Genomic DNA, 141,425 nt, shown 5'->3' on the forward strand with positions numbered 1-141,425 from the left:
ACTAGTTGCTCCTCTCCAAGTGGATGAGGAACCATTAACAAGCACTCTTTGGGTGCGATCTGTCAACCAGTTACAGATCCCCCTAGTAATAGAATCTAAACTACATTTTACCAACTTGTCAAAAAGAATATTATGTGTAACCTTATCAAAAGTTTTCCTTTCCTTTCCTTTTATCCCTTAGAAGCTCCTTGATCAATTGATCTTGAGCAGCATATATCTAGTGTTGGAGGGATATAAGGACTGAAACAAATCTTGCCACTGACAATGTAGCCTTGGGGTCCCTATCGCTTAGTAAAAAAGGCATTATGTCAGTCACAGAGGCATTGGATTTGTATATTAAAAGGGGGGAAATATAGTGCGATCGAAGTTCCTCGTAAAAGCGACATTCCAAAAGGGCATGGGCTAATGAGTCAATAGAGCCAGAAGAGCAAGGGCAGATCCTGTCTGAGTATGGTATATTCAGAATTCTGCCCTGCATTACCATAGAAGGGTTAGCATTCAATCTAGCCAAGCAAAAAGCTCTACAGAGACGAGGAGTTGTTAGATAATATGTATAGGCAGGCAGACCACGTGGAGGGGGTATTCCGAAGAACTGGGATGAACAGACACGACGAGCACGAAAAGTAGTGCTGTTATAATCGAGCTCTTTAATGCGCTTTTTAATTTTGGCAAAAGCTTCAGTTTTCCCAAAATCTGATAACATATCCTGCGAGAAGCCCAACAACGCCAGTTTCTCATCTAAGATTTTTTGCCATGAGGATTTAAAAGGGTCATGCTTCAGAGAAGCTAGGAACCCCTCAGTGCTAAAGCACAGTTTAAGGTGTAGTTTAAAGGCGGCCCACCACGCCCTAGCTTCAAGTGACATTTGGCCAAACTCGGAACGAAGAGTAACACCAGCAACATATCGAGGGGCATTTAGGAGTTTTCGTAAAAACTGAAGCAGTGGGCGATCTATAGATTCATTGATGACTGTAATCCAGATGGCAACACCAAAGAGGATAATTGGGGTAATTTTCAGGTTAAAAACCTGAATAGCCCCTGGAATATATTTGCCACCTTTGGTGTGAAAAAAATTGACAATAGCACCAACCCCAGGTTTAATTTTGTTGGACACTGCTTTTTGATGGGCAGATTTGGGTGCCGCCGCCCTCCCTCCACGTTGCCCGGTGCTTCGGTGGGCCAAGCCTGTATTTGAAGTAAAGAATAACATCACTGACTGGTTTTGCCTGCGCCTTCTACAAAGTTTGCATCTCCGTTCCCTGGCATTGAACTGTATGGTCCACTTGGGCTGGGACTGACCAAGGGACAGTCACGTCTTTATCTGGGCCTCACCACGAATGAGTCTGACACCCCTGCTGTGGGGTTTTCGAGGCCAGAGGACCCCCTGCTCATCCCAACAGCTCGGGTATCTGAATACCTCTTCCCTGCCTCCATCGGAGAGTTTAGGGTTTATGGCTGCCAACCTCCAGGGGCGGCCTGGAACGCCCTTGGGATTGCAGCTGAGCCACTCTCTGGACTCTCCCCACCTGGGACTCCTCCTCCATTCTCCCCCCCCCCCGGGTGCCGGTTGATGCGGGGAACTACGTTTCCCAGAAGGCCTCGCGAAGGCCCAGCGCAGTAAACCCCACGTGTTCTCGTGGGAGGGAGGACAAAGGGGTCTGGGGGCCATAAATTTAGAAAGAAAAGATCTGAGTGCTGATGATGCTTCTGTTATTGATACAAAATTGATTGTATAAAGATGTGAAAGTGTTTTTCGTAAGTATTTGGTTGTCACTGTATTGTAATAGGATCAATACTCCATGAAAAAAAGGAGGGCTTGGACCAATAAAGATACCACTCCTTTCAGATTTGACACACCAGATTGCAAAGGATTGTGGAGTTTATCGGGAAGATCAAGGCCATATGCTCTCAGGTATAACTTTAATTGTTCTGTTGCAACCTCCTGCTGTCCATATGTGAGTTAAAAGAATCAAGCTTTGTTTTTCCTCTTGCTGTATATTATTACTGAAATTCTGTTACATTCCTGATATAAATTTTCCTAATCTTGTTTGAGGGGAGGGGAAGTTGCAAAGTTAAAGTCATACATTTTACAATAGCAGTCCACTGGAGAGAGATACTAATGGACCAACATAGCTCCCTGGAAGGGTTGGAAGCAGCAAGAAAACAGACCTTGGGTTAGCAAAGCAAGCAGTTGTGTAGCAGACAGCTGCATACTGATGAGTCGTCCCAGTTGTGGAATCCTGAGTGACAGGAGGTTGGAAAAGGGGGGAAAACTGAATTCTGCAGCTGGCAGGTAGAAGCTGACAGCTGGAACGAGAGCAACACAGTTGTGTCGGATCAAGAAGGATCCTATGTGAGGAAAACCAAGGTCTTTCCTCTCTAAGAGAAATAGCTCCTCAGTGAAGGAGCTGGTCCCTAGCCAGTTTTAAAGAAGTAAACTGGGAAATTGTGCGTTTTGTTCCCGACTCCACCAATGATAACCATCTTCAAGTACTTGAAGGGCTCTCCTACAGAGGATGGTGCAGAGTCCTTTGCTGTTGCCCCGGAAGGTCGGACCAGACCCAGCGGGTTGAAATGGCAGCAAAAGGATATACAAACAATGTATGTAGAAAAAGAAATATATATTTGAAACTTGTATAAAAAGAAATAATAATTTAAAAAAAGAAATTGCAGCAAAAGGATATACAAACAATGTATGTAGAAAAAGAAATATATACTTGAAACTTGTATAAAAAGAAATAATAATTTAAAAAAAGAAATTGCAGCAAAAGGATATACAAACAATGTATGTAGAAAAAGAAATATATATTTGAAACTTTATAAAAAGAAATAATAATTTTAAAAAAGAAATTGCAGCAAAAGGATATACAAACAATGTATGTAGAAAAAGAAATATATATTTGAAACTTTATAAAAAGAAATAATAATTTTAAAATAAAGAAATTATAGCGAAAGGGTTTTCCTCTAGACATGAGGAAGAACTTCCCGGCAGAGGGGTTCCTCAGTGGACCAGGTTTCCCTGGGAGGTTGCGGGCTCTCTTTGGCAGGTTTTTAAGAAGAGGCTAGATGGCCATCTGTCAGCAATGCTCCACCCCTCAACCCTCTGCAATCTCCCCCCCCCCCCTGGGAGTGGGCGCCCCTCGGCTCCTCCATCCATCCATCCTCCTGGGTACCGGTTGTTGGCCGGGAACTACATTTCCCAGAAGGCCTCGCGAGGACAACAGCTGTAATCCCCACGTGTTCTCGGTGTGGGAGAGGGGAGGGAGGACAAAGGGGTCTGGGGGCGCCATGGGGTCCCTGCGGGGGTCTCCTCCTCCTCCTCTCCCTGCTCCTCCCCCACGGAGGGAGGGGGAACCCGGCTCTTGCACGTCTGCGGGGGAGGTGAGTGTTGGGAGGGGGGGTCCTAAAGCGGATCCTGGGGCGACACTCGGGAGGGGAGGAGGAGGAGGCATCCCTGCGATGGGGGGGATGCAAGAGGGGGGCTGGCCGGAGGGAGCGTGGGGAGAGGGGGGGCTTCCCCGGGCAAGGCGTGGGCGTGGGGTCGAGTTCCCCCCCACTCTCATGTGATCCCCAGTCCACCAGCCCTGCGTTTCCTCCTTGCTGAGCCCCCAGACCCTTTTCAGCCTGCCGACACAGTGCGGAGTGCAGACACTGCAGGGTGGGCGCAGCAGCAGCGAAACGGCTACGCCAGGAGGCGGGGGGGCCAGACCCCCAAAGGCCGCCACGGGATAACTGCAGTCCCACCGTGCAGATGTTCGTGGTGTGGAGGCAGCTGCCCCCAAAGCAACGTCTGAAGAAATCTGCCCAGCCGATCACATCGGCAAGAGTCACTCAGGAGCTCTTGCAGGGCAAAAAAACAAACCCCACACTGCCATATCCTGCCCCTGTAATGGAAGTGTGGTTTTGGTGTGTCCGGACATTTGGGTATTGTGCCAGGAAGCTGTCGCTTGCATCTAGATTGGTATAAGAATCTGTGCCCTGACTACAGCCAAAGGAGCTGTATTATTACAACACTGGAGTAAAAAATTTGCAGAGTCGAACCACAGAGCAACAGACAGGGGCAGCAAAAGGTTCCCTAGAAGACCACAGTAACTAGATCGCAAGGGCATGCGCAGATAGCTATTTTCCGAACTGAAGTCAATATATATATATGCTTTAAGTGAAGCGTTAGGAGCATCTCATTGGGGGTTCTTCGTAACCAATGCAGATGGGAGTGGGAGGATGCTAACATCTCCTTGACTGTCCCAGAGGTAATGAAAGCCTTTGGTTTAAAAGAAATGCTTGGCTTGGCCGTCCTCTGTCACTCTTCGCAGGGTCCCAACTCTCGAGTCCTCAGTGGGCCAGGACTGCTCCATGAAGGAATCAGCCATTGTCTCGGCCACGGAAGGGTGCGGCTAGCCCCACCGAGGCCACAGTCCAGACCCAGGAGCGAGACTGGAGGCCCCACACCAGAACCCAGGCACCAGGAGTCGAGGTGGAAGGCGTCGCAGGCAGAAGGACAGCCATTGAAACCCGTAAGAGGCAGGAAAGCAGAAGACTTCGGGAGGGTTTCGAGTCCCCTTGAGAACAGCAGGAAACTGACAGTGAGCAGGAAATCTGCGGTTAGCCGGCAGTTTCCGGAGTCTTTTGTGTCTGAGCAGCTGGCTTTAGCAGACGAGGGGGGGAGTGGAGACTTCTCCTTTTGCCTCGGGAGGACCGTGAAAAGCCATTCTCGGAGTAGGAAGAGGAGGGGGAGAAAGTGGTCGGGGGAGAAAGTGGTCGGGGGGGGGGCACCATGGAGTCCCTGCAGGGGTCTCCTCCTCTCCCTGCTCCTCCCCCACCCCCGCGGGAGGGGGAATCCGGGTCTGGCACGTCTGCGGGGCAGGTGAGTGTTGGGAGGGGGGTCCTAAAGCGGATCTGGGGCGAGACTCGGGAGGGGGGAGTGAAGTGCCCTGGTTGTCTTATAGAGTCCAATGAAGACAACTAGGAGGAGGTTAAAATAAGCAACAGTTCTTTATTTAGCTAAACACAGACCTGGGGGTGAAATAACCCACAAATTAGATGCGCAGTTACTCACCAGAGAAACAAAGGAAAGTCAGTATCATTTATGCATTCGCATGGGGCAGGCCCATGGCTTCTGGCAAGCAGATTGATACACAAAAGCACCAATGCACGTTCAGTGCCTACTTCACTCTAATTAGCACAGCCACAGATATTGGCCGAAGGATGTCTCTAAGTAAGTTCTAGGTCTTGTGATCTTAGTAACTAGAAACCACATACCTGAAGATGAACGTAATTCAGAGCTCTCTACTGGTGAGAGGCCGTACCAGGCACAGAGAGCATGATTTGTTGGTTCATGGCTCCCGGATGCCAACTTCCCAAAGCTGCCATGTGTGTGCTTATGAATACATAGTGTTCTAAACCAGCCCTTATATCTGGGCATTACAGGAGGAGGAGGCATCCCTGCAATAGGGGGGATGCAAGAGGGGGGGTGGCTGGAGGGAGCGTGGGGAGAGGGGGGGCTTCCCCGGGCAAGGCGTGGGCGTGGGGTCGAGTTCCCCCCACTCTCATTTGATCCCCAGTCCACCAGCCCTGCGTTTCCTCCTTGCTGAGCCCCCAGACCCTTTTCAGCCTACTGACACAGTTCGGAGTTCAGACAATGCAGGGTGGGCGCAGCAGCAGCAGCAGCGAAATAGCTGCGCCAGGAGGTGGGGGGCCAGACACCAAAAGGCCGCCACGGGATAACTGCAGTCCCACCGTGCAGATGTTTGTGGTGTGGAGGCAGTTGCCGCCAAAGCAACGTCTTAAGAAATCTGCCCAGCCGATCACATCGGCAAGAGTCACTCAGAAGCTCTCGCAGGGCAAAAAACAAACCCCACACTGCTCCGGCCACTCCCTCAAAACACTGGGTGGGTGGGCACCAGAAAAGGTGTCAGCAGGCTTCATTTTGGGGACCCCTGACCCAGGTGGACCCCTGGTCTGATCCAACAGCAGCAGCGTCCCTTGTCTCTTCTTCCTCGCCCCCCCCCCTTTAGCTGGCTGCACTCGCTGTGTTCTTTTTCCCATTTTCCACAGGCTCTAAGGGGCGTTTCCCACTTTCCACAAAGGGGCGTTTGGCCATATTCTGCCCGTCTAATGGAAGTGTGCTTTCGGCATGTCCGGACATTTCGTTTTTGTGCGAGAAAGTTTTTACTTGCATCTAGTTTTGTATAAGAATCTGTGCCCTGACTACAGCCAAAGGAGCTGTATTATTACAACACTGGAGTAAAAAATGCCCACCTCTGGTAAATCAATGGATCGAGCCCCTTAGAATTTTGTCAGTATTTGAACGCGTGGCATATTTTCCTCTTTCAGAGATCGCCAGTGTCCTTTGAGGAGGTGGCCGTGTTCTTCACGGAGGAGGAATGGGCTCTGCTGGACCCAGGGCAAAGAAAACTCTACAGGGAAGTTATGGATGAAAATTATGAGACCGTGGGCTCTGTGGGTAAGGACCATTTCCCTTCTGCCAGGAACACGGAAGAGAACAGAGGGGCTGGCATCTTCCTTTGCCCCCCTTGAATTTCAGAACATACATTTGTTTACCACAGAAGAAAAAATGGAGCTCCCATACCTGGGGATCCTACAGCATCTGAAAAAGAGAGCATAAAGTGCATAGATGCAAATGCATTCATGCTGTAAAGAGAAATGTGTCGGTGAGGAAGGCTTTTGATAGGGAGAGATGGACGCCATTCTAAATGTCTCCCAGGCCTTTTTAAGATCACCCAGCTCCGTGGTAAAACAGGGGCTTGGTATCATCCCCCACAAATGGGAGAGGTCGATGAGGGGCAACCTTGTCAATAGCTTCTAAGGAGCTCCACATTCTTCCTTTCCACTGCGGCCTCAACAGAACACATGTCTGGAATCCTAAAATCCCCCAGAGCGGTTTGGAATCGAGTAGGATTCATGTTCCTCTGTCGGCGGAGCATGTCTTTTATCAAAAATTGATACAAAATGCACAAACAGCGTGGAGCCAGGTAGCGAGCTGCACCTGGCTCGCTCTCTCCTCTCCTCAGCATGGCAGGGAGTTGCGCTGTCAGCGGAGATCCCACCTAGGAAGGGCCCCCTCATGCGAGGAAGGAGTGCCACATACCCTATCCACCACGATTCCAGGGCCATTGACGTGGGCGTCTGCATAATCCAGGCATGCTTATTCATTCTATTTGATCTTCTCTTTTCTTTCCCCCCCTCCCACGTATTCTGGTTCCTTTGTAAATCAGTGCAGACAAGAAACTTCCTCAACAATATTTGTTAATGGGGCGAAAAGAGAATGGGGGGGGGAGAGAAAACCCTGCAAATTCTTATGCTTGATCACATTGGAGGAAAGGGGGAGAGTGTTGCTGAAAACATCCACCCCCAGGAACTAGAGGGCTGCTCCATTGGCAAGTGGCAGGTGTGCAGCAAAACTTCCCAAGGATTTAAAGAAGAAAAAAGGTGTCTCATTCAAGTGATCTTGGCGGGGAGGGCTACCAGGGCCATCAGATCTGCCCTGATTCTCCCTGTAACAACTGTGATGTACTGAAACGAATGGCAGGCTAGCCCATTAGAAACAATGGGAGAGGCTGCACAGCCTATTGAAGATAATGGGAGCCTGGATTGCCCATTGACTTGCATGGACTCCAGTGAAATACATTCCAGCACAAAAAGAGTTGCAAAGAAAATGTGAAATGGATTTTCCATTAAGGTCTGTAAGCCCAGATACAGTACTCTGAGACTGGATTGACAGTCCCCAGAGTCGAATGACAGCCCCTGGGACTAGCAGAGGTGTTCTGGGACTGGAATGAAAGTGCCCAGACTGGAATGACAGACCCTGGGATTAGCAGGTGTTCTGGGGCAGGAATGACAGCCCCCAGACTGGATTGACAGCCCATGGGACTAGCTGGAGTGTTCTGGGACTGGAATGACAGCCCCCAAGGTGGAATGACAGCCCCTGGGACTAGCAGAGGTGATCTGGGACTGGAACGACAGCCCCCAAGGTGGAATGACAGCCCCTGAGACTAGCAGAAGTGTTCTGGGACTGGAGTAAGAGCCCCCCCAGAGTGGAATGACAAACCCTGGGATGAGCAGAAGTGTTCTGGGACTGGACTGACAGCCCTAGGGGTGGAATGACAGCCCCTGGGACTAACAGAAGTGTTGTGGGGGCCATTTAGAACTGCTGTTTTAAAAACTACTTAGCCTCAGACATCCTTGAATCTCAATGAAGGATTTTAAACATTATTATTTAAAGAGGAATCTGCTGTAATTTATTGCATATCAAGGTGGAACGAGGTGCGAGCCTGGCTCCTTCTGCTGTTTTTAATAGCATTTTAATTGGCATTTTATTCTCTCCTTGGTTCTGATTCCATTTCCAAAGGGCCACCCAAAAGCAGAGCCTGAGTTGGTGGCTGGCCTGATTATGCTAAGAGACAAATGAAGACATTTCCTAGCGGTAGTCTGAAGTGTGCACACTTAATAGTTTTGCAAATATTTCTCCTGAGACGACTCTGGTACTTCCTTCATATCCTGCCTTTCTCCTCAGTTTGGACCCAGAGCAGCTGACCTAGTTCTTCTCTTCTCCATGTTATCCTCACAACAACCCTGTGAGGCAGGTCAGGCAGAGAGCATGTGACTGGCTCAAGATCACCCAGTGAGTTTCCATGGCAGAGTGGAGATTCGAACCTGGGTCTTCCAGATCGTAGTCTGACACTCTTAACTACTACAGGACATTGTAATAAAGTTGAGATCCCTTGAAGGCATAATTTTGCTGGGGAGTGAGCTTTGCAGAACCTGGACAGGAGTTACTTCTCAGTGTAATTATTCACAGGTAATAGATAGGAAAGATAAGTAAAAGTGTAATTATTCTTTAACAATTCATAGAAGTCAACACAATTTATTCGATTGTTTAAGAGAGCTGTTGATTATATATGTATATATAAAGAAGAATATGTGTATAACATATGGGGCAACATTTGGTACTTTCGCCTTTTGTCCTGACCCCACCCCCCACTCTCGACCTTGGCTGATGAGGCACACAACGCATAGTTAAATTGTGGAACTCCCTGCCCCAGGATGTGGTGATGGCTGCCAGCTTGGAGGGCTTTAAGAGGGAGTGGACATATTCATGGAGGAGAGGGGTATTCAAGGCTGTTAGTTAGAATGGATACTGGTCATGCTGCATACCTATTCTCTCCAGGATCAGAGGAGCATGCCTATTATTTTGGGTGTGGTGGAACACAGGCAGGATGGTGCTGCTGCAGGTGGTCTGGTTTGTGGGCTTCCTTGAGGCACCTGGTTGGCCACTGTGTGAACAGACTGCTGGACTTGATGGGCCTTGGCCTGATCCAGCAGGGCCTTTCTTATGTTCTTATATTCTTATGAGGCATGGCCCGGCCCAACCAAATGACATTTACATCATATCTGGCCCTCGTAATAAATGTGTTTGACACCCCTGGGTTAGTGTCTGACTACGACCTCAGGGACCCAGCTTCAAATAACCAAGACTCTTCCTGGATATTTGCCGGGTGACCTTGGGCCAGGCATACCCTCGCAGCCAGAACTACCCCACAGGGAGGTGGGAGGCTCTCCTTCCCTGGAGGTTTTTAAGCAGAGGCTGGATGGCCACCTGTCAGCAATGCTGATTCTATGACCTTAGGGAGATCATGAGAGTGAGGGCAGGAAGGTTTGCATCAGTGTTTGGCTCTCGTAGCCCTTTCTTGCATGCCAAGAATAGTGCCGATCACCACTTTGCAGTCAGGGAGCAATTTTCCTCCAGGCCATGTGCCTCGCTCTTGCTAGAGACTGCTGAGAGCGCCTCTAGAGCTCTCTCTCTGTCTCTCTGGCCACACTTTGGAGGGGCTGTCGCTCATCCCTCCTCCCCGTAGCCTTCGGAGGGGCAGGAGGGGGGATCCAAGGACTTGGTTAGCAGGCCAATCCACCCCTTCCCCGCGCCACTCTCGGCACAGCCAATCGGTGGCGCTGGCTGGGCCTGGGAGCTGAACGGTGGCTGGGGCACCCCCATCTCTACGCCGACCTAGGGAGCTCGGAGGTGGAGAATTGCTCTGTAGCAAGCCTTGCTTTGGCGCTCTTCCTCTCCCCAGGCCCAGGGCAAGTGCTTCAGCCGCCCCGCCCCCATCCAGCGCCCGGCGGGGAGGGCTGCCTTCGCTAGCTCGCGGGCCGGATAACAGGTCTCAAGGGGCCGCATCTGGCCCCCGGGCCGCCAGTTGGACACCCCTGCTGTAACCACTACGCCACACTGGCTCTGTTAGCTCAGAGAAGCTCCCTTTGTTTTGTACAGGGGGGAACTTTTTCACTCTCCCAGCCTGGGCTGCTGTTTTCCTCTATGAGGACACAAAGCAGCTTATGTTGTTCTCCTCTCCTCTGTTACACCTCACAACAGTTTGAAGTAACAACGTCCAGCATGCAAAGGAACTGACAAAAAGACCCAGCAGGAAGCATGCAAGGGGTCCGCTAGGTAGGGCGGTACGGTTAGAGACCCCTCCATCCTTTTGGGTCACCTGTTGACTGTCCTCAGACTGATAATCTCAGCTCTCTTTCCTCCTCCAGCTCGAAAGTCACTTCTCTCTCCCCCTTCAGCCAGAGGCAACCTCTGTCTCTCAGCTTTCCTATCTGAAATGTAGTTCCCTAATAGACATTTAACTTTTTCTTTAATCATTGATTGTGCCCCTTCTCTGCCTACTTAGCACTCTGCCAACAACAACCCAGTGAGACAGGTCTGTCTGAGACCCAGTGGTCCAAAGTCAGGCAGCAACCCTCCGTGGCAGATTGGAGATTTGAACCCAGATCTCCATGATCCTATTCCGACATTCGAATGACTTCCATACACCAGCTCTGCAAGGTCAGGGAAGGAGTTAAACCCTGTGTGTTTTCATAGAGTGGATCTTTTCCACTCTCATGTCTCTGCTATTCGCACTTTTCTGGCTTCTCATGAGTAAACCTTTGCTTCTGTTTCCAAGACCGGAGGGATGGAGCAGAGCTAATCTGTGGCAGGGTGGTCTGATTCAGTTCTAGTTTGGCACTGCAAGTCGCATCCTCCTCCTTGAAGCAGGTGTCCAGTTTTGAGACACCCAAGTTCTGTCTTCCACCATCAGCCGTCACTTCCAAGGCAAGAAGCACTTAGTGGTGTGGGCAGGCTGGGATTATGATCCCTTCCATGTTGCGATTCCTTCCATGGTTGGCATGGCTTTTGTGGAGGGGGACGACCTCATTTTCCACTGTCCCCGGTTCCACATTATTTCCTTTTTGTTTGTGAGGTGTAAGCTTTCCCCTCAGTGACAAGATGTTCTTCAGGTAGCAAGTGGATTTGGGTGGGTTGCTTCTGTCGTATAAGTTTTGTATTGAGCCTGAAGAGGACAGAGATCACTGAACGAGGGGGTGGGGTTTCAGAAAGCAAAGATTTATTGATTGATGTACATGTGAAGCTGCCCCACACAGCAACAAACAGGCAAAGAAACCTTCTCTTCTGCATTCCCAAATACAGGGGTCTTTGTTCCTTCTGTTTCTGTCTTGCTGTTGCAGGGAACTACATTTCCCAGGAGGCCTTGCCAGCACCAGAGTGGTCAACCCTGCGTATTGGTGGTGTCCAGAGTGAGGTTTTTCCTGGAGCTGGAGAGGGAAAAATGTGGAATATGGAATTCAACAGAGCCTCTCTTCTTTCTTGTTTCCCCCAGCTGGAGGGAGAATTTGACTCTTGCACATCTGCAGGAAATGTGAGTTTACGATTCCCTCAACATCTGTTGGGCAAGAATAGAGGAGGGGGAGAAATTACCTGTGAACAGAAGTGAAAGTAGAAGAGGTGGCTGGAGGGAGGTTAGCGAGAGACGCTTCCCTACCAAGGTCTATGTACGGGTGGGGGGGGGGCGCTTGTGTCTTCACTCTTTTGAAAGTGTTCCAGGCAACCATCCTGCATTTCTGTTCTTATTAACACTCAGGGGGACCCCTGGTCTCATGCAGGGGGGCTCCCTGTCTGTCCTGACTGGGTCCCGTATCTCACAGCAGTGTTGTTTTTTGCCATCTCCACTGGCTACTCCCAAAGAGGCATTTGGCCGTATTTTTTTCTCCTATGATGGAAGAACTTTAAAAACCTTCTGTTGCTTCCTCTAGAGCAGGGGTGGGGAACGTCAGGCCCGGGGGCCATATAAGGCCCACGAAGTCATTTGGTCTGGCCCTTCATGGGTCCTGGCAGATCTCTAGCTCAGAAGGATCTGACTGGTGATCCGCCCCCTCCCGCAGACAGGAATAGCCTCTGTTCAAGGCAGATGTGAGTTTGTTTTGCCAAGAAAAGGAACCTTATTTCCCCTTTGCAGAAGAGTCGTTAGCTATGGAGCTGCTAGGACTGCCCAGAAAACTGTGTTAACCCTTTCCCACCTGGGCCGTGGAGAAACGTATTCCCTCTGTACTACAAGAGGGCTGGGGGCAGAAGTGGTGACAATGGAGGGGTTAAATGGGGCAGGGGCAGAATGCACAGGGAGGGCAATTCTTAGCCAGTGTGTCCTCATTTCGTCCCTGCAGGCGTAGGTAGCAGGAGCCGGCTGTAGAATCCGGCCCCAGCCATGCAGAGCAAGAGCAACTCTGGCGTGCGGCTGGACAGCTACACTCGGCTGGTGCAACAAACCATCCTGTGCCACCAGGTGGATGAGTGCGCCCCCGGTTGGATGCCTGCCTGCTTCCCCACGCCAGGGGGGGTCATCTGGGCAGCTGCCTTCTTGGGGCTTGATCGGTACCGCCTCTCCCTTCTCGTTCGTTCCCTTCTAAGTCCAACAAAAGATGCGAAGAGAGGGAAAGTGCCGGACTGGGGCGTTACTGGACCGGGCTCCTTCGCCTACAAGCCCCGAGCGGCTTGTCGCTCACTCCCGTCTTGTGTTTGCTGCCCTGCCTGAATCTCTTGGGCCCAGCTGGGAACAGCAGAGCTCAAAAGCAAGTCGCTCTACATGGCAGACACTCAGAGACACTCCGGTCATATCTCTTGGCTAAATGTTTGACCAAATATAGCAGGCTAATTTTTAAGTTGATAATTTTGTATGGCCCACAAATGATGCTATAAATATCCAAATGACTACTCCCAAGGAGGCATTTGGCCGTATTTTTTTCTCCTATGTTGGAAGAACTTTAAAAACCTCCTGTTGCTTCCTCTAGAGCAGGGGTGATGAACTCATTTGTTAAGCAGGCCGAATATAACATGAATGTCACTTGGTCGGGCCGACGATGTTTACCAAATACATGCATTCATACATACATACATACATACATACATACATACATACATACATACATACATACCATAAATTGTAATGCCAGGTACTGGAGACATGAACTTTATAGAAAACACAGACAAAGTCAATTAATGATATTGTTTTTTACTTAAAACATAAACAAGTTTACAACAATAATCCTTTTACAGTATTGTATTTAACAGTCTTATTGTTGTTGTTTTAAGTACGTTAAATACTTCTATAAAGTTAGTATCTCTAGTCCCTCGCATTAATTTTTTTTTTAATTTAAACTGGTGGGGGGAGGCTGCCTTGGCTGGCAAGCTTGCAGCGGGCTCACCAGCCCAGATCTGGGCGGGGTGTGTGTGTGGCTACCTTGACTGGTGAGCCTGCAGCCCTCCCCCAGTCCAGAAAAACAGGGAGAAAAAGAGAGAAGAGAGAGAGAGGGAGAGAAAGGAAAGAAGGAAAGAAAGAAACAAAGAAAAGGAGAAAAGGAGGGGAGAGAGAAATAGAGAAGAGGAAGAGAGAGAAAGAGAGGGGGACAAAGGTGAGAGAAAGAGGGAAGAGAGAGAAATAGAGAAGAGGAAGAGAGAGAAAGAGAGGGAAAGAAAGACAAAGAGGGAGGGAGGATGGTGCTGGTTGGTCTCCCGGGAAGCTCCAGCCCTGGGATGCCCAGAAAAGGTCCGAGGAAGGGGGCTGGCTGCCTCAGTATGCGGGCTGGAGAAAAGCCCTCCCTGGGCTGCATCCCGCATGTTTGACACCCCTGCTCTAGGGTGTGATTCTGACTAGCATCATCCTCAAAAAGCTCTCTGATATGGCCTCTGGTCTGAAGTCAAGTCAGTCTTTATTACGGCCCACAGGACATTCAGAAGCAGAGTGAAACACTAAAAAACAAAAGCAGAAAACTGCTAAAAACACTGACATAAAATTAACTAACTACGTAAAACCTCTCTATGCCTCATTTTTCTTAGGATACCTACAGTTAAAAGGGTAGAATCTGGATAAATTAGGCACTGGACATTATTCCAGCTGGTATTTTCATTGCAGAAGATAGAAACATGGCCACAGAAAGCATAGTTCTTTGGTCAACCCCTGCCAGTAAGAATCTTCAGCTCAGAGAACCTTTTCTTATCAGCCAACAGCAGTTTCAATAAATGAAGCATGCCTGTACATAAGAATGTAAGAAAAGCCCTGCTGGATCAGACCCAGGCCCATCAAGTCCAGCAGTCTGTTCACCCAGTGGCCAACCAGGTGCCTCTAGGAAGCCCACAAACAAGACAACTGCTGCACCATTTGTCCTGCCTGTGTTCCACAGCACCTAATATGACGGGCATGCTCCTCTGATACCAGAGAGAATAAAAGCCCCAGTGGAAAAACACTTGAACCGATGTCTCTAAAGGAACAGAGAGGAGGTCGCCAAGGATCCCGCCAGAGGGTTCTGTGCTGTTCTTTACTTACTGTGGTTGGTTCCCTTGAAAAGGGGAGGGGGCTTCAGTGACCACAGATATAGCAACACTGGGGTTAAACATTCAAGATAGGTCAGTGTTGGCTTTACAGTCAATTAGAATTGTTTTTAACTTTTAATTTGACTTGACTGAGAGAAGCCCAGTTCTTTGCAATTGTCTGTGTTTGTATTTCTTGGGGATTTCCTGTACATTATAACTGTCAGAGGCTGAAAAAGAACTAATGCAATTTTCCTTGTCCTTGGTTTGATGTATTACATTCTTTTTCATCTATTGAGGGGCCGATGGGATTCCTTCTTCTTTCTTGGATTCTCGAGGACAGGAATCGATGATGAACTGGGCCATATCTTCCTCTTTTAGAGATTGCCAGTGTCCTTTGAGGAAGTAGCCGTGTTCTTCACGGAGGGAGAATGGGCTCTGATGGATCCAGGCCAAAGAAAACTCTTCTGGGAAGTGACAGAGGAAAATTATGAGACCGTCGCCTCTCTAGGTAAGGATAGTTTCCCTTTTATTAGAAGCACGGAAGAGAAGGGTGGGGATGGCATCTTCCTTTGACAGTCTTGAATTTCAGGAGACAATTTCCCTTTGCCACAGAGGAAGGAATGGAACTCCTGCAGCTTGGGATGTTACAGTGCCAGAAAAGGATACCCAGTCTTAATCCCTCTTTTTAAAATTTCAGATTTTTCTGCAAACCTCGGTGTTTGCTTAGATTTTTGGAAATATCTGTCCATGGCTCAAGCCTCCAGTTTTATGTCCGTCCATATTTTTTCTTTTTTTTAATACAAGATTTTTTAAAAAGCATTTTTTTTCCATTCTGTCTGTGTGCTTCCTACATGAACACAAGAGAACTGTATCTGCTAACTGGTATTTTTACCTTTTCATTCTTCTTGGATTTCTGTCTCTCTTTTGCAGTTCCAGAATTGAGGGAGATGGTGAGGGAGAAGGAATCAGCAAGGTTGGTTACTGGAAAAGAGGTTTTGCAGGTGGAAGCGAAACCTAGGGATCAAGCAGTACCAAAACGAGAGTGTAGAAGGAAAAAGAAAGCCAAAGAGAAGCAGAGGAAGAAATTGGTTGGCTATCAGACCAGAAATCAACCTGAGATCTCAGCACAAGAAGAAATACGGAAGAGAAAGAAAAGGCCTAAGGGTGCCATAAAAGACATAAAGTTCAGCTGGAAAACATTTAACTGCCTGGAGTGTAAGAAAAGCTTCTATTGTAATAGCAAACTAACTCAAAATCAAAGACTTCACACAGGAGAGAAGCCTTATAAATGTCTGGAGTGTGGAAAGTGCTTCTCTCAAAATCACCAACTCACTGCACAACAAAGGGTTCACCCAGGGGAAAAGCCATATGAATGCCTGGAGTGTGGACAGTGCTTCTCTTGGAATGGTGACCTAACTAAACATAAAAGGGTTCACACAGGGGAGAAGCCATACAAATGCCTGGAGTGTGGAAAGTGCTTCTCTCGCAATTACAGCCTAACTGCACATCAAAGGGTTCACACGGGGGATAAGCCATACAAATGCCTGGAGTGTGGAAAGTGCTTCTCTCAGAATGGCCACCTAACTGCACATCAAAGGGTTCATACGGGGGAGAAGCTATACAAATGTCTGGAGTGTGGAAAGTGCTTTGCTCGGAATGACAGCCTAACTGCACATGAAAGGGTTCATACTGGGGAGAAGCCATACAAATGCCTGGAGTGTGGAAAGTGCTTCTCTCAGAATTGCCAGCTAATTGCACATGAAAGGGTTCACACGGGGGAGAAGCCTTATAAATGCCTGGAGTGTGGAAAGTGTTTTGCTCGGAGTGACAGCCTAACTGCACATCAAAGGGTTCACACGGGGGAGAAGCCTTATAAATGCCTGGAGTGTGGAAAGTGCTTCTCTCAGAATAGTGACCTAAGTGTACATCAAAGGGTTCACACAGGGGAGAAGCCATACAAATGCCTGGAGTGTGGAAAGTGCTTCTCTCTCAATAACAAGCTAACTATGCATCAAAGAGTTCACACGGGGGAGAAGCCATATAAATGTCTGGAATGTGGAAAGTGCTTCTCTCAGAATACCCACCTAACTGCACATCAAAGGGTTCATACGGGGGAGAAGTTGTACAAATGTCTGGAGTGTGGAAAGTGCTTCTCTCAGAATGGCAGCCTAACTGCACATCAAAGGGTTCACACGAATGAGAAGCTGTACAAATGTCTGGAGTGTGGAAAGTGCTTCTTTCAAAATGGCAACCTAACTACACATCAAAGGGTTCACACGGGGGAGAAGCCATATAAATGTCAGAAGTGTGGAAAGTGCTTCTCTCGGAATTACAGCCTAACTGCACATCAAATAATTCACACGGGGGAGAAGCCGTATAAATGCCTGGAATGTGGAAAGTGCTTCTCTTGGAATGGCTACCTAACTGCACATCAAAGGGTTCACACAGGAGAGAAAACTTATAAATGCCTGGAGTGTGGAAAGAGCTTCTCTTGCAATGGCCACCTAACTGCACATCGGAGGGGTCATACGGGGGAGAAGCCATATATATGCCTGGAGTGTGGAAAGTGCTTCTCTCGGAATTACAGCCTAACTGTACATCAAAGGGTTCACACGGGGGAGAAGCCTTATAAATGCCTGGAATGTGGAAAGTGCTTCTCTTGCAATGGCGACCTAACTGCACATCAAAGGGTTCACACAGGGGAGAAGCCTTATAAATGCCTGGAGTGTGGAAAGTGCTTCTCTCAGAGTACCCATCTAACTAAACATCATAGGGTTCACACAGGGGAGAAGCCATAGAAATGTCTGGAGTGTGGAAAGTGCTTCTCTGGGATTGGCGACCTAACTAAACATCAAAGGTTTCACACAGGGGAGAAGCCATATAAATGCTAAAAGTGTGGAAAATGCTTATCTCAGAATTTCATTCTAACTAAACATCAGAAGGTTCACAGCTGTGAAGCCACATAAAATGGGAGTGTGGAAAGAAGTCCATCCACAGCTGTATCCCTACCTTACACGGGAATAAGTTTAGCCAGCTTCACTCATCAAATAGTCGCGGGAAATCGTGTGTAAGAGTGTAGGTTTCACCGGAGACGACTAAAGTTAGCTGGAATGCTTCTGAAAACAAAGTGTTTTTCTGCTAATGGGTTTGTAAATAGCTTGCTCTGTGTTTTTCTGTTTGGTATTTTATAATGTAATACCTGTTCTCAAATAAGTTCTCCAGTCTTGTGTGAAGGAATTATATACTCAGGGCAAATGAACATCTTCATGCCTTCCTCATGAAGATGCTATTGTAGATTTCAATATATTGATTATAGATATTGACATATTACAGCTTTCAATTCATTGTTATTATAAAACTTTTACAGATCAACTTTCACCATATTTATTGAGAGTGATGAATAATTGTATACAGGGAGGATCCATCCCAAATACCTGGAAGAAAGCAAATATAGTTTTAATTCCTAAACCAAATTCTGATTTAATGGAAGTTAAAAACTATAGGCCAATATCATTATTAAATAATGATTATAAATTGTTTGTAATGATTTTAGCAAATAGATTGAAGAAAGTATTAAGTAATATTATACATGAAGACCAAGCAAGATTCCTTCCAGGGAGGTTGATTAGTCGAAACGTTAGAGTAGTGTTAGATCTTTTAGAATATGCAGAATTTGATACTACACCTTTTGCAATGATATTTTTAGATGCTGAAAAAGCGTTTGATAATGTAAATTGGAAATTTATGAGGAAAGTCTTAGAATGTATGGGTTTTGGTGAAAAATTTCAAAGGGTTATTGGAAATATCTATACCTGCCAAAACTGCTAGGTTATTGATTAATGGGGAACTATCTTCACAATTTGAAATACAAAAGGGCACCAGGCAAGGTTGCCCTCTTTCACCTTTGTTGTTTATTATTATATTGGAAGTTTTGATGAGAAAAATTAGAAATAATGTAGAGATTATATGTTATAAAATAGGGAGAAATCATTATAAGGTAAATGCATATGCGGATGATCTAGTCTGTTTTTTAACTGACCCTATTACTCAGATTGTTGAATGGAGTAAGATGATTGAGCTTTATGGAAAGCTAGCAGGTTTTAAAATAAATAAAAATAAAACCAAAATATTGGTTAAAAATATCACACCCTTGCAGCAGCAAGAATTAGCGGGAATCACAGGTTTTGCTATAGAGCATAAAGTAAAATATCTGGGAATATGGTTAACTTCTAATAATTTTAATTTATTTAAAAATAATTATGATAAAATATGGCAGCAAATAAACATTGATTTGAAAAACTGGGAAAAAATACCTCTATCGCTGTGGGGCAGAATATCGGTAATCAAAATGATGGTATTACCTAAGATGCTTTTTTTATTTCAAAACTTACCGATCATTAAAGGATTTAAATTTTTTAAAATTTGGAAAAAGGATATTTTAAAATTTTTATGGGGAAGAGGAAAACATAGCGTATAATAATCTGATTCAATTAAGAGAAACAGGAGGATTAGGATTATCAGATTTGCAACAATATTTTGAGGCTTCCTGTTTTCTCTGGTTAAAAACTTGGATTAAGTTAGAAAACATTCGATTATTAGAGTTAGAAGGTTATAACCTTCGTTTTGGTTGGCATGCATATCTATGGTATGAAAAGGAAAAGATAAATAGGGACTTTAAAATTCACATTGTCAGGGCTGGGTTATTCCAAATTTGGACAAAATATAAGAAGATTTTAGAAAATAGGACTCCGGGATGGATTAACCCAACAGAAGCTTACATGAAGAGGGGAATACAGTTAAATTTAGATATAGAGATGTATAGGAATATTATTGACTGGAAAGGGAGTAAATGGGTTCTAAAAAGTAGGGAAGACCTAAATATAAAAGACTGGTTTGTATACTATAAGTTACAAGATATTTTTAATAAAGATAATCATCTTGGATTTAATAAAAATAAATCCTAATTAGAAAAAAATATTAGATAAAGGAAATAAGGGTATGATAGGTAGGATGTACAAACTGTTGATTACAATTAATTTAGAAAGAATTAAACCAGTCATGATTAAATGGATGCAGGATTTAGGATTTAATATAGAATTGGATAAATGGGAAAATTTATGGAAGAGGGAATTTAAATTTACAATAACTAATGAAATTAGAGAAAATTTGTATAAAATGTTTTATAGATGGCCTATAACCCCAATTATGGTATCTAAGATGAATAGTCAGGACAAAGGCATATGTTGGAAATGTGGGAAAGAACGAGGAACCTATATGCATGTCTGGTGGACGTGTAAAAAAATTAAAAGTTTTTGGAAAAGAATACTGAAAGAAACAAATAATTTGATCAATGGTAAAGTGAAAAGGAAACCATCATTTTGTTTGCTGGGAATTCCACCAAACAATATTTATGACCGGGATAGAATTATTTGCCAATACAGTTTTGCTGCTGCAAGAATTGTGATAGCTAAAGTTTGGAAACAAACAAATAAACCCTCAATTATAGACTGGAGAGAGAAACTATGGTTATATATGAGGATGGCCAGATTAACGGAATTTTTGCATGGAAATGATATGGAAGAATTTAAACAAACATGGTCTAAGGCCACCTCATATTGGGATAAGATGGCAAAAATGGACTTTATGAAGTTATTTAGTGAGATATAGAAAATAATTTTTTTAAAAACTAACTTTTACACAACTGTTAAAAAAAAAACTGCCTGACATTTCTTCGGAAGTCCGGTGATGGGTCACTTGTTTTTATTTTTTATTTTATTTTTTTTCTCTTTGGGTGGGGGAGAAAGGGTATTTTTGAATTATTAGATTGATGATTATAACGAATATTGAAAATTGATGTTGTATAAATACCCTTTTACACTTTTTCTTTATTTTATTAATTTTATTTTATCAATATTGTATATTTCTTTTCTTTTTTTTCTTTTTCACTGTATGGTTTGTTAAAAATTCAATAAAAATTATATTAAAAAATTCATTGTTCTCAGTTCTCAAATATGTTTAGGCTATGTAACTATGTAAGTGAAACCACAGAGAAGCTAGCTCAGTGAACAGCTGATAGTCTAGGCTGCGAGCCAACCTAGATAACAGCAGAACACAGTAAAAAAAAACATTACAAAATACCTTTGGCATTTCGGCTTTTCTGCCTTTTCATCTGTTCAGACGAATTTTTTAGATATTCCTCGCTTTTAAGTATAGCTGATCTATATTTTTTATTATATTATATTGTGCATATATCTTTTCATTTTACTAATTTCTGAAGCCGAGAGTGGGGAGCTGGCTGTGCTGGGGGAGGGAGGGACCTTCCCAAGCTGCAGCATGTGCCAGCGGGGCTGAATAGAGCATGCGGCCCGCCAGCACAACGAGGTTGCACGTGGTGCCGCACTTCGCAGTTGCTCAGTCGCAGGGTGGCCGGACCACCTGGGTGCAGTGTAGTAGAGCCAGTGCTGGACCCAGCTCCCTGCGCAAGCCCCCAAGGCAAGGAGCTGTCATCCAGCTGCGTGGCGTGGCTGTCTTTGAGTTGCTGCTTATCGCCAGCCCTGCCGCCTCCTTGCTCTTAGGGACAGCTGCAAAATGTGGTCCCTCCTGGCCTCCTCCCCACTGGCGGTGAGTAGGGGGTGGAGGGCAGGCATGCTTTGGCATCCCTGCATCTGGTGCTGGACCTGGAATCCGATTATTGGGGTGGGGGATTCAAGGGTTTTTAGCCAAGGGATATTTCTCTCTCACACTCCTCATCTCTATTTTTCTCTCCCTTCTTCCTTTCTTTTCTCCTCCTCTCTCTGTTCTCTCTTTCTCCCTGGTTCTCTTTCTTTCTCCCCCCTCCCCACTCTCGGTGCTTGCTTGCTTTCTCTGCCCCCCTCTAGTTCATTCGTTCGTTTTCTCTCTCTTCTCTCTCTCTCTTCCCCCCTTTCTCTCTTTCTTTCTCTTTCTCACAATCTTTCTCTCCCTTTCTTTTTTCTTTCTCTCTTTGTCCCCCTTTCTCTCTCCCCCTCTTTCTTCCCCCTTCTCTCTCTGTGTTTCTCTCTCCCTCTCTTTCTCTCTCTCAGTATCTATCTGTCTATCTATCTATTTCTCTCTCTGGTTCTCCCTTTCTTGGGATGTACTGAAACAAATGACAGGATTGTCCATTAGAAGCAATGGGAGAGGCTGCACAGCCCAATGAAAATAATGAGAATCTGGATTGCCAATTGACTTGCATGGGCTCCATTGAAATACATTATAGCACAAAAAGAGTTGCAAAGAAATAGAGGAACTGAATTTCCAGTAAGGTCTCTAAGCCCAGAAACAAGTGCTTACATTAAGGCAGGAACCAGGGGGGGTGGGGTTGCACTTGGTTATATGGAGTATTCAGACATAGGATTACAGTCCCATCATGATTACAGAAGCGGTCTGAGAACATCACGCTCCCACGGACCTCAGACCCTGGGAAACGAAGCAGAGCAGGGCAGCTGGCAGCTGCATTAGAAAACAACCTTGAAACCAAGGCAAAATGGAGTGTCTACAGACAGCCTGACAGGAATAAGACCCTGTGTCCTCTTTGTGTCAGTCCATGTTCAGCCATTGCTGATTTCTCAGGTTGGCCAAGACTGCAGTATCTTTCATGTTCTTTTATCCTTGTTTGTATGCTGCGTATTGTGGTCCCGATGTAAACTTGTCCAGGGAGACCGGGCTCTTCCCCCCAGATTCAGCCCTTCCCCCCGCCTGCCAGCTCACAGGAGGGGGGAAGAGGTGGGGTGGCCGGCCTCTGCTCTTTCCCAACGGGAGAAAGAGCGGAGGCCGGCCAGGGTGAGGGGAAGAGGGGGGAAAGAGCCCAGTCATACTGGCCGGTGTCCTCTCTTTCTCCCGACTGTCAGCTGACAGTCGGGAGAAAGAAGGGAGATGGTCCAGGGCAACCTCCCCCCTGCATTCCATGTATAAGACGACCCTATTTTTCTACCTATTTTTTTAAAAAGGGTCATCTTATACACGGAAAAATATGGTATATTTTAAAATACAAGTTTTTTTTAAAAAAGCATTTATTTTGTCCATACTGTCTCTGTGTGCTTCCTGCATGAACACAAGAGAACTGTATCTGCTAACTGGTATTTCTAGCTTTTCATTCTTCTTGGATTTCTGTCTCTCTTTTGCAGTTCCAGAATTGAGGGAGATGGTGAGGGAGAAGGAATCGGTAAGCGTGGTTGTTGAGAAAGTTAAAGTTCTGCAGATAGAAGTGAAATCTAGGTATAAAGCAGTACCAAAGCGAGAGTGCAGAAGGAAAAGGAAAGCCAAAAAGCAGAGAAAGAAATGGCTTGGCTATCAGACTAAAAATCAACCTGAAATCTCAGGCCAAGAAGAAATACGGAAGAAAAAGAGAAGGCCTAAGGGTGCCATAAAAGATACAAGGTTCAGCTGGAAAACATATAACTGCGTAGAGTGTGGGAAAAGCTTCTATTGTAATAGCAAACTAACTGCACATCAAAGGGTTCACACAGGGGAGAAGCCATATAAATGCCTGGAGTGTGGAAAGTGCTTCTCTTGTAATAGCGCCCTAACTAAACATCAAAGGGTTCACACGGGGGAGAAGCCATACAAATGCCTGGAGTGTGGAAAGTGCTTCTCTTGTAATAGCGCCCTAACTAAACATCAAAGGGTTCACACAGGGGAGAAGCCATATAAATGCCTGGAGTGTGGAAAGTGCTTCTCTCGGAATTCCCACCTAACTTCACATCAAAGGGTTCACACAGGGGAGAAGGCATATAAATGCCTGGAGAGTGGAAGGTGCTGCTCTCAGAATGGCGACCTAACTCAACATCAAAGGGTTCACACAGCAGAGAAGCCATACAAATGCCTGGAGTGTGGAAAGTGCTTCTCTTGTAATAGCGCTCTAACTGCACATCAAAGGGTTCATACAGGGGAGAAGCCATACAAATGCCTAGAGTGTGGAAAGTGCTTCTCTTGCAATGGCAACCTAACATCACATCAAAGGGTTCACACGGGGGAGAAGCCATACAAATGCCTGGAGTGTGGAAAACGCTTCTCTCACAATGGCAGCCTAACTGCACATCAAAGGGTTCACACGGGGGAAAAGCCATACAAATGCCTGGAGTGTGGAAAACGCTTCTCTTGGAATTGCCAACTAACTGCACATCAAAGGGTTCATACGGGGGAGAAGCCATTCAAATGCCTTGAGTGTAGAAAACGCTTCTCTTGGAATTGCCAACTAACTGCACATAAAAGGGTTCACATGGGGGAGAAGCCATACAAATGCATGGAGTGTGGAAAGTGCTTCGCTTGGAGTGCCAACCTAACTACTCATCAAAAAGTCCACACAGGGGAGAAGCCATACATATGCCTGGAGTGTGGAAAGTGCTTCTCATGGAATTGTCAACTAACTTGACATCAAAGGGTTCACACGGGGGAGAAGCCATACAAATGCCTGGAGTGTGGAAAGTGCTTCTCTCGGAATGACAAACTAACTAAACATCAGAAGGTTCACAGCGGCGAAGCCACTTAAAATGGGAGTGTGGAAAGAAGTTCATCCACAGCTGTATCCTAACATTACAATGGAACAAGTTTAGCCAGCTTTACTCATCAAATAGCCACAAGAAATGGTGTGTGAGAGTGTAGCTTTCACTCATCAGATCTCAGAAGCTTATCAGAGTCAATACTTGGGGGACCACCAAGGAAGATGCTGCAGAGGAAGGCCCTGGCAAACCACCTCTTCTGTTCACTTGCCTTGGAAGGCCTTTGCTGGGTCACCCTTAGTCACTTGTGATTTGACAACACTTTACATACACACACAATACAGAACAACACAGTCACCCACCTGGAACTAGGTTCTTGTAGGTTATCCGGGCTGTGTGACCGTGGTCTTGGTATTTTCTTTCCTGACGTTTTGCCAGCAGTTGTGGTCGGCATCTTCAGAGATGAAAACCTGGAACTGTTTTCATAACCCAAGTACATTCAATTGCTATGGAAGAGAATAACTAGAAGTCAATATGAACATCTTCATGCCTTCCTCATGAAGATGCTGTTTTAGGTTTCAATATATTGATTATAGATATTGACATATTACGGCTTTTAACTCATTGTTCTCAATTCTCAAATATGTTTAGGCTATGGAACTATGTATGTGAAACCACAGAGACGCTAGCTCAGTGAACAACTGATAATCTAGGCTTTGAGCCAACTTAGATAACAGCAGAACACAGTAAAAACAATGACAAAACACCTTTTGCATTCGGCTTTTCTGCCTTTCAATCTGCCTAGACAAATTTTTTAGATATTCCTTGCTTTTAAGTATAATCAAGATGCCATTATATATAACTTTAAGGTTAGAGGATATTTTGACTTAGTAGCTAGACAATGAGCAGACGTATATGTGAAACTTATAAATGTTATGAGAAAAGTGTAGTTTATATGACATTTCCTGATGCCGTCCATCAATTTATGACACCAAAGTTAAAGAATATGCTTGAGAGCAGACATTTAATCTGATTCCGTGAATCACAAGTCCCTTTGAAGGGACTTTCTGGGGAAATGACTATATTCCCATAACGATATCTCATTGGTTCTCGGAACACCAGTGTCAGATAGGCTCTCTGCCGGCCCCGGATAAGAAACAAGATGTTTCCCACCACGGACAAAATGGAGTTTTTGTGCACTCCATTCCCCCCTGTTTTGCACCCGGTCTCCTGACCAAGATCTGCACCTCAATGGAGACCCGCCCAAGTAATCGCTGATCTGATACAGGGTCCCGCAAGACAATGCTGGTAGCCCGGGAAGATCAGCCAGTTAACGCATGCGTTTATCTACTGTATGCGTTGCCCTAAGTCGTTACCGGTAGTTCGCTTCTGTATTGTTTCTTTGTTTCTAGTAACCTAATCAACCCCATTGTATTTACCCTATATATGTACCGATATTTCCCCATGTCTGTATTCGAGCCTTAAGTTTTTATAACCCGCTGAACTCGCTGTCTTTCTAAATAAAACTTTTTACTCGCTGCAACGTCTGGAGGAAAGTTTTCTTTTGCAAGAAATGCAACGTGTTGCTGAGGCCTGACAGTAGGCTGGAATCTCCTTTTTTATTTTTCATAATAATTAGGATTTGGAGACGATGTCCTCTCGATCCTACAACCCGTTCCGAGCGGAGGAGGAACCCTGAAGAACGGGCAGAGAGCGACCTCTCTCGATGGGAGGAACCGGGAGAAGCAACCCCGGGATGGCGCCCGTCTGAGTTCGCTGGGGAGCTGACATGGGCCTCTCTATCAATGCACACCAAGCTGTGGGGTATGGCAGGGGCTGACAGCACCTTCAGGAGTGCTGTCCGATGGCCAGCGACGGACCCTGACCTCGACCGCTTATTTCGAGGACCATTGACCTATTTGTACGGGGAAGGAAGAGAACGGAGCCGAGACTGGATGATGATCGACCGGTGGGACGACCCCTCACCCCCTCCGCGCTCCAGTCACCACAGCCCTCAATCCCCGAGGAGAGGAAGCCCTGCTGCGGGAGCAGAACCACGCGCTGCCTGCGCTGCGGACAAGTGGGACACTTCGCGTCGAAATGTCCCAACGGATCTACAGAGCCAGCTGCTGGCAGAGCAATCCGGATCCCGGACCAGAGGAAAGCGGAGGGGCCAACCATTCAGCGCGGGATGACTGCTCTGCGAGCCGACCTGGCACCTGCTCCTTGCAACCATCGCTGCTGCTCCGAGGACTCATCGCCAAAAAACGAAGAGGGCTTTCTGTGAACGAACCAGCACAGAAGGCTACCTTAAAGGAAAACAATCCGGTTCTTACCTGGGTGAGTGACCAGGGAAATACTCTCCTAGTACCCGTTGTATTACGGAATCCCCGGGGAGGGGATCCCGTTGCTGTGGTAGCAATACTGGACTCTGGATGCTCCCGGACTCTGATAGACCAAGAGGTGTTTAACCACTTGCAGGTGGGGGCTCTAGAGTTAGACCACCCCCTGCATTTCAGACAGATGGATGGGAGTGTTGGAACTTAAGACAGAACATATCAAGCAGATAGATTGCTGCAATTTAAGTGACAGCCAGGTGACAGCTGGGGTCACATGACTGCTTATGACTTGGCAGAAAAGCTGGACTGAACTGGTTCTAGCAGGATGATATCTGACCACTGGGTGGCTAACTGTTGATTGGCTGCTGGACAGGGCCAGAAGTGTATATATATTGTACAGTACTTGTATAGATGTGGGTTGTGGAGAATTGGTGACCAAGCGGAGCATTTTGACACTGTGAATAAAAGAGCACTTATTTATATGTGCTGAGTCTTCTGTGCTTACTCGTCTGTTGAGCTGCAACGCTTCCTAACATACGCCAACAGGGAGTGATCTGCAAGGGGGTCCCGTCCATTTGCGTTCCTGCCCGGTGTTGTTGAGGGTGGGAGATCACTGGGAGCAGATCAGCCTTACGATAGCCCCTAGGAAAGCTTACCCGGTGGTTCTTGGGAGTAACTGGCTGGCAGGACATAATCTGAGCATCAACTGGATGCAGCGCCAGGTGGTGTTTGATTCTCCCCAATGCGAGCGACATTGCAGGGAAGACATGCCCGAGGGAGGGGGGAGAATGCCACAGCGGCGGAACCCACAACGCTGCCCCCGGAGTATAGCGATTTCGCTGACATTTTTGAGGGGAAGGACTGTAATTTACTACCCCCCCCACCGCACTATGGACTGTTCCATCGAGTTGACCAAGGACATTAAACCCTCCAAAGCCCGGGTGTACCCCATGAGCCCCAAAGAAAAGACTGTATTGCGGGAGTTCCTTGATAAGAACTTGGCCCAGGGGTTCATACGATCTTCCAAGACTGCATTTTCGTCACCCTGCTTCTTCGTGAAGAAGGGAACTTCGGACCTCAGGTTGTGTGTAGACTATAGAGGGCTTAATGCTCTCACTGAGACAAATGCTTACCCCATTCCCCTCATCCCTGACCTTATCAGTCAACTCCAAGAAGGCAGGATGTTCTCGAAACTAGACCTGGCCGAAGCCTATTACCGGGTCCGGATAAAGGAGGGGGATGAGGCGAAGACATCCTTCTCCTGTTGTTATGGACTCTTTGAATTTATGGTAATGCAGTTCGGGTTCTCTGAAGCTCCGTCGTGCTTCATGCAACTGATCAACAAAATATTGCATGATTTATTGTTTAAGAGGGTTATCGTTTATCTTGATGATATCCTAATTTATTCCAGGGACCCGGAAGAACACCGGGAGTTGGTAAGGGAGGTTCTGCGCCAATTGCAAGAACACCACTTGTATGCAAAGTTGTCCAAGTGTGCATTCAATCAGGACCAACTATCCTTCCTCGGGTATGTCGTGTCCCCCATCGGGTTGACCATGGACCCCGAGAAGGTTCAGGCGGTCCGGGATCTCTGTCCTCTTCAGGCTCAATACAAAACTTATAAGACAGAAGCGACCCACCCAAATCCACTTGCTACCTGAAGAACATCTTGTCACTGAGGGGAAAGCTTACACCTCACAAAGAAAAAGGAAATAATGTGGAACTGGGGACAGTGGAAAATGAGGTGCCCCCCACAAAAGCTATGCCAACCATGCAAGGAATCGCAACTTGGAAGAGATCATAGTCCCCACCCACCCCCATCCCCACTTAGTCCTTCTTGCCTTGGAAGGGACGACTGATGGTGAAAGACAGAACTTGGGTATCTCAAAACTGGCCACCCGCTTCAAGGAGGAGGATGCGACTTGCAGTGCCCAAAAGAAATTGAATCGGACCTTCCTGCCCCAGATTAGCTTTCCTCCATCCCTCCATTCTTGGAAACAGAAGCAATGGTTTACTCATGAGAAGCCAGGAAAGCGCGAGCAGCAGAGACATGAGAGTGGAAAAGATCCACTCTATGAAAAAACACACAGGGGGTTTAACCCCTGCCCCGACCTGGCAGAGCTTGCGCGTCTTTTAGGGAATTGCGTTTCTGATAGGAAAGCTGAGGCAGAGCTTGCCTCGAGCTGTCTAACTGGCTCAGGATGGAGAGAGAAGCAACTTCCGAGAAGGAGGAGGAAACAGACCTCAGATTAACAGTCTAAGGACAGTCAAGAGGTGACGCAAAAGGATGGAAGGGTCTCTACCCTTACAGCCCTATCTACCAGACCCCTTGCCCGCACCCGGCTGGGTCTTCTCAGTTCCTTTGCACGCTAGACATTGTTACTTGGAACAGTTGTGAGGCATAACGGAGGAGAGGAGAACAACATACGCTGCTTTGTGTCCCCATAGAGGAAAACAGTAGCACACGCTGGGAGGGTGGAAAATATTCCCCCCCCCCATACAAAACAAAGGGAGCTTCTCTGAGCTAACAGAGCCAGTGTGGCATAGTGGTTAGAGTGTCTGACTACAACCTTAGGGACCCAGGTTCAAATACCCAGGACTCTTCCTGGATACTCCCTGGGTGACCTTGGGCCAGGCATTACCCTCGCAGGCAGAACTACCCCACTGGGATGGAGTGGGCTCTCCTTCCCTGGAGGTTTTTAAGCAGAGGCTGGATGGCCACCTGCCAGAAATGCTGATTCTATGACCGTAGGCAGATCATGAGAGGGAGGGCGGGAAGGTTTGCATCAGTGTTTGGCTCTCGTGGCCCTTTCTTGCATGGCCAGGGTAGTGCCGATCACCACTTTGGAGTCAGGGAGCAATTTTCCTCTAGGCCAAGAATCCTGGAGGGTTTGGGGTTTTTTGCCATCTTCTGGGTGTGGAGACGGGGTCACGGGGAGTGTAGGGGGGAGGTCGTTGTGAATTTCCTGCATTGTGCAGGGGAGGATAAAACGGAGGACAGGAGAACAATATAAGCTGCTTTTGGTCCCCACTGGAGAAGAATATGGAGAGGACAAATGATGCAGTTGTCTACTTCTGGAGGCAAAACTGATCATAAAATAATAATGCAAAAATATTTTTGTCTTTTTTTGGTGTCCATATTGTTGTACAAAGCAGCCCTGGCTCTTGACCTAGTACATATTTCTTCTCGGAACACCAGCCTCCAAAATTGTATAAAAGGGCTTGAAAATTGAGAGAAATTGGGACATTATGCCCCAGACTTGTTGTTAACAGTCTGTATGGGAAATTCTCAACCAGGCATGCTTGTGTGCTGTCTGTCCTGAGACTTCTCCCTGGCACGATCATGGATGGGTTGGTTACTGGGTTGGTAATTCATCTGTAACTGTGTTCTATTCAGATCTATATTATTTTATTTTAACTGGTATTATACTGTGCATATATCATTTCATTTTACTAATTTCTGGACTATTTACGATAAAAAAGGAATTGTTTATCATTCAAAATACATTGTATCATCACTTGCAAGTGGCTGGTTAAATAAGGTAATGTGGTTTTTAATGAATCACAAAATCTAAAAACTTAGCCACAAAAGTACAGTGATTGACTTCTTCAAAGCCTTATACCGAATCAGACCCTTCGTCCATCAATGTCAGTATTGTCTACTCAGACCAGCAGCAGCTCTCCAGGGTCTCAGACAGAGGTCTTTCACATCACCTACTCAACTAGTCCTTTTAACGGGAGATGCCGAGGATTGAACCTGGGACTCTTTGCAAGGTCTGAGACCTTCCTCTGACCTCTGGAACGAAAGCATTTTTCTTCCATTCAGAAATTAGTTTTGGAACCCATAATCCTTCAAGGGCAACAGAAAACAACATGAAAATATGTATTTGTCACATTTCTATCCTGTCCTTCTGCTCAGTTAGGGGAACCCAATTTGGGCCCAGTATTTAGTCCTTTCAAGAGTGTTTATGTGCCCAGAATTTTTGTGAGGGCAAAATATGTCCTATATTCTATCTATGTAAAAGAGCTTTATCCCAAGATAAGGAAAGAATAAGCACCAAGTTGAAAACGAACTGTAGTCATAGGGGAAAGGAGCAATTGCAGGGTGGCACAGTAGATTTTTCACAGATTGTCAGTCACTAAAGGGAAAGCCCTGTCTTTTTTCCAGGGGCGGGAAGGTAGGAGAGCTCCAGTAGGATCCTGAGACCATTCACTAAGTACAACATGAATGGGGGATGAGTAGACATGGTGTGGTGGGGAGGTAGTTGTGAATTTTCTACATTGTACAGGAGTTGGACTAGATGACCCTGGAGGCCCCTTCCAACTCTGTGTCTCTATGATTCATCAATCCTTCGAATTCTTGTAACCAAATAAGGCCCTTTTAGCTCAGTTGAAATTCATTTTATTAGTCTTCGCCCAATTCTCCAGCCTGTATCCTGGCTCTGTCTTCTACCATATTTGCTACCCCTCCCAATTTAGCATCATCTGCAAATTTAATAAGCATCCCCCCTATTCCTTTATCCAGATCATTTATAAAGATGTTGAACAACACAGGGCCCAGGACAGATCCCTGAGGCACTCCACTAGTTGCTCCTCTCCAAGTGGTTGAGGAACCATTTGGGTGCGATTTGTCAACCAGTTACAAATCCCCCTAACAGTAATAGGATCTAAACCACATTTTACCAACTTGTAAAAAAGAATATTATGTGTAACTGAAGCGAGCCGTGCTGTTCAAGTGATTAGGCTCGTAGAATGGACCACTTCCTGAGAAGTGAGGTTATCTATTCAGCCAATCACCGAGTAAGCAGGGCTCAACTACTTTACCTACTTTCAAAAAGCAAGTCTTTTTATTGATATATTTCCAGTAAATTTATAATAATAAAGGACCATTGTTTGTATAATAAAAACATATTTATTTACATCACATAAAAATAGACTTGTATTGTGGTTACAAATCCTTCTACGATGTTTAGACATTAGTCTTAAAACATGTTTATATAGTAAGCCATCTCCATCTCTATGCCTCTTATGAAAGAGTATCTTGTTTCATAATTCATTTAGAATATACTTCAGTTACAGAATATAAGAATGTAGTTAGTACATATTTATGCACATTTATTCTATTACAGAAATCCTATCAAAAAGGTTATTTCTATGGAATAAGATTTGTTAGTTTAAGGCATCTTGACTTAAATCATTTAACACATCATAATATCACATTTCAGAGGACATGCTTTCACCTTGCCATGTCATCTGTAACTCTTCTCAATCTTATTTGTTAAACTGACAGTTCTTTGCTGGAACTGGACAATTCTCAATTCATGTTTAGGACATTTAAACCCATTTGATCTTTCATTGTAGTTTTGCCTTTACTATGTTTCTGCAAAGGATTAACAGTTCTCAAATTCCTTGAATTTCCTATGGAAGACATCATCAGTTTCCAGTCCATGTCAAGGCTAATCTATGAAATCTTATAGCCTTGTTATAGGACTTGTAACTTGGAACTACATTGACCAGAGTATCTGTGAGTATATGCATGCCATCTATTATCCCGTTTAGACAGTAATGCAACGCTTATTCATAAAGCCATTCAATACTACATGTTAGCTCTAAAGCTGTTTAGGACTTTCTGGCTATGTGTGTGAACTTATGGTTCAATATAAGATCACTGCTTTGTGCAGTCTCTTAATAACAGTTAATGGTTGTTAAGGTCTCCTTTGTTCAGGATCTTTAAGTTGTTCAGCATTCGGTGGCCAAATTAGACCATTTAGACCTGTATGAGAATCCATTAATCCCAGGTTTATTAATGTATTCTCTTTGTTCCAAATATGGAAAGGTCTGTTAGACTCCTTTTTGGAGGTCTTCAGTCTCATAAGCATAACTAAATGCTCAGAGAAATCTTCTAAGTTTAAAGCTTTCATTCACACAAGAATCATAGCTTAGTTCTGAGTCTAAGTTTTACATCTCGGGTAAGAGATGGAAAAGCTACATCAGACAGGTGTCTTTCAATAGCTCTCTAATCCTGGAGAGTCTGACTGCAGTTTATATGCTCTTAGGGTTTGTGTTGTCAGCTGTATGGAAATGTATTGCAGTGGACATGTGAGTGTGATGTTGCACTCCCAATGCACACTCACTTAGGCCTCAGCACATCAGTTTGAGACTTAATATTTGAGACCCAGTCACAGCACTGAGAATCACAGCTGTGACTGAGATGAAGTCAGCAGCTTGTCAGCATGTGGTACACCTCACTTGTCAGTGTTGAAACGCTCTCTCGGCGTTTCGATTTCTAAAATATTGTTCTGGAGCACCTGCAAGGCATGCCACTGTTTTTTGATGCGGTATTATTTGTTTCATGCCCGTTCCGGGCCATTTTTTGCCGTTCTGGAGACTTTGGGGGCTGGAAAGGGTTAATAAATGCACTCTCTGCATTTTGATTTTTTTTTTTTAATTTTATTGGTTTTTGTAATACAAATTTTCCATGTTAACAAACAACAATGAAGGTAATATGAAACTCTAAATCATAACTAGATGTGGTTATAATTTCTTATATACGTTATAAAATAACAAATAAAGGAAAATTCTTCAACTTCCCCATCACCTCCGTCCGCCTCTTAATAAAGTATTCTATCCCATCGTGATATAGTCTCTCCGCATTTTGATTTCTAAAATATTGTTCTGGAGCCCCTGCAAGGCATGCCACTGTTTTTTGATGCGGTATTATTTGTTTCATGCCCGTTCCGGCTTTCCCCCTGTCCCCAGCTGACCTCCAGACTGCAGAGCTCAGGTCCCCTTGGAGGAAGAAAAGGCTGTTTTGGAGGGTGGGGGGACGGGAATCCAGGGGCATGGCACCCCACCGCGGACCCCCACCCCTCCTGAAGCCCTGCCCCCCCCCCAAGGATCCACCCCCAACTCTCTGCAATCTCCCCACCTAGGACTGGGCGCCCCTCGGCTCCTCCTCCATCCTCCTTCCTGGTGGTTGTCCGGGGACTACATTTCCCAGAAGGCCTCGCGAGGCCCAGAGCCGTAATCCCCACGTGTTCTCGCTATAGGAGAAGGGAGGGAGGAGAAAGGGGTCTGGGGGCGCCATGGGGTCCCCCCGGGGGTCTCCTCCTCCTCCTCCTCCTCTCCCTGCTCCTCCCCCCCGGCGGGAGGAGGAACCCGGGTCTCGCAGGTCTGCGGGGGAGGTGAGTGTTGGGGGCTGGGGGGGTCCCATCAAAGGGATCTGGGGGGAGGGGGCATTTCTGCAATGGGGGGTGCAAGAGGGGGAGGGGGGGCTTCCCCGGGCTAGACCTAGGCATGGAGGGTGGTGGTCGTGCTCCCCGCCCCCACTCTCGTGTATCCCCCAGCCCCGCGTTTCTTCCCTGCTTGAGCCCCCCCGGGGGTCCCCGACCCTTTTCAGCACCGTGGGGAGTGCAGACACTGCAGGGCGGGCGCAGCAAGAGCAGCAGCAGCAGTAGGGAAATGGCTGCACAAGGAGGTGGGGGGCCAGACCCCCAGATGGGGGGCAAAAATAACTTCAGCCCCACCGGGCAGACCCTTTTGAGCCGTGGGGGCGGCTGCCGCCAAAGAAAAGAGGTTAAAAAACCTGCGCAGCCAATCAGATCTGCCAGGGTCGCTCTGGGGCCAAAACCCCCCACCTCCCTCCGCCCCTTTCCTAAAAACACTGGGAACCCCCCCCACACACACACACACCTGGCTGCCCACTCTCTAAAAACACCTGGTGGGCAGCAGAAAAGGGGCCAGCAGGCCTCACTTTGGGGGACCCCTGGGCTGACCCAGCTGGGTTTGTTGTCTCTTCTTCCTTGACCCCCCCCCCTTAAGCTGGCTGCACTCGCCCTGTTCTTCTTCCCCACCCTCCACAGGCTATAAACCAGGGGTGGGGAACCTTTTTGCTGCCAAGGGCCATTTGGATATTTACAATATCATTCGTGGGCCATACAAGATTATCAACTTAAAAATTCGCCTGCTATATTGTTGGGCGGTCCTAGCAGCTCCATAGCTAACGACTCTTCTTCAAGGGGTGGAAAAGGTTCCTTTTCTTGGCAAAACCAACTCACCTCCGTCTTGGATAGAGGCTATTCCTGTCCGCGGGAGGGGGCGGATCGCCAGTCTTAGATCCTTCTGAGCTAGAGATCTGCCAGGACCCACAAAGGGCCAGACCAAATGATTTTGCGGGCCTTATATGGCCCCGGGCCTGACGTTCCCCACCCCTGCTATAAACCCACAAAGGGGCTTTTGGCCATATTTTGCCCCTGTAATGGAAGTGAGCTTTCGGGGTGGCCAGTCAGTCATTTTGGTTTTTGTGCGAGGAAGTTGTTACTTGCATCTAGTTTTGTATTGCAACTTGTGCCCTAACTACCGCCAAAGGAGTTGTATTATTACAACACTGGAGGAATAAATGCCCACCTCTGGTAAATCAATGGATTGAGCACCTTAGAACTTTATGAGTAGTTGAAGGCATGGCTTATAGAAGACTATTGCGTGTGGACTTATCTTTTAGATATGTGAAAACATTTCATAGAGACTTAGTGGTAGATCTGCCACCCCTGTTGTTGCATGTCTCTCTGTGTATCCTTTTGTTTTTAGTTCCTGGATTTGGGGTTATTCCCCCTTCAGTAATTTTTGTTCTTCTTTTTTTGAACTATAAATAAATAAAGTATATTATACCTGTCAGAGGCTGAGCGGGGGCGGGGAGGTGGAAAGAAGGCAATTTTTCATTCCATCAGTTTGATGTTTTGCATCATTTTACTCAATTGACTGGCCAACGGGGTTCTTTTTTCTCTCTTGAGTGCTCAGACACAGGAATAGATCAACTGGGCCCTATTTTTCTCTTTCAGAGATTGCCAGTGTCCTTTGAGGAGGTAGCCGTGTTCTTCACTGTGGAGGAATGGGCTCTGCTGGACCCGGGCCAAAGAAAACTCTACTGGGAAGTTATGGATGAAAATTACAAGACCGTGGGCTCTGTGGGTAAGGATCATTTCCCTTTTACCAGGAACAAGGAAGAGAACAGAGGGGCTGGCATCTTCCTTCGGCCCTCTTGAATTTCTGTGCATGCTTTTGTTTGCCACAGAAGAAACAAAGGAGCTCCCATACCTGGGGATCGTACAGCGTCTGAAAAAGAGAGCATAAAGTACATTGGTGCAAATGCATTCATGCTGTAAAGAGAAATTTGTCAACCAGGAAGGCTTTTGATATGGAAAGATGGATTCCGTTCTAGATGTCTCCCAGCCCTTTTTAAGATCACCCAGCTCCATGGTAAACCAGGGGGCTGGGTTTCATCGCACAAGTGGGAGAGGTGGATGAGGGGCAACCTTGTCAATAGCTTCTAAGGAGCTCCACGTTCTTCCTTTCCACTGCGGCCTCAAGAGAACACATGTTTGGAATCCTAAAATCCCCCAGAGCGGTTTGGAAGAGTAGGATTCACATGCCTCTGTCAGCGGAGCATTTTAACCCGGTCTCCTCCCATGCAGGGTGTGGAGGCCACATTCACCTTGGCTTTACATAGGGAGCGATGAAGGAACAACTACAACAAAAATCAAAAACAAGGAGTAAGAAGTTGTGGAGAAACAATATGTCTAAATATATTTTATCAAAAATTGATACAAAATATTTCTGTAGAAGACAAATCAGAAATGCATGACCAGACGTGTTTCGACCAGGTCTTCTTCTGTGGTCATCAAATATCAACAATATAGCACAATAAAACATTTCTAGGATACAATAAATATGTACTAGATCTAACGCCAGGGCTGCTTTGTACAGCAGTAAAGGTAAAGGTGTCCCCTGTGCAAGCACCAGGTCATTCTTGACCCATGGGGTGACGTCACATCCCGGCATTTCCTAGGCAGACTTTTGTTTTATGGGGTGGTTTTCCAGTGCCTCCCCCAGTCATCTTTCCTTTACCCCCAGCAAGCTGGGTACTCATTTTACTGACCTCGGAAGGATGGAAGGCTGAGTCAACCTTGAGCTGGCTACCTGAAACAAATTTCCGTTGGGATCGAACTCAGGTCGTGAGCACAGCTTGGACTGCAGTACTGCAGCTTACCACTCTGCGCCACGGGGCTCCTACAGCAAAAAAAGACAATTTTTTAAGAAAAAAAATGTTTATATTATTATGTGATCATTATTATATTATTATTATATGATCAATAGAAAACTGCATCATTTGTCCTCTCCATATTCCTCTCCAGTGGGAACCAAAAGCAACTGACATTGTTCTCCTGCCATCCATTTTTTCCTCCCCTGCACAATGCAGGAAATTCACAACGACCTCCCCCCTACATCCCCAGTGACCCCGTCTCCACACCCAGAAGATGGCAGAAGAAACCAACTCTCCAGGATTCCTGGCCCATCTGGCCTGGAGGAAAATTGCTTCCTGACTCCAAAGTGGTGATCGGCACTACCCTGGGCATGCTAGAAAGGGCCACGAGAGCCAAACAGTGATGCAAACCTTCCTGCCCTCCCTCTCATGATCTGCCTATGGTCACAGAATCAGCATTTCTGACAGGTGGCCATCTGCTTAAAACCCTCCAGGGAAGGAGAGCCCACCACCTCCTTGTGGGATAGTTCTTGCTATGAGGGCATGCCTGGCCCAAGGTCACCCAGAGAGTATCCAGGAAGAATCCTGGTTATTTGAACTTGGGTCCCTGAGGTCACAGTCAGAAACTCTAACCACTACACCACTCTGGCTCTGTTAGATCAGAGAAGCTCCCTTTGTTTTGTACAGGGAGGGAATATTTTCCACCCTCCCAGCCTGTGCTGCTGTTTTCCTCTATGGGGACACAAAGCAGCTTATGTTGTTCTCCTCTGTTACGCCTCACAACTGTTCCAAGTAACAGTGTCTAGCATGCAAAGGAACAGAAAAAGACCCAGCAGGGGGCAGGCAAGGGGTCAGGTAGATAGGGCTGTAAGGGTAGAGACCCTTCCATCCTTTTGTGTCACCTCTTGGCTATCCTTAGACTGATAATGTCAGGTCTGTTTCCTCCTCCTTCTCGGAAGTCACTTCGCTCTCCCCCTTCAGCCGGTTAGACAGCTAGAGGCAACCTCTATCAGCTTTCCTATCAAAAATGTAGTTCCCTAATAGACATTTAACTTTTTGTGAAATCAGTCAATGTGCCGCTTCTCTGCATACTTAGCACTCTGCCAACAGCAACAACCCTGTGAGGCAGGTCTGTCTGAGACCCAATGGTCCAAAGTCAGGCAGAAACCCTCAGTGGCAGATTGGAGATTTGAACCCAGATCTCCCTAGTCTGACATTCGAATGACTTCCATACACAAGCTCTGCCAGGTCGGGGCAGGGGTTAAACCCCTGTGTGTTTTTTCATAGAGTGGATCTTTTCCACTCTCATGTATCTGCTATTCGCACTTTCCTGGCTTCTCACGAGTAAACCATTGCTTGTTTCCAAGAACAGAGGGATGGAGTAGAGCTAATCTGTGGCAGGATAGTCTGATTCAATTCCTTTTTGGCACTGCAAGTCGCACCATCCTCCTGAAGCAGGTGGCCACTTTTGAGACACCTGGCTGTATCTTTTGATGACTTATGTCTACCACCATCAACCGTAACTTCCAAGGCAAGAAGGACCAAGCGGGGATGGGGGTGGGTGAGGATTATGATCCCTTCTATGTTGCGATTCCTTCCGTGGTTGGCATGGCTTTCGTGGGGGGCACCTCATTTTCCACTATGTCCCCAGTTCCATAATTATTTCCTTTTTGTTTGTGAGGTGTAAGCTTTCCCCTCAGTGACAAGATGTTCTTCAAGTCGCAAGTGGATTTGGGTGGGTTGCTTATGTCTTATAAGTTTTGTATTGAGCCTGAAGAGGACAGAGATCACTGAAAGTGTGGGGGTTCAGAAAGCAAAGATTTATTGATTGATGTACATATGAAGCTGCCCCACACAGTGACAAACAAGCAACAAAACCTTCTGCATTTCCAAATACAGAGGTCTTTGTTCATTCTGTTTGTGTTGTGCCTTTGCAGGGAACTACATTTCCCAGAAGGCCTGGCCAGCACGCGAGTGGTCAACCCTGCGTATTGGTGGTGTCCAGAGGGAGGTTTTTCCTGGAGGTGGAGAAGGAAAAATCTGGAACATGGAATTCAAGAGAGCCTCTCTTGTTTCTTGTTTCCCCCGGCTGGAGGGAGAATTTGGCTCTTGCACGTCGGCAGGAAAGGTGAGTTTAGGATTTCCTCCACAGCTCTTGGGCAAGAATAGAAGAGGGAGAGAAATTACCTGTGAAGAGAAAGTAGAAGAGGCGGCTGGAGGGGGGGGGGTAAGAAAGAGACGCTTTCCTAGCAAGGTCTGTGCAGGGGTGTGTGTTTGTGGGGGGGGGGGCGCTTGTGTCTTCACTCTCTGGAATGTTTTCCAGGCAACCAGCCTGCATTTCTGTTCTTATTAAAACTCAGGGGGACCCCTGGTCTCATGCAGGGCGGGTCCTTGTCTGTCCTGACTGGCCCCCGTATCTCACAGCAGTGGTGTTTTTTGCCAGCTCCACTGGCGTTTGGCTGTATTTTTTTCTCCTATGATGGAAGAACTTTAAAAACCTTCTGTTGCTTCCACTAGAGCAGGGGTGTCGAACTGATTTCTTAGGCAGGCCGGATATAACATGAATATCATTGGTCAGGCTGACAATGTGTACCAAATACATACATACATACATACATACATACATACATACATACATACATACATACCATAAAATGTAATGCCAGGTACTGGAGGTACGAACTTTATATAAAATGCAAAGTCAATTAATGATATTGTTTTTTACTTAAAACACAAACAAGTTTACAACAATAACCCTCTTACAGGATTTTATTTAACAGTCTTATTGTTATTTTAAGTACGTTTGTATTTTAAGTAAAAACTAAAATAAAAATATCATTAATTGCATATGCCTTCTATAAAGTTAGTATCTCTAGTCCCTCACATTAATTTTTAAAAACTTTTTAAATGGGGTGGTGGTGGCTGCCTTGGCTGGCAAGCCCACAGCTGACGCGCCAGCCCATATTTGAGCTGGAGGTGGTGGGTGCCTTGGCTGGCGAGCTTGCTGTGGGCTCACCAGCCCAGATTTGGACGGGGTGTGTGTGTGGCTGCCTTGAATGGTGAGCCTGCAGCCCTCCCCCAGTCCAGAAAAACAGGGGAAAAGAGAGGGAGAATAGAAAGAGGAAGAAAGAGAGAGACAGAAAGAGTGAAACACATAGGAGAGAAAGAAAGAGAGGGATAGAGAAAGAAAAGGAGAGAGGGAGGGGAGAGGGGAAAGGAGGGTGAGAGAAAGAGAAAAAAGAGAAGAGAGAAATAGGGATAAAGAGAGAGAAAGGTATTAGGAGAGAGAAAGAGGGAGAGAGAGATAGAGAGAAAGAAAGAAAGAAAGAAAGAAAGAAAGAAAGAAAGAAAGAAAGAAAGAAAGAAAGGCGAGAGGGAAGGAAGGAGGGAGTGAGAGAGAAATAGAGATAGAGAGAAAAAGGTATAAAGAAAGGGAGGGAGGGAGAGAAAGACAAAGAGGGAAGGCGATGGTGGTGGTTGGTCTCCTGGGTTTCTCCAGCTCCGGGCAGAAGAAGAAGAAGAGTTGGTTTTTATATGCCGACTTGCTCTACCACTCAAGGCACAATCAAACCGGCTTACAATCACATTCCCTTCCCCTCCCCACAACAGACACCCTGTGAGGTAGGTGGGGCTGAGAGAGAATGACTAGCCCAAGGTCACCCAGCTGGCTTCATGGGGAGGAATGAGGAAACAAATCCAGTTCACCAGATTAGCCTCTACCGTTCATATGGAGGAGTGGGAGAATCAAACCCGGTTCTCCAGATCAGACTCCACCGCTCCAAACCACTGCTCTTAACCGCTATACGACGCCCAGAAAGGGGTGGGGAAGTGGGGCTGGCTGCCTCAGCTCCGCGTGCCAGAGAAGAGCCCTCCCTGGGCTGCATCCTGCATGTTTGACGCCCCTTCTCTAGGGTGTGATTCCGACAAGCATCATCCTCAAGAAGCTCTCTGACTTGGCAGCTGGTCTGAAGTCAAGTCAGTCTTTATTGCGGCCCACAGGCCATTCAGAAGCTGAGTAAAACTTTAACAGAAGCAGAAAACCAATTAAAACACTGAGATAAAATTAACTAACTACGTAAAACCTCTCTATGCATCACTTGTCTTAGGATACCTACAGTTAAAAGGGTAGAATCTGGATAAATTAGGCACTGGACATTATTTCAGCTGGTATTTTCATTGCAGAAGATAGAAACTTGGCCACAGGAACCATAATTCTTTGGTCAACCCCTGCCAATAAGATCTTCAGCTCAGAGAACATTTTCTCATCAGCCACAGCAGTTTCAATAAATGAAGCATGCCTGTACATAAGAACGTAAGGAAGGCCCATCAAGTCCAGCAGTCTGTTCACACATTGGCCAACCAGGTGCCTCGAGGAAGCCCACAAACAAGACCACCTGCAGCAGCACCGTCCTGCCTGTGTTCCACAGCACCTAATATGATAGGCCTGCTCCTCTGATACCAGAGAGAATAAAAGGCCCAGTGGAAAAACACATGAACCGGTGTCTCTGGAGGCAGAGAGAGGAGGTCACCAAGGATCCTGAAAAGAGGAGGGGGCTTCAGTGACCACGGAGATAGCAACTCTGGGGTTAAATGTTCAAGATGGGTCAGTGTTGGCTTTACAGTCAATTAGAATAGCTTTTAACTTTTAATTTGACTTGACCGAGAGAAGCCCGGTTCTTTGCAATTGTCTGAGTTTGTATTTCTTGGGGACTTCCAGTACATTATAAGAGTCAGAGGCTGAAAAAAATACTAATGCAATTTTTCTTTATCCTTGGTTTGATGTATTACATTCTTTTCATCTATTGAGTAGCCAGTGGGATTCCTTGTTCTTTCTTGGATGCTCGAGGACAGGAATCGATGATGAACCGGGCCATATTTTCCTCTTTCAGAGATTGCCAGTGTCCTTTGAGGAGGTAGCCGTGTTCTTCACGGATGAGGAATGGGCTTTGCTGGATCCAGGCCAAAGAAAACTCTTCTGGGAAGTTACAGAGGAAAATTATGAGACCGTCACCTCTCTAGGTAAGGATTGTTTCCCTTTTATTAGGAACACAAAAGAGAAGGGAGGGGATGGAATTTTCCTTTGACACTCTTGAATTTCAGGAGACCATTCCCTTTGTCACAGAGGAAGGAATGGAACTCCCGCCGCTGGGGATGTTACAGCGCCAGAAAAGGAAAGCTCTAAACATTTCAATACTGTTTTGTCTGTCAGGGAATATTTCTCTGGAAATCTTAGAAGAATGGGGAGGTGAACTTTGCCCTCCTTTGCCCCCTTGCCCCAGACAGGAACTCCCCCAACCTTCCTTCCCCTGGAAGTTCTTGATATTCAGTGGTTGTTCTGCTTTGGCACTTTCTGCTTTAACTTTCACCAGTAGTTGTTTCAAGTCTTTGCTGTTTTCTGGCAGTAATGTGGCATCATCAGCATACCTCAAATTGCTCATGTTCCTCCCCCCAATTTTCACTCCAACTTCTAAATCTAATCCACGGTGAGAACTGGCCATTGATTCCTACTCTCTGCTTCCTATTTTTCAGCTAGCTCTCAATCCATAAGAAGACTTTTCCTCTTATCCTATGACTTAGCAGTCTTTGGTGGGGGACTTTGTCAAAAGCCTTTTGGAAATCCAGATTTAAAACCCAGTGTCCACAGGCGCATTCCTGTCCACATGCTTATTGACACTTCCAAAAAACTCTTAACAGGTTAGTGAGACAGGACCGATCTCTGTAGAAGCCACGTTGGTTTTTCTTCAGCAGGGCTTGCCCTTCTATATGCTTGACGATTCTGTCTTTGATAATGCTGGGCCCGCCTTCTGCTGGGTGAGTCTTTCATTGAGTTAGGCTCCTCCTGGCCAGAGGCAGATCACAGTTAACTGGGCTCAGAGTAGGTGTGGGAAAGAGAGCTGCTGAACTGGGAGTCTTGAGAGGCAGCTTGTCTGGGAAATTATCAGGGAAGTACAGGAAAAAACTGAACCACTTCAGCAATGGATTGCAGTAGCATAGCTAGTGAGGGGGCTGAGGCAGTGACATGCAATGTCTGTGGCATGTTGGTATTCTTAACTGAGGGTAACAGCAGTTACATGGCTTTTCTTAAGTTCTTATGATCTAAGGGAAGAAAAGGCTTCCTGTTAATGTTCTACCGTTGCGATGTTATAATACTGATAAGCGGAATTCATCTCTCTCTTAGCTTGGATACATTCTTTATCAAATCAGGGCTTCCGTCCCATTACTACATTAACGTCTCTAACAAGGAATAGATAAGGGGTAGACAAGAAAGCAATTAAAAGCGAAAAAGCATTCCAAAGCCACTTCAAAACAAGTCCAATTATAGCTGTCTAATAGTTATAGAGTTCCGATGGAGCCTTGCAATGTTATCAGCCGGCTGATTTATGAAATAAAATCACCTCCGTCCCTTTATTTCATTCTCCATAGGTTTGGCTGATTTAAAGCCAGAAATTAATTATTGTTTAAAGTTCCAAGTACAATTATTAAACAGACACACACACAAAGACCCAAAACAGACACACCGAGCAGGCAGACCAAGACTCACTTACTGTAGCCCGTCGCTCATTCTGTCGTTTCCAACAGATCAGAGACAGAAGCTCAAGAAAATACACTTCTCCTCCTCCTGCACTTAGACAAGGATCTCCTTTAATTAGGAGACTTACAGGTCACTCAGACCCATGAAATGAAAATAGCTTAGAAAGCTTCCTTCTCAGAGAGATTCTAACTGGTCACCATGTTGCTCCACCTCCCAGGTTCCCAGTCTTAATTTAAGATTTTTCTGCAAACCTGGGTGATTTTTCTAGGTTTTAGAAAATCTATGTTTATGGCTCCCTCTTTTTTTAATATCAGACTTTTCTGCAAACCTAGGGGTTTGTTTGTTTGTTTGTTTGTTTTTTGGAAATATCTGTCCATGGCTTGAGCCTTCAGTTTTATATCTGTCCATATTTTTCCTTTAAAAATAAAACAAAAATACCGTATTATTCCATGTATAAGACGACTCCGTGTATAAGACCCCCCCTATATTTTTAAACCTAAAATTAAGAAATCAGGAGTCGCCTTATACATGGGGGCGTAGGGAAAAATATGCGGGGGGGGGGAAAGCAGGGACCCTGGGGAGGCGATTGGCCGGCCAGCCAGGGCCACCAGGCTCTTCCCTCTGCTCTTTCCCCCGACTGCCAGCTGGCAGTCGAGGGGAAAAGGGGAGGCCAGCCAGGGCGACCGGGCTCTTCCTGCCAGCTTCAGCTCTTCCCACTGCCTGCCAGCTCACAGGAGAGGGGAACAGGTGGGGTGGCCGGCCTCTGCTCTTTCTCCCAACGGGCTAAAAAGAACGGAGGCCGGCCAGGGCGAAGGGAAGAGGGGGAGAAGAGCCTGGTCACCCTGGCCGGTGTCCGCTTTTTCTCCCGACTGTCAGCTGACAGTTGGGAGAAAGAAGGGAGGCGGTCCATGGCGACCTCCCCGCTGCATTCCATGTATAAGACAACCCCTATTTTTCTACCTAATTTTTTTTAAAAAAAGGGTCGTCTTATACATGGAAAAATATGGTATATTTTAAAATACAAGTGTTTTTTTTTTAAAGCATTTCTTTTTTCCATTCTGTCTCTGTGTACTTCCTGCATGAACACAAGAGAACTGTATCTGCTAACGGGTATTTCTAGCTTTTCATTCTTCTTGGATTTCTGTATCTCTTTTGCAGTTCCAGAATTGGAGGAAATGGTGAGGGACAAGGAATCGGCAAGGGTGGTTGTTGGAAAAGTTGAAGTTCTGCAGATGGAAGCAAAATCTAGGGATCAAGCAGTACCAAAGCGAGAGTGCAGAAGTAAAAGGAAAGCCAAAGAAAAGCAGAGGAAGAAATGGCTTGGCTATCAGACCAGAAATGAACTTGAAATCTCAGCCCAAGAAGAAATACGGAAGAGAAAGAGAAGGCCTAAGGGTTCCATAAAAGACACAAGGTTTAGCTGGAAAACATATAACTGCCTGGAGTGTGGAAAGTGCTTCACTCAGAGTACTCAGCTAACTCGACATCAAAGGGTTCACACAGGGCAGAAGCCATACAAATGCCTGGAGTGTGGAAAATGCTTCTCTCAGAATGGCGACCTAACTGCACATGGAAGGGTTCACACAGGGGAGAAGCCATACAAATGCCTGGAGTGTGGAAGGTGCTTCTCTCAGAATAGCGACCTAACTTCACATGAAAGGGTTCACACAGGGGAGAAGCCATATAAATGCCTGGAATGTGGAAAGTGCTTCACCCGGAGTTCCCAGGTAACTCGACATCAAAGGGTTCACACGGGGGAGAAGCCATACAAATGCCTGGAGTGTGGAAAGTGCTTCTCTCGGAATGGCGACCTAACTGCACATGAAAGGGTTCACACAGGGGAGAAGCCATACAAATGCCTGGAGTGTGGAAAGTGCTTCTCTTGCAATGGCGTCCTAACTAAACATCAAAGGGCTCACACGGGGGAGAAGCCATACAAATGCCTGGAGTGTGGAAAGTGCTTCTCTCGGAATGACAGTCTAAATGCACATCAAAGGGTTCACACGGGGGAGAAGCCATACAAATGCCTGGAGTGTGGAAAGTGCTTCTCTCGGAAAGACAACGTAAGTGCACATCAAAGGGTTCACACAGGGGAGAAGCTATACAAATGCCTGGAGTGTGGAAAGTGCTTCTCTTGCAATGGCGTCCTAACTAAACATCAAAGGGTTCACACGGGGGAGAAGCCATATAAATGTCTGAAGTGTGGAAAGTGCTTCTCTCGGAATTGCCACCTCACCTCACATCAAAGGGTTCACACAGGGGAGAAGCCATATGAATGCCTGGAGTGTGGAAAGTGCTTCTATCAGAATCGCGAACTAACTGTACATAAACGGCTTCACACGGGGGAGAAGCCATACAAATGCCTGGAGTGTGGAAAGTGCTTCTCTCAGAAAGGCAGCCTAACTGCACATCAAAGGGCTCACACAGGGGAGAAGCCATACAAATGCCTGGAGTGTGGAAAGTGCTTCTCTTGGAATGGCGACCTAACTAAACATCAAAGGGTTCACATGGGGAGAAGCCATACAAATGCCTGGAGTGTGGAAAGTGCTTCTTTCACAGTTCCCCCCTAACTGCACATAAAAGTGTTCACACGGCGGAGAAGCCATACAAATGCCTGGAGTGTGGAAAGTGCTTCTCTTGGAATGGCAACGTAACCAAACATCAAAGGATTCACACGGCGGAGAAGCCATACAAATGCCTGGAGTGTGGAAAGTGCTTCTCTCAGAATGACAGCCTAACTAAACATCAAAGGGCTCACACAGGGGAGAAGCCATAGTGCTTGAAATGTGGAAAGTGCTTCTCTCGGAATTCCACCCTTACTAAAGAACAGGATGTTCACAGAGGCAAAGCCATGTAAAATGGGAGTGTGGAAAGAAGTTCATCCACAGCTGTATCCTTACCTTACAGTGGAACAAGTTTAGCCAGCTTCACTCATTAAATAGCCATGGGAAATGGTGTGTAAGAGTGTAGGTTTCACCGGAGATGACTAAAGTTCAATGGAATGCTTCTGAAACAAAGTGTTTTTGTGCTAATGGGTTTGTAAATAGCTTGTTTTGTGTTTTTCTGTTTTGTATTTTATAATGTAATACCTGTTCTCTAGTCAGCTCTCCAGTCTTGGGTGGGGGAATGATATACTCCAGGTACCAGTCACCTGTAGAAATGTTAATCACACAGCTAGAAGTACAAATTTTCTCCCTTTCCCAACTCTGTGTGTATTTCCCCAAATCTGATCATGCTGATCACATTTTGTATCGTACTTCTTCATACTGACTTGTATTGGCATTTCTTGGTAACATGCCTCCCACCTTCATACTTGGATAAAAGGGTTGAAGGGTCTTTAATTTCATTTGTATCTGATGAAAAATGAACATTCTACTCCGCTTCTACTCCGGAAAATTTTGTTGGTCCTTTACGTCAGGGGTGGGGAACCTTTTTCCTGCCAAGGGCCATTTGCATATTTAAAACATCATTCGGGGGCCATACCAGGCGTAGATTGCCCAGCGGGGGGGGGGTGTGGTGGAGAGGCTAGGGTTGCCAAATTCCTCTTCCCCATAAGTGAGAGGTTTTTGGGGTGGCGCCTGAGGAGGGTGGGGTTTGGTGAGGGACTTCAGTGCCATAGAGTCCAATTGCCAGCTAGTATCTGGAGACTGGCAACCCTAGTTCCTTACTGTTTTCTCTCCACTTATCAAGACAAATGGAAAGGTGTTTGGGGGATGGTGCTTGTAGGCACTTCAAAGGTGGAATAGGACCGCCCGCCCCTCCGCCCGCATAGGCCCAGAGGGTGAAGCTGGTCAGTGACTTTCGAGTGCCTATGCTCTTTGAATCGACCCCTTCCTGAGAAGAAGTATGTTATCTTATTCAGTTATACACCTAATAAGCAGGACTCTTACAAGGGTAAGCTTTTTATTGAATAATTTCAAAAATATGTATATATATGTACAACCGTAACATAATGTAGTATGTATATATGTCCGTGTTGGCGAACCTATGGCACGCATGCCGGAGTGGGCACTCGGAGCCCTCTCTGTGGGCATGCGCAGGTAACTTGAGGAGCTGTCGCGTCTGCGGTTGCGTGAGAGGGCTGGGCGCATGGCAGCAACCTCCCGAGCCTCCTGTCCTGCACTTCCGGAGCTCCAAAAGGCCTCCCCTGTTGGTATCTGGGCCCCTCCATTTAACAGCTGAGCTGCAGCTGCGGCTCAGCTGTTCGACGGCGCCCGCTAGCCTCTCCAACTCTGCCCCGCCCGTCTCTACCTCAGACGGGTGAGTGGGTCGGGAGTGGAGCGGGATGGGGCAGACGAGCTGCTGGGGCGAGCGGCAGCAGACCCAATTTCCAGCCCCTCCGCTGCCGGCCTGAGCGATGCACTTTGGGAGACGGCGTGGAGCCCTCTTTCTTCTCAGATCCCCCCCTTCCTGGACGGGTTGGCATGGGAGAGGCGCTGTTGTCTTCCTCTGGTTTCCCTCGGGGCTGGGGGAAGTGGCCAGGGGGGGCCCTTCCAGTCCAGCGCTCTCTTTGCGCGCTCTCCTCCCTCGGTGGGGAAGGGTTGTCCTTAGCTAGTTCTCCGCCGTCCACTCTTTCCCCCTAAAGTTGGGACTGATCGGTGTGAGATCCGCCTCCTAGTTCAACTTGGATCCCCGCAGCAAGATGGTACAGGGGACCCCCACACACACACACATTTTCTTGCTTCAGGCCCCTGGGATAGTAAATTCCCACTATGGCCATTTATGCGTAGGAGGTTTTGCTGCTCTCGAGATGCACATTTCCCCCATCCGAATTCTCAAAACTCTGCATGGGGCTTATGGTTGCGTTTTGAGAACCTGGGTGAGAAAAATGTACATCTAAAGAGTGGCAAATCCAAGGCAAAACCTCCCATGCATAAAAGCTTTCAAGGTATGACTGACTTAAGAAAACTTCACATTACTAGTTCAGCTAGTAACTAGTGGATGGCCTCTGTATTTCTCCTGATTAGATTTCAGCTTTGCAGAGTTGCATTTCGCTCTGTCTGCCCTGTATGCCAGGGGCCCCTCTTGGCTGAGCTAAGTGAGTACATATTTTCCCCAAACCGTATACATACAATGTAAGCAGAGTGAAGATCTATCTGCTTGGTGCATCTAAGAAGTGGAGTTTTAGCCACAGGGGTTTCTGCTGAAATAAAATTTTGCTAGCCTGCAATGTGTTGAGCAGGGACTAATGTTTGCTTTAGCTGGAATAGACGGATAGGGCGACCCTTCTTATAGTTCTTCCTTTTCCATGTTCTTTTATTTAACGGTACCCTCCAAGATGGATTTATAGTGGGGTCTTGCTCCTTGCCTTTAAAAGCCTTTTAAAAAAAGTTTTTTGCTACCAAAATTCTTCTCTTCCTCTTCCCCTAGATTCCAGGTTAAATTGTCGTGTTGGCACTTTGCGATAAATAAGTGGATTTTGGGTTGCAGTTTGGGCACTCGGTCTCTAAAAGGTTCGCCATCACTGATATATGTAGATATATGTAGATGGTTACAAAGTCTTTAAATGTTACAAAAGTTCAGACATTATGAGTCTTAAACATGTCCTTGTTGCAAGCAATCTTAAACGATCTCTATTTTACCTTACATGGGAGTTTCAAACCTTAAAACAGTAATAATACTTCATTCAGAAAATACAGCAGTTACAGAAATCTGTAAAATGGTTAGTTCAGTAAATAAGATCTGATTTAGTTAAAAGTATCTTAATTCAAAGTATCTAGAATATTATAAGAATAAGTAGGCATGCTTTACCCAATCATGTCCATCAGAACTAGAGAGATCTGAGAGTTCCCAGTCCATGTTAAGACTGGGTAGACCTCTAAGGCACTCTATTTGTTGTTGGAGTCTCTGAGAATCTCCATTATATGCAAAGACTAGAGAAATCTCTGAGTATTCTCAGTCCATGCAAGGACTTAATAGACCTTAGTGAAACCTCCTTAATCCATGCTAGGATTAAGGAGATCTCAGTGTCTCCATACAAGGGATGGAGAGATCTATAAAAAGTGAGCTAGGGAGCTCTTAGAACCTCCATGTCTTGGAAGGATCTAAGCTCCTCCAGTCCATGAGGACTGGAAAGCTCTAAGAGCTTCAATTCACGCAAGGATCAAGGTCTGAGAGCTTACATCCCATGCAAGGGATGGTGAGATCCATGAGCATCCAACCTACGCAAAGGTTGGATATCTGGAAGCTCTAACTTTAGGCTAGGAAGCTCCTTCTTTTATATCATTCCAAGATCGGATTTTTCCGACGGTATCTAATCTGATCTGAGACATGCACTCTGAGTTTGTGCACAACTACTGTATGTTTCCTGTGGCCGCAGATTTAGTGGATATTACCATGTAAGGAGTTCCTTTTCCAGTAGGTTATTCGCTGATCATGACCACATATACTAAATAGTTTATGTCTTTGTTATACATCTGTAATGGTTAATTTTACCAGTATCTTCATCTCCTAAAGAACACAGTCAAAATAAATATATTTTCAACATTCCAATATAACTCTTTCATATTTAAATCTTAAAACCCAATATAACATTATATAACACCATTAGGTAATGTTTATATGCCATTAAAGGTTTATGATGATGATGATGAGGTAATGTTTCAGACAGCTATTTCTGACTAGTCATTGTTAGATAACAGTTAGGAAAAATGTGTGTTAAGTGCTGTCAAGTCACTTCCGACTCATGGCGACCCTATGAATGAAAATCCTCCAAAATGTCCTATCTTTGACAGCCTTGCTCAGATCTTGCAAATTGAAGGCTGTGGCTTCCTTTATTGAGTCAATCCATCTCTTGTTGGGTCTTGCTCTTTTCCTGCTGCCCTCAATTTTTCCTAGCATGACTGTCTGTGACCAAAATACGATAGCCTCAGTTTAGTCATTTTAGCTTCTAGGGTCAGTTCAGGCTTGATTTGATCTATAACCCACTGATTTGTTTTTTTTGGCAGTCCACGGTATCCGTAACACTCTCCTCCAACACCACATTTCAAAAGAATCTATTTTCTTCCTATCAGCTTTCTTCATTGTCCAGCTTTCACACCCATACATAGTAATAGGGAATACGATGGCATGAATTAATCTAGTCTTGGTGGCCAGTGATACATCCTTACACTTCAAAATCTTTTCTAGCTCCTTCATGGCTGCCCTTCCCAGTCACAATCTCCTGATTTCTTGGCTGCAGTCTCTCTTTTGGTTGATGGTGGAGCCAAAGAACAAAAAGGGTCATCAGGGTCATCTAGTCCAACCTCCTGCACAATGCAGGAAATGCACAACTACCTCCCCCCATTCCCCAGTGACCTATACTTCATGCCCAGAAGATGGCCAAGATGCCTTCCCTCTCATGATCTGCCTAAGGTCATAGACAGCATTGCTGACAGATGGCCATCTAGCCTCTGCTTAAAAACCTCCAGGGAAGGAGAGCTCACCACCTCCCGAGAAAGCCTGCTCCACGGAGGAACCGCTCTAACTGTTAGAAAATTCTTCCTACTGTCTAGACGGAAACTCTTTTGATTTAATTTCAACCCATTGGTTCTGGATTTCAATCCGTTGGTTATTTATATGTTTATTTGGTTGGATACACATGGCCCGACCAAGTGACATTTATGTCAGATTTGCTTCCCCCGCCCCCCGAACAAATGAGTTCAGCACCCCTAGTTTAATCCTTCTACAGCAGGGATGGGGAACCTTTTTTCTGCCAGGGGCCATTTGGATATTTATAACATCATTCGCGGGCCATACAAAATTATCAACTTAAAAATTAGCTGACCAAGCCCCAAGCAGGCAGCTGCCCCCGATGATGCCCCCCCCCCGGCATGGGCGAGCAGGCAGGTATCCAACCAGTGGCGCACTCGCCCATGTGGTGGCACAGGATGGTCTGTTGCACCAACTGGGTATAGCCGTCCAGGTGCATGCCAGAGTTGCTCCTGCTCCATATGGTCGGGGCCAGACTCTACAGCTGGTTTCTGCTACCTCCGCCTGTAGGGATGAAATGAGGACACACTGGCTAAGAACTCGGCCCCCCCCCCACTCATTCTGGCCCTGCCTCCTTTAACCCCTCCATTGTCACCAATTCCACCCCCAGCCCTCTTGTAGTCCAGAGGGAATACGTTTCTTGGACGGTCCTAGCAGCTCCATAGCTAATGACTCTTCTGCATTGGCTAAGAAGGCCAATGCTGGCTAAGAAGGCCAATGCAATTCTGGGCTGCATCAATAGGAGTATTGTGTCTAGATCAAGGGAAGTAATGTGTGTGTGTTAAGTGCCGTCAAGTCGCTTCCGACTCTTGGTGACCCTATGAATGAAAGTCCTCCAAAATGTCCTATCTTTGACAGCCTTGCTCAGATCTTGCAAATTGCCCTTGCATGGATATTGTTTTAACACTCTGGAGTTGCTTTAATCTGGCCCTTAATCTGAGGCATCTCAGATCCATATCTATGAATCTGTATCTATGAAATTCCAGAGCTGGTAGGGAAAGGCTGTCAGATAGGGCTTCTGACAGCCCCGTCCCCAAACAAGATGGTTTCCCTGCGAACAAGATGGGGTTCTCCGTGCACTCCCCACCCCGTTTTGCACACGGGCTCTGGCCAGGGATTTACAATTGTATTGGGACCCGCCCGTGTAAATCTTCCATCTGATATCGGGTCCCACACACAAAGCCGGGAGCTCAGCCATCTCCTCCACTGATTGCTCTTAATCGTTTTTGTTTCAGTTTTACTTAAGTCATTACCGGGAGGAAGCGACTACATTGTTTCTTCCTGTAACTCAATCATGTCTTTTGTATTAGCCCTATATATGTATCCACACTTCCCCAGCCATGTATTCCAGCCTTGCTCGTCTCTTACTGAAATCACTGACTTTCTGAAATAAATCTTTGAATCGCTTCTCTGCCTGGATTGAAGGTCTATTGCCTGAAACGCTGTGTATTTGCTGAAGCCTGACAAAGGCCTGTTTCAGCAAGAAGGCGCTCCCTTGACTACGGGTTGAAGAGTCGCTACCAGGACCCCGATGGGCCTTAAAAGAGCCATGCAGAGGCTATCGCAATACTGTTCTGTTGAACAACGAGACATTAATTTCTCAAAGACAAAAGTTATGGCCTTTGGCGAGCTCCCTAAAGTACGAACCTGGAGTATTAATGGCCACAAAATAGACCAGGTACTCAAGTTTAAATACTTAGGAGTAGTCTTAAAAGCCTCTGGTTCTAGAAAAGCTCACAGCGATTACGCAGCAGAGAAAGGGCAAAAATCTGCCTTGAACATCATTAAAATTTTAAGAACTAAGGGAAGGCATTACTTTCCAGCTGCTCTTAAGCTTTACCAAGCGAAAACACTGGCACAACTGACATGGGACTTTACATGGGCCACCTTCATCTATTTTTGTCCCACTGGAGTGGGTTCAGTCTAAATTCTTGAGAGCAGCCCTCCATTTACCTTGTTGCTATCAAATGCTACTGCTAGACTGGAGGCAGGACTGGTGTGAGGGTGGAGGCAAAGGTCTGTGTTGCTTCCATTATCCCTTCGCTCAAATTAAACCTTATCCCTCAAGGACTACTACCCCTGCTTCTACAGGATAAGTTCCAGTCAACCTAGCTAAAGATGGTCCTTAATTAAATGGCCTGCCTGGGCCTTTCTCCACCTACCCTGTTAGCCATGGGCGTAGACAGAGCATCAAGTCTCTTGAAGCAAAGGGTGGAAGACATTGAACGGCAGACAGACCTTGGGAAATCGCCATTTTTCCTAGTACCTGATAAATCTAGATATTTGGCCTCACCTGTGGCTTATTTTTGTCATCTTGAGTCTATTAATTATAGGAAGGCCTTTACCCTTGCCAGATGCCAGGCCCTACCATCGGCTGTTTTAGAGAGGTTATGTCCATGAGGAACGGGACATTGAAACCATCGAACATGCACTGATATGTTGCCCATTCTGCCAACAAGTTAGATCAAAGCTTATTTCCCCCCTACTTGGTAAATTCCCTGATGAGTCGGTTGAGCTTTTTAAAACTGTTGCTTTGCCAGCAGCTGCCGCAACAGCGCAATGATCCGCACTGTGTTACTGGAGTCCTGCTGTGGCAATCGTTTCGTGGCTGGCTCCGCCCCCTGCATTTCGTGGCTTTTCCCACCACCCTGTATTAGAATTCCCAAGGGGCCAGCAGGCTCAAAAAGGTTGGGGGCTCCAGTGCTTTAGCCCTTCTCAAGGACCCTCCCACACCCGCTTGGCTGATGGAAAATGCGTCCTTTACTTTTCTAGGAATGGGGGCAGAAACTCTCCACCTTGGGGGGGGGAGGGCACAGAATCGACTCCTCCTCTTCCAAAGGATGAGAGCTGGGGTTGCCAACTTGCAGGTACTAGCTGGAGATCTCCCGCTATTACAAATGACCTCCAGCTGATCGAGATCAGTTCCCCTGGAGAAAATGGCCACTTTGGGAATTGGACTCCATGGCATTGAAGTCCCTCCCCTCCCCAAACTCCGCCCTCCTCAGCCTCCACCCCAAAAATCTCCAGGTATTTCCCAACTCAGAGCTGATAACCCTAATGAGAGATCAGAACTGCTATATTTATAGTCTGCCTTTCTCACTGAGGCAGATTACACAATGTCAATTGACATAATCAATATGCTGAGACATATTTCATTTATTCACTTCATTTACACCCTGCCTTTCTCCCCAACGGGGACCCAAGGTGGCTCACATGGTCCTCCTCTCCTCCATTTGCTCTTCTCAACCCTGTGTGGTAGGTTAGGCTGAGAGTGTGTGACTGGCCCAAGGTCACCCAGCAGGTTTCCTTGGCAGAGTGGAGATTCAAATCTACTACTACAACAGGTTAAGAGGAGACATGATAGAGGTCTCTAAAATTATGCACCGTTTGGAGAGAGTCGACAGGGAGAAGCTTTTCTCCCTCTCCCATAATACTAGGACACGAAGTCATCTGCTGAAGCTGGAGGGTGACAGATTCAAAACTGATAAAAGGAAGTATTCCTTCACACAACACATAGTTAAATTGTGGAACTCCCTGCCCCAGGATGTGGTGATGGTTGCCAACTTGGAAGGCTTTAAGAGGGGAGTGGACATGTCCATGGAAAAGAGGGATATCCACAACTACTAGTTAAAATGGATACTAGTCATGATGGATACCCATTCTCTCCAGGATCAGAGGAGCATGCCAGATATAATATTAGGAGCTGTGGAACACAGGTGCTGTTGTAGTTGTCTTGTTTGGGGGCTTCCTGGAGGCCCCTGGTTGGCCACCGTGTGAACAGACTGCTGGACTTGATGGACTTTGGTCTGATCCAGCAGGGCCTTTCTTATGTTTTTTCTTAAGGCAGGAGAATCCATGCTTATTCCAAAAGTTCAGATATCTGAATAACCCTTCCCTGCCTTATCCAAGAGTTTGTGTGTGTGTAAAGTGCCGTCAAGTCGCACCCGACTTATGGCGACCCCTTATGGGGTTTTCAAGGCAAGGGACTAACAGAGGTGGTTTGCCAGTGCCTTCCTTTGTATAGCAACCCTGGACTTCCTTGGTGGTCTCCTACACAAAGACTAACCAGGGATGACCCTGCTTAGCTTCTGAGATCTGACAAGATCAGTCTAGCCTGGCCATCCAAGAGTTTAGTCCCTCTATAATCAAACTAGTTCTATCACTACTGTACTGACCCCTGCTGGAGACCGTGGGGCACCGTGCCAGCTCTCTGGTGCACCTGCCCCCTTTGGCCAGCAGAGAGCAGCAAGGAGACATGACCCACAGAAAGAAATGCCAACTAAAAACTATGGGCAGAAATGATTCTCTAAACGCAAGTATGTTAACAGCACCCTGCGGGTCCTTGTAGTGCAGCAGCCCATCGTATAATGTGGCCAACAACCCAGTTATTGAGGGACAGGCTTTCTCCTGATGTTGCCTCCTAGCACTGACATTTGCAGGTGGACTGCCTCTAAGTATGGAGGCTCCCTTTTTTCGCCATGGCAAGCGGCCCATCGATGGTCTGGTTTTGCGTGTAGGTCGGAGCTTTGTCCTTCCAAAGTCCATACCCCAAAAATCTTCTTGATCTCTAAGGTGTTATTAGAGTTGAATTGAGCGATCCCCCTTTTAAAGAGATTCATGCCAGAAAGCCAGTGGCTATCATTGCATCCGCCCGATCCCCCACTCCCATCCCCCACTGGATTGGAGCCCTGTTTCTGGCACTTTCTCCAGGGAAGGCAACTGATGGTTCTCGCCTATGGCTGTCTCTTCCTCCCTCCTGCATTAGTCGTCCCGGGGCAGCTGCGAAGGAGGGCTGCCAAGCCCAAGTTGAGAGATTCCTAGAGATTTGGGGGGGGTGGAGCCTGGGGTGGGCAGGGTTTGGGGAAGGACCCCAGCAATGCCCTGGAGCCCACCCTGCAAAGCAGCCGTTTCCTCCAGGGGGGGGAATCTCTTGTCATCTGGAGAGCAGTTGCAATCCCGGGAGATCTCCAGGCAGGGGTTGGCAACCCCATGAGATCCGGGGAAACTTCTTCTGCAATTGAATGGGCGGGGGGGAATCTTCTGCCTCCAGGTCTAATTAGGATTCAGAAGATGTGGCTCAAAGGGACACAGGACAGTGGGGAAAACTATGAAGATGCCACCCCTATGGGTAGTGTGTGGGTCCTTTTAATCTGACCTCGGGCATTGAAGATTTGGGTGCCGCCAACCCTCCCTTCACGTCGTCCTGTGCTTGGGTGGGCCAAGCCCCTATTTTAAGTAAAAAAATGATATCATTAACTGGCTCTGCCTGCTCCTTCTGCAAAGTGTGCATCTCCGTTCCCTGGCATTGAACTGTATGGTCCACGTGGGCTGGGACTGACCAAGGGACAGTCATGTCTTCATCTGGCCCCCACCACCAATGAGCCCGACACCCCTGCTGTGGGGTTTTCCAGGCCAGAGGACCCCCTGCTCATCCCCAACAGCTCAGGTATCTGAACAGCCCCTGCCTGCCCCCCATCGGAGAGTTTAGGGTTTATGGCTGCCAACCTCCCGGGGAGGCCTGGAGCTCCCTTGGGATTGCAGCTGACCTCCAGGCTGCAGAGCTCAGGTCCCCTTGGAGGAATAAAAGGCTGCTTTGCAGGGGGGGGGATCTGGGGCATTGCACCCCACCGCGGTCCCCCCCATCCCCAAACCCGGCCCCACCCCAGGCTCCAACCCCAGATCTCTAGAATTTCCCCACCTGAGAGCCGGTTGCTGGCCGGGGACTACATTTCCCAGAAGGCCTCGCGAGGGCCAGAGCTGCAATCCCCACGTGTTCTCGGTACAGGAGAGGGGAGGGAGGACAAAGGGGTCTTGGGGCGCCATGGGGTCCCTCCGGGGGTCTCCCTCTCCTCCTCTCCCTGCTCCTCCCCCACGGAGGGAGGGGGAACCCGGGTCTCGCAGGTCTGCAGGGGAGGTGAGTGTTTGGGGCTGGGGGGGTCGTTGGGGGGGGGCTTCGTAAAGCGGATCTAGGGGGAGGGGGGGAGGCATTCCTGCAACGGGGGATGCAAGAGGGGGAGGCGGCGGGAGGGAGCTTGGGGAGAGGGGGGCTCACCCGGGCAAGACCTGGGCATGGGGTTAGTGGGGTGGGGGTCGTGCTCCCCCCCCTCTCGTGTGTCCCCCAGCCCACCAGCCCCGCGTTTCCTCCGTGCTGGGGGTCCCCCAGACCCTTTTGAGCCTGCAGGCACAGTTTTGAGGTCAGACACTGCAGGGTGGGCGCAGCAGCAGCGAAATGGCTGCGCCAGGAGGCGGGGGGGGCAGACCCCCAAAGGCTGCCACGGGATAACTGCAGCCCCACCGTGCAGATGTTTGTGCAGCGGAGGCAGCTGCCGCCAAAGCAGCGTCTTAAAAAACCTGCGCATCCAATCAGATCTGCCAGAGGCACTCAGGAGCCTCAAAGGGCAAAAAAAACCCCACCTCCCTCCGCCCACTCCCCTAAAAACACTGGGTGGGCACCAGGAAAGGTGTCAACAGGCCTCACTTTGGGGGACCCCTGCCCTAGACTGCACCCCTGGTCTGATCCGGCAGCAGCGTCCCTTGTCTCTTCTTCCGCCGCCCCCACTTCTTAGCTGGCTGCACCGGCTGTGTTCTTTTCCCCACCCTCCACAGGCTATAAACCCCCAAAGGGGCGTTTGGCCATATTCTGCCCGTCTAATGGAAGTGTGCTTTCAGCGTGTCCGGACATTTGGTTTTTGTGCGAGAAAGTTTTTACTTGCATCTAGTTTTGTATAAGAATCTGTGCCCTGACTACAGCCAAAGGAGCTGTATTATTACAACACTGGAGTAAAAAATGCCCACCTCTGGTAAATCAATGGATCGAGCACCTCAGTACTTGATCAATATTTGAACGCGTGGCATATTTTCCTCTTTCAGAGATCGCCAGTGTCCTTTGAGGAGGTAGCCGTGTTCTTCACAGAGGAGGAATGGGCTCTGCTGGACCCAGGGCAAAGAAAACTCTACAGGGAAGTTATGGATGAAAATTATGAGACCGTGGGCTCTGTGGGTAAGGACCATTTCCCTTCTGCCAGGAAGATGAAAGCGAACAGAGGAGCTGACATCTTCCTTTGGCCCTCTTGAATTTCTGAACATACTTTTGTTTCCCACAGAAAAAAGAACAGAGCTCCCATACCTGGGGATCCTACAGTGTCTGAAAAAGAGAGCATAAAGTGCATAGATGCAAATGCATTCATGCTGTAAAGAGAAATGTGTCTATGAGGAAGGCTTTTGATAGGGAGACACAGACACCGTTCTAGATGTCTCCCAGCAGTTTGTAAGATCACCCACCTCCGTGGTAAACCAAGGGGCTGGGTTTCATCCCACAAGTGGGAGAGGTCGATGAGGGGCAACCTTGTCAATAGCTTCTAAGGAGCTCCACGTTCTTCCTTTCCACGGCGGCCTCAACAGAACACATGTTTGGAATCCTAAAATCCCCCAGAGCGGTTAGGAATAGAGTACGATTCACGTGCCTCTGTCAGCAAAGCATTTTAACCCAGTCTCCTCTCATGCAGGGTGTGGAGGCCACATTCACCTTGGCTTTACACAGGCAGTGAAGGAACAACTACAACAAAAATCATATCCAGAAGTAAGAAGTTGTTGAGAAACAATATAAATGTCTTTTATCAAAAATTGATACAAAATGCACAAACAGACGCGTTTTTACCATGTCTTCTTCAGTTGTCATCAAATACAAACAGTATACTACAATAAAACATTATTGATATAGAAGAAATATGTACTAGGTCAAGAGCTAGGGCTGCTTTGTACAACAATAGGGACACACAAAAAAGACAATTAAAAATATTTTTATATTATTATTATATGATCAATTTTGCCTTCCAGAAGTAAACAACTGCATCATTTGTCCTCTCCGTATTCCTCTCCAGTGAGGACCAAAAGCAGCTGACATTATATTGTCGAAAGCTTTCACAGTCAGAGTTCATCGGTTCTTGTAGGTTATCTGGTTTGTGTGACCGTGGTCTTGGTATTTTCTTTTCTGACGTTTCGCCCACAGCTGTGGCAGGCATCTTCAGAGGAGTAACACTGAAGGACAGTGTCTCTCAGTGTCAAATGTGTAGGAAGAGCAATATATAGTCAGAAGGGGGTTGGGTTTGACCATGAAAGCCTTCGACAATATTTCTTCCTAATGTTTAGCTGAAAACCCTTGATTTAATTTCAACTCGTTGGTTCTGGTCCGATATTCCTGGGCAAAAGAAAACAATGCACCATCCTCTATATGACAGCCCTTCAAGTACTTGAAGATGGTTATCATATCACCTCCCAGTTGTCCTTCAGTGTTACTCCTCTGAAGATGCCTGCCACAGCTGTGGGCGAAACATCAGGAAAGAAAATAGCAAGACCTCGGTCACACAACCCGGATAACCTACAAGAAACGGCAGCTGACATTGTTCTCCTGCCATCCATTTTTTCCTCCCCTGCACAATGCAGGACATTCACAACGACCTCCCCTCTACAACCCCAGTGACCCCGTCTCCACACCCAGCAGACAGCAAAAAAAAAAAAAACACCCTCCAGGATTCTTGGCCTGGAGGAAAATTGCTCCCTGACTCCAAAGTGGTGATCGGCACTACCCTGGGCATGCAAGAAAGGTCCACGAGAGCCAAACACTGATGCAAACCTTCCCGCCCTCCCTCTCATGATCTGCCTAAGGTCATAGAATCAGCAGTGATGACAGGTGGCCACCCACCTCTGCTTAAAAACCTCCAGGGAAGGAGAGCCCCCCACCTCCCTGTGGGGTAGTTCTGGCTGCGAGGGTATGCCTGGCCCAAGGTCACCCGGGAAGCATCCAGGAAGAGTCCTGGGTATTTGAAGCTGGATCCCTGAGGTCGTAGTCAGACACTCTAACCACTACACCACACTGGCTCTGTTAGCTCAGAGAAGCTCCCTTTGTTTTGTACAGGGGGAAATATTTTCCACCCTCCCAGCCTGTGCTGCTGTTTTCCTCTATGGGGACACAAAGCAGCTTATGTTTTCTCCTCTCCTCCATTACGCCTCACAACTTTTCAAAGTAACAACATCTAGCATGCAAAGGAACTAAGAAGACCCAGCCGGGGGCGGGCAAGGGGTCATCTAGGTATGGCTGTAAGGGTAGAGACCCTTCCATCTTTTTCTGTCACCTCTTGACTGTCCTTAGACTGATAATGTCAGGTCTGTTTCCTCCTCCTTCTCGGAAGTCACTTCTGTCTCCCCCTTCAGCCAGTTAGACAGCTAAAGGCAACCTCTGTCTCTCAGCTTTCCTATCAGAAACATAGTTCCCTAATAGACATTTAACTTTTTCTTTAATCAATGATTGTGCTGCTTCTCTGCGTACTTAGCACTCTACCAAAAACAACCCTGTGAGGCAAGTCTGAGACCCAATGGTCCAAAGTCAGGCAGCAACTTTTAGAGGCAGATTGGAGATTTGAACCCAGATCTCCATCATCCTAGTCCGACATTCGAATGACTTCCATAAGCAAACTCTGTGTGTTTTTTCATAGAGTGGATCTTTTCCACTCTCATGTCTCTGCTACTCGCACTTTCCTGGCTTCTCATGAGTAAACCATTGCTTCTATTTTCAAGAATGGAGGGATGGAGTAGAGCTAATCTGTGGCAGGGTGGTCTGATTCATTTCCTTTTTGGCACTGCAAGTCGCACCATCCTCCTTGAAGAGGGTGGTCAGTTTTGAGACACCCGAGTTCTGTCTTCCACCATGAGTCGTCCCTTCCAAGGCAAGAAGCCCTTAGTGGTGTGGGCTGGTGGGGATTGTGATCCCTTCCAAGTTGTGATTCCTTGCATGGTTGGCATGGCTATTTTGGGGAGCATTTCATTTTCCACTATGTCCCCAGTTCCATATTATTTCCTTTTTGTTTGTGAGGTGTAAGCTTTCCCCTCAGTGACAAGATGTTCTTTAGGTAGCAAGTGGATTTGGGTGGGTCACTTCTGTCTTATAAGTTTTGTATTGAGCCTGAAGAGGACAGAGATCGCTGAAAGGGGGGGTTTCAGAAAACAAAGATGTATTGATTGATGTACATATGAAGCTGCCCCACACAGCGACAAACAAGCAACAAAACCTTCTCTTCTGCATTCCCAAATACAGAGGTCCGTTTGTGTCTTGCTGTTGCAGGGAACTACATTTCCCACAAGGCCTTGCGAGCTCCAGAGTGGTCAACCCTGCGTATTGGTTGTGTCCAGAGGGAGGTTTTTCCTGGAGCTGGAGAGGAAAAAATGTGGAATATGGAATTCAGCAGAGCCTCTCTTCTTTCTTGTTTCCCCCGGCTGGAGGGAGAATTTGGCTCTTGCACATCCGCAGGAAAGGTGAGTTTAGGAGTTCCTCAACAGCTGTTGGGCAAGAATAGAAGAGGGAGAGAAATTACCTGTGAACAGAAGAGGTACCGGAGGGAGCGTAGAGAGAGGTAGAGAGAGACTCTACCCTAGCAAGGTGTGTGCAGGGGTGTGTGTTTGTGTGTGTGTGTGGGGTTGCTTGTGTCTTCACTCTCTTGAATGTGTTCCAGGCAACCAGCCTGCATTTATGTTCTTATTAAAACTCAGGGGGGAGCCTGGTCTCATGCAGGGCGGGTCCTTGTCTGTCCTTACTGGGCCCCATATCTCACAGCAGTGTTGTTTTTTGCCGGCTCCACTGGTTACTCCCAAGGAGACATTTGGCCATATTTTTTTCTCCTATGATGGAAGAACTTTAAAAACCTTCTGGTGCTTCCTTTAGAGCAGGGGTGTCGAACTCATTTCTTAGGCGGGCCGCATATAACATGAATGTCACTTGGTCGGGCCGACGATGTGGTCCAAATACATACATACATACATACATACATACATACATACATACATACATACATACATACATACCATAAAATGTAATGCCAGGTAATGGAGATACAAACTTTATAGAAGACACAGACAAAGTCAATTATAATGATACTGTTTTTTACTTAAAATACAAACAAGTTTACAGCAATAATCCTCTTACAGTATTTTATTTAACAGTCTTATTGTTATTGTTTTAAGTACGTTTGTATTTTAAGTAAAAACTAAAATAAAAATTATATCATTAATTGTGTATATCTTCTATAAAATTAGTATCTCTAGTCCCTCATATTAATTTCTAAAAAACTTTTTAAAACGGGTGGGGGTGGGGGCTGCCTTGGCTGGCAAGCCCATAGCTGACATGCCAGCCCATATTTGAACTGGGGGGGGGTGCCTTGGCTGGCAAGCTTGCAGCGGGCTCACCAGCCCAGATCTGGACAGGGTGTGTGTGTGTGGCTGCCTTGAATTGTGAGCCTGCAGCCCTCCCCCAGTCCAGAAAAACAGGGAGAAAGAGAGAGAGAAGAGAAAGAGACAGAAAGAGTGAAATACATAGGAGAGAAAGAGAGAAAGAAAGAAAGAAAGAAAGAAAGGGAGAGAGAGAGAGAGAGAGAAAGAAAGAAAGAAAGAAAGAAAGAAAGAAAGAAAGAAAGAAAGAAAGAAAGAAAGAAAGAAAGAAAGAAAGAAAGAAAGGGAGGGAGGGAGGGAGGGAGGGGAGAGAGGGGGAAGGAAGGTGAGAGAAAAAGATAGAAAAGGAAAAGAGAAATAGGGGTAAAGTGAGAGACGGATAAGGAGAGAGAGAAAGAGGGTGAGAGAGAAAGAGGATGGAAGGTAGGTAGGAGAGGGAAGGAGGGAGAGAGAAATAGAGAGAGAGAAAGGAAGAGAGAGAAGGAGAGGGAGAGAAAGACAAAGAGGGAGGGGGGATGATGCTGGTCAAAAAGCTCTCTGACTTGGCAGCTGGTCTGAAGTCAAGTCAGTCTTTATTATGGCCCACATAGAGAAGAGAAAGAAAGAGGGAGAAAGAGAGACAGAAAGAGTGAAACAAATAGAAGAGAAAGAGGGAGAGAGAAAGAAAGAGGGAGAGAGAGAGACAGAAAGAAAGAAAAAGAAAGAGAGGGAGGGAGGGAGAAGGAAGGTGATGTTACCCGAATTGCTCCTTTATATGGGGAAATTAGCTGAGCAATCGGTAACTATGTATTTATATAGCGGGTTCGCACTCAACTCTACCAGAATCCGTTTAATGAGACCTTGAATAAAGACAGACACAAAGGATTCCAAATTAAATAGTGTTTATATATTCAAGCATTCAATTATGCATACACACATACAGAGAATCTAGGAAATAAAGAGAGGAATAAAGAGACTTTTGCCATGTGGCAGGCAGAGGAGGAAATATACTGCACCTCTCTTCAGATTAGTTGTCCGTCCTGAATTCCATGCAGTTTTGGGGGATAAAAAGGGGACGGGGGGGGGGGCTAGGTGTCCAAGCACGAACACCCCCTCTGGCAGAGTGCCAGGCAGTATGGAGGGGAAGGCCCAAGGGAGAGAGAGAGAGCGAATGGGCTGGGAGCACCCCAGTTATACTGTTTTTCTGGGGGCGGGGAGAAGGGTTTCACCCCTCCTAGGTTCCCAGGTGGCAAAAAGGTGACAACAGACTTAATCTGTGGCTTGGGGTGGAGTAGTGAGAATTTGGAAATCTATTCTAATTCCAATGGCTTTTGCAACTGGAACTTCTCTGCTGACGAGATTAGCATTCAGGAACAATGGGAGCGATCTGTGCAAACGTCCTGGGTCGCTGCGGCTGGGTTGGAGGAATGACTCATCATGATATTTGGATTGCTGCTGATGGCCCATTAAGCTGTGGATGTTGCAAGGGGGGTGGTGGCAATGACTATGTGACAGCCTGCTTCTCATGACATGGCTGAGGTCTGGTCAGTAGTTGCACAGGAACATGGAGTCTCTCTGGCTCACTGGAGATGGCCCTTGCTTCTGTTTCCTAGCTGCTGGCTGCACGGAGCTCGCAAGAGCGGCCGTGTCAGTTTCAAACGGACCGTGCAGCGACCGTCCAGTAGCATTTGGAGCGGGCGCGTGGCTGGGAAGTAGTCATGTGCCTGCATAGCAGGTTGCCAGGTCCAGTCCAGGAGTTTTAGGCAGGCCCGTATGCTAACAGCGAGAAAGAGATAGAAAGGGAAAAGAGAGATAGGGGTAAAGAGAAAGAGAGACGGATAAGGAGAGAGAGAAAGAGGGTGAGAGAAAGAGGAAGGAAGGTAGGTAGGAGAGGGAAGAGAGAGAGGGAAGGAGGGAGAGAGAAATAAAGAGAGAGAAAGAGGAAGAGAGAGAAGGAGAGGGAGAGAAAGACAAAGAGGGAGGGGGGATGGTGCTGGTTGGTCTCCGGGGCTGCTCCAGCCCCAGGATGCCCATAAAAGGGCCGGGGAAGGGGGGCTGGCTGCCCCTGCTCCACGGGCCAGAGAAAAGCCCACCATGGGCTGCATCCTGTATGTTTGACACCCCTGCTCTAGGGTGTGATTCTGAGGAGTCACGAGCGTCATCCTCAAGAAGCGCCCTGACATGGCAGCTGGTCTGAAGTCAAGTCAGTCTTTATTACGGACCACAGGGCATTCAGAAGCAGAGTAAAACACTTGAAAACAGAAGCAGAAAACTGCTAAAAATACTGATATAAAATTAACTAACTACATAAAACCTCTCTATGCATCACTTGTCTTAGGATACCTACAGTTAAAAGGGTAGAATCTGGATAAATTAGGCACTGTTATATTATTTCAGCTGGTATTTTCATTGCAGAAGATAGAGACTTGGCCAAAGAAACCTAATTCTTTGGTCAACCCCTGCCAATAAGATCTTCAGCTCAGAGAACATTGTCTCATCAGCCAACAGCAGTTTCAATAAAAGAAGCGTGCCTGTACATAAAAACGGAAGAAAAGCCCTGCTGGATCAGGCCAAGGCCCATCAAGTCCAGCAGCCTGTTAACACAGTGGACAATTAAGTGCCTCTAGGAAGCCCACAAACAAGACGACTGCAGAAGCACCGTCCTGCCTGTGTTCCACAGCACCTAATATGACAGGCATGCACCTCTGATACCAGAGAGAATAAAAGCTCCAGTGGAAAAACATGTGAACCGATGTCTCTGGAGGCAGAGAGAGGGGGTCGCCAAGGATCCCTCTGGAGGGTTCTGTGCTGTTCTTTACTGATGGTTGGTTCCCCTGAAAAGGGGAGGGGGCTTCAGTGACCACACAGATAGCAACTCTGGGGCTAAATGTTCAAGATAGGTCAGTGTCGGCTTTACAGTCAATTAGAATTGTTTTTAGCTTTTGATTTGACTTGACCGAGAGAAGCCCAGTTCTTTGCAATTGTCTGAGTTTGTATTTCTTGGGGACTTCCAGTACATTATAACTGTCAGAGGCTGAAAAAAAACTAATGCAATTTTCTTTGTCTTTGGTTTGATGTATTGCATTCTTTTCATCTATTGATTGGCCGATGGGATTCCTCGTTCTTTCTTGAATGCTCGAGGACAGGAATGGATGATGAACTGGGCCATAACTTCCTCTTTCAGGGATCGCCAGTGTCCTTTGAGGAGGTAGCCATGTTCTTCACGGAGGAAGAATGGGCTCTGCTGGATCCAGGCCAAAGACAACTCTTCTGGGAAGTGACAGAGGAAAATTATGAGACAGTCGCCTCTCTGGGTAAGGATCGTTTCCCATTTGTTAGGAACACAGAAGAGAAGGGAGGGGACGGCGTCTTCCTTTGACACTCTTGAATTTCAGGAGACCATTCCCTTTGCCACAGAGGAAGGAATGGAACTCCTTCAGCTGGGGATGTTAAAGTGCCAAAAAAGGAAAGCTCTAAGTATTTCAATACTGTTTTGTCTGTCAGGGAATATTTCTCCGGAAATCTTAGAAGAACGGGGAGGTGAACTTTGCCCTCCTTTGCCCCCTTGCCCCAGACAGAACCCCCCCCCCCAACCTTCCTTCCCCTGGAAGTTCCTGATGTTCAGCTGTTGTTCTGCTTTGGCACTTTCTGCTCTAACTTTCACCAGTTGTCGTTTCAAGTCTTTGGTATTTTCTGCCAGTAATGTGGCATCATCAGCATATCTCAAGTTGCTCATGTTCCTCCACCCAATTTTCACTCCAACTTCTTCTAAATCTAATCCACGGTAAGAACTGGCCATTGATTCCTACTTTCTGCTTCCTATTTTTTAGGCAGCTCTCAATCCATAAGAGGACTTATCCTCTTATCCCATGACTATGAAGTTTGCTTAGCAGTCTTTGGTGGGGGACTTTGTCAAAAGCCTTTTTGAAATCCAAATACACAGTGTCCACAGACTCACTCCTGTCCACATGCTTATTGACACTTCCCAAAAACTCTAACAGGTTAGTGAGACAGGACCGATCTCTGTAGAAGCCACGTTGGTTTTTCTTCAGCAGGGCTTGCCCTTCTATATGCTTGACGATTCTATCTTTGATCATGCTGGCCCCGCCTTCTGCTGGGTGAGTCTTTCATTGAGTTAGGCTCCTCCTGGCCAGAGGCAGACCACAGTTAGCTGGGCTCAGGGTAGGCGTGGGAAAGAGAGCTGCTGAACTGGGAGTCTTCAGGGGCAGCTTGTCTGGGAAATTATCAGGGAAGTACAGGAAAAAACTGAACCACTTCAGCAATGGATTGCAGCAGCATGGCTAGTGAGGGGGCTGAGGCAGTGACATGCAATGTCTGCGGCATGTTGGTATTCTTACCTGAGGGTAACAGCAGTTACATGGCTTTTCTTAAGTTCTTATGATCTAAGGGAAGAAAAGGCTTCCTGTTAATGTTCTACCGTTGCGATGTTATAATACTGATAAGCGGAATTCATCTCTCTCTTAGCTTGGATACATTCTTTATCAAATCAGGGCTTCCGTCCCATTACTACATTAACGTCTCTAACAAGGAATAGATAAGGGGTAGACAAGAAAGCAATTAAAAGCGAAAAAGCATTCCAAAGCCACTTCAAAACAAGTCCAATTATAGCTGTCTAATACTTATAGAGTTCCGATGGAGCCTTGCAATGTTATCAGCCGGCTGATTTATGAAATAAAATCACCTCCGTCCCTTTATTTCATTCTCCATAGGTTTGGCTGATTTAAAGCCAGAAATTAATTATTGTTTAAAGTTCCAAGTACAATTATTAAACAGACACACACACAAAGACCCAAAACAGACACACCGAGCAGGCAGACCAAGACTCACTTACTGTAGCCCGTCGCTCATTCTGTCGTTTCCAACAGATCAGAGACAGAAGCTCAAGAAAATACACTTCTCCTCCTCCTGCACTTAGACAAGGATCTCCTTTAATTAGGAGACTGCCAGGTCACTCAGACCCACGAAATGAGGATAGCTTAGAAAGCTCCCTTCTCAGAGAGATTCTAACTGGTCGCCATGTTGCTCCACCTCCCAGGTTCCCAGTCTTAATTTCAGATTTTTCTGCAAACCTGGGTGATTTTTCTAGGTTTTAGGAAATCTATGTTTATGGCTCCCTCTTTTTTTAATTTCAGACTTTTCTGCAAACCTGGGTGCTTTTTTTAGGTTTTTAGAAATATCTGTCCATGGCTCGAGCCTCCAGTTTTATATCTGTCCATATTTTTCCTTTTTTTAAAAACAAAATACCTTATTTTTCCATGTCTAAGATGACCCCGTGTATAAGACGCCCCTTATATTTTTAAACCTAAAATTAAGAAATCAGGGGTCGCCTTATACATGGGGACGTAGGGAAAAATCCGGGGGGGGGGGGGGGAGAGCGGGGACCCTGGGGAGGCGATTGGCCAGCCAGCCAGGGCCACCAGGCTCTTCCCTCTGCTCTTTCCCCCGACTGCCAGCTGGCAGTCAAGGGGAAAAGGGGAGGCCAGCCAGGGCGACCGGGCTCTTCCTGCCAGCTTCAGCTCTTCCCACCGCCTGCCAGCTCACAGGAGGGGGGAAGAGGTGGGGTGGCCAGCCTCTGCTCTTTCTCCCAATGGGCTAAAAAGAATGGAGGCCAGCCAGGGCGAAGAGAAGAGGGGGAGAAGAGCCCGGTCACCCTGGCCGGTGTCCGCTCTTTCTCCCAACTGTCAGCTGACAGTTGGAAGAAAGAAGGGAGGCGATCCACGGCGACCTCCCCCCTGCATTCCATGTATACGACGACCCCTATTTTTCTACCTAATTTTTTTTTAAAGGGTCGTCTTATACACGGAAAAATATGGTATATTTTAAAATACAAGTGTTTTTTTTTAAAGCATTTCTTTTTTCCATTCTGTCTCTGTGTGCTTCCTGCATGAACACAAGAGAACTGTATCTGCTAACTGGTATTTCTAGCTTTTCATTCTTCTTGGACTTCTGTATCTCTTTTCCAGTTCCAGAATTGAGGGAGATGGTGAGGGACAAGGAATCGGCAAGGGTGGTTGTTGGAAAAGTTGAAGTTCTGCAGATGGAAGCAAACTCTAGGTATAAAGCAGTACCAAAGCGAGAGTGCGGAAGGAAAAGGAAAGCCAAACAGAAGAAGAGGAAAAGATTGGTTGGCTACCAGACCAGAAATCTACCTGAAATCTCAGCCCAAGAAGAAATACAGAAGAAAAAGAGGCGGCTTAAGGGTGCCATAAAAGACACAAGGTTCAGCTGGAAAACGTATAATTGCCTGGAGTGTGGGAAAAGCTTCTATTATAATAGCATACTAACTGCACATCAAAGGGTTCACACAGGGGAGAAGCCATACAAATGCCTGGAGTGTGGAAAGTGCTTCTCTCGGAATGACAGCCTAAATGCACATCAAACGGTTCACAAGGGGGAGAAGCCATACAAATGCCTGGAGTGTGGAAAAGGCTTCTTTAGCAATGGTGCGCTAACTAAACATCAAAGGGTTCACACAGGGGAGAAGCCGTACAAATGCCTGGAGTGTGGAAAGTGCTTCTTTCGGAGTACTCAGCTAATTGCACATAAAAGTGTTCACACAGGGGAGAAGCCATACAAATGCCTTGAGTGTGGAAAGTGCTTCTCTCGGAATGACAGCCTAAATGCACATCAAAGGGTTCACACGGGGGAAAAGCCATATAAATGCTTAAAGTGTGGAAAGTGCTTCTCTCGGAATTCCATTCTAACTAAACATCAGAAGGTTCACACAGGGGAGAAGCCATACAAATGCCTGAAGTGTGGAAAGTGCTTCTCTCGGAAAGACAGCCTAACTGCACATCAAAGGGTTCACACAGGGGAGAAGCCATACAAATGCCTGGAGTGTGGAAAGTGCTTCTTTTGCAATGGCGATCTAACTAAACATCAAAGGGTTCACACAGAAGAAAAGCCATATAAATGCCTGGAGTGTGGAAAGTGCTTCTTTCAGAGTACGCAGCTAACTCAACATCAAAGTGTTCACACAGCAGAGAAGCCATACAAATGCCTGGCATGTGGAAAGTGCTTCTCTTGTAATGGTAACCTAACTGCACATAAAAGGGTTCACACAGGGGAGAAGCCATACAAATGCCTGGAGTGTGGAAAGTGCTTCTCTCAGAATTCCTCCCTAACTACACATAAAAGGGTTCACACGGGGGAGAAGCCATACAAATGCCTGGAGTGTGGAAAGTGCTTCTCTGGCCGCCTAACTGCACATAAAAGGGTTCACACAGCGGAGAAGCCATACAAATGCCTGGAGTGTGGAAAGTGCTTTCAGAATACTCAGCTAACTCAACATCAAAGGGTTCACACAGGGGAGAAGCCATACAAATGCCTGGAGTGTGGAAAGTGCTTCTCTCACAATTCCTCCCTAACTGCACATAAAAGGGTTCACACGGGGGAGAAGCCATACACATGCCTGGAGTGTGGAAAGTGCTTCTCTGGCCGCCTAACTGCACATAAAAGGATTCACACAGCAGAGAAGCCATACAAATGCCTGGAGTGTGGAAAGTGCTTCTCTCGGAAAGACAGCCTAACTGCACATCAATGGGTTCACACAGCGGAGAAGCCATACAAATGCCTAGAGTGTGGAAAGTGCTTCTCTCGGAATGGCGACCTAACTGCACATAATAGGGTTCACACGGGGGAGAAACCATACACATGCCTGGAGTGTGGAAAGTGCTTTTCCTGCAATGGCGACCTAACTAAACATCAAAGGGTTCACACAGCGGAGAAGCCATACAAATGCCTGGAGTGTGGAAAGTGCTTCTCTCACAATCCCTCCCTAACTGCACATAAAAGGGTTCACACGGGGGAGAAGCCATACACATGCCTGGAGTGTGGAAAGTGCTTCTCTCACAATTCCTCCCTCACTGCACATCAAAGGGCTCACACGGGGGAAAAGCCCTACAAATGCCTGGAATGTGGAAAGTGCTACTCTCAGAATTGTGAGCTAACTGCACACCAAAGGGTTCACACAGGGGAGAAGCCATTCAAATGCATGGAGTGTGGAAAGTGCTTCTCTTGGAGTGGCCACCTAACTAAACATCAAAGTGTTCACACAGGGGAGAAGCCATACAAATGCCGGGAGTGTGGAAAATGCTTCTCTAGGAATGACAGCCTAACTGCACATCAAAGGGTTCACACGGGGGAGAAGCCATACAAATGCCTGGAGTGTGGAAAGTGCTTCTCTCAGAATTTCATTCTAACTAAACATCAGAAGGTTCACAGCGGTGAAGCCACATAAAATGGGAGTGTGGAAAGAAGTTCATCCACAGCTGTATCCTAACCTTACAATGGAACAAGTTTAGCCAGCTTCACTCATCAAAGAGCCACAGGAAATGGTGTGTAAGAGACTAGGTTTAACTCATCAGATATCAGAAGCTAATCAGGGTCAATACTTGGGGGACCACCAAGGAAGATACTGCAGAGGAAGGCCCTGGCAAACCCCCTCTGCTGTTCACTTGCCTTGAAAGGCCTTTGATGGGTCACCCTTAGTCACCTGTGACTTGATGGCACTTGACACAAACACAACACAGTCACCCGCCGGAAACTGTTTTCATAACCCATATACATTCAGTTGCTATGGAAGAGAATAACTAGAAGTCAAGATGAACATCTTCATGCCTTCCTCATGAAGATGCTGTTGTAGGTTTCAATATATTGATTATAGATATTGACATATGACGGCTTTTAATTCATTGTTCTCAAATATGTTTAGGCTATGGAACTATGTATGTGAAACCACAGAGAGAAGCTAGCTCAGGGAACAGCTGATAGTCCAACTCTAGGCTTTGAGCCAACCTAGATAACAGCGGAACACAGTAAAAAAAATGACAAAACACCTTTTGCATTCGGCTTTTCTGCCTTTTAATCTAGACAAATTTTTTAGATATTCCTCGCTTTTAAGTATACTCAAGATGCCATTATATATAACTTTAAGGTTAGAGGTTGTTTTGACTTAGTAGTTAGACAATGAGCATATGTGTGAAACTTATGAATGTTATGAGAAAAGTGTTGTTTATATGACATTTCCTGATGCTGTCCATCAATTTATGACACCAAGGTTAAGGAATACGCTTGAGAGCAGACATTTAATTTGATTCCATGCATCACAAGTCCCTTTGAAGTCTGGGGAAATGACTATATTCCCATAGCGATATCTTATTGGTTCTCAGAACACCACCCTCCAAAATTGTATAAAAAGGGCTTGAAAATTGAGAGAAATTGGGACATCATCCCCCAGATTTGTTGTTAACAGTCTGTATGGGAAATTCTCTGCCAGGCATGTTTGCGTGCTGTCTGCCCTGCAACTTCTCCCCGGCACGATCATGGATGGGTTTGTTACCGAGTTGGTAATTTATCTGTAACTGTGTTTTATTCAGATCTATATTATTTTATTTGAACTAGTATTATATTGTGCATATATATTTTCATTTTACTAATTTCTGGACTATTTACAATAAAAAGGAATTGTTTACCATTCAAAATACGTTGTATCATCACTTGCAAGTGGCTGGTTAAATAAGGTAATGTGGTTTTTAATGAATCACAAAATCTAAAAACGTAGCCACAGAAGTACACTGATTGACTTCTTCAAAGCCTTATACTGAATCAGACCCTTCGTCCATCAATGTCAGTATTGTCTACTCAGACCAGCAGCAGCTCTCTAGGGTCTCAGGCAGAGGTCTTTCACATCATCTACTCACCTAACCCCTTTAACTAGAGATGCCGGGGATTGAACCTGGGACCTTCTGCAAGGTCTGAGACCTTCCTCTGAGCTCTGGAACGAAAGCATTTTTTCTTTTCTTCCATTCAGAAATTAGTTTTGGAACCCATACTCCTTCAAGGGCAACAGAAAACATGAAAATTTCTATTTATCACATTTCTATTCTGTCTTTCTGCTCAGTTAAGGGAACCCAATTTGGGCCCAGTATTTAGTCCTTTCAAGAGTGTTTATGTGCCCAGAATTTTTGTGAGGGCAAAATATTTCCTATATTCTATCTATGTAAAAGATCTTTATCCTAAGATAAGGAAAGAATAAGCACCAAGTTGAAAACGAACTGTAGTCATGGGGGAAAGGAGCAGTTGCAGGGTGGCACCGCAGATTTTTTACAGATTGTCAATCACTAAAGGGAAAGTCCTTTCTTTTTTCCAGGGGTGGGAAGGTAGGAGAGCTCCAGTAGGACCCTCAGACCATTCACTAAGTACAAGATGAATGGGGGATGAGTAGACCTGGTGTGGTGGGGAGGTAGTTGTGAATTTCCTACATTGTACAGGAGTTGGACTAGATGACCGCGGAGGCCCCTTCCACCTCTGTGTTTCTATGATTCACCAATCCTTCGAATTCTTGTAACCAAATAAGGCCCTTTTAGCTCAGTTGAAATTCATTTTATTAGTCTTCGCCCAATTCTCCAGCCTGTATCCTGGCTCTGTCTTCTACCGTATTTGCTACCCCTCCCAATTTAGCATCATCTGCAAATTTGCAAATCTGCAAATTTAATAAGCATCCCCTCTATTCCTTCTCCCAGATCATTTATAAAGATGTTGAACAACACAGGGCCCAGGACAGATCCCTGAGGCACTCCACTAGTTGCTCCTCTTCAAGTGGATGAGGAACCATTAACAAGCACTCTTTGGGTGCAATTTGTCAACCAGTTACAGATCCCCTTAACAGTAATAGGATCTAAACCACATTTTACCAACTCTCACCCTCCACTCTCTCCAAACCATGCATAATTTTAGAGACCTCTATCATGTCTCCCCTCAGCCGCCTTCTTTCCAGGCTAAACAGCCCTAAGGGTTTTAACCGCTCCTCATAGGGCAGTTGCTCTAGCCCCCTAATCATTTTGGTTGTTCTTTTGTGCACCTTCTCAAGCTCTGTAATATCCTTTTTTAGGTGTGGACTGTACACAGTATTCCAAGTGTGGTCTCACCATAGATTTGTACAAGGGCAGTATGATATCAGCAGTCTTATTCTCAATTCCTCGTCTAATTATGGCCGGCCAAAAGTTTTTTGGAAATCCAAATACACAATATCCACAGGCTCATTCCTGTCCACATGCTTATTGAGGCTTTCAAAAAACTCTAATAGGTTAGTGAGACAGGACCTACCCTTACAGAAGCCATGTTGGGTTTTGCCCAGCAGACCTTGCCCTTCTATATGCTTGACAATTCTATCTTTAATAATGCTTTCCACTAATTTACCCGGAACAGACGTTAAGCCAACTGGCCTGTAATTTCCTGGGTCCCCCCTGGAACCTTTTTTATAAACGGGTGTTACATTGGCCATTCTCCAGTCCTCTGGTACTCAGGCTGATCGAAGGGACACGTTACATATCTTTGTTAGAAGTTCAGCAATTTCCCATCTGAGTTCTTGAAGAACTCTAGGATGAATACCGTCTGGTCCCTGTAACTTGTTAGTTTGCAGTTTGTCTAGACATTCTAGGACTTCCTGCCTTGTTACCATCTAGCCTCTGCTAAAAACCTCCAGGGAAGGAGAGCTCACCACCTCCCGGGGAGGTCTGTTCCACTGAGGAACCGCTCTGCTAGAAAATTCTTCCTAATGTCGAGACGGAAACTCTTTTGATTTAATTTCAACACGTTGGTGATTTATACATTTATTTGTTTGGATACACATGGCCTGGCCTGACCAAGTGTCATTTATGTCAGATCTGCCCCCTCAAACAAATGAGTCCAACACCCGTTTAGTCGTTCCACAGACTAGTTCCATCTTTTCTGTACTGACCCCTGCTGGAGACCGTGGGGCACCGCGCCAGCTCTCTGTTGCACTTGCCCCCTTTGGCCAGCAGAGAGCAGCAAGGAGACATGACCCACAGAAAGAAATGCCAACTAAAAACTATAGGCAGAAATCATTCTCTAAACCAGTGGTTCTCAAAGTGGGCAGTACCACCCCCTGGGGTGGGGAGTGGGGGGGGCACTAAGAGGCAAGGGACAGCAGGGGGTGGGCTAGAGGTGGGCCCTTAAACTGTGTTGATGGATAGGGTAGGAGGCGCTGGGCAGGCTTTCTCCTGATGTTGCCTCCCAGCACTGACATTCGCAGGTGGACTTCCTCTAACTATGGAGGCTCCCTTTGGGGGCCCACCGACGGTCTGGTTTTGCAGGTATCTGATTTGCATGTATCACTGAGCTTTGTCCTCCTGAAGCCCATACCCCCCAAATCTTGATGTCCTCCAAAGCGCTATTGGACTTGAATTCAGCGATCCCCTTTTAAAGCGATCCATGCCAGAAAGCCAGTGGCTATCATTGCATCCACCCAACCCCCCCTTCCCCCACTGGATTGGAGCCCGGTTTCTGGCACTTTCTCCAGGGAAGGCAAGTGATGGCCGTCTCTTCCTCCCTCCTGCATTAGTCGTCCCGGGGCGGCTGCGAAGGAGGGCCGCCAAGTCCAAGTCGGGAGATTCCTGGAGATTTGGGGGATGGAGCCTGGGGTGGGCAGGGTTTGGGGAGGGACCCCAGCAGTGCCCTGGAGCCCACCCAATAAAGCCGCCGTTTCCTCCAGGGGAGGAAATCTCTTGTCATCCGGAGACCAGTTGCAATCCCGGGAGATCTCCAGGCAGGGGTTGGCAACCCCAAGAGATCCGGGGAAACCACTTCGGCAATTGAATGGGGGGAATCTTCTGCCTCCGGCTGTTCTTTAGGGCAGTGGTTCTCACCCTTTTTTGCTCGATTCCCCCCTATTACCATTGTTCAGAATATAATTCCCCCCCCTTCCCAAAATAGTGCATTCCCAAAAGGTGCATTCAAAATAATATGCGCTTTGCAGAACAGGGGTCCCAATTCCCCCCTCCCCCTAAAATCCCCCCTTGTCGAGAACCCCCTGCCTTATGGGCTTCTTGCAAAACTCGCCTCCGCCCCACGCGGAGTCCGGCTGGGCTCAACAAACCGGTCGGGGAGGCTGAAGAAGGGGAGGCGGGAGGCGGCCGGGAGCCGGAGCCCCTCCCCCTCCTCGCCCCCCCCACCCGCCTCTGGCCCGACTCCTGCTGGCGGCCGGCGGGACTGCGGGTGCTGCGAGCGGCAATGGCGCACTTCCGCCAGGAGGGGGCGGCCGAGAGCAGCGCTTTGCCGCTGTAGGATGGGGGGGGGGGCAGCGCTGCTTTCGTCCCCGAACGGCGCCTTCGCCATGAGACCCTCAATAAAGTCGCCCCCCCCTGCGATGGGCAGGACTTGAACCCTGCTCAGGACGGCGCTCTCAGCTGAGGGGTCCTCGGTCCCTTGTCCAGCCCTCGCTTGCTCGGAATTGCTTTCACCGCAGGGTCTCTTTTGGGATGCCTCCCCCCCCCCCGACGCCCCTGCTGCACCTGCCCCTTCCAGCCCCTTGGAGCCCTCCTCCCCCCGCCCTGGCTCGCTGGACATGTGACCCTTTCCTCGGCCACCTCTCCCTCCGTGCCCGGGAGAGCGCACAAGAGCCCTGCAGGGTTGGCCCAAGAGCCCCACCCCCAGCCACCGCGGGGGTGCAAAAGGAGAGTCCGTGTCTCGCTGTCTTGCCCAGGCTACGCTGCAGCGGCTATTCACAGGCGCGATCCCACTACTGATCGGCACGGGAGTTTTGACCTGCTCCGTCTCCGACCTGGGCCGGTTCACCCCTCCTTGGGCAACCTGGCGGGCCGCAGCTCCCCGCGGCCCGCCATATTGATGCCGGACTTAGTGCGGACACCCGATCGGCACAGCCCGCTGCAGCCCAGAACTCCTGAGCTCACGCGATCCGCCGGCCTCAGCCTCCCCGGCAGCCGGGATTACAGGCGCGCGCCACCGCGCCCGGCTGGGGCTTCGCTGGCCCAGGGACGGGCCTTATGCCGCGCCGGCGCCGACGTCACCGGGCCCGGACACGCCCCCTCGCCTCGCCACGCCTTCGCCAGCAGGGGGAGAGGCCTGACTCCGCTCCGCCCACGTCACGGGGCCCGGACACGCCCCTCCCTCGCTCGCGCGGGGCATGCCGGGAGCCGGACCGCCTAGGACGCGCCTGCGCACTCGCCGCCCTCCCTTTCCCCGCCAGCCAGCATGGGCCACCAGCAGCTCTACTGGAGCCACCCCAGGAAGTTCGGGCAGGGGTCGCGGTCCTGGTGGGTCGGGGGGACCGAGGGGAGGGGGAGGGGAGGGGAGGGGGCGGATGGGGATACACCCCCCCCATGAGGGTCCCCCCCCCGCCCCCGCCACGCGGCCTGGCTGACCGGGCCTCCGCCTCTGTGTCTCTCTCCTCCCCCCCCTCAGCCGCGTCTGCTCCAACCGCCACGGCCTCATCCGCAAGTACGGCCTCAACATGTGCCGCCAGTGCTTCCGCCAGTACGCCAAGGACATCGGCTTCGTCAAGGTGCGGGGCGGGGGGGATGGGGGGGTGTGGGGCAGGGGCGAAGGCCCGAAGGGGGTCGGTGGGCGCTCACGCTCTCCCCTCTCTCCCCCCCCCTGCAGCTCGACTGACCCACCCACGGACGCCCGGCACGGACGGGAAGCGGCCGCCGGAGACCGGCCAGCGGGGAGGTCAGGGGAGGGGGTCTGCTCGCCTGGCCTGGCCTGCCCACCCGCCCCACTGTTTTGATCATGAAATAAAGAGGCTGTGAGCAAGGCGCTGGGCGCTGCCTTCTTCTGGGCGGAGGGGGGAGGGGGTCGCTTGCCAAAGGACAGGTGCCCAGAGGACACTCCTAGGGGGCGGGGGGGGCGTTTTCTGCCATGGGGGGCACCTTCCCTTCCCCCTCAATCACTGTTACTCCTGGAAGTCCCTTAGGGGGGGTCATATACTGCAGCAAAGGTCCATTCCCAGGTAGCTCAACACAGACCAGGCTGGGGGCGTCATAGGAACAAAGGGGGTGCCTTTGCAGGTGGGAGGGGGTGGGTGGGTGCAGGGGCTGTTTTCTGTGAGCAAGGCGCTGGGCGCTGCCTTCTTCTGCGGGGAATGGGTGGGGGTCCCTTGTCAAAGGACAGGTGCCCAGAGGACATTCCTGGGGGCGGAGGGCGTTTTGGGAAGGGACAGAGGGCCCCCCCGTTGGGCAGCTTCCCCTCCCCCTCAATCACTGTTACTTTTGAAAGTCCCTTGGGAGGGATCATATACTGCAGAGCGGAGGCATTGGGTTCCACAAGACCAGGGACAGAAGGCACTGGTAGCTGTCTACTTCCTGGGGAGGGAGGCGCCTTTGCAGGCGGGAGGGGGTGGGGGTCCCTTGACAAAGGACAGGTGCCTACAAGGGAGGCAGAGACTCCTAGGGGCCTGGGTGCAGGGGCTCTTTTCTGATGGCGGGAGGGCCCATTTCACAGCTTGCCCATATCCACATCTGGGGGTCCCTTTGCAGGGGGATCATATACTCCGGGGGCTGTGGGAGGTTAGCTCCACAAGCTCAGGCACATTCCCAGGGACAGAAGGTAACACGTTGTCCCTGCACTGGAATTCTTCCTGCTTGAGTACTTGAGCACAGCCACTGCTTGCTTTTAATACCTTATTGCTTCTTTGCTGCCACTGCTGCAGTTTATGGGGTGGGGAGTGGTAAGCTGCAGTACTGCAGACCAAGTTCTGCTCATGACCTGAGTTCGATCCCAACAGAAGTTGGTTTCAGGTAGCCGACTCCAGGTTGACTCAGCCTTCCATCCTTCCGAGGTCGGTCAAATGAGTACCCAGCTTGCTGGGGGTGAAGGGAAGATGACTGGGGAAGGCACTGGCAAACCATCCCTTAAACAAAAGTCTGCCTAGGAAACGTCGGGATGTGACATCACCCCATGGGTCAGGAATGACCCGGTGCTTTCACAGGGGACCTTTACCTTATAGACGGCAGTGTGTCCCTGATTGGGACTACTGCGTTCTGAGAGCCCATTGCCAAAGTGGCAGGCCTCCAGCTCAAAGACTGGAATGAATACGGAGATGGGGGATTTGGGCCGTTCAGTTACTGAAAGAAACCAATGTAGGAATGTTTTCTGCTGGCAGAAGGGAACAAGGGCCCATTTCACAGCTTCCCCCTACCCACACCAATGCTACTCCAGCGAAGGGGGTGTTTGGCTCCACAAGCACCGGTCTGTTCCCATGGACAAAAGGGAACTCATGGCCCCCTGCGCTGGGTTTCTTCCTGCTTCAGGACTTGAGCACAGCCACTGCTTACATGGCATACCTTTTCACTCCTGCTGGGGTGGGTAGAAGGCAAATATGTCCCTGATTTGGAACTACTGTGTTCTGAGAGCTCATTGACAAAGTGACAGGCCTCCAGCGCAAGACCGGAATGAGTACCGAGAAGGCACTAGACAAGATGCACCACTTGTAAGGAGCCCACAGGTATGCTGTGCTGTTTGTGGGGTGGGGTGGGAGGTCCCACAATGGCTGGTGGCAGTGAATCAAAACCTCCATGCTCAAGAGGCAATTTCAACATACTTTAGGGCACACACCCGGTGAGCACTGGTGCCTTCATACTGCCCTAATTTGCTTGGGAAACCAAAGTCTGTTGGCGGCAGCACCATACCTGACTTTGGCTAAGGCAGAAACTGATTTGCTGAAGGGAAAGTCCCTGCATCCCAACCAGAAAGAGACTTCAGGAGGAAATCTTGTTTATTTAGATTCATACCATGCCTTTGTCCCCAATGGTGATCCAAAATGACTTACATCATTCTCCGTTTTATCCTTGCAACAGCCCTGTGAGGTAGGTCAAACAAAGTGTGTGACTGGCTCAAGGTAACACAGCAACCTCCCATGGTAGTGTCAATTCAAACCTGGCATTCCCAGCTCCTAGTCTGAAACAACTGCACCACACTGAAATTTAATATCAGTGGCTTGGCTTCCCTGTTGCATAAAGACATCCGTCCCTTTTTTGATAACAGTAACAGCTAATCTGAATAGGAGTCAAATTATTATAATCATTTGACCGAACAAGAGGTGGTTACGATAAGCAAGTGGCCCAGTTTGCATAGCTGTGCTTTCTTTTTATTCCAAGTTTTCAAAAAGTAGCTTTTATTTATTTCTCTTAATCATTTCGGTTCCACTTACTTCACCAAAGTATCAATGCAAGAATAACATAATCACAAATCAAATTGTAGCTAAATTAAAACCACTTACAGTACTACTGATAAAGTTCCTAAGAGCAAGTGATGGCTGCCAACTTGGATGGCTTTAAGAGGGTAGGGGATGTGTTCATGAAGAAGAAGGCTATCCATAGCTACTAGTCAAAATGGATACCTGTCATGATGCATACCTATTTTCTCCTGGATCAGAGGAGCACGCCTGTTATATGAGGTGCTTTGGAACACAGGCAGGATAAATGCTGCTGCTTGTGGATTTCTTAGAGCCACCTGGTTGGCCACTGTGTGAACAGATTGCTGGACTTGATGGTGTGATCCAGTATGGCTTCTGTTCTAATGAAGTTTGAAATAAAATTGTAAATGCAATGCAATTGAAAACAGATTAACTGCAAATTCTACAAGTGACAGATGGCAATATGAAAGAGGTGCTGAGTGTACAGTAACATGATGGATTAATGAAAGACATGCCTAGGGTTGTGCATATTGATAAACCTGAACCGAAAATAAATCCATATTAGTTGTTTGCAATATTTGGTTTTTGGTTTTACTGAATACAAAACATGGAAATAAAGCCGGATCAGCCGAATACTGCAGATTAGCTTTGGATTACACACATTAACAGATCACTTCAGGATACAATGGTTTCATATTAACAGACCATACCCCCATTAGCACATTATCTTGATACTTACAGGACAATGATTAGCACATTACTTTTGCAGGACAGTACTCAGCTCAAACCCAACCCCTTTCTGACTATATATTACTCTTCCTACACACTTGACACTGAGAGACACCATCCTTCAGTGTTACTCCTCTGAAGATGCCTGCCACAGTTGCTGGCGAAACGTCAGGAAAGAAAATTCCAAGACCACGGTTACACAGCCCGGATAACCTACAAGAACCAGTTTTAAAATTCTCGGGGGGGGGGCATTTTTTGAGGTAGTCAACCAAATTTGCTGCATAGCTGCAAGGGACTTTCCTTGCATGGACCCCAAAGTTTGGGACGGAGTCTGATTTTATGGGGTCCAGAAGGGAGTCACCTCACCTTCCTCCATAGAGAAGCATTATAAACTACCCTACTTTTCTATGTAGGAGGGGGGACGACTCCTTCCAGACCCCATAAAATCAGACCCTCTGACCCAATCTTCAAACTTCGGGGTTTATGCAAGGAGAGTCCCTTGAAGCTAAAATTTGGGAACTCTACTTCCAAAAATGCTCCTACAGGAGCTTCAAACAAATCCCCGTACGCTATTTCTGTAAAACCAGAAATAAAGCCAAAATACCCCTTTACCGGTATAGGTATTTGGCTTATTCCGGGTTTACCAAAAATATTGAGCCCAATAAACTGGAACCTGAAATTTACTGATTTTTTTTTTTGTTTGCACGACTTTAGGCGTGCTTGCTTACCTGAAAGAGTGATGGCAGTTTCCCATCAAACAAAAATATGACAAATTCTGATCACTTCTGAGGCCATTTTCTGCTCTTACATAAATATATATTCACATGGTCTTCAAAGCAGCAAAAATGTTTTACATTTCAGTATCACTAAAGAAACATAATAAACATTGAGCATTGCCACAGACAACGTGAAAAGTTGTAACTGCCTTTAGAAAAGTGATGAGTTTCCAGAAGGTAGTACTGAGATGCTATAGGTCAGTGATGGCGAACCTTTTAGAGACCGAGTGCCCAAACTGCAACCGAAAACCCACTTATTTATCGCCGAGTGCCAATGTGGCAATTTAACCTGAATACCACCCCCAGAGGGGGCCAAGAGGGAGAGGCTAGGGTTGCCAAGTTCCTCTTCGCCATGAGTGGGAGGTTTTTGGGGTGGCGCCTGAGGAGGGTGGGGTTTGGGGAAGGACTTCAGTGCCATAGAGTCCAATTGCCAAAGTGGCAATTTTTTCCAGGGGAACTGATCTCTATTGGTTGGAGATCACCCGGGGCGGGGCAGAGCCAGAAAGGCCAGTGGCTTGGAGGAACCGCGCGTGCCGGCAGAGAGGGCTACGCGTGCCGGAAGTGGCACGCGTGCCATAGGTTCGCCAACACGGCTATAGGTGGTCCTGTGAAGGAGGCTTTTATCTATTAAAAGACAACCTGGCCTAGGACAACAAACCCTTTTGGAACCCAGACTCCTAGCAGAGATGTTCCCTCAGATGTCCCAGGCTTGAGAATGTCTGGAGCTATAAATAGCTCAAACCTGTACAGCAGCAAGCAACTGGTGGTCCTGAACTGTCTTCAAGGGCAGCCCCATAGAGAGGCTGTTGCAAAGGTGTGGTTAATAGGCCATGCAATGGAATGGCAAGGATTGTTAGAGGGGAAATAGCTGGCATAACTCTCACAAGTGGATTAAAAGCACTCCTAGCCAGAGTTGCCGGGAATTGGGAGCAAAGACGGAGGGCAGGGGAAATCCTGACCTGAAAAATAGATGGAAGGGGGGAGTACGTTTGACCCTGCCTAGGTTGAGTAAATTCACAACTACCTGGGTGGCCAGGCTGCCTGCTTTAGATGACATTTTAGTATTTGGATCCCTTCCTCCATTTCTCCACTCTAGTTTTCCACTAACCAAGGATGTCTCTGAACATGAACAGAGGGCCTTTGGACTTTCACGGAGTAACTACAGCTGACTGGGCCCCTTTAATAAATTAAACATTTCAAGTACAGTTTTTAAAGCTGTTTTTTGTTCTTGGTCTACAAAATATGAAAGGGTTAAACTGGCAGAGTGCTGTTTGCTAGAGCGGCCAAGTACCGATGGGAGGGGGTGTGCAGAGCCGTGAATTTCTCTGCAACCGCATCAGGAGGCGAAGCATCTGGAGGGGGGGGGATGCACAGAGCGGTGAGCTGGGAATGGGGAGAGATGCATTGGGGGGGGGGCACACAGCAGAAGGGAGCCCTCCGCTTTGGGGCGAGGGTCTTTCCACTTCAGGGGAAAGGGAGCCTCTTCTCTATTCAGATGCATAATAAGGTCACCAGTAGAGCATCTTCTAAGGTACTGGGGTGGGGGGGCTTTGCAATCCAGGAGGAAGCTGTTCCCAGGGAACCCACAAAAACAGAGAGAGACAGTCTGTTTTCTTCCTGCCCTCCAGGAGGGGATTTGGTTTTAATTTTATCTGTAGCCGCAGAAAGGGAAGAGGAAGGAAGAGAACAAAGGCCCGACTGCAGAGATCCATGCAGGGGCCAGAATTGGGGGTGGGGGGTATGGGAGGCTCCTCCGGAACCCAGAGCAATCCCTGCCAACTCCAACTGGAAAGACCCCTCCGTGCCCAGCACTTGCGGTCAGGACAGGTGTTCCTAGCCTAGATGGGCCAACGGCAGCTTCATATGTCCATATGATGGACATGCATAGCTCAGTGGAAGAGCATCTGCTTTGCAGACGGGGGTTGCCACACCCAGGCCCTGGCTTTGCCACCTTATCCTTTCCTTTTATCCCTTAGAAGCTCCTTGATCAATTGATCTTGAGCAGCATATATCTAGTGTTGGAGGGATATAAGGACTGAAACAAATCTTGCCACTGACAATGTAGCCTTGGGGTCCCTGTCGCTTAGTAAAAAAGGCATTATGTCAGTCACAGAGGCATTGGATTTGTATGTTAAAAGGGGAGAAATATAGTGCGATCGAAGTTCCTCGTAAAAGTTGCCACCTTATCAGGGCTGGGAACCTAGCAAGCTTGTATGGCAGAGTGGGCATTCGAACTCGGGTCTCCCCAGATCCTGGCCCAACACTCTAACCACTATACTACACTGGTTCTCTGGGATTTAGGGGATGGTGTAGTGTGGGCCTGGCATTTATGACACCTGAATTTGCAGATGCGTTACTTGTATTTACTTCACAGCCAGTATTTTTAACATAAAATAGTGGCAGAACACCAGTGACCGACTGTTTGTGTGGATTCTCTCTCTTTCTGGTCCCCAAATCCTTTTCCAGGCAGAAACTCAGCACGGCTTTCTAGATCATTGCGGTTTCTGCTAGTGCTTTCTTTAGTGCACCGCCATCTTTGTGAAAGTGCCAAAAGATGAAAATGGAGGAGCGAGACTCTTGTGCACAAGAAGAGGGCACAGACGGGACAGGAGAAGCCCCTCAGACCCTCCAAGATGTAGCGGGAAGCAAACCCAGGGTGGCCTTGGAAGAAGACAGAAAACCCACGGAAGCGATACAGTTGGGGGGTCCCGTGGGGTCCCTCAGAAAGGTGCAGGTGAAAGAGGAACCAGAAGAAGGCACGGCCCGTCGCTGGGAAGCCCAGTGGCAGGAGTTCCTGAAGGCGGTGGAGCCCCCTCCCTCGAGGCTGGCCTTCCCTCAGGGTCCAGAGGAGCCTGCTCCGTGGGGTGATGCCAAGGCCTTCCTGGCCTCCTTTGAGCAAGTGGCCGAAGCCTGCAGGTGGCCCAGGGAGGAGTGGGCGGCTCACCTCCAGCCAGCTCTCAGCGGAGAAGCCGAGGTGGCCTTTCACAAGCTGGAGCCCAGAGACAGGGAGCATTACGGGAAGGTGAAGACAGCCATTTTGCGAGGAGACGCCATCAGCAGGGAGAGGCATCGGCAGCACTTCCGGCGTCTCTGCTATGGGGAGGCCGAGGGACCCAGAGCCCTTTACAGCCAGCTGCAGGCGCTTTGCTGTCGGTGGCTGAAAGTTGAGAGGCACACCAAGGAGCAGATCCTCGAGCTGCTGATCCTCGAGCAGTTCCTCGCTGTCCTGCCCGCGGAGATCCAGAGTTGGGTGCGGGAACGTGGTCCGGAGACGTGCTCTCAGGCTGTTGCCCTGGTGGAGGATTTCCTTCTGAGGCGGCAGGAGGCAGAAAGAGAAAAAAGCCAGGTGCGTAGGGTGGCCAATAGGGTTTCCAGGTCCCTCTTTGCCACCTGCAAGAGGTTCTTGGGGCAGAGCCTGAGGAGGGTGGGGTTTGGGGAGGGGAGGGACTACAATGCCATAGAGTCCAATTGCCAAAGTGGCCATTTTCTGCAGGTGAACTGATCTCTATTGGCTGGAGATCAGTTGTAAAAGCAGGAGAACTCCAGCTAGTACCTGGAGGTTAAAAAGGTAAATGTCCCCTGTGCAAGCACCGGGTCATTTCTGACCCATGGGGTGATGTCACATCCTGACGTTTTCTAGGCAGACTTTGTTTTGCGGGGTGGTTTGCCAGTGCCTTCCCCAGTCGTCTTCCCTTTACCCCCAGCAAGCTGGGTACTCATTTGACCGACCTCGGAAGGATGGAAGGCTGAGTCAACCTTGAGTCGGCTACCTGAAACCGACTTAATCAGGCATAATCAAAAGGAAGCCTCGAAGCCGTTGGCAGGGGTGACCGAGGTCCCTGCATAAAAGGCCTATCACAGATGGGATTTGGGAAGGGAAGGGACTACAGTAGGGTATAATGCCATAGAATCCATCTTGCAAAGCGGCCATTTTCTCCAGGTGAACTGATCTTTATCGGCTGGAGATCAGTTGTAATAGAAGGAGATCTCCAGCTAGTACCTGGAGGTTAGGAAAACAGTACAGGATGATATATATACACAAAGTGCAAATTTTATAAGCTACTGAGATGAAACAAGGACCATATACATGACACATACAAAGCACAAATATATACAATATGTACAATCTGCACAAAGCAGAAATGATTCCAAAGGTCTCAACCGAGTACCAGGTAAGTATTAGTATTGTAATATTTGTGTATAAAGTCCATATAAAGCCACAATCATCAATGGATACGGCCGTTTCAGATCTACAGCAGTGGAAATCTTTCTTCAGTCCTTCCTAAAATTAATATTATACAATCAGTATATAAATATATAAAGATTATGACTATTAAAATATAATTGGATTTGATACAATATACTCACAAAAAAGTGCTGTTATACATTTATAATTCCTTCCCATGCAGGGTAAGTACAAATTGATTCAATCAGACGTCAGCAAAGTACATCACATAGTGCAGCTAGTAAAGTCAAACACAGCCTTACTCAATTACATAGGAAAACCCAGGTGTGCACTGTTGCTGGTGATGCATACCAAAGGCAAGTTAGAAATCTTAAAGTGACAGTGTGCATTTAAACAAGCCAACTCAGACTTATAAAAACATGTCAGATCATTATCTCGATTTAACCCATTTGGAGACATCGTATTCAGGAGGTGATGTACTTTGCTGACGTCTGATTGAATCAATTTGTACTTACCCTGCATGGAAAGGTATTAGTACAGAGGTGCCTTTTTTCTCCTCAGTACCTGGAGGTTGGCAACCCTATCTTTGAGCCTCAAAGTCTGGGGTGAAGCCTTGGTTACTGACCTGGCCAGGCCTGTCCATGTGCTCGGGATTACAAGTGCTCTTCAGATGCAGGCAGGGGTATGGAACATCCCGTCCTGGGGTCAGCAGGAAGACCTGTCAGTAAAGGCCAGCATCCTGGCCAAGAGAGCAACCCCATCTTTTGGCTGCCCACCTGGCTCCAAATTCTGCAGCAGCAGCTGCTGACCTTAGGGCCCCTAACACCAAAGACCCCTCCCAGGTCTCCTTTTGGTTCTGCTTGCCTTGGCAGCGTGGCCCGCCCCAATCAGTAACCACAGGGTTGCAATTATGTAGGGAGGTCTGTTCCACAGTGAGCTTTGAATCCAGGGCTGCCTGACCAGTCAAAGAGCCCCCGGTGAGTCTGTTCCAGGAATGGCCTTTGTTTTTTGGACTCTTTTTAGCCAGTAGTGCAGAGATTTCTTTCTGGCCTACCAATTCTTCCCTCCTCTGGAGACTTCTATTTAATTAGTTATTTTATTTATTTTATTACATTTCTATCCAGCTCTCCCCAACCCGAAGGTCGAGCTCAGAGCGGCTTACATATGATAAAACAATAACCCATTTAAAAATATAATTTAAAATACAATTTAAAATAGCCCAATAATGCCCTTCAGTGGCACTAAAACTCCAAAAATAGCAATCTGCAAGTGGCAGATGAATCTAACCACCCCCTAAGGTGGTATAGAAGGGGTGGTGCTCAGCAGCGGGGAAGGGGGTGGGAGGACTAGGGAGGCCAGTAATCATAACAAGAACCGTCGCTGGCCTCAACCATAAATCCAGCGGAATAGCTCCGTCTTGCAGGCCCGGCGGAACGCCTGAAGGTCCCGCAGGGCTGTGATCTCACTAGGGAGGCTATTCCACCAGGCAGGGGCCAGGGCCGAAAAAGCCCTGGCCCTGGTTCGAGGCCAGCCGGATACTCCTTGGGCCGGGGATCACCAGCAAGTTGGTATTACGTGAACGTAAGCTTCTCTGGGGAACATACCAGGAGAGGTGGTCCCTCTATAAATTGGATGATTAATTTATTTAAAACATTTATCTCCTTATGGAGATCAAGGCGGCGTACAAGGTAGATAACATTCACAAAATAGAGTACATAAAATGCATTAAAAACACACACCCAAATTTAAAATCACAATTTAGGACTGCCAGTAAGCAATGCAATAGAATTAGGATTACAGACATTTTAAGCAAACCATCTTGTGCACGGCCCTTGTGCCCTCAAATGGTCCCTTGCTGCCCTCGTAGGTGGTGCTGGAGCAGGTGGTGGAGCAGTTCTCTGAGGCGGCGTGTCCTCCATCGCATTTTGAGCAGCGGCAGCTGTACCCAGAGACCAAGCAGGAAGGTGATGGGGAGGAGACAAGCCTGCTGGGTATGTAGGGATCCTCTCTGCTGAGTTGCAGGAAGGTACACACCCCTGAGTAGCTAGAGTGTCTTGAGAACATTCTGTGACATCACAACAGTTCAGTGTCACAAGATCACGGACTGTCCCGCCCTCGTTTCCCTTCCACACCTCTGAGATCCCTGTGGGATGCAGCCGCAGCCGGCGGTGTCCAGAAAGGACGCTCTCCGTGAGCGCTCAAAAGCCGCACATCGACAAAGACAGACTGGCATAGGCACAGAGGTGAGGAGTGGGCAGGAGGGTTGGAGCCACCGGGCAGAGGCAAGCAAAAATCTCTCTGTGGACTCCCAGAAGGAGCGGCAGACCACGGCACAGTGCAGAGGAGAGGGCCAGGCCCCGCAGCCCAGTAATCTAACTTGTGGGGCAATGGCTAACCAGCAAGCCTAGTGAGCATGGGAATATGGAGGAGCCGTCAGCTGTTGTCCGGGCAGAATACAGGGAGCTAGAGGAGGATGGAGAGAGCAGGGGAAGCAGGTAGCTGTTCCCAGCAGGTTGTCCCTGTGATGAAAGGGTTCTTCCCTGCACCCCTGACCTCGTATCCTTGAGTGTTTCTGGAGAAGGATGGACTCTCTGGGCCAACTTGGCCTCAAGGTGGGTTCTTCTCAGCCAGTTGACAGAGAACTGACCAGCACCCCTTTCCCAGGGGGTTTAGCTTTCTTATTGGTTGCTTCTACCAATGCTTCATGTTTGGGGTTGCAATTTAACATAAGCCCCCTTGAGCAAAATGAGAATGGAAAAGTGGGAGGAAACTACTTTTAATAAATAATATTTTCTATATGATGTTTTAATAAATCTTATTTTCTATATGATGAAATATGATGAAATTCTTGCATCCTCTGCTTGAACACATGAACACATGAACACATGAAGCTGCCTTATACTGAATCAGACCCTTGGTCCATCATAGTCAGTATTGTCTACTCAGACTGGCAGCCGCTCTCCAGGGTCTCAGTCAGAGGTCTTTCACATCATATACTTGCCTAGTCCCTTCAACTGGAGATGGTGGGGATTGAACCTGGGACCTTCTGCATGCCAAGCAGATGCTCTACCACTGAGCCACAGCCCCTCCCCTCCTCTGCTCTGTCTGGCTTCAACTTAGGTCCTCTAGGAAGCAGCAGGAAAAGTGGGCATCTGTCATTTTAGCAATGGAGTTCCCCCCACTGAGCAAGGTCTTGGAAGGGGAGGTGGTTGCCCTTTCCTTTGTCATTGGCTCCCCTCTGTCAAATTCCATTTCTCTCTGGTCCTGGGAATGAGTTGTTTGGGATTCTCTCATTTCTTCAACAGGCGAAGGGTGGATGACCATACCTGAGAGGGAGGATTATGCGCCAGAAGACTCTGAGCAAGTGGGGCCATGTGGGGTGTCGCTGTGGAAAGCAGAAGAAATTGTGGCCCACTGTTGTGAGCCGGAAAACCCCTCAGTGAGTCCAGAGAGACTTAAAGTTACCCAGCGAGCCCAACTGTGCCGTGAAACAGACAGATCCGATCCTTATGGGGGAGATTACAAAACGCTCATTATAACCACAGTCCATTCAGGAATTGACACTGCTGGTAAGAAACGAAAAGCCGGCAAAGCTTATGCGAAAAGTTTCAGTCAGAATTCCAGTGTCCTTAAGAGCCACCGTGCTGGAGGCAAAGCCCACAAATGTTTGGCTTGTGGGAAATGCTTTCTCTCCAGCTCAAAGCTTATAATTCACCAGAGGACTCACACTGGAGAGAAGCCATACGAATGCTCAGACTGTGGGAAAACGTTCCGCTCCAGTTCGGTGCTTTACCGTCACCAGAGAATCCACACTGGAGAGAAGCCTCACGAATGTCCGGTTTGCGGAAGGAGATTCAGCAGCAATTCCAATCTGAATCGGCATCAGAGAATCCACACAGGGGAGAAGCCGTATGAATGTTCAAACTGTGGTAAAAGCTTTATTCAGAGAGCGAACCTGAACAAACATCACAAAATCCACATCGGGGATGGGAAAAGCGGGGAAAGTTTCAGCTTGAGCTGACAACTTTCCATGTGTGACAAAATACAGATGCTGAAGAAGACGGTCTGAAGGAATGGATTGTGCAAAGACACGTTTCTAACGAAAAAGATGTACAAAGGAGTCCCAGCAGTCAGTCAGTCCATCAGTATGAACTGCTGGTGACTGTTCTGGATGCTTTGATCTATAGGATTCAGGGGGGTGGGGTAGTAAGAGTTTTTAAGAGTTATCCAGTCCCCTTTCATCACATATCAACATTAAGCGTTTAGGGGCATGGCTAGCAAGAGCCACCTTGGGTAGCAGGATTTCTCATTGCAGTCTCTCTCCTTTTTGTGCCATGAAATCTACATCTTGTTACACTGAGTCATCTGAAAGGTGAGATCTGGATTCAGGAGCCCTACCTGGGGGAATAGTTGGCAGCTGGATGGGGGTGGGTATTTTAGCAACTGCCTAGATGCTTTAGGTGTTTTGCGCTTACTATAAGCAGCTCTAAAGGGTCCATGTGGTGTATAAATGTAAATATAGTTACATATAGCATGGAAAAACATCTTCTGACAAAGGTTGCTTTGACTCTTGAAAGCTTTTACCCTAAGACTCTGGTTGGTCTCTAAGATGGTACTGGACTTCAGTCCAGTTCTTCTACTGCAAACACGTGAAGCTGCCTCATAGTGAATCAGACCTTTGGACCATCAAAGTCAGTATTGTCTACTCAGACTGGTAGCGGCTCTCCAGGGTCTCAGGCTGAGATCTTTCACATCACCTACCTGCCTAGTCCCTTTAACTGGAGATGCCGGGGATTGAACCTGGGACCTTCTGCATGCCAAGCAGATGCTCTACCACTGAGCCTCAACCCCTCCCCATGACCAACATGACTATTCTCTGAAATGATCTTTTTATACACACACACACACACACACACACACACACACCCCTATTGTAAAATCCAGTATTGGCTTGGGGAGGGGGGCAGGGAAATCGCCCATGGCAGTTCAGAATCTAAATATAATCTTCATATTTTGGCAACAGTGTCACTTTAGGGTAGTTTTTAAGCTTGTTTGATGTCCCGACTTGAACAATCCTATCAAGTGTATTCAGGATTAGCTGACAGAGAACTAATGGCAGCAGCCATGGAGTTTCACCTCCACCTGAAGCTCAAATTGATGGCACATAAAAGGGAACCGAGGGAGGCCCTCAAAGACACAGAAGAAACAGGCTTTCAAGGGATGGGAGGAGGGGGAGACAGTGAGCTTTGCCGGGTCTTTAAGTGGCCAGAACTGGAGCTGGTGATGGATAAAATGGACCTTCCGCCTGCTTCTCAAAGGCTGTTCTTCAGCTCCTCTCTGGAAGGGCATTTTTAGCACTCTGCAGAAACTATGGACAATTCCATTTCTGAAGCTATCCAGAGAAACCAAGGACCGGAATCACAGACGGTTTTCTTTTAGTAAGACTTGTTGGAAATAACCACTCTGTTTGTTTCTCCCAAAGAAAGACCTCCAGTTCCTAACATGACCATCTCTCCTGCCTGGAAAACAGGGAAGGCTCAGTTGCCAACAGCTTGGAGGAAGGAGAAAGGTTGGCAGGTGTGTACTTAGATATAGGGCACACTGTCTTTCTTACCTGAGAGCTCATGGGGCTTCCACAGGGCGAGGAGGATCCTCTGCTAGATGTGGGATAGGATGGTCCAACTGAGGTCCTCATTGCCCCGGGGGACAAGTTACAGGACCAAGAAAAGCTACTCCCAACATGTCCAAACTGAGTAAAAATGTTGGTGCAGGTTGTAGGTCTAATTAGGATTCAGAAGTTGTGGCTTAAAGGGACACAGGACAGCGGGGTAAACTATTTGAGAGCCAGCATGGTGTAGTGGTTAAGAGCAGTGATTTGGAGCAGTGGACTCTGATCTGGAGAACGGGGTTTGCTTCCCCACTCATCTACATGAGCGGTGGAGTCTAATCTGGAGAACTGGGTTCTCCCCCCATTCCTACACATGAAGCCAGCTGGGTGACCTTGGACTAGTCACACTCTCTCAGCCCCACCTCCCTCACAGGGTGTCTTTTGTGGGGAGGGGAAGGTGATTGTAAGCCGGTTTGAGTCTCCCTTAAGTGGTAGAGAAAGTTGGCATATAAAAACCAACCCTTCTTCTATTAAGATGCCACCCTTATGGGTACAGTGTGTTGATCCTTTTTATCTGACCTCTAGGGATCAGTAACGGAAGGTCTCTGAGCCAAATCTGGCCCCAAGAGGTGATGCCTGCCCCCCCTCAACATGTCAGCCAAGAGGTGAAAGCCAGTATGGTGTCATGGTTGGAGTCTTGGACTTGGGAGACATGGATTCATATCTCCATATGCCATGAAATTCATTGGGTGCCCTTGGGCCAGTTATCTGTTCTCTGCCTGACCGCACTTGCAGGGTTGTTGTGGGGGGAAAGGAGGACTTGGTGCCCTGCCCTGAGTTTCTTAGAGGAAGGGAGGGATTACCGTGCATAGGTAGTGTTGCGCCTGAGTAATCATACCTGAGTAACATTCATACATCCATGCAAGCTACACGCATCCCAGTGGCCCCCCCTTCCCTTCCCTTTAGCACCAAGCACATATGCACACACATTCCAAAGGCTGGAAACTTTCCCCTCGCATAAGGGAAGGCTTCCTCCCACATACCCCTCCCCTCCAGTAACTTACAGTAACTAACACTGAACGTTCTCAAGAAGACAGGCTCTATTCAATATTGTTGCAAAGCTTGCACACGCGCTGTAGAAACTAACGACGTTGTATTGACAAGCTAGCATCGGATGTTCAGAAATGTATCACTGTTGTACTTGGAATGTCAAACGTCTATAAATCCTCTTGCATTTGCCCCGCCCCGTGTGTGGCAGGATCACAGAGCTGTTCGTCTGTATCCTGGCTCACCCAGTTATGACTTATTGGCCAATAAAGCAAGCCATAAGCTCAACCAGCCTCCTTTACCCTCATTGCTCATATTGGACTCTATGATAATGGGGGGAGCACTTCAGTAGAGAGATCTGGAGTGGGAGGGACAACAGTGTTAGTATAATAACATTATTGTAAAATGTCCCTTTTTATTCACATTTTACTTGTACTGGAGAAGAAAAAGGCCAGACAATACCAAACTCACCTCCTAGGAGGGCCTGGAGTTCGGATCTGAGAACAAAAATACACATCAGTATGTATATAAGCCTCTGAACCCCAGTGCCAGGAGGCAACATCAGAGGAAGGCCTCGGCCTCTATGCCCTGTTGTTGGCCCTCCAGGAGAACTGGTTGGCCAGTGTGTGAGACAGGATGCTGGACTAGATTGGACCACTGGTCAGATCCAGCAGGGCTCATCCGATGTTCTCATGAAGGCCTCAGCCTCTCTGCCCTGTTGCATCTTCAGAGGAACTGGTTGGCCTCTGTGTGAGACAGGATACTGGACTAGATGGATCACTGGCCTGATCCAGAAGGGATCTTTTCCTCCTTTTATTTAAGATTATGTAATATCTCCCTAAGCTTCTTAACAGGTTTCTTTCTTCATTTCAGTAGGTGATGGATGGGAGAGTGAGAATGAGGTGAAACCATGTGGCACAACGGCTTGAAGAGCTGAAAAAGAATTTTCACAATTACAGTGGGACCACAGAGGCAAGAGGGCAACTCCATGGAGAAGAGGGATAGAGCTATACCTTCTCAGGGTGGGGATTCTCATGAAATCCCAATCCAGCAAGGAAAAGAGAAGGAACGAGTGTCTTAGAGCTCAGTGGAGAATCCACAGGGGGAAGAAACTATATAAATGCTCAGTGTGCGGAAGGAGTGTCAATAAAAGTACAAATCTAACTTCACATTAGAGTCACGGACCAGACAGCATTCATCCTAGAGTTCTTCAAGAACTCAAATGGGAAATTGCTGAACTCCTAATAAAGATATGTAACATGTCCCTCTGTACCAGAGGACTGGAGAATGGCCAATGTAACACCCATTTATAAAAAAGGTTCCAGGGGGGACCCAGGAAATTACAGGCCAGTTAGCGTAACGTCTGATTCAGGTAAACTGAGGGAAAGCATTCTTAAAGATAGAATTGTCAAGCATATAGAAGGGCAAGGCCTGCTGAGCAAGACCCAACATGGCTTCTGTAAAGGTAGGTCCTGTCTCACTAACCTATTAGTTTTTTGAAAGTGTCATTAAGCATGTGGACAGGAATGAGCCTGTGGACATTGTGTATTTGGAGTTCCAAAAGGCTTTTGACAAAGTCCCCCACCAAAGACTGCTAAGCAAACATCACAGTCATAGGATAAGTGGACAAGTCCTCTTTCAGCTGGCTGAAAAATAGGAAGCAGAGAGTAGGAATCAACAGTCAGTTCTCACAATGGCGGGATATGAGCAGTGGGGTGCCTCAGGGATCTGTGTTGGGACCGGTGCTTTTCAACCACCAGTGACCTGGAGTTGGGGTTAAACAGTGAAGTAGCCAAGTTTGCAGATGACACCAAATTATTTAGGGTGGTTAAAACAAAATCGGACTGTGAAGAGCTCCAGAAGGATCTCTTCATACTGGAAGAATGGGCATTAAAATGGCAAATGACATTCAATGTAAATAAGTGTAAAGTGATGCACATTGGGGCAAAAAATCCAAACTTCCTATATACACTGATGGAATCTGTGCTGGCAGCAACAGACCAAGAAAGGGATCTTGGGGTGGTAGGGGATAGCTTGATGAAGATGTCAACCAGGTGTGCGGCTGCTGTAAAAAAGGCAAATTCCATGCTGCCCATAATTAGACGAGGAATTGAGAATAAAACTGCCGATTGCCCTTGTACAAATCTATGGTGAGACCACACTTGGGATACTGTGTACAGTTCTGGTCACCACACCTAAAAAGAATATTACAGAGCTTGAGAAAGTGCAGAAAAGAGCAACCAAAATGATTAGGGGCTAGAGCAACTGCCCTATGAGGAGCAGTTAAGAACCTTAGGGCTGTTTAGCTTGGAAAGAAGGCGGCTGAGGGGAGACATGATAGAGGTCTATAAAATTATGCATGGTTTGGAGAGAGTGGACAGGGAGCTTTTCTCCCTCTCCCATAATAGTAGAACGTGGGGTCATCTGCTGAAGCTGGAGGGTGAAAGATTCAAAATAGATAAAAGGAAGTATTTTTTTCATGGAACGCATAGTTAAATTGTAGAACTTCCTGCCTCAGGATGTGGTGATGGCTGCCAACTTGGAAGGCTTTAAGAGGGGAGTGGACATGTTCATGGAGGAAAGGGGTATTCATGGCTACTTGTTAAAATGGATACGAGTCATGATGCACACCTGTTCTCTCCAGGATCAGAGGAGAATGCCTATTATGTTAGGTGCTGTGGAACACAGGCAGGATGGTGCTGCTGCAGTCGTCTTGTTTGGGGGCTTCCTAGAGGCACCTGGATGGCCACTGTGTGAACAGACTGCTGGACTTGATGGGCCTTGGTCTGATCCAGCAGGGCCTTTCTTATGTTCTTGTGACACTATAGGGGAGAAACCACTTACCGGTAATTGCTTGGAGTGAGACCAGAGCTTCAATCAGAACAGATCTTAATGAACATCAAAGAATTCATACAGGGAAGAAACTATATGAATGCTCAGAGCGTTTGCCATATAGCAATCCTTAAAAATCATCAGAGAATTAATAAATACAGAAAGCGATAAATGTGTTGAGCGTTGAAATAGCTTTAATAAAAACTTCACATCCAAGAATCAAAAGTGGGAGCCTCCCACAGGAACCTCCCCACATGACCCACATTTCTGAAACTCAGAAGAAGTCCGATGAAGCCGGCTTTTGCAGTGGCCTCCTGTTCCTTCCATGTGGAGGTGTTTAGTGATTCTTATGTGATTTCATTTGCATTTTATAATTGGCCATCTTTAATTAATTGGATAGCTCAGTTGTATATTATTGTGAACTGCCTGGGGGATCCATCTTGAGAAAAAAAACATTAAGCAGAAATTAGGCATATAAACTAAATAATAAAAGTGTACATACATTTGGAATGTGGAATGTGCTCCACATTCACTCATCCAAATTCACACTCACACGGAAGAATCTACATAGGAAAAAATAGATAAATGGATATTTACACATGGAAGAATCTACATAGGAAAAAATAGATCAATGGATCTATTCCAAGACCACGGTTACACAGCCCGAATAACCCACAAGAACCAAAGATCAATGGATATTTACACAAACACTGTTTTATTGTTGTCAGGTGATTTGTACCATATGGATGCTCAGGTATTAGTAAATACCTTTGTGCCTGATTGTATGTCATGGTAACAACCCAAGGAAGAAATGTGAATTGGCACCGAGGGAGGAGAAACTTTTGAAAGACTTCTGTATCGACGTCAACTCTAAATTTCTATTGGTAACAGCCAGTTATGCAGAGGAGAGGGAGAGCGTTTCCTCACTGGTCAGCTGTCAGGGATGCTCCAGTTGTGGATTTGAGAGCCAACATGGTGTGGTTACAGGGTCAGACTGGCATCTGGGAAACCCAGGTTCGATTCCCCACTCTGCCAGGGAAGCTCGCTGGATGACCTTGGGCCGGTAACTCTCAGCCTAACCTCCTTCACAGGACTGTTGGTGTGAGGATAAAACCGAGGAGGAGGAGAATTAGGTAAGCTGCTTTGGTTCCCTATGGAGGAGAAAAGCATGGTGTAGAAATCTAAATAGGTCCTGCATGGAGCTATGAGTTGGACTGGATGGTACATTAGGCTACTTTCAGCTGTAGGGCTCTGGTTATATAACTCTGTATTAGAGAGTACCAATAAAAACAGAATCAGGTCAGAAGAGTCAATGATCCCCCCCCCCCGCCCCACCCAAGTGGCAGTGGATCATTCCCAACAGCTGGTGAATAAAGGTGAAAATATGGACGGGTTGCTTCTCACGTTTTGTTTCTGTTGCTAGGCAGTTAGCATCATAGTCAGATCCCAGCTATGATTTCCACTAACTGAAGGAAGAATACTTGTCATTAGTTTTCCCCTCCTGCTGCAGAATCTGATTTGTCCCTGATGCTATTCTTGCTTTTGGGGGGGGGGCATCTCCTAGGAGCAGCAGTTTGGGCAGATCTGTAGGCTGCGACAGAAGGGGGGAAAACAGGGAAATCTGACTGCGAAGGGAAATACCAATTAGCAGATGTTATTTCTCTGGACCTCTTCACGAATGCAGCTCACCCTGTAATTCCTGCCTCTCATGACCCTTTGACCATACTGTTTCTCCCAAAAAAAGAAACTCTAAATGGGTTACATGATCACTGAAAAGCATAACCTTGAATATATATCACGATGGGTAGCCGTGTTAGTCTGTCACTAGCAGTAGAAAAGAGCTCATACCTTGCCAAAAAATTTGTTATCTTTAAGGCACTACTGAACTCTTGCTAGGGTTGCCAACCTCCAGGTACTAACAGGAACCGGTAGCGCTTCGTGGGAGGCCGGGTTCACGGGGGCGGGGAGCCTCGGTGCCAGTTTGGGGCCAGGCCGGTGCCAGGTAACCGGGAGGAAGTGGAGGCTGGGTGGTGGGGAACAGGGCGCCGGGGCTGAGCAGAAGGAGCGGTGAGCGGAGCGGTGGGGCTGGCTCCATGGGCTGGTGCAGCGGAACTGGGATTGGGCGGCCGGGGAGGACATGGAGAATTGGGCGGCGGGGGGGATCTGGGACAGCAGAACTGGGGCCGTTGCAATGGCCCGACAGAGCTGTGGCTCAGCGGCAGAGTGTCTGCTCGGCATGCAGAAGGCCCCAGGTTCAATGCCCTGCCTCTCCAGTTAAAGCAGGGGTCCTCAAACTACGGCCCGCGGGCCGGATCCGGCCCTTCAGGGTCCTGAACCCGGCCCCTCAGGCCGGGTCAAAAACCAGCGCCGCGCCTCCCCACCAGGAACTACGAGCCCCATGATGCAGCGCGGCCCGCCTCTGGATGGACACAGGAGGGGGAGAAAGCCTGTTTCCTCTCCCGCTGCATGCCGGGAGCAGTAGTTTGAAGCGGCCCTCCGTGCGGGGATGGCCTCCGACCGGCTCCGCTTGGGCACTATCTTGTGACCTGAGGCGGCCGTCACCGTCTCCTCCTCCTTTCCCCCTCCCTCCCTCCCTGCCTGCCTTCGTCCAGCCCTCCAAAAGAAAGAGCTGAGGAGGCTGCCACCAATTGCAGCCACCGGTGGTTTGGGAAGAAGCCGGAGGCAGCTGACCCGGACCTCAAGCCTGTAAGGGGGGCATTGGCTCGCCTCTGGGGCAACCCGCCTTCCTCTCTTCCCCCCCCACCCCTTCCCCTTCATCTAGCCTCCTCCCTCCTTTGCCTGGTCCCGAGTGCACCTACTCAGGAGTAAACCGCATTGACTCCCGGTAGAGCTTAGCCCGCTGCCTCCTGTCTGGAGTTGCTCTTGTCTAAGCCAAACTCGGCCAATTATGCACGGGAGGTTTTGCCTTGGATTTGCCGCTCTCTAGAGGCATCTTTTCCCCATCTTGAATTCTCAAAACTCTGCATGGGGTTTTGTTGAGCTTTGAGCATTCAGATGGGAAAAATGTGCCTCTAGAGAGGGGCAAATCCAAGGCAAAACCTCCCGTGCATAAATGGGCAAAAATAAGCCCCCATGCAGAGTTTTGAAAATTTAGATAGGGGAAATGTGCATCTAGAGAGCGGCAAATCCAAGGCAAAACCTTCCACGCATAAACATTCCCCCCCCCCCATCTGAATTCTCAAAAACTCTGCATAGGGGCTTATTTTTGACTTTTTAGGATTTGGCTGGGGAAAATGCGCATCTCGAGAGCAGCAAATCCAAGGCAAAACCTTCCACGAATAAACATTTTCCCCCATCTGAATTCTCAAAAACTCTGCATAGGGGCTTATTTTCGACTTTTGAGGATTTGGCTGGGGAAAATGTGCATTTAGAGAGCGGCCCTAGGATCGCACTGAGATAGATTTTTTAAAAAAATAAATAAGCCCATATAGCAGCATGCCCAGGAAGCATCAAGCCGACCTCCTGCAAGACTAGTGACCCACCCTGCAGCCCTCTCCTTCAAACTGACCTTTTCCACTTCCCCTCCTAAATTTACCTTTTTTTATCCTTATTTTCCCTCTCCCTTTTTAAATCGGTCCTAATTTTACCTCTCTTCCCCCCCCCACCCCGTTCTCCTTTCTTGGCGTCTCGCTGAAAACTGCACAGCATCTTTTGCAGAAATGAAAATTTTGCGGAAAGCCTAAGTGGGGGGACTGAGCCTAAGCAGGCAACTGGCCCCTTCCCTGGGCATTGGTAGTGTGCCCTACGAGATGTAGGCATATATGCCACATTTGGTGGCACAGGGTGGCCAGTTGCCCACTTTTCTTCTGTAGGAAAAGAATAGCCAGTTTCTCTTTGCTGAGTGACATCAGTGGGGTTTTGTAGTCAGATGACGACCATGAGAGATTTTGTGTGCCCTTTCAGTTCTGGAGGTTCCTGTAACAATGCATTCCTGGCGCTATGAAACCCAGCCAGAGCAAAATACTAACTATATCTTTGTTACGCTGCAGAGATGAGCGTGGTGTAGGGGAAACCTTCACCTTTAATAGTATAAATGCCTGTTAATTAAAGAGTGTGTGTGTGCCTGCTAGTGAGTGGGCTTGTATGTGTGTGTGTTTGCTAGTGAGTGAGCTTGTGCGTTACTGCTGAGCAGTATGTGCAGTGTGAATGGGAATTTGTTCATATTTTTTTCAAACTATAGTCCGGCCCCCAACAGTGTTTGAGGGACAGTGAACTGGCCCCCTGTTTAAAAAGTTTGAGGACCCCTGAGTTAAAGGGACCACGGTGGCTGCTGCCGAGACCGGCTTGGGGGCAGTGGGCAGAGGAGCGGTGGGGGGGGGAGGATGAAGTCGCCTCCCTACTCGTGAGTTGCCTGCCCCGCGGAGTGTGCATGCGCCTCCCCGAGCCCTCCCACCAGGGCATCCGCCCACCTCGAGAGAGAGAGCTGCCGCAGCGGCATCAATCCAGCTCCGCCCAAGCTGGCTCACAGGGGCGGGGGGGATCAGCCTCTGCAGAGTCTGGGTTTTTTTTGGGGGGGGGGTCGTTTGCAGGTGGGAGAGGGAAGGGTCTGCTTCAGCGGGAGGGGTTGGGATGGGGAGCAGGCCTCGCTAGGGTGGGAGCTGCCCCCTGGGGCAGGGGGTCGGGTGGGGTGGCTGGATTTGGGTCCCCCTCCTTGCTGTCCTGGAAATAGGGAGCCGATATCAGAGCAATGGGGAGGGGTGGGTTGGTAAGGTCGAGGAGCTTGTATTGGGAGTAGCAAGAAGTGCAGGAGGTCCTGGGGGGTTAGCCATGTTCTGGGCATGGAGTAAGGGTCACTGGAGGTGGAGGGGTAGTTGTAAATTTCCTGCTTTGTCAGGGGAGTTGGGCTATAGGACCCTGGTGGTCCCTTCCAATTCGACGATTCTAGGTCAGTCTGAAATTGTCAGAGGAGAGGCAGGAGCTGGCCCCAGAAGGGGTTGCTGGGGGGTGGGGGGATCTTCACCAGTTAGAGATAGGGGCTGCTGGAGGAGTATCTGGTTTGGGAGGCGGTGCGACAGTATCCATTTGGAAAGAGGCGGGGTCAAGGTTCTTCAACAGTATGCCAAATGCAAACTTTTACCTTTCAATAAAAAGTTGTTTGTATCATTGAATGCTCTGTTATTGTGTAATTTTTTTAGGGCAAAAGATGTTAACGTATGAGTTGTTTTTTCTAAACTAAAACCTCAGTATTCAGGTTAAATTGCCGCATTGGCACTCGGTGATAAGTGGGTTTTGGGTTGCAGTTTGGGCACTCGGTCTCTAAAAGGTTCGCCATCACTGGAGTAGGGGATCACAGGGGTGTGTGGGGGAGGTCATTGTGAGCTTCCTGCATTGTGCAGGGGGTTGAACTAGATGACCCTGGTGGTACCTTCCAACTCTATGATTCTATGCATGAAAAGAAAATGTCCCAGAGTCTCAAAGAAACAAAATGTGTAATTGGCCTCTGAGCCGAGGGAGCAAGACGACTGCCACACTTTGGTTGGCAGAGCAGTAATAGTTATAGGAGCCAACACCAAATAATATCCTTCTCCATCATTTCAGTTCCCGCTCAGCCAGGCAAGCGTGTCAGAGTACCCTGTGTCTCGACCACTCTCAGGTTCATTCTACGTGCTATGCCCCCAGAATCTTTTTTGATTATCCAAACCATTCCTGGATACCTGTTTGACACCCTTGCCAAATGATCTTTCTTAGATCTCCTAAGCATCAGATTTTTTGTGGTTCCAAGGTCTGCCTAGTTCTTTAGACCTTGGAACACCGAGTCACCCCAGAGGTCAACCAATCCAGGAAGGGATCAGGATCATTTCCCTCCAGCCCCCCCCCCATCCTATCCCTCTTTATTTCACAGTGGGGGCAACCACCATGCAGGCCTGTAACTTGGATTTCTCGCAGCAATGAAATTGGCTAAATTCCCCATCATACCTGCCTTGCACTGGAGGCCTATCACTTTGGGACTGCTGCATTCTAGAGCTCATTGCCAATCAGGGGCACATTGTCTTCTAAGCACCCCATAAATTTCACAGCGCTGGCACCAAAGGAGTGATAAGGTATTCAGTGTAAGCTGTGACTGTGGTCAAGTGCTTAAACAGAAGGAAACACAGTGCAGGGGCAACGTGGTACCTTCTGCCCCTGGGAACGGACCTGTGCTTGTACAAGCCAAATCCCCCCCTATATGATTCCCAGATGTGGGTGGGGGCAAGCTGTGAAATGAGCCCCCCTCCCCTTCCGCCATCAGAAATGAGACCCTGCACCCAGGCCCTTAAGAGTCTCTGCATCCACTGTAGGCACCTGTTTAGATACCTTTATTTACAGCCATCGAAGAGCATAACTGTAGGCACCTGTCCTTTGACAAGGGACCCCCACCCATTCCCCGCAGAAGAAGGCAGCGCCCAGCGCCTTGCTCACAGAAAACAGCCCCTGCACCCACCCACCCCCTCCCACCTGCAAAGGCACCCCCTTTGTTCCTATGACGCCCCCAGCCTGGTCTGTGTTGAGCTACCTGGGAATGGACCTTTGCTGCAGTATATGACCCCCCCTAAGGGACTTCCAGGAGTAACAGTGATTGAGGGGGAAGGGAAGGTGCCCCCCATGGCAGAAAACGCCCCCCCCGCCCCCTAGGAGTGTCCTCTGGGCACCTGTCCTTTGGCAAGCGACCCCCTCCCCCCTCCGCCCAGAAGAAGGCAGCGCCCAGCGCCTTGCTCACAGCCTCTTTATTTCATGATCAAAACAGTGGGGCGGGTGGGCAGGCCAGGCCAGGCGAGCAGACCCCCTCCCCTGACCTCCCCGCTGGCCGGTCTCCGGCGGCCGCTTCCCGTCCGTGCCGGGCGTCCGTGGGTGGGTCAGTCGAGCTGCAGGGGGGGGGAGAGAGGGGAGAGCGTGAGCGCCCACCGACCCCCTTCGGGCCTTCGCCCCTGCCCCACACCCCCCCATCCCCCCCGCCCCGCACCTTGACGAAGCCGATGTCCTTGGCGTACTGGCGGAAGCACTGGCGGCACATGTTGAGGCCGTACTTGCGGATGAGGCCGTGGCGGTTGGAGCAGACGCGGCTGAGGGGGGGGAGGAGAGAGACACAGAGGCGGAGGCCCGGTCAGCCAGGCCGCGTGGCGGGGGCGGGGGGGGGACCCTCATGGGGGGGGTGTATCCCCATCCGCCCCCTCCCCTCCCCCTCCCCCTCCCCCTCCCCCTCCCCCTCGGTCCCCCCGACCCACCAGGACCGCGACCCCTGCCCGAACTTCCTGGGGTGGCTCCAGTAGAGCTGCTGGTGGCCCATGCTGGCTGGCGGGGAAAGGGAGGGCGGCGAGTGCGCAGGCGCGTCCTAGGCGGTCCGGCTCCCGGCATGCCCCGCGCGAGGGAGGGAGGGAGGGAGGGAGGGGGGCATGTCCGGGCCCCGTGACGTGGGCGGAGCGGAGTCAGGCCTCTCCCCCTGCTGGCGAAGGCGTGGCGAGGCGAGGGGGCGTGTCCGGGCCCGGTGACGTCGGCGCCGGCGCGGCATAAGGCCCGTCCCTGGGCCAGCGAAGCCCCAGCCGGGCGCGGTGGCGCGCGCCTGTAATCCCGGCTGCCGGGGAGGCTGAGGCCGGCGGATCGCGTGAGCTCAGGAGTTCTGGGCTGCAGCGGGCTGTGCCGATCGGGTGTCCGCACTAAGTCCGGCATCAATATGGCGGGCCGCGGGGAGCTGCGGCCCGCCAGGTTGCCCAAGGAGGGGTGAACCGGCCCAGGTCGGAGACGGAGCAGGTCAAAACTCCCGTGCCGATCAGTAGTGGGATCGCGCCTGTGAATAGCCGCTGCAGCGTAGCCTGGGCAAGACAGCGAGACACGGACTCTCCTTTTGCACCCCCGCGGTGGCTGGGGTGGGGCTCTTGGGCCAACCCTGCAGGGCTCTTGTGCGCTCTCCCGGGCACAGAGGGGGAGGTGGCCGAGGAAAGGGTCACATGTCCAGCAAGCGAGAGCGAGGGGGGAGGAGGGCTCCAAGGGGCTGGCAGGAGAGGCTGGAAGGGGCAGGGGCGTCGGGGGGGGGGGAGGCATCCCAAAAGAGACCCTGCGGTGAAAGCAATTCCGAGCAAGCGAGGGCTGGACAAGGGACCGAGGACCCCTCAGCTGAGAGCGCCGTCCTGATCAGGGTTCAAGTCCTGCCCCGTCGCAGGGGGGGGGCGACTTTATTGAGGGTCTCATGGCGAAGGCGCCGTCCGGGGACGAAAGGAGCGCTGCCCCCCCCAATCCTACAGCTGCAAAGCGCTGCTCTCGGCCGCCCCCTCCTGGTGGAAGTGCGCCATTGCCGCTCGCAGCACCCGCAGTCCCGCCGGCCGCCAGCAGGGGCCGGGCCAGAGGCGGCCCTTGGGCACAAGGCGCGCGGGGGGAGGAGGAGGACGAGGGGGCGGCGAAGAAGGCGATCCAGCTCTCCTCCGCCTCCCGCCTCCCCGTCCGGTTTCTTCCAGAGCCGTTTTACTGAGCCCATTGAGACTCCGCGTGGGGCGGAGGCGAGTTTTGCAAGAAGCCCACAAAGCAGGGGGTTCTCGACAAGGGGGGATTTTAGGGTTCCAGGGGGGGAATTGGGACCACTATTCAGCAAAGCGCATATTACTTTGAATGCACCTTTTGGGAATGCACTATTTTGGGAGGGGGGGAATTATATTCTGAACAATGGTGAAAGGGGGGAATCGAGCAAAAAAGGGTGAGAACCACTGCCCCAAAGAACAGCCGGAGGCAGAAGATTCCCCCTCCCCATTCAATTGCCGAAGCGTTTTCCCCGCATCTCATGGGGTTGCCAACCCCTGCCTGGAGATCTCCCGGGATTGCAACTGCTCTCCGGATGACAAGAGATTTCCTCCCCTGGAGGAAACGGCGGCTTTATTGGGTGGGCTCCAGGGCATTGCTGAGGTCCTTCTCCAAACCCTGCCCACCCCAGGCTCCATCCCCCAAATCTCCAGGAATCTCCCGACTTGGACTTGGCAGCCCTCCTTCGCAGCCGCCCCGGGACGACTAATGCAGGAGGGAGGAAGAGACGGCCGTAGGCAAGAGCCATCACTTGCCTTCCCTGGAGAAAGTGCCAGAAACCGGGCTCCAATCCAGTGGGGGAAGGGGGGGGGTTGGGTGGATGCAATGATAGCCACTGGCTTTCTGGCATGGATCGCTTTAAAAGGGGATCGCTGAATTCAAGTCCAATAGCGCTTTGGAGGACATCAAGATTTGGGGGGTATGGGCTTCAGGAGGACAAAGCTCAGTGATACATGCAAATCAGATACCTGCAAAACCAGACCATTGGTGGGCCCCAAAAGGGAGCCTCCATAGTTAGAGGAAGTCCACCTGCGAATGTCAGTGCTGGGAGGCAACATCAGGAGAAAGCCTGCCCAGCGCCTCCTACCCTATCCATCAACACAGTTTAAGGGCCCACCTCTAGCCCACCCCCTGCTGTCCCTTGCCTCTTAGTGCCCCCCCCCGCTAATCCCCGCACTCCCCACCCCAGGGGGTGGTACTGCCCACTTTGAGAACCACTGGTTTAGAGAATGATTTCTGCCTATAGTTTTTAGTTGGCATTTCTTTCTGTGGGTCATGTCTCCTTGCTGCTCTCTGCTGGCCAAAGGGGGCAAGTGCAACAGAGAGCTGGCGCGGTGCCCCACGGTCTCCAGCAGGGGTCAGTACAGAAAAGATGGAACTAGTCTGTGGAACGACTAAACGGGTGTTGGACTCATTTGTTTGAGGGGGCAGATCTGACATAAATGACACTTGGTCAGGCCATGTGTATCCAAACAAATAAATGTATAAATCACCAACGTGTTGAAATTAAATCAAAAGAGTTTCCGTCTCGACATTAGGAAGAATTTTCTAGCAGAGCGGTTCCTCAGTGGAACAGACCTCCCTGGGAGGTGCTGAGCTCTCCTTCCCTGGAGGTTTTTAGCAGAGGCTAGATGGTAACAAGGCAGGAAGTCCTAGAACGTCTAGACAAACTGCAAACTAACAAGTTACAGGGACCAGACGGTATTCATCCTAGAGTTCTTCAAGAACTCAGATGGGAAATTGCTGAACTTCTAACAAAGATATGTAACGTGTCCCTTCGATCAGCCTGAGTACCAGAGGACTGGAGAATGGCCAATGTAACACCCGTTTATAAAAAAGGTTCCAGGGGGGACCCAGGAAATTACAGGCCAGTTGGCTTAACGTCTGTTCCGGATAAATTAGTGGAAAGCATTATTAAAGATAGAATTGTCAAGCATATAGAAGGGCAAGGTCTGCTGGCCAAAACCCAACATGGCTTCTGTAAGGGTAGGTCCTGTCTCACTAACCTATTAGAGTTTTTTGAAAGCCTCAATAAGCATGTGGACAGGAATGAGCCTGTGGATATTGTGTATTTGGATTTCCAAAAAGCTTTTGACAAAGTCCCCCACCAAAGACTGCTAAGCAAACATCACAGTCATAGGATAAGTGGACAAGTCCTCTTATGGATTGAGAGCTGGCTGAAAAATAGGAAGCAGAGAGTAGGAATCAATGGTCAGTTCTCACAATGGCGGGATGTGAGCAGTGGAGTGCCTCAGGGATCTGTGTTGGGACCGGTGCTTTTCAACCTGTTCATCAATGACCTGGAGTTGGGGTTAAACAGTGAAGTAGTCAAGTTTGCAGATGAGATTCAATGTGAGTAAGTGTAAAGTGATGCATATTGGGACAAAAAATACCAACTTCACATATACACTGATGGGATCTGTGCTGGCAGCAACAGACCAAGAAAGGGATCTTGGGGTGGTAGTGATAGCTCAATGAAGATGTCAACCCAGTGTGCGGCTGCTGTAAAACAAGGCAAATTCCATGCTGGCCATAATTAGATGAGGAATTGAGAATAAGACTGCTGATATCATACTGCCCTTCTACAAATCTATAGTGAGACCACACTTGGAATACTGTGTACAGTTCTGGTCACCACACCTAAAAAAGGATATTACAGAGCTTGAGAAGGTGCACAAAAGAGCAACCAAAATGATTAGGGGACTAGAGCAACTGTCCTATGGGGAGCGGTTAAAACACTTAGGGCTGTTTAGCCTGGAAAGAAGGTGGCTGAGGGGAGACATGATAGAGGTCTCTAAAATTATGCATGGTTCGGAGAGAGTGGACAGGGAGAAGTTTTTCTCCCTCTCCCTTAATACTAGAACACGGGGTCATCTGCTAAAGCTGGAAGGTGAGAGATTCAAAACAGAAAAAAGGAAGTATTTTTTCACACAACGCATAGTTAAATTGTGGAACTCCCTGCCCCAGGATGTGGTGATGGCTGCCAGGTTGGAGGGCTTTAAGAGGGGAGTGGACATATTCATGGAGGAAAGGGGTATTCATGGCTGTTAGAATGGATACTAGTCATGCTGCATACCTATTCTCTCTACTATCAGAGGAGCATGCCTATTATTTTGGGTTTGGTGGAACACAGGCAGGATGGTGCTGCTGCAGTTGTCTTGCTTGTGGGCTTCCTAGAGGCACCTGGTTGGCCACTGTGTGGACAGACTACTGGACTTGATGGGCCTTGGTCTGATCCAGCAGGGCCTTTCTTATGTTCTTATGGCCATCTGTCAGCAATGTTGATTCTATGACCTTAGGCAGATCATGAGAGGGAGGGCACCTTGGCCAACTTCTGGACATGAAGTATAGTATGGGGGGGGAGTATTTTGGAATTTCCTGTATTGTGCAAGGGGTTGGACTAGATGACCCTGCTGATCCCTTCCAACTCTATCATTCTATTTCATAAATTAATAAGAGCTACATTCATTTCAATGTTGGGGGAGGCACCTCTCAGCATTCTACTCCCAAGGTAGTGAACATTAGCAGGTTAATCTATTGCCCCCAAAGAAGTAGTTGATTGGGCTGCAAACATTTGCAAAATGGTATGAAGGAGGCTCACTTGGTGGATATTTCAGACTTTTGGAGAATTAGACAGTGTCGTTTTGTGCTGAGAATGTTCACAAAGGAACCTGGGGCAGCTTTCCTGTGATTCTCCCTTCTCCCTTTCTCTCCCGTATTTTTACCTCCCCCCACCTCTCCTTCTGCCTCCATTGCCCCTGAATTCAGCTCCGGGCTGCTTGCAGGTTCCCAAGTGCTCATGCCAAGAGTGGGAAGGCTTAAAGGGCCAAATCTGGCCCAAGGGCCTCGGGTTTGACACCCCTGATTTATAGTGATTTCAGTACAGCTTTTGATAAGGTTATGTCGCAGGCCAGGACATACCAGGAGATATATTGTGCTGACATCCCATAGACATGCTGAAAAGACCCTAAATTGTATAAGAACTGGTGTTAGAAATCTCTCAGTAGTCTCTCAGTAGTCTGTAACAGAAGCCGATGCTTCTCTCTGGGAAAGTTGCCAGTGAAGGAGATAACGTAATGTGGGGAGACTCGTTGAATGTTGGTGTGTGAAGAGAATTGAGGTGTCAATGCCTTCCCTCAACCAAGGTCGTTATGCAACGGGGATCTGTGGATACACACCTATCTTGAGGGATGCCGACTTAGTTATTTCATAACATGAAAGGCTAATGACTCAATCAAAGAGGCACAACTCTCCTTACCTTAAGGCTGAGATAAGAAAGGTCATCTTGAGAGATGACAACACTGACAAGTGAGGTGTACCACATGCTGACAAACTGCTGACTTCATCTCAGTCACAGCTGTGATTCTCAGTGCTGTGATTGGGTCTCAAATATTAAGTCTCAAACTGATGTGCTGAGGCCTAAGTGAGTGTGCATTGGGAGTGCAACATCACACTCACATGTCCACTGCAATACATTTCCATACAACTGACAACACAAACCCTAAGAGCATATAAACTGCAGTCAGACTGTCCAGGATTAGAGAGCTATTGAAAGACACCTGTCTGATGTAGCTTTTCCATCTCTTACCCGAGATGTAAAACTTAGACTCAGAACTAAGCTATGATTCTTGTGTGAATGAAAGCTTTAAACTTAGAAGATTTCTCTGAGCATTTAGTTATGCTTATGAGACTGAAGACCTCCAAAAAGGAGTCTAACAGATCTTTCCATATTTGGAACAAAGAGAATACATTAATAAACCTGGGATTAATGGATTCTCATACAGGTCTAAATGGTCTGATTTGGCCACCAAATGCTGAACAACTTAAAGATCCTGAACAAAGGAGACCTTAACAACCATTAACTGCTATTAAGAGACTGCACAAAGCAGTGTTCTTATAGTGAACCATAAGTTCACACACATAGCCAGAAAGTCCTAAACAGCTTTAGAGCTAACATGTAGTATTGAATGGCTTTATGAATAAGCTTTGCATTACTGTCTAAATTGGATAATAGATGGCATGCATATACTCACAGATACTCTGGTCTATGTAGTTCCACGTTCTATAACAAGGCTATAGGATTTCATAGATTAGCCTTGACATGGACTGGAAACTGATGATGTCTTCCATAGGAAATTAATGGAATTTGAGAACTGTTAATCCTTTGCAGAAACATAGTAAAGGCAAAACTAAAATGAAAGATCAAATGGGTTTAAATATCCTAAACATGAATTGAGAATTGTTCAGTTCCAGCAAAGAACTGTCAGCTTAACAAATAAGATTGAGAAGAGTTACAGATGACATGACAAGGTGAAAGCATGTCCTCTGAAATGCGATATTATGATGTGTTAAATGATTTAAGTCAAGATGCCTTAAACTAACAAATCTAATTCCATAGAAATAACCTTTTTGATAGGATTTCTGTAATAGAATAAATGTGCATAAATATGTACTAACTACATTCTTATATTCTGTAACTGAAGTATATTCTAAATATCAAACAAGATACTCTTTCATAAGAGGCATAGAGATGGAGATGGCTTACTATATAAACATGTTTTAAGACTAATAATGCCTAAACTTCATAGAAGGATTTGTAACCACAATACAAGTCTATTTTTATGTGATGTAAATAAATATGTTTTTATTATACAAACAATGGTCCTTTATTATTATAAATTTACTGGAAGTATATCAATAAAAATACTTGCTTTTTGAAAGTAGGTAAAGTAGTTGAGCCCTGCTTACTCGGTGATTGGCTGAATAGATAACCTCAGTTCTCAGGAAGTGGTCCATTCTACGAGCCTAATCACTTGAACAGCACGGCTCGCTTCAGTTACACATAATATTCTTTTTTACAAGTTGGTAAAATGTGGTTTAGATCCTATTACTGTTAGAGGAATCGGTAACTGGTTGACAGATCGCACCAAAAGAGTGCTTGTTAATGGTTCCTCATCCACTTGGAGAGGAGCAACTAGTGGAGTGCCTCAGGGATCTGTCCAGGGCCCTGTGTTGTTCAGCAACTTTATAAATGATCTGGATGAAAGAATAGAGGGGATGCTTATTAAATTTGCAGATGATGCTAAATTGGGAGGGGTAGCAATTATGGTAGAAGACAGAGCCAGGATACAGGCTGGAGAATTGGGCAAAGACTAATAAAATGAATTTCAACTGAGCTAAAGGGGCCTTATTTGGTTACAAGACTTCGAAGGATTGGTGAATCATAGAGACACAGAGTTGGAAGGGGCCTCCAGGGTCATCTAGTCCAACTCCTGTACAATGTAGGAAATTCACAACTACCTCCCCACCACACCAGGTCTACTCATCCCCCATTCATGTTGTACTTAGTGAATGGTCTCAGGATCCTACTGGAGCTCTCCTACCTTCCCGCCCCTGGAAAAAAGACAGGGCTTTCCCTTTAGTGATTGACAATCTGTAAAAAATCTACTGTGCCACCCTGCAACTGCTCCTTTCCCCCATGACTACAGTTCGTTTTCAACTTGGTGCTTATTCTTTCCTTATCTTGGGATAAAGATCTTTTACATAGATAGAATATAGGACATATTTTGCCCTCACAAAAATTCTGGGCACATAAACACTCTTGAAAGGATTAGTGGGCCCAAATTGGGTTCCCCTGAGCAGAAAGACAGGATAGAAATGTGACAAATACATATTTTCATGTTGTTTTCTGTTGCCCTTGAAGGACTATGGGTTCCAAAACTAATTTCTGAATGGAAGAAAAATGCTTTCATTCCAGAGCTCAGAGGAAGGTCTCAGACCTTGCAAAGGGTCCCAGGTTCAATCCTCGGCATTTCCAGTTAAAGGGACTAGGTGAGTAGGTGATGTGAAAGACCTCTGCCTGAGACCCTGGAGAGCTGCTGCTGGTCTGAGTAGACAATAGTGACATTGATGAACAAAGGGTCTGATTCAGTATAAGGCTTTGAAGAAGTCAATCATTGTACTTTTGTGGTTAAGTTTTTAGATTTTGTGATTAATTAAAAACCACATTACCTTATTTAACCAGCCACTTGCAAGTGATGATACAACGTATTTTGATTGGTAAACAATTCCTTTTTATTATAAATACTCCAGAAATTAGTAAAATGAAGATATATGCACAGTATAATACTAGTTTAAATAAAATATAGATCTGAATAGAACACAGTTACAGATTAATTACCAAACCAGTAACCAACCCATCAATGATCGTGCTGGGGAGAATTCTCAAGACAGACAGCACACAAGCATGCCTGGTTGAGAATTTCCCATACAGACTGTTAACAAGTCTGGGGGTTAACGTTTCAATTTCTCTCAATTTTCAAGCCCTTTTTATACAATTTTGGAGGCTGGTGTTCCAAGAACCAATGAGATATTGTTATGGGAATATAGTCATTTCCCCAGACTTCAAAGGGACTTGTGATGCATGGAATCAGATTAAATGTCTGCTCTCAAGCGTATTCTTTAACCTTGGTGTCATAAATTGATGGACGGCATCAGGAAATGTCATATAAGCTACACTTTTCTCATAACAATTATAAATTTCACATATACGTCTGCTCGTTGTCTAGCTACTAAGTCAAAACATCCTCTAACCTTAAAGTTATATATAATGGCATCTTGATTATACTTAAAAGCAAGGAATATCTAAAAAAATTGTCTAGGCAGATTAAAAGGCAGAAAAGCTGAATGCAAAAGGTGTTTTGTCATTTTTTTTACTGTGTTCCGCTGTTATCTAGATTGGCAAAAAGCCTAGACTATCAGCTGTTCACTGAGCTAGCTTGTCTGTGTGGTTTCACATACATAATTCCATAGCCTAAACATATTTGAGAACTGAGAACAATGAATTAAAAGCTGTCATATGTCAAAATCTATAATCAATATATTGAAACCTACAACAGCATCTTCATGAGGAAGGCATGAAGATGTTCATATTGACTTCTAGTTATTCTCTTCCATAGCAATTGAATGTACATGGGTTATGAAAACAGTTCCAGGTTTTCATCTCTGAAGATGCCAGCCACAGCTGCTGGCAAAATGTCAGGAAAGAAAATACCAAGACCACGATCACACAGCCCGGATAACCTACAAGAACCTAGTTCCAGGTGGGTGACTGTGTTGTTCTGTATTGTGTGTGTGTGTAAAGTGTTGTCAAGTCACAAGTGACTAAGGGTGACCCAGCAAAGGCCTTCCAAGGCAAGTGAACAGCAGAGGTGGTTTGCCAGGGCCTTCCTCTGCAGGTCTTCCTTGGTGGTCCCCCAAGTATTGACCCTGATAAGCTTCTGAGATCTGATGAGTGAAACCTACACTCTCACACACTATTTCCCGTGGCTAACTGATAAGTAAAGCTGGCTAAACTTGTTTTATTGTAATGTTAGGATACAGCTTTGGATGAACTTTCCACACTCCCATTTTATGTGGCTTCGCCGCTGTGAACCTTCTGATGTTTAGTTAGTTTGTCATTCCGAGAGAAGCACTTTCCACACTCCAGGCATTTGTATGGCTTCTCCCCCGTGTGAACCCTTTTATGTGCAGTTAGCTGGCAATTCTGAGAGAAGCACTTTCCACACTCCAGGCATTTGTATGGCTTCTCCCCTGTGTGAACCCTTTTATGTGCAGTTAGGGCGCCATTACAAGAGAAGCACTTTCCACACTCCAGGCATTTATATGGCTTCTCCCCTGTGTGAACCCCTTGATGTTTAGTTAGGGCGCCATTACAAGAGAAGCACTTTCCACATGCCAGGCATTTGTATGGCTTCTCTGCTGTGTGAACCCTTTGATGTTGAGTTAGCTGAGTACTCTGAAAGAAGCACTTTCCACACTCCAGGCATTTGTATGGCTTCTCCACCGTGTGAACCCTTTTATGTGAAGTTAGGTGCCAATTCCGAGAGAAGCACTTTCCACACTCCAGGCATTTATATGGCTTCTCCCCCATGTGAACCCTTTTATGTGCAGTTAGGTGGCCACTCCAAGAGAAGCACTTTCCACACTCCAGGCATTTGTATGGCTTTTCCCCCGTGTGAACCCTTTGATGTCCAGTTAGGTGGCCACTCAAAGAGAAGCACTTTCCACACTCCAGGCATTTATATGGCTTCTCCCCTGTGTGAACCCTTTGATGTTTAGTTAGGGCGCTATTACAAGAGAAGCACTTTCCACACTCCAGGCATTTGTATGGCTTCTCCCCCGTGTGAACCCTTTGATGTTGAGTTAGGCTGTCATTCCGAGAGAAGTACCTTCCACACTCCTGGCATTTATATGCCTTCTCCCCTGTGTGAAGTATTTGATGTTGAGTTAGTTGGTTATTATAATAGAAGCTTTCCCCACACTCCAGGCAGTTATATGTTTTCCAGCTGAACCTTCTCTTTCTCTTCCATATTTCTTCTTGGGCTGAGATTTCAGATTGATTTCTGGTCTGATAGCCAACCCATTTCTTCCTCTGCTTCTCTTTGGCTTTCCTTTTCCTTCTGCACTCTTGCTTTGGTACTGCTTGATCCCTAGATTTCGCTTCCATCTGCAGAACTTCAACTTTTCCAACAACCACCCTTACTGATTCCTTCTCCCTCACCATCTCCCTCAATTCTGGAACTGCAAAAGAGACAGAAATCCAAGAAGAATGAAAAGCTAGAAATACCTGTTAGCAGATACAGTTCTCTTGTGTTCATGCGGGAAGCACACAGAGACAGAATGGAAAAAAGAAATGCTCTAAAAAAAGACTTGTATTTTAAAATATACCATATTTCTCCGTGTATAAGATGACCCTTTAAAAAAAAAATTAGGTAGAAAAATAGGGGTCTTCTTATACATGGACCCTGGACCATCTTATACATGGCCCTGCACCGCCTCCCTTCTTTCTCCCGACTATCAGCTTCAAAGAAACCTGATGTTTTTACATTTCAAATCCTAAGTGTAATCAATTCTTTTGTGTGTTCTCTATATAGTTAGCCGATATCCTTTGCCTCGGCATTCTAACCTTATGTTTGTAAGGGTTACTGACCCCGTTCACATTTTCTTAAATAAAACTTTAAACTCTCTGCAGCGTCTGGAGTGAAGTTTATATTACTGGAATGCAACGAGGTACTGAACCCTGACAACTTCCCTGATAATTTCCCAGACAAACTGCCTCTCAGGACTCCCAGTTGAGCAGCTCTCTTTCCCATGCCTACCCTGAGACCAGCTAACTGTGGTCTGCCTCTGGCCAGGAGGAGCCGAACTCAATGAAAGGCTCACCCAGCAGAAGGCGGGGCCAGCATTATTAAAGATAGAATCATCAAGCATATAGAAGGGCAAGCCCTGCTGAAGAAAAACCCACATGGCTTCTACAGAGAAGGAGGTCCTGTCTCACTAACCTATTAAGAGTTTTTTGGAAGTGTCAATAAGCATGTGGACAGGAATGAGCCTGTGGACACTGGGTATTTGGATTTCCAAAAGGCTTCTGACAAAGTCCCCCACCAAAGACTGCTAAGCAAATGACATAGTCATAGGATAAGAGGACAAATCCTACTCTCTGCTTCCTACTTTTCAGCCAGCTCTCAATCCATAAGAGGACAAGTCCTCTTATGGATTGAGAGCTGGCTGAAAAATAGGAAGAAGAGTAGGAAGCAGTGGCCAGTTCTCACCGTGGATTAGATTTAGAAGAAGTTGGAGTGAAAATTGGGGGGACGAACATGAGCAACTTGAGATATGCTGATGATGCCACATTACTGGCAGAAAATACCAAAGACTTGAAACGACTACTGGTGAAAGTTAAAGTGGAAAGCGCCAAAGCAGAACAACAGCTGAACATCAAGAACTTCCAGGGAAGGAAGGTTGGGGGGGTGTTCCTGTCTGGGGCAAGGGGACAAAGGAGGGCACAGTTCACCTCCCCGTTCTTCTAAGATTTCCAGAGAGATAGTCCCTGACAGACAAAACAGTATTGAAATATTTAGAGCTTTCCTTTTCTGGCGCTGTAACATCCCCAGCTGCGGGAGTTCCATTCCTTCCTCTGTGGCAAAGGGAATGGTCTCCTGAAGTTCAAGAGTGTCAAAGGAAGACGCTGTCCCCTCCCTTCTCTTCCATGTTCATAATAAAAGGGAAACGATCCTTACCCAGAGAGGCGACGGTCTCATAATTTTCCTCTGTAACTTCCCAGAAGAGTTTTCTTTGGCCTGGATCCAGCAGAGCCCATTCCTCCTCCATGAAGAACACGGCTACCTCCTCAAAGGACACTGGTGATCTCTGAAAGCGGAAGATATGGCCCAGTTCATCATCCATTCCTGCCCTCGAGCGTTCAAGAAAGAACGAGGAATCCCATCGGCCACTCAATAGATGAAAAGAATGCAATACATCAAACCAAGGACAAAGAAAATTGCATTAGTTTTTTGTCAGCCTCTCACAGGCAGGATAATGCCGCTGCATTTGTCTTGTTCGTGGGCTTCCTGGAGGCACTTGAGTGTCCACTGTGTAAACAGACTGCTTGGCTTGATGGGCCTTGGTCTCATCCAGCATGGCTTTTCTTCCGTTTTTATGTACAGGCACGCTTCATTTATTCAAACTGCTGTTGGCTGATGAGAAAATGTTCTCTGAGCTGAAGATCTTATTGGCAGGGGTTAACCAAAGAATTACGGTTTCTTTGGCCAAGTTTCTGTCGTGCTCAGGCAGGAGTGTAGCATGCAGGCAGTAGCCAGGCCGGAGGCTTGGCCTCTGGTTTCAACAACAGCAATGGGAGTACTGCGTTGACCAGAGCCTAACGCAGGCTTTTCTCTTCCCGTGGACCAGGCTAGACTAAGGTAATTAGCAGGTAAAGGAGTAGAGGCACTTACCAGTACCACCTCCTTTTTCATCAGATCAGACATCAGCTTGCACGCCGGGGTTGACTGAAATAGCTTCAGTTGGTTGGCGCTTCTGTTTGCTTCTCAGTCAGTGGCCTTCAACATGTGTTGAACCCACAAGAACTCTGACAATCTGCCTGGCCTTTTATCAGCCTAGCAGTTCCAGCTTCTTCCACTCCTCCCTGATTAGGCTTAATTGTCTTCTTTCTCTCTCTCAAGGCCCACCTGGTATTTTGCTTCTTTCCCTTAATTGAAGCCAGGCCCTCATTCTCTGCTTTTCAGCCGGCTTGGGAGAACTTGCAGGCGAGGAGTCCTGCTCTTCTTGCTGTTCTGTTTGCTGCCAGAAGGAGCAGTCCTCATCCTGTCATGGTTCTTGGTGGCTCTGATGCCTGCCCTGCTGTTCCAGTGTGGTCCTTGGAGGAACGGGCCCAGGTTCCAACTCCTCCTCTTCCTCAGAGGAGGAGGGCAGCTCGGGTTGGCCTACGACAATACCAGCTGAAATAATATAACAGTGCCTAATTTATCCAGATTCTACCCTTTTAACTGTAGGTATCCTAAGACAAGTGATGCATAGAGAGGTTTTATGTAGTTCGTTAATTTTATATCAGTGTTTTTAGCAGTTTTCTGCTTCTGTTTTTAAGTGTTTTACTCTGCTTCTGAATGCCCTGTGGGCCGTAATAAAGACTGACTTGACTTCAGACCAGCTGCCATGTCAGGGAGCTTCTTAAGGATGACGCTTGTCAGAATCACACCCTAGAGCAGGGGTGTCAAACATACAGGATGCAGCCCACATAGGGCATTTCTCTGGCCTGTGGAGCAGAGGCAGCAACCCCCCTTCCCTTTTCTGGGCAGCCCGGGGCTGGAGCAGCCCGGGAGACCAACCAGCACCATCCCCCCTCCCTCTTTGTCTTTCTCTCTCTCTCTCTCCTCTCTTCCTCTTTCTCTCTCTCACCCTCTTTCTCTCTCTCCTTATACGTTTCTCTCTCTTTACCCCTATTTCTCTCTTTTGCCTTTCTATCTCTTTGTCTCACCTTTCTTCCTCCTCTCTCCCCTCCCTCTCTCATTCTTTCGTTCTTTCTTTCCTATGTGTTTCACTTTTTCTGTCTCTCTTTCTCTTCTCTCTCTCTTTCTCCCTGTTTTTCTGGACTGGGGGAGGGCTGCAGGCTCACCATTCAAGGCAGCCACACACACACACACCCTGTCCAGATCTGGGCTGGTGAGCTCTCTGCAAGCTTGCCAGCCAAGGCACACACACCCCCCCGTGAAAATATGGGCTGGCGCGTCAGCTATGGTTTTGCCAGGCAAGCCACCCCCCCCCCACAGTTTAAAAAGTTTTTAAAGAATTAATGCAAGGGGCTAGAGATACTACCGTTATAGGAGGCATATGTAATTAATAATATAATTTTTATTTTAGTTTTTACTTAAAATACAAACGTACTTAAAACAATAACAATAAGACTGTTAAATAAAATACTGTAAGAGGATTATTGCTGTAAACTTATTTGTGTTTTAAGTAAAAAACAGTATCACTATAATTGCCTTTGTCTGTATCTTCTATAAAGTTCGTATTTCCAGTACCTGGCATTACATTTTATGGCATTTATTGGTATACATCGTCGGCCCGACCAAGTGACATTCATGTTCTATCCAGTTCTTCCATCATGGGAGGAAAAAATAGGGCCAAACGCCTCCTTGGGAGTAGCCAGTGGAGCTGGCAAAAAACACCACTGCTGTGACATACGGGGACCAGTAAGGACAGACAAGGAGCCCCCCTGCATGAGACCAGGGGTCCCCCCGAGTTTTAATAAGAACAGAAATGCAGGCTGGTTGCCTGGAACACATTCAAGAGAGTGAAGACACAAGCAACCCCCAACACACCCCCGGCACAGACCTTGGCAGGGAAGCATCTCTCTCTCTATGCTCCCTCTGGCCACCTCTTCTACTTTCACTTCTGTTCACAGGTAATTTCTCCCCCTCCTCTATTCTATTTCTTGAGGAAATCCCAAACTCACCTTTCCTGCCAACGTGCAAAAGCCAAATTCTTTCTCCAGTCGGGGGAAACAAGAAAGAAGAGAGGGTCTGTCGAATTCCATATTCCATATTTTTCCCTCTCCAGCTCCAGGAAAAACCTCCTTCTGGACACCACCAATACACAGGGTTGACCACTCTGGTGCTCGCAAGGCCTTCTGGGAAATGTAGTTCCCTGCAACAGCAAGACACAAACGGAATGAACAATGACCTCTGTATTTGGGAATGCAGAAGAAAAGGTTTCGTTGCTTGTTTGTCGCTGTGTGGGGCAGCTTAACATGTACATCAATCAATAAATCTTTGTTTTCTGACATCCCCCTTTCAGTGATCTCTGTCCTCTTCAGGCTCAATACAAAACTTATAAGACAGAAGTGACCCACCCAAATCCACTTGCTACCTAAAGAACATCTTGTCACTGAGGGGAAAGCTTACATCTCACAAACAAAAAGGAAATAATGTGGAACTGGGGACAGTGGAAAATGAGGTGCTCCCCAAAAAAGCCATGCCAACCATGCAAGGAATTGCAACTCTGAAGGGATCATAATCCCCACCCACCCCCATCCCCGCTTAGTCCTTCTTGCCTTGGAAGGGACGACTGATGGTGGAAGACAGAACTTGGGTGTCTCAAAACTGGCCACCAGCTTTAAGGAGGAGGATGCAACTTGCAGTGCCCAAAAGAAATTGAATCGGACCTTCCTGCCCCAGATTAGCTTTCCTCCATCCCTCCATTCTTGGAAACAGAAGCAATGGTTTACTCATGAGAAGCCAGGAAAGTGCGAGTAGCAGAGACATGAGAGTGGAAAAGATCCACTCTATGAAAAAACACACAGGGGGTTTAACCCCTTCCCCGACCTGGCAGAGCTTGCATGTCTATTAGGGAATTACGTTTCTGATAGGAAAGCCAAGAGACAGAGGTTGCCTCGAGCTGTCTAACTGGCTGAGGAGGGAGAGAGAAGCGACTTCCGAGGAGGAGGAAACAGACCTAAGATTATCAGTCTAAGGACAGTCAAGAGGTGACACAAAAGGATGGAAGGGTCTCTACCCTTACAGCCCTATCTACCTGACCACTTGCCCTCCCCCGGCTGGGTCTTCTTCTGAGTTCCTTTGCACGCTAGATGTTGTTACTTGGAACAGTTGTGAGGCGTAACGGAGGAGGAGAACAACATAAGCTGCTTTGTGTCCCCATAGAGGAAAACAGCAGCACAGGCTGGGAGGGTGGAAAATATTCCCCCCTGTACAAAACAAAGGGAACATCTCTGAGCTAACAGAGCCAGTGTGGTGTAGTGGTTAGAGTGTCTGACTACGACCTCAGGGATCCAGCTTCAAATACCCAGGACTCTTCCTGGATGCTTCCCGGGTGACCTTGGGCCAGGCATTCCCTCGCAGCCAGAACTACCTCACAGGGAGATGGTGGGCTCTCCTTCCCTGGAGGTTTTTAAGCAGAGGCTGGATGGCCATCTGTCAGCAATGCTGATTCTATGACCGTAGGCAGATCATGAGAGGGAGGGCAGGAAGGTTTGCATCAGTGTTTGGCTCTCGTGGCCCTTCCTTGCATGCCCAGGGTAGTACCGATCACCACTTTGGAGTCAGGAAGCAATTTTCCTCCAGGCCAAGAATCCTGGAGGGTTTTGGGGTTTTTGCCATCTTCTGGGTATGGAGATGGGGTCATGGGGAGTGTAGGGGGGAGGTAGTTGTGAATTTCCTGCATTGTGCAGGGGAGGATAAAATGGATGGCAGGAGAACAATATAAGCTGCTTTTGGTCCCCACTGGAGAGGAATATGGAGAGGACAAATGATGCAGTTGTCTACTTCTGGAAGGCAAAACTGATCATAAAATAATGCAAAAATATTTTTGTCTTTTTTTGGTGTACAAATTGCTGTACAAAGCAGCCCTGGCTCTTGACCTAGTACATATTTCTTCTATCCTAGTAATGTTTTATTGTAGTATACTGTTTGTATTTGATGACCTCTGAAGAAGACGGTCGAAACGCTTCTGTCCGTGCATTTCTGATTTGTGTTATACAGAAATATTTTGTATCAGTTTTTGATCAAATACGTTTAAACATATTGTTTCTCCGCAACTTCTTACTCCTTGCGTTTGATTTTTGTAGTTGTTCCTTCACTGCCTATGTAAAACTAAGGTGAATATGGCCTCCACACCCTGCATGAGAGGAGACGAGGTTAAAATGCTCCGCCGACAGAGGAACATGAATCCTACTCGATTCCAAACCACTCTGGGGGATTTTAGGGTTCCAAACTTCCTTTCTGTTGAGGCCGCAGTGGAAAGGAAGAATGTGGAGCTCCTTGAAGCTACTGACAAGGTTGCCCCTCATCGTCCTCTCCCACTTGTGGGATGAAACCCAGCCCCGTAGTTTACCAAGGAGGTGGGTGATCTTACAAAGGGCTGGGAGACATCTAGAACGGTGTCCATTTCTCCCTATCAAAAGCCTTCCTCATGGACACATTTCTCTTTACAGTATGAATGCATTTGCATCAATGCACTTTATGTTTTCTTTTTCAGACACTGTAGGATCTCCAGGTATGGGAGCTCCGTTCTTTCTTCTGTGGCAAACAAAAGTATGTTCCGAAATTCAAGAGGGCCAAAGGAAGATGGCAGCCCCTCCATTCTGTTCCACCTTCTTGGTAAAAGGGAAAAGATCCTTACCCACAGAGCCCACGGTCTCATAATTTTCATCCATAACTTCCCAGTAGAGTTTTCTTTGGCCCGGGTGCAGCAGAGCCCATTCTTCCACAGTGAAGAACACGCCTACCTCCTCAAAGGACACTGGTGATCTCTGAAAGAGGAAAATAGGGCCCCGTTGATCTTCTATTCCCATCTCTGAGCATTCAAGAGTGAAAGAAGAACCTCATCGGCCAGTCAATTGAGTAAAATCATGCAAACCATCAAACTGATGGAATGAAAAATTGCCTTCTTTCTACCCCCCTCAGCCCCTCACAGGTATAATATACTTTATTTATTTATATTTCAAAAGAAGAAGAAAAATAACTGAAGGGGGAAAACTCAAAATCCAGGAACTAAAAAAAAAAAAAGAATACACAGAGAAGTGTAACAACAGTGGTGGCAGATCTACCACGAAGCCTGAATAAAATGTTGTCACATATCTAAAAAACAAGTCCATACCCAAATAGTCATCTATACGCCCTGCCTTCAAATACTGGTCAAGCTCTAAGGGGTTCGATCCATTGATTTATCTAAAAAACAAGTCCATACCCAAATAGTCATCTATACGCCCTGCCTTCAAATACTGGTCAAGTTCTAAGGGGCTCGATCCATTGATTTAGCCGAGGTGGACATTTATTTATTCCCCCAGTGTTGTAATAATGCAACTCCTTTGGCTGTAGTCAGGGCACAGGTTGCAATACAAACTAGATGCAAGTAGCAACTTCTTCGCACACCTCCACTCCAGGGGCAGAATGTGGCCAAAAGCCTCTGGGGGGGTCCATGGCCTGGGGAGGGGAGGGGGAGGGGAGGGGGGGAAGAGCCCGGCGGGTGCAGCCAGCTTAAGGGGGGGGGGAGCAGGAAGAAGAGGCGAGGGGCTCTGCTGCTGCGGCCGGACCAGGCCCTCGAGGGTCCCTCGAGCTCAGGGGTCCCACCGGTCCCCCCAAAGGCTTTGAGGGGGTGGGCGCGGCGAGGTGGGCTTTCCTGGCCCTGCGGGAGCTGGTTGTGGGTGCAGACGTGTAGCAACAATGTTGCTCGGCCTCCGCGGCACCAAAGGGGGGCAGTTATCCCCTGGGGGACTTTGGGGGTCGGCCCCCCGCCCCCTGGCTCTTGCTGCGCCCGCCCTGCAGTGTCTGCACTCCCCACGGTGCCCGCAGGCCCAAAAGGGTGGGGGACCCCCGGGGGGCTGGGGGCTCAAGCAAGGAAGAGGGGCAGGGCTGGGGTCACACGAGAGTGGGTGGGAGCACGACCCCCACCCCCACTAACCCCACGCCCAGCTCTTGCCCGGGGAAGCCCCCCCCCCACTCCCCCCCACTCCCCCCCACTGCAGGAAAATCTCCTCCCAACGCTCACCTCCCCCGCAGACCTGCGAGACCCGGGTTCCCCCTCCCGCCGGGGCGGAGGAGCAAGAAGAGGAGACCCCCCGAGGGACCCCATGGCGCCCCCAGACCCCTTTCTCCTCCCTCCCCTCTCCTGTACCGAGAACACGTGGGGATTGCAGCTCTGGGCCTTCGCGGGGCCTTCTGGGAAATGTAGTCCCCGGCCAACAACCAGGAAGGAGGAGGCAGGAGGCGAGGGGCGCCCACTGCGGGTGGGGAGATTGCAGAGGGTTGGGGGTGGAGCCTTTGGGGGGGGAGGCAGGGTTTGGGGATGGGGGGTCCGCGGTGGGGTGCCATGCCCTAGATTCCCCACCACCACCACCCTCCAAAGCCGCCTTTTCTTCCTCCAGGGGGACCTGAGCTCTGCAGCCTGGAGATCAGCTGCAATTCCCAGGAAAGCTCCAGGCCTCCCCTGGAGGTTGGCAACCCTAAAACCTAAACTCTCGGATAAGGCAGGGAAGAGGTATTCAGATACCTGAGCTGTTGGGGAAAGCACCGGTCCTCTGGCCTCGAAAACCCTGCAGCAGGGGTGTCAAGACTCACTTCTTGTGGGGCCACTGAGAGATCTCACTGGGTCAGGCCATGAGGACCATAAGACTGGGACAGGGGGAAAGCCGGAACGGGCATTAAACAAATAATAGTTTTGCAAAAAAACAATGGCATGCCTTCCACAGGCTCTCCACCCTGTATTGGCTGCATCCCTACGTGCAGGTAGGTTTCAGGATGGGTGCTGGTGGCTGTTTCTCGCTCTCTTGGCGTTTCTGCTTTGATGCTCCCCAAGGCTGCAGCTTGCTTGCATTAGCACTACGTTCAGGCAAAGGTTGGGGCTACCTGCACCAGTTGGTTAAAGACGAGGTCACTTAGCTGTCAGTTCAGCTGATTTCTCAGTGAAGGTTAGTTTTTTTTTGACTGATTTTAAATTTAAATTAGTGGTGCTGGGGTTTTTCTTAACTCTTGATTTTGCTAAGCAGTCGTAATACAAAATATTAAAGATAAGCTTTTCTTTCTAAGAATGAAGGGTAGTGTTTGAGTGTTAAACTGTACGTTCATACTCCTTTCTGTTAATATGCCACATATTAATAGAAAGTCTACCAAAAGTCCACATATTAATATGCCACATATGTGGACTTTTGGTAGCGTTTGAAAGGCAAGGATTACTCAGGCAAATATTCTTTAAACAAGCAACACCCCTTGAAAAATTTAAAGACAGTTGAATTAAGAAGGACTCAAGGGCCCATTCCTGAGGGTCAGGGAGCGTGACCAGGGCATTTAGAGGGGCAACGATGGTGCAGGCGGGTGGGCTCCTGAGGGGTTTGGTACAGTGTGGGATGGCGAGGACAAGAGTGTGGACTTTGAAAACAAATGGTTGCTGCCCGACGGTGGGGTGGCACCGCGGCCATGCAGGCTGGGCGGAGAAGGAGCCCTCAGCTCCTTGAGGCTGATAGCTGGGGGAGGGGCCTCAGCCCACTCCCCAGAGACCATTTCTCACCTGTCACCGCCCCCCCACCCCCAGGCAAGCTCCTTCCCTTGTACCGTGGTCAATCGGCACTCCCTTCTTCAGAAGCTTGGCCCACTCATGCATGTGGACAGTCCACAAGTCCATTAAGACTCTGCGTGGGCCAGAGGGGAGTTTTGCAGGAAGCCCACGAAAAACGGAACATTCTGTCGCAGAAGTGCTACTCCCCCATCTCATAGGGTTGCCAACCCCTGTCTGGAGATCTCCCAGCATTGCAACTGCTCTCCAGACGACAAGAGATTTCCTCCCCCGGAGGGTAGGCACCAGGGCGTTGCTGGGGTCCTTCCCCAAATCCTGCCCACCCCAGTCTCCACCCTCCAAATCTCCAGGAATCTCCTGACTTGGAGATACCTATTCTCTCCAGGATCAGAGGAGCATGCCGGATATATTAGGTGCTGTGGAACACAGGCAGGATGGTGCTGCTACAGTTGTCTTGTTTGGGGGCTTTCTGGGGGCACCTGGTTGGCCACGGTGTGAACAGACTGCTGGACTTGATGAGCCTTGGTCTGATCCAGCATGGCTTTTCTTATGTTCTTAATCGGCATTGCTGTCAGCTGGCCATCTGTGTGTGTGTAAAATGCCTTCAAGTCGCAGTTGACTTATGGTGATCCTTTTGGGGTTTTCATGGCAAGAGACTAAGAGGTGGTTTGCCAGTGCCTTCCTCTGCACAGCAACCCTGGTATTCCTTCGTGGTCTCCCATCCAAATACTAACCAGGGCCGACCCTGACGAGATCAGGCTAGCCTGGGCCATCGAGGTCAGGGCAGCTGGCCATCTAGCGTCTGCTTAAAAACCTCCAAAGGAACTGCTGTAACTTTTTTCCTAATGTTTAGCTGAAAACTCTTGATTTAATTTCAACCCATTGGTTCTGGTCCAACGTTCCGGGGCAAAAGAAAAAAAATGCACCATCCTCTATATGACAGCCCTTCATGTCCTTGAAGATGGTTATTATATCACCTCCCAGTTGTTTCCTCTCCAAGTTAAGCATACCCAGCTCCTTCAATCTTTCCTCATAGGGCTTGGTCTCCAGACCTCTCACCATCTTCGTTGCCCTCCTCTGGACACATTCCAATTTGTCTACATCCTTCTTAAATTGTAGTGCCCCAAACAGAACACAATGCAGGAAACCCCCAGAGACCCCTACCCCATGCCCAGAACAGTTAAAAAAATCCTCCAGGATCCCTGGCAAAATTCGCTTTAGAGCTCGTAGTTGCCTGGTCTGCTTATCTTCTATTCATCTTGTCCTTAGTGAATGGTCTCAGGGTCCTACTGGAACCCTCCTACCTTCCCACCCCTGGAAAAAAGACAGGACTTTCCCTTTAGTGATTGACAATCTGTGAAAAATCTACTGGGCCACCCTGCAATTGCTCCTTTCCCCCACGACTACAGTTTGTTTTCAATTTGGTGCTTATTCTTTCCTTACCTTGGGACAAAGATCTTTTACATAGATTCAATATAGGAAATATTTTGCCCTCACAAAAATTCTGGGCACACATTCTTGAAAGGACTAAATACTGGACCCAAATTGGGTTCCCCTAACTGAGCAGAAAGACAGAATAGAAATGTTATATATAAATATTTTCACATTGTTTTCTGTTGCCCTTGAAGGACTATGGGTTCTGAATCTCATTTCTGAATGGAAGAAAAGGAAAATGATTTTGTTCCAGAGCTCAGAGGAAGGTCCCAGACCTTGCAGTTGGTCCCAAGTTCAATCCCTGACATCTCCAGTTAAAGGGGCTAATCAAGTAGGTCATGTGAAAGACCTCTGCCTGAGACCCTGGAGAGCCACTGCTGGTCTGAGTAGACAATACTGACTTTGATGGACCAAGGGGATGATCCAGTATAAGGCACTGAGGTAGTCAATCAGTGTACTTTTGTGGCTAAGTTTTTAGATTTTAATATTCACTAAAAACCACGTTACCTTATTTAACCAGCCATTTGCAAGTGATGATACAATGTATTTTGAATGGTAAACAATTCCTTTTTATTGTAAATACTTCAGAAATTTGTAAAATGAAAAGATATATGCACAATATAATACATTAAAAGAATATAGATCTGAATAGAACAGTTACAAATTAGTTACCAACCCAGTACCCAACCCATCAATGATCGTGCCGGGGAGAATTCTCAAGACAGACAGCACACAAGCATGCCTGGTAGAGAATTTCCCATACAGACTGTTAGCAACAAGTCTGGGGGATAATGTCTCAATTTCTCTCAGTTTTCAAGCCCTTTTTATACAGTTTTGGAGGATGGTGTTCCGAGAACCAATGAGATATCGTTATGGGATAATTGTAATTTCCTCAGACTTCAAAGGGACTTGTGATGCATGGAATCAGATTAAATGTCTGCTCTCAAGCATATACTTTAACCTTGGTGTCATAAATTGATGGATGGCATCAGGAAATGTCATATAAACAACACTTTTCTCATAACATTTGTAAGTTTCATACATGTCTGCCCATTGTCTAGCTACTAAGACAAAACATCCTCTAACCTTAAAGTTATATATAATTGCATCTTGATTATATTTAAAAGCGAGAAATATCGCTAAGTGTGTGTGTGCATAAAGTGCTGTCAAGTCACAGGTGACTGACTAATGGTGACCCCAGCAAAGGCCTTTCAAGGCAAGTGAACAGCAGAGGGGGATTGCCAGGACATTCCTCTGCAGTGTCTTCCTTGGTGGTCCCCAAAGTATTGACCCTGATTAGCTTCTGAGATCTGATGAGATCGGGCTATACCATGCCACCTTCCCTCTCCATTATTCTGTACCAGTAGAGCAAAACTGAAGATTAGCACCACCTTAAGGATCAACAAAAATTACCAGAGTATACGCTTTGTGGATCAAAGTTCATTTTTCATCAGATACAAATGAAATTAAAGACCCATCAACCCTTTTATCCAATGCAAGTCAGCATGCAGAAGCATGATACAAAATGTAATCGGCATGATCAGATTTGGGGAAATACACACAGAGGTGGGAAAGTGAGAAAATTTGTACTTCTAGCTGTATGATTAACATTTCTACAGGTGACTGGTACCTGGAATATATCATTCCCCCACCCAAGATTGGAGAGCTTACTTGAGAACAGGTATTACATTATAAAATACAAAACAGAAAAACACAGAGCAAGCTATTTACAAACCCATTAGCAGAAAAACACTTCGTTTGAGAAGCATTCCATTGAACTTTAGTCGTCTCTGGTGACACCTACACCCTTAAACACCATTTCCCGCAGCTATTTGATGAGTGAAGCTGGCTAAACTTATTCCATTGTAAGGTAAGGATACAGCTGTGGATGAACTTCTTTCCACACTCCCATTTTATGTGGCTTCGCCGCTGTGAACTTTCTGATGTTTAGTTAGAATGGAATTCCGAGAGAAGCACTTTCCACACTCAAGGCATTTGTATGGCTTCTCCCCCGTGTGAGACCTTTGATGTTTAGTTAGGTCGCTATTCCAAGAGAAGCACTTTCCACACTCCAGGCATTTGTATGGCTTCTCCCCTGTGTGAATCCTTTGATGTGCAGTTAGGCTGTCATTCCGAGAGAAGCACTTTCCACACTCCAGGCATTTCTTTGGCTTCTCCCCTGTGTGAACCCTTTGATGTGCAGTTAGGCTGTTATTCCGAGAGAAGCATTTTCCACACTCCAGGCATTTGTATGGCTTCTCCCCCGTGTGAACACTTTGATGTACTGTCAGGTGGCTATTCTGAGAGAAGCACTTTCCACACTCCAGGCATTTGTATGGCTTGTCCCCTGTGTGAACCCTTTGATGTGCAGTTAGGCTGCCAATCAGAGAGAAGCACTTTCCACACTCCAGACATTTATATGCCTTCTCCCCTCTGTGATGTATTTGATGTTGAGTTAGTTTGCTATTACAATAGAAGCTTTTCCCACACTCCAGGCAGTTATGTGTTTTCCAGCTGAACCTTGTGTCTTTTATGGCACCCTTAGGCCTTCTTTCTTCATGGGCTGAGATCTCAGGTTGATTTCTGGACTGATAGCCAACCCATTTCTTTCTCTGCTTCTCTTTGGCTTTCCTTTTCCTTCTGCACTCTCGCTTTGGTATGGCTTGTTCCCTAGATTTCGCTTCTATCTGCAGAACGTCACCTTTTCCTACAACCAACCTTGCTGATTCCTTCTCCCTCACCATCTCCCTCAATTCTGGAACTGCAAAAGAGAGACAGAAATCCAAGAAGAATGAAAAGCTAGAAATACCAGTTAGCAGGTACAGTTCTCTTGTGTTCATGTAGGAAGCACACAGAGACAGAATGGAAAAAAGAAATGCTTTTTAAAAAATCTTGCATTTTTTAAAATATATATTTTTGTTTTTAAAAAAAGGAAAAATAGGGACAGACATAAAACTGGAGACTTGAGCCATGGGCAGATATTTCCAAAAACCTAAGAAAACACCCAGTTTTGCAGAAAAATCTGAAATTTTAGAAAGAGGGATTAAGACTGGGAACCTGGGAGGTGGAACAACATGGCGACCGGTTAGAATCCGTCTGAGAAGAAAGCTTTCTCAGCTATCCTTATTTCATGGGTCTGAGTGACCTGGAAGTCTCCTAATTAAAGGAGATCCTTGTCTAAGTGCAGGAGGAGGAGAAGTTTATTTTCTTGAGCTTCTGTCTCTGATCCGTTGGAAACAACTGACAGAATGAGGAACAAGCACCAAACTATAGTGAGTGAGTCTTGGTCTGCCTGCTTGGTGTGTTTGTTTTTGGTCTTTTTTTGTTTTGTCTGTTTAATAATTGCAATTGGAACTTTAAACAATGATTAATTTTTGGCTTTAAATCAGACAAACCTACGGAGAATGAAATAAAGGGACAGAGGTGATTTTATTTTATAAATCAGCCGGCTGATAACATTGCAAGACTCCAACAGAACTGTATAACCATTAGACAGCTATCATTGGACTTGATTTGAAGTGGCTTTGCAATGCTTTTTCACTTGTAATTGCTCTCTTGTCTACCCCTTATCTATTCCTTCTCAGAGACATTAATGTAGCAATGGGACGGATGTGATTCTTAAACCTGCGTTATCAAAGTTCCGAGCCCTGATTTGATAAAGAATGTATCCAGGCTGAGAGAGAGAGATGAATTCCGCTTATCAGAATTATAACATCGCAACGGTAGAACATAGACAGGAAGCCTTTACTTCCCTTAGAACATAAGAACATAAGAAAAGCCATGTAATTGCTGTTACCCTCAGGTAAGAATACAAACATGCCTCAGACATTGCATGTCACTGCCTCAGCCCCCACACTAGTTTTTTGAAAGTGTCAATAAGCATGTGGACAGGAGTGAGCCAGTGGACTGTGTATTTGGAATTCCAAAAGGCTTCTGACAAAGTCTCCCACCAAAGACTGCTAAGCAAACATCAGTCATTGGATAAGAGGATTGAGAGATGGCTTAAAGATAGGAAGCAGAGAGTAGGACTCAATGGCCAGTTCTCATCGTGGATTAGATTGGGGGGGGGGTTCCTGTCTGGGGCAAGGGGACAAAGGAGGCCAAAGTTCACCTCCCCGTTCTTCCAAGATCTCCAGAGAAATATTCCCTGACGGACAAAACAGTATTGGAATGTTTAGAGCTTTCCTTTTCTGGCGCTGTAACATCCCCAGCTGCAGGAGTTCCATTTCTTCTTCTGTGGCAAAAGGAATGGTCTCCTGAAATTCAAGAGTGTCGAAGGAAGACGCCCTCCCCTCCCTTCTCTTCCATGCTCATAATAAAAGGGAAACAATCCTTACCCAGAGAGGCGATGGTCTCATAATTTTCCTCTGTCACTTCCCAGAAGAGTTTTCTTTGGCCTGGATCAAGCAGAGCCCATTCCTCCTCCATGAAGAACACGGCTACCTCCTCAAAGAACACTGGCGATCTCTGAAAGAGGAAGATATGGCCCAGTTCATCATCGATTCCTGTCCTCAAGCATCCAAGAAAGAACAAGGAATCCCATCGGACACCCAATAGATGAAAAGAATGTAATACATCAAACTTGTGAGGCTCTCCAGCCACCCTGGGCAATTCTCAAAAAGCCACTCGCTCAGACGATCAGGTCAGAAGCAGGTAAACTTTATTGTAGAAGCAACAGGTTCAGCCAGGCCCTCGCAAAGGCTAGTGACTACTTAGAAAACATTGCACAGTTATAAACATATCTACATCACAGGTGCACAGCCCAGAGGCCTGGGAAAGGGATTGATAACAGAGTCTTGAGCAGGAAGGCAAAGCAGACATCAAAACACAGTCTTGGGCTTGCTCGTTAGCAGTTGCTTGTTAGCAGTCAAGGACACGGGGGGAGGGAATCACTGGGAGTGAGAACATACCGGCAGAGGCCTGACTCATGTCAAGAGCCTGGCCTTCGTACCAGACCCTAGTCGCTTGTACGGGCAAAACCAAAAGAAAAGCAACACAGTACTTCACAAAACCAAGGACAAAGAAAAATTGCATTAGTATTTTTTTCAGCCTCTGAGAGTTATAATGAACTGGAAATCCTCAAGAAATACAAACTCAGACAATTGCAAAGAACTGGGCTTCTCTCGGTCAAGTCAAATTAAAAGTTAAAAACAATTCTAATTGACTGTAAAGCCGACATTGACCTTTCTTGAACGTTTAACCCCAGAGTTGCTATCTCTGTGGTCACTGAAGCCCTGTCCCCTTTTTAGGGGAACCAACCATAAGTAAAGAAGAGCACAGAACCCTCTGGGGGGATCCTTGGTGACCCCCTCTCTCTGCCTCCAGAGACATCGGTTCACGTGTTTTTCCACTGTAGCTTTTATTCTCTCTGGTATCAGAGGAACATGCCTATCATATTAGGTACTGTGGAACACAGGCAGGACAAATTCTGCTCCAGTTGTCTTGTTTGTGGGCTTCCTAGAGGCATTTGGTTGGCCACTGTGTGAACAGACTGCTGAACTTGATCGGCCTTGGTCTGATCCAGCATGGCCTTTCTTACGTTCTTATGTACAGGCATGCTTCATTTATTGAAACTGCTGTTGGCTGATTAATGTCTTATTATGGTTTCTGTGGCCAAGTTTCTATCTTCTGCAATGAAAATACCAGCTGAAATAATGTCCAGTGCCTGATTTATCCAGATTCTACCCTTTTAACTGTAGGAATCCTAAGACAAGTGATGCATAGAGGTTTTACGTCAGGGGTGGGGAACATAAGGCCCACGAAATCATTTGGTCTGGCCCTTCGTGGGTCCTGGCAGATCTCTAGCTCAGAAGGATCTAAGACTGGCAATCTGCCCCCTCTCACGGACAGGAATAGCCTCTATTCAAGGCAGATGTGAATTTGTTTTGCTGAGAAAAGGAACCTTTTCCCCCCTTGCAGAAGAGTCGTTAGCTATGGAGCTGCTAGGACTGCCCAAGAAACTGTGTTAACCCTTTCCCACCCAGGCCATGGAGAAATTTATTCCCTCTGTACTGCAAGAGGGCTGGGGACCGAAGTGGCGACAGTGGAGGGGTTAAAGGGAGCAGGGCCAGAATGTGCGGGGCAGAGGGCAAGTTCTTAGCCGGTGTGTCCTCATTTCACCCCTGCAGGTGGAGATAGCAGGAGCCGACTGTAGAATCCGGCTCCAACCCTGCTGAGCAGGAGCAACTCCGGCGTGCGGCTGGATGGCTACGCCTGGCTGGTGCAACAGACCATCCTGTGCTATCAGGTGGGCGAGTGCGCCACTAGTTGGATGCCTGCCTGCCTGTGCAGGGGGGATCATCTGGGGCAGCTGCCTGCTTGGGGCTTGGTCGGCTAATTTTTAAGTTGATGATTTTGTATGGCCTGCTAATGATGTTATAAATGTCCAAATGGCCCTTGGTGGAAAAAAGGTTCCCCACCCCCGTTTTACGTAGTTAGTTAATTTTATCTCAGTGTTTTTATTGGTTTTCTGCTTCTGTTAGTGTTTTACTCTGCTTCTGAATGGCCTGTGGGCTGCAATAAAGACTGACTTGACTTCAGACCAGCTGCCAAGTCAGAGAGCTTCTTGAGGATGACGCTTGTCGGAATCACACCCTAGAGAAGGGGTGTCAAACATGCGGGATGCAGCCCAGGGAGGGCATTTCTCTGGCCCACGGAGCCAAGGCAGCCAGCCCCACTTCCCCACCCCTTTCCGGGCGTGGTGTAGCGGTTAAGAGCAGTGTTTTGGAGTGGTAGAGTCTGTTCTAGAGAACCAGGTTTGATTCCCCACTCCTCCACGAGCGGCAGAGGCTAGTCTGGTGAACTGGATTGGTTTCCCGCTCCTACACACGAAACCAGCTGGATGTCCTTGGGCAAGTCATGCTCTCTCAGCCTCACCTACCTCACAGGGTGTCTGTTGTGGGGAGGAGAAGGGAAGGTGATTGTAAGCCGGTTTGATTCTGCCTTAAGTGGTAGAGCAAGTCGGCATATAAAAACCAACACTTCTTCTTCCCGGAGCTGGAGCAACCCAGGAGACCAACCAGCACCTTCCCCCTTCCCTCTCTTATACCTCTTTCTCTCTATCTCTATTTCTCCCTCCTTCCTTCGCTCTCTCTCCCTTCCCTCTCTCCTTTCTTTCTTTCTTTCTCTCTCTCTCTCCCTCTTTCTCGCTCCTTATACCTTTCTTTCTCTCTTTATCCCTATTTTACTCTCTTCCCTCTTTCTCTCACCATCCTTCCTCCTCTCTCCCCTCCCTCTCTCCTTTTCTGTCTTTCTCCACCTTCCTTTCTTTCTCTCTCCCTCACTTTCTCTTGTATGTGTTTCACTCTTCCTGTCTCTCTCTTTCTTTCTCTTCTCTCTCTCCCTGTTTTTCTGGACTGGGAGAGGGCTACAGGCTCACCAGTCAAGGCAGCCACACCACACACCCCATCCAGATCTGGGCTGGTGAGCCCGCTGCAAGCTCGCCAGCCAAGGCACCCACCACCCCCAGCTCAAATATGGGCTGGCGCGTCAGCTGTGGGCTTGCCAGCCAAGGAAGCCACCACCCCCCAGTTTAAAAAGTTTTTAAAAATTAATGTGAGTGACTAGAGATAGAAGGTATCTTATAGAAGAACTTATAGAAGGTATATGCAATTAATTATATTACTTTTATTTCAGTTGTTAGTTAAAATACGAACGAACTTAAAACAATACAAGTAAGACTGTCAAATGAATTACCGTAAGAGGGTTATTTTTGTAAACTTGTTTGTGTTTTAAGTAAAAAAACAATATCATAATTGACTTTGTGTCTTCTATAAAGTTTGTATCTCCAGTACCTGGCATTACATTTTATGGTATGTATGTATGTATGTATGTATGTGGTACACTTCGTCGTCCCAACCAACTGACATTATGTCATATTTGGGCCCCCTAACAAATGAGTTTGACACCCCTGCTCTAGAGGAAGCAACAGAAGGTTTTTAAAGTTCTTCCATCATAGGAGAAAAAATAAGGCCAAACGCCAGTGGAGCTGGCAAAAAACACCACTGCTGTGAGATACAGGGCCCAGTCAGGACAGACAAGGAGCCCCCCTGCATGAGACCAGGGGTCCCCCTGAGTTTTAATAAGAACATAAATGCAGGCTGGTTGCCTGGAACACATTCAAGAGAGTGAAGACACAAGCAACCCCCCCCCCACGCACACACACACCCCGCACAGACCTTGCTAGGGAAGCATCTCTCCCTCTCTACGCTCCCTCCGGCTGCCTCTTCTACTTTCACTTCTGTTCACAGGTAATTTCTCTCCCTCCTCTATTCTTGCCTAACACCTGTTGAGGAACTCCTAAACTCACCTTTCCTGCTGATGTGCAAGATCCAAATTCTCCCTCCAGCCGGGGGAAACAAGAAAGAAGAGAAGCTCTGTTGAATTCCATATTCCATATTTTTCCCTGTCCAGCTCCAGGAAAAACCTCCCTCTGGACACCACCAATACGCAGGGTTGACCACTTTGGTGCTTGCAAGGCCTTCTGGGAAATGTAGTTCCCTGCAACATCAAGACACAAATGGAAGGAACAAAGACCTCTGTATATTGTCGAAGGCTTTCACGGTCAGAGTTCATAGGTTCTTGTAGGTTATCCAGGCTGTGTGACCGTGGTCTTGGTATTTTCTTTCCTGACGTATTGCCAGCAGCTGTGGCAGGCATCTTCAGAGGAGTAACACAGTGTTCAGAGGAGTAACACTGTCCTTCAGTGTGACTCCTCTGAAGACGCCTGCCACAGCTGCTGGCGAGACGTCAGAAAAGAAAATACCAAGACCATGGTCACACAGCCCGGATAACCTACAAGAACCTATAAAGACCTCTGTATTTGGGAATGCAGAACGGAGCCTTGGCTTACCTGTGAGGGCTCCTTCTTCTCTGAGCGAAAAGGACATCTGATCAGGGGGTTATTCTGTTCCTAAGCTCAGGGAGAGGCAGGATTCACAGACCTTTACTTCCTGTCCCTGTGCTAGGACCGCCCCCAAACTTCCAGTTCGAGGACTTCCCAAGCAGTATTGTAAACAAGAAGAATATAAACTTGTAATAGAAAAAAACAGTTAACTAGTTCTTGTAGGTTATCCGGGCTGTGTAACCGTGGTCTTGGTATTTTCTTTCCTGACGTTACAGGGGGGGAGGGGTGTGGCAACCGGTTTTAACGCCGGAGGCCAGGGGACAAGACTTCTTGGTCACTTGACCTCTTTCCCTGCCTGTTGATCGACCGGGGGGGGGGGGGGCAGCAACCAGTTTGAATGCCGTTAGGCAGAGAAAGAGGGAGGGGAAGAGTCTTATCCCCTGGCCGCCGGTGTTCAAACCGGCTGCCGCCCCCCCCCCCACTAGTCAGGAGGGTGGCGAGCAGTTTGAACACCAGATGCTGGCAGCCAGGGGACAAGACTCTTTGGCCACTCACTCTCTTTCCCCGCCTGTCAGCTGACGGGCAGGGAAAGAGAGCCTGTCACGGGAGGGGCCCACGGCAAGAGCCACCCTCCGTGTATAAGACAACCCCCCTAATTTTGGGGCTAATTTTTAAAGAAAAAAGGTCGCCTTATACACGGAAGAATACGGTATATTTTGTCGAAGGCTTTCACGGTTGGAGTTTATCGGTTCTTGTAGGTTATCCGGGCTGTGTGACCGTGGTCTTGGAATTTTCTTTCCTGACGTTTCGCCAGCAACTGTAGCAGGCATCTTCAGAGGAGTAACACTGAAGGACACTGAAGAGAGACACTGTCCTTCAGTGTTACTCCTCTGAAGATGCCTGCCACAGTTGCTGGCGAAACGTCAGGAAAGAAAATACCAAGACCACGGTCACACAGCCCGGATAACCTACAAGAACCGACGGTATATTTTGTATCAATATTTGATGAAATACATTTATATTGTTCCTCCACAACTTCTTACTCCTTGGTTTTGATTTTTGTTGTAGTTGTTCCTTCATTAATCAATTCGTTGCCTATGTAAAACCAAGGTGAATGTGGCCTCCACACCCTCCATGAGAGGAGACAGGGTTAAAATGCTCTGCCGACAGAGGCCCGTGAATCCTACTTGATTCCAAACCGCTCTGGGGGATTTTAGGATTCCAAACATGTGTTCTGTTGAGGCCGCCGTGGAAAGGAAGAATGTGGAGTTCCTTAGAAGCTATTGACAAGGTTGCCCCTCATCGACCTCTCCCACTTGTAGGTTGAAACCCAGACCCCAGTTTAACCACGGAGCTGATTGATCTTAAAAAGGGCTGGGAGACATCTAGAACGGTGTCCATCTCTCCCTATCAAAAGCCTTCCTGGTCGACACATTTCTCTTTACAGCATGAATGCCATTTGCATCAATGCACTTTGTTTTCTTTTTCAGACACTGTATGATCCCCAGGTATGGAAGCTCCGTTCTTTCTTCTGTGGCAAACAAAAGTATGTTCAGAAATTCAAGAGGGCCAAAGGAAGATGCCAGCCCCTCCGTTCTCTTCCGTGTTCCTGGCAGAAGGGAAATGGTCCTTACCCACAGAGCCCACGGTCTCATAATTTTCCTCCATAACTTCCCTGTAGAGTTTTCTTTGGCCCGGGTCCAGCAGAGCCCATTCCTCCACAGTGAAGAACACGGCTACCTCCTCAAAGGACACTGGCGATCTCTGAAAGAGGAAAATATGGCCCAGTTGATCTTCTATTCCCGTTTCTGAGCATTCAAGAGTGAAAGAAGAACCTCATCGGCCAGTCAATTGAGTAAAATAATGCAAAACATCAAACTAATGGAATGAAAAATTGCCTTCTTTCCACACACACCCCTCAGCCCCTGACAGGTATAATATACAGGACTTTCCGTTTAGTGATTGAAAATATCTGAAAAATCTACTGTGCCACCCTGCAATTGCTCCTTTCCCCCACGACTACAGTTTGTTTTCAACTTGGTGCTTATTCTTTCCTTACCTTGGGACAAAGATCTTTTACGTAAATTGAATACAGGAAATATTTTGCCCTCACAAAAATTCTGGGCACATAAACACTCTTGAAAGGACTAAATACTGGACCAAAAACTAATTTCTGAATGGAAGAAAAGGAAAATGCCTTTGTTCTGGAGCTCAGATGAAGGTCCCAGACCTTGCAGAAGGTCCCAGGTTCAATCCCCGGCATCTCAAAGGGATGAGGCGAGTAGGTGATGTGAAAGACCTCTGCCTGAGACCCTGGAGAGCCGCTGCTGGTCTAAGTAGACAATACTGACTTTGATAAACCAAGGGACTGATTCAGTATAAGGCACTGAAGAAGTCCATCACTGTACTTTTGTGGCTAAGTTGTTAGATTTTGTGATTCACTAAGACCACGTTACCTTATTTAACCAGCCACTTGCAAGAGATGATACAACCTATTTTGAAATGTAAACATTTCCTTTTTATTGTAAATACTTCAGAAATTAGTAAAATGAAAAGATATATGCACAATACAAGTTACAATAAAAGAATATAGATCTGAACATAACACAGTTACATATTAGTTACCAACCCAGTAACCAACCCATCAATGATCATGCCGGGGAGAAGTCTCAGGACATGCCTGGTAGAGAATTTCCCATACAGACTGTTAGCAACAAGTCTGGGGGATAATGTCCCAATTTCTCTCAATTTTCAAGCCGTTTTTTATAGTTTTGGAGGCTGGTGTTCCAAGAACCAATGAGATATTGTTATGGGAACATTGTCATTCCCCCAGACTTCAAAGTGACTTGTGATGCATGGAATCAGATTAAATGTATGCTCTCAAGCATATACTTTAACCTTGGTGTCATAAATTGATGGCATCAGGAAATATCATAAAAACAACACTTTTCTCATACGCCTGCTCATTGTCTAGCTACTAAGTCAAAACATCCTCCAACCTTGAAGTTATATATAATTGCATATTTAAAAAGCGAAGAATATCTAAAAAAATCGTCTAGGCAGATGAAAAGGCAGAAAAGCCAAATGCAAAAGGTGTTTTGTCATTTTTTTTAACTGTGTTCTGCTGTTATCTAGGTTGGCTCAGCCTATCAGCTGTTCACTGAGCTAGCTTCTCTCTGTGGTTTCACTTACGGTACATCGTTACTTAGCCTAAACATATTTGAGAACTGAGAACAATGAATTAAAAGCCGTCATATGTCAGTATCTATAATCAATATATTGAAACCTACAATAGCATCTTCATAAGGAAGGCATGAAGATGTTCATTTGTCATGTAGTAAGAGGACACAGACATACAGAGCCTTTTGTTCATATAGAAGATTTAAACTATCCTAAGTCCTAAGATACACCTTGATGGTAACTTTTTTCCAGTGCTTTTAATAATGTTCTCAATGCTTACTAAGTTCTAGTTAATAAAGTGATATGTGTGTGTGTGTGCTAAGTGCCGTCAAGTCGTTCAGAAAAGGTGGGTAGAGGCAATAATTTTAAATCCTAAATTAAGGGAGAGAATATTTTATCTGGGTTTTTAGTAATTGTTTATTTTGTATTTATAGTGTATTTAATGTATGCTTGTTCTCTTTTGCTGGCAATCGCTGTATTAATAAACTGAACTGAACAGACGAGGGACGCTGCTGCCACTGCCGGATCAGACCAGGGGTGCAGTCTAAGGTCAGGGGTCCCCCAAAGTGAGGCCTGCTGACACCATTTCTGCTGCCCACCCAGTGTTTTTAGGGAAGTGGGCGGAGGGAGGTGGGGTGTTTTTTTTTTTGCCCTTTGAGGCTCCTGAGTGCCTCTTGCAGATCTGATAGTCTGTGCAGGTTTTTTAAGACGTTGCTTTGGCGGCAGCTGCCTCCGCTGCACAAAAGGATCTGTACGGTGGGACTGAAGTTATCCCTTGGGGGACTCTGGGGGTCTGCCCCCCCCGTCCTGGCAAAGCCATTTCGCTGCTGCTGCGCCCGCCCTGCAGTGTCTGAACTCCCCACTGTGCCCGCAGGCTCAAAAGGGTCGGGGACCCCCGGGGGGCTGAAGCACGGAGGAAAAGCGGGGCTGGTGGATGGGGGGACACACACGAGAGGGGGTGGGAACAGGACCACCACCAACCCCACGAACCCCATGCCCGGGGAAGACCCCCCACTCTCCCCCCTCCCTTCGCCCACCTCCCCCTCTTGCGCCCCCCATTGCAGGAATGCCTCCTCCCCTCTCCGGAGCCTCCCCCCAGATCAGGGTTTATGAAGCCCCCCACCCCCTTCCCCACTCACCTCCCCCGCAGACCTGCGAGACCCGGGTTCCCCCTCCCGCCGGGGGGGAGGAGCAACGAGGGGAGACAGTTTTGGGGAGTGGGCAGAGCGAGGTGGGGGGGGGGCTCAAGCAGGGAAGAAACGCGGGGCTGGTGGGGGACACACGAGAGCGGGGGGGAGCACGACCCCCACTAACCCCACGCCCAGGTCTTGCCCGGGGGAGCCCCCCCTCTCCCCAAGCTCCCTCCGGCCAGCTCCCCTTCTTGCATCCCCCCCCCGTTGCAGGAATGCCCCCTCCCCCCAGATCCCTTTGATGACCCCCCCCCAACACTCACCTCCCCCGCAGACCTGCGAGACCCGGGTTCCCCCTCCCGCCGGGGAGGAGGAGCAAGAAGAGGAGGAGACCCCCGGAGGGACCCCATGGCGCCCCCAGACCCCTTTGTCCTCCCTCCCACGAGAACACCTGGGGTTTACTGCGCTGGGCCTTCTGGGAAACGTAGTCCCCCGCATCAACCGGCACCCGGGGGGGAGGGAGAATGGAGGAGGTGTCCCAGGTGGGGAGAGTCCAGAGAGGGGCTGCGGGGATTGGAAAGACTTGAGACGAGGCTTCAGTGCAAGAAGCAGACCTCCCTCGATAGGCAGCTGTCTTTTATTTATAGTGAGCTTATAGTGAGCTGTTAATAAGTAACTCTTGTAACTCTTGGAGGAAACCAGAAGGCAACAGAGACAGTTAATCAGTACCAGGACATAGCTGAGAAAAACAACACCAAATATGGTGCAGGAACTAGAAGCTTTGTCTATTGTTTAACCCTGCAACTAAGAGGCAGTCACCAAGGTGACGTGGCGTGCCAGCGTCACGGATGGTTGCCCCAAGGCCTTGTGATGCGTGGTATGCCAGCTAGCATCCATAGGCCCAAACCCTACAAGTGGCTCAGCTGCAATCCCAAGGGAGCTCCAGGCCGCCCCTGGAGGTTGGCAGCCATACAACCTAAACTCTCCGATGGAGGCAGGGAAGAGGTATTCAGATACCCGAGCTGTTGGGATGAGCAGGGGGTCCTCTGGCCTCCAAAACCCCACAGCAGGGGTGTCAGGCTCATTGGTGGTGGGGGCCAGATGAAGACGTGACTGTCCCTTGGTCAGTCCCAGGCCACGTGGACCATACAGTTCAATGCCAGGGAACGGAGATGCAAACTTTATAGAAGGAGCAGGCAGAGCCAGTTAATGATATCATTTTTTTTTTACTTAAAATAGGGGCTTGGCCCACCCAAGCACCAGACAACGTGGAGGGAGGGTGGCGGCACCCAAATCCGCCAGCCAGGGTCGGGCCAGAGGCGGTGAAGCAGCACCGGTTCATCACTTGCCTTAACTCCGGCCATTTTTGCATGGTCAGTTTCGATGCTTGCTCAAAGCTCTTTTTAAAAATGTGACTTTGAAAATGCCTTTTCACGGTCCCGAGGCAAAAGGAGAAGTCCCACCCCCCCACTCGCCCGCTCCTTTGTTCCTGTTTGCATAGCCCTTAGCCTGTGCATAGCTACCGCGTCTCTGTTGTTTTGCATTGTTCCTTGAGGAGGATTCTTCGCGGCAAACACCAAAGGTCGCGTTAAATGGGCTCTTTTGTAATGCGAAGCAGGTCTGCGCCGGCTTCGCAGTCACTTCCGGAATGACGGTACAGCGTGCAAAATTAAAAAAAATATATGAGGGGCGATTCAGCCCCGAAGGCGCAGCTAATTCCCAGGCAAACATCCCCTCCGTTCTCTTCAGTCTTCCCAACCGGTTTGTTCCCGAGCCGTTTTATTGAGTCCATCAAGACTCTGCGGGGGCCGGAGGGGAGTTTTGCAAGAAGGCCACGAAAAACAGAAGATTCTGTCGCAGAAGTGGTTCTCCCCCCATCTCATGGGGTTGCCAACCCCTGCCTGGAGATCTCCCGGAATTACAACTGATCTTCAGAGGACAAGAGATTTCCTCCCCTGGAGAAAACGGCTGCTTTGCAGGGTGGGCTTTGCGGTGTTGGTGGGGTCCTTCCCCAAACCCTGCCCACCCCAGGCTCCAGCCCCCAAATCTCCAGGAATCTCTCGACTTGGACTGCTATGGGCCAGGATATAAATGCAATATAGAAGCTTATAGAAACACATGGAATAGATGGATTTGTAGAATTTTCCTATTTAAAGTTAATAAAACATCAATAGAGGCTTGTCTTTCATTTGAAACCTGACCTATATGCCTGACCAAGTAACTCCTTTTGGAATATTGGCCAAGAGACTCCTCTGGAATCCAGAATCTTCTAGAGTCAGTCCAAACTCTTCTGGAATCCTACACTTATAGAGACTAGGTTTCCGGAATCCAAGCTGTCACTAACAATGACTGCATAGAGCTGGAAATCCAAGCTGTCACTAACAATGACTGCATAGAGCTGTAACTGGTTGAAAACATTATCAAACAGTGTTGTATAATGTTATATTATGTTTTAAGTTTAAATGAATGAATTGCAGTAGAATATTAGTAAATATATTCATGTTAGCATACTCTTTGAGAGATGTAAAATGCTGACCTAAATGGATCTCTCCATCCCTTGCATGGGATGTAAGCTCTCAGACCTTGATCCTTGCGTGGATTGAGGCTCGTAGAGCTTTACAGTCCTCATGGACTGGAGGATCTTAGATCCTTCCAAGTCTTTGCGTAAACATGGAGGTTCTGAGAGCTCCCTATAGATCTCTCCATCCCTTGAATGGAGACACTGAGATCTCCTTAATTCTAGCATGGATTAAAGAGTTTTCACTGAGATCTGTCTAGCCTTTACATGGACACTCCAGTCCTTACAGACATGGAATTTCTTAGACTTTCCTTGCCTCTCAGCTAGGAAGTCTTACACAGAACTCTTTAATCTTCTCATGGAACTAGAGGTTCACACATACAGATCTCTCTGATCTTGGCATAAAACAGAGAGACTCCTAGACTCAGTTCCTACATGAACTCAGAGAATAATCAGAGATTTTTCTGGTCTTTACATACATCAAAGATACTCAGAGACTCCAACAACAAATGGAGGGTCTGAGAGATCTAACATATCTTCGCATAGTTTCAGATCTCTCTAGTTCTGCTGCACTGGAGAGTTTCACAGATGACATGATTGGGTAAAGTATGCCTACTTATTCTTATGATATTCTAGATACTTTGAATTAAGATAATTTTAACTAAATCAGATCTTATTCACTGAACTAACCATTTTTACAAGATTTCTGTAACTTATATTTTCTGAATGAAATATTATTACTGTTTTAAGATTTGAATCATATAGAGGTATAGAGATTGTTTAAGATTGCTTGCATACAGGAACATGCTTAAGACTCATAATGTCTGAACTTTGTCACATTTTAAAGACTTTGTCACCATCTACATATATATTACATGATAATAATACTGTACATACATTTACACATTTTACATATTTTTGAAGCTATTCAATAAAAAGCTTACTACAGTAAGAAAGCAGTTGAATCCTGCTTATTAGGTGTCTAATTGAATAAGATAACATACTTCTTCTCAGGAAGGGGTCGATTCTAAGAGCATAGTCAACTGCAAGGCACTGACCTGCTTCAACAACTGACCTTTGCAGCTGCCCCGGGACAACTAATGCAGGAGGAAGGAAGAGACGGCCATAGGTGAGAACCGTCACTTGCCTTCCCTGGAGAAAGTGCCAGAAACAGGGTTCCAATCCAGTGGAGGACGGGGGGGGAGGGGATCGGGCAGATGCCATAATAGCCACTGGCTTTCTGGCATGGATCTCTTTAAAAGGGGGATAGCTCGATTTGAGTCCAATAGCACCTTAAAGAACATTGAGATTTTTGGGGGTATGGGCTTTGGGAGGACAAAGCTCCGAGATACATGCAAATCATATACATGCAAATCAAGACCATCGGTGGGCCCCAAAAGGGAGCCTCCATAGTTAGAGGAAGTCCACCTGCGAATGTCAGTGCTGGGAGGCAACATCAGGCGAAACCCTGCCCATGTATGACCGGGTGGTTGGCCACAGTATAAGATGGGCAGCTGCACTACATGGACCACTTGGACTAATCCAGCAGGGTGCTGTTAACATTCCCACCCCCGCCTTGCCTTAAGAGCAGTGGTTCCCAAACTTTTCAGGCCACCTCCCCCTTGGTTCCACAAACTCACCTCCAGCGCCCCCTACCCTATCCAACATCACAGTTGAAGGGCCCACCTCTAGCCCACCCCCCGCTGTCCATTTTCCTCTTAGTGCCCCCCTAAGTAATCCCACCGCCCCCCAGGGGGTAGTACTGACCACTTTGGGAACCACTGGTTTAGAGAATGATTTCTGCCCATAGTTTTTAGTTGGCATTTCTTTCTGTGGGTCATGTCTCCTTGCTGCTCTCTGCTGGCCAAAGGAGGCAAGTGCACCAGAGAGCTGACGCGGTGCCCCACAGTCTGCAGCAGAGGGCAGTACAGAAGCGATAGAACTAGTCTGTGGAAGGACTAATCTAGGGGTGCTGAACTCATTTGTTCGAGGGGGCGGGGAAACAGATCTGACATAAATGTCACTTGGTCAGGCCAGGCAATGTGTATCCAAAAAATTAAACATAAATAACCAACGGGTTGAGATCCAGAACCAATGGGTTGAAATTAAATCAAAAGAGTTTCCCTCTAGACCAGTGGTTCTCAACCTTTTTCGAGTCGCGACCCCCTTTTACAATTGCCAAGTAACCTGCGACCCTCGTCACATTTGCATAAATTTGCACAAATTTGCATAAATTACATTTTCAATAGGATAAAGAAAACACATTTGTTTTTTTGGCAGTCCAGGGTATCCATATATATAATTACTTTAAATTTTAAAGTTTAAAACAAACAAGCAAACGGTACTACCACCTGTTGCACAGCGGCTGTGACTGTGTGGCACGGCAACCTTTCCTGGCACGGAGGAAAGAGTGCCTCTGAGCATGCACTGTGTTCCTTGTCCTCCCCTCTCTCCCCAAAAACTCTTCCAAGCAGGCCGGGGCTCTCGCGAGGAAACCCCCTCTCTTGTGACTGGGACGCTACTTGCGCACAGAACTGCAGTTATCCCTCAAAGCAGAGCTCTGTTTAATCACCTCACGAGAGCGAAGGGCCAGGAAAGAGCCGAGGGCCGCTTATCCCACTCGGACTTTTCGTGCCTTTTTCTCCCCTCCGTCAGTCAGAGACTAGACATTAGGAAGAATTTTCTAACAGAGTGGTTCCTCAGTGGAACAGGCTTCCTCGGAGCTGGTGAGCTCTCCTTCCCTGGAGGTTTTTAAGCAGAGGCTAGATGGCCATCTGTCAGCAATGCTGATCTA

General features: G+C 47.6%; 6 protein-coding genes across 6 annotated transcripts; 4 read left to right on the forward strand and 2 right to left on the reverse strand.

Moving 5' to 3' along the window:
- The first annotated feature begins 1,144 nt into the window (after positions 1–1,144).
- LOC130479799 (40S ribosomal protein S29) lies at positions 1,145–76,177 on the forward strand. The gene is made up of 4 exons (XM_056852235.1): positions 1,145–1,158; positions 75,729–75,795; positions 75,944–76,043; positions 76,142–76,177. The coding sequence occupies exons 2-4, from the start codon at positions 75,734–75,736 to the stop codon at positions 76,148–76,150; spliced, it is 171 nt and encodes a 56-aa protein (XP_056708213.1). The 5' UTR covers positions 1,145–1,158; positions 75,729–75,733; the 3' UTR covers positions 76,151–76,177.
- On the forward strand, positions 27,353–45,809 carry LOC130478849 (zinc finger protein ZFP2-like). Its single transcript, XM_056851093.1, has 8 exons — positions 27,353–27,751; positions 30,631–30,640; positions 33,512–33,646; positions 38,439–38,629; positions 40,413–40,476; positions 44,192–44,314; positions 44,705–45,540; positions 45,624–45,809. The coding sequence occupies exons 1-8, from the start codon at positions 27,353–27,355 to the stop codon at positions 45,807–45,809; spliced, it is 1,944 nt and encodes a 647-aa protein (XP_056707071.1).
- LOC130478852 (zinc finger protein 345-like) lies at positions 45,985–75,688 on the forward strand. Its single transcript, XM_056851095.1, has 6 exons — positions 45,985–45,991; positions 47,074–47,293; positions 67,684–67,703; positions 68,281–69,162; positions 69,325–69,767; positions 75,047–75,688. Exons 1-6 carry the CDS (start codon positions 45,985–45,987, stop codon positions 75,686–75,688), a joined length of 2,214 nt encoding a protein of 737 aa, XP_056707073.1.
- A 6,556-nt stretch (positions 76,178–82,733) lies between the features above and the next one.
- LOC130479795 (zinc finger protein 165-like) lies at positions 82,734–88,386 on the forward strand. The gene is made up of 3 exons (XM_056852231.1): positions 82,734–83,525; positions 86,233–86,356; positions 87,671–88,386. The coding sequence occupies exons 1-3, from the start codon at positions 82,734–82,736 to the stop codon at positions 88,384–88,386; spliced, it is 1,632 nt and encodes a 543-aa protein (XP_056708209.1).
- Positions 88,387–100,679: 12,293 nt separating this feature from the next.
- LOC130479801 (40S ribosomal protein S29) lies at positions 100,680–101,137 on the reverse strand. The gene is made up of 3 exons (XM_056852236.1): positions 101,076–101,137; positions 100,814–100,913; positions 100,680–100,715 (listed from the first exon to the last, which is right to left on the reverse strand). Exons 1-3 carry the CDS (start codon positions 101,135–101,137, stop codon positions 100,707–100,709), a joined length of 171 nt encoding a protein of 56 aa, XP_056708214.1. The 3' UTR covers positions 100,680–100,706.
- A 9,411-nt stretch (positions 101,138–110,548) lies between these two features.
- Positions 110,549–120,087, reverse strand: LOC130478853 (zinc finger protein 501-like). Its single transcript, XM_056851096.1, has 4 exons — positions 120,004–120,087; positions 118,636–118,765; positions 116,095–116,145; positions 110,549–111,402 (listed from the first exon to the last, which is right to left on the reverse strand). Exons 1-4 carry the CDS (start codon positions 120,085–120,087, stop codon positions 110,549–110,551), a joined length of 1,119 nt encoding a protein of 372 aa, XP_056707074.1.
- Between the last annotated feature and the right edge of the window lie 21,338 nt (positions 120,088–141,425).

This window comes from Euleptes europaea, chromosome 6, assembly GCF_029931775.1.
Source record: "Euleptes europaea isolate rEulEur1 chromosome 6, rEulEur1.hap1, whole genome shotgun sequence".
In the NCBI taxonomy this organism is placed as follows: Eukaryota; Metazoa; Chordata; class Lepidosauria; order Squamata; family Sphaerodactylidae; genus Euleptes; species Euleptes europaea.

What these genes read in the sequence shown, in the direction of transcription:
- LOC130478849 (XM_056851093.1), top strand. Translation starts at nt 27,353, where the DNA reads ATGGACTGTTCCATCGAGTTGACCAAGGACATTAAACCCTCCAAAGCC. An exon ending in CTTGCACGTCGGCAGGAAAG is followed by an intron (nt 38,630 to 40,412) that starts GTGAGTTTAGGA and finishes CCCCTTCTCTAG; the next exon opens with GGTGTGATTCCGACAAGCAT. An exon ending in GGCAGCTGGTCTGAAGTCAA is followed by an intron (nt 40,477 to 44,191) that starts GTCAGTCTTTAT and finishes TCTCTTTTGCAG; the next exon opens with TTCCAGAATTGGAGGAAATG.
- LOC130478852 (XM_056851095.1), top strand. An exon ending in CCCGTCTCTACCTCAGACGG is followed by an intron (nt 47,294 to 67,683) that starts GTGAGTGGGTCG and finishes TCTCTTTTCCAG; the next exon opens with TTCCAGAATTGAGGGAGATG. An exon ending in AAAGTGCTTCTCTGGCCGCC is followed by an intron (nt 69,163 to 69,324) that starts TAACTGCACATA and finishes TCTCTCGGAATG; the next exon opens with GCGACCTAACTGCACATAAT.
- LOC130479799 (XM_056852235.1), top strand. Translation starts at nt 75,734, where the DNA reads ATGGGCCACCAGCAGCTCTACTGGAGCCACCCCAGGAAGTTCGGGCAG. An exon ending in GGGCAGGGGTCGCGGTCCTG is followed by an intron (nt 75,796 to 75,943) that starts GTGGGTCGGGGG and finishes CCCCCCCCTCAG; the next exon opens with CCGCGTCTGCTCCAACCGCC.
- LOC130479795 (XM_056852231.1), top strand. Translation starts at nt 82,734, where the DNA reads ATGAAAATGGAGGAGCGAGACTCTTGTGCACAAGAAGAGGGCACAGAC. An exon ending in CAGAAAGAGAAAAAAGCCAG is followed by an intron (nt 83,526 to 86,232) that starts GTGCGTAGGGTG and finishes CTGCCCTCGTAG; the next exon opens with GTGGTGCTGGAGCAGGTGGT. An exon ending in GGAGGAGACAAGCCTGCTGG is followed by an intron (nt 86,357 to 87,670) that starts GTATGTAGGGAT and finishes TTTCTTCAACAG; the next exon opens with GCGAAGGGTGGATGACCATA.
- LOC130479801 (XM_056852236.1), bottom strand. Translation starts at nt 101,137, where the DNA reads ATGGGCCACCAGCAGCTCTACTGGAGCCACCCCAGGAAGTTCGGGCAG. An exon ending in GGGCAGGGGTCGCGGTCCTG is followed by an intron (nt 100,914 to 101,075) that starts GTGGGTCGGGGG and finishes CCCCCCCCTCAG; the next exon opens with CCGCGTCTGCTCCAACCGCC.
- LOC130478853 (XM_056851096.1), bottom strand. Translation starts at nt 120,087, where the DNA reads ATGGGGTCCCTCGGGGGGTCTCCTCTTCTTGCTCCTCCGCCCCGGCGG. An exon ending in CTCGCAGGTCTGCGGGGGAG is followed by an intron (nt 118,766 to 120,003) that starts GTGAGCGTTGGG and finishes TTCCTCTTTCAG; the next exon opens with AGATCACCAGTGTCCTTTGA. An exon ending in ACCAGAGTGGTCAACCCTGT is followed by an intron (nt 111,403 to 116,094) that starts GTATTGGTGGTG and finishes TACTTCACACAG; the next exon opens with GGGAGAAGGCATATAAATGC.